Source organism: Petromyzon marinus, chromosome 41 (genome assembly GCF_048934315.1).
Source record: "Petromyzon marinus isolate PM22_M1 ecotype Great Lakes invasive population chromosome 41, UKy_Petmar_22M1.pri1.0, whole genome shotgun sequence".
In the NCBI taxonomy this organism is placed as follows: domain Eukaryota; kingdom Metazoa; phylum Chordata; class Hyperoartia; order Petromyzontiformes; family Petromyzontidae; genus Petromyzon; species Petromyzon marinus.
The window spans coordinates 8,336,144-8,454,449 of record NC_133707.1 but is presented as its reverse complement, the minus strand read 5'-3'; the positions used below and the strand labels follow the sequence as shown (position 1 = coordinate 8,454,449).

At 47.7% G+C, this 118,306-nt stretch overlaps 5 protein-coding genes across 21 annotated transcripts; 3 read left to right on the top strand and 2 right to left on the bottom strand.

Moving 5' to 3' along the window:
- Positions 1–2,302: 2,302 nt before the first annotated feature.
- On the bottom strand, positions 2,303–8,061 carry LOC116950945 (uncharacterized). The gene is made up of 3 exons (XM_032969147.2): positions 7,890–8,061; positions 3,770–3,997; positions 2,303–3,498 (listed from the first exon to the last, which is right to left on the bottom strand). Exons 2-3 carry the CDS (start codon positions 3,981–3,983, stop codon positions 2,816–2,818), a joined length of 897 nt encoding a protein of 298 aa, XP_032825038.1. The 5' UTR covers positions 3,984–3,997; positions 7,890–8,061; the 3' UTR covers positions 2,303–2,815.
- A 327-nt stretch (positions 8,062–8,388) lies between these two features.
- LOC116950916 (uncharacterized) lies at positions 8,389–32,070 on the top strand. 5 transcript variants are annotated; one of them, XM_032969085.2, is made up of 11 exons: positions 8,389–8,564; positions 16,396–16,472; positions 17,403–17,458; positions 19,978–20,043; positions 20,882–20,998; positions 22,513–24,662; positions 25,250–25,434; positions 26,185–26,779; positions 26,865–26,949; positions 27,237–27,294; positions 27,815–32,070. In XM_032969085.2, the coding sequence occupies exons 2-11, from the start codon at positions 16,436–16,438 to the stop codon at positions 27,928–27,930; spliced, it is 3,465 nt and encodes a 1,154-aa protein (XP_032824976.1). In that variant the 5' UTR covers positions 8,389–8,564; positions 16,396–16,435; the 3' UTR covers positions 27,931–32,070. The 5 variants fall into 5 exon arrangements, with proteins under 5 accessions (XP_032824976.1, XP_032824977.1, XP_032824975.1 ...); XM_032969084.2 differs by having other exon boundaries at positions 8,390–8,543; XM_032969086.2 differs by lacking the exon at positions 19,978–20,043 and having other exon boundaries at positions 8,389–8,543.
- A 119-nt stretch (positions 32,071–32,189) lies between these two features.
- Positions 32,190–55,276, top strand: LOC116950920 (palmitoyltransferase ZDHHC6-like). 8 transcript variants are annotated; one of them, XR_012946518.1, is made up of 12 exons: positions 36,818–37,195; positions 44,721–45,019; positions 45,787–45,878; positions 46,954–47,113; positions 48,488–48,646; positions 49,297–49,350; positions 49,949–50,113; positions 51,233–51,274; positions 52,016–52,161; positions 52,941–52,987; positions 54,327–54,841; positions 54,932–55,276. XR_012946518.1 is itself a non-coding variant. In XM_076073356.1 (11 exons), exons 1-11 carry the CDS (start codon positions 32,207–32,209, stop codon positions 54,578–54,580), a joined length of 1,659 nt encoding a protein of 552 aa, XP_075929471.1. In that variant the 5' UTR covers positions 32,190–32,206; the 3' UTR covers positions 54,581–55,276. The 8 variants fall into 8 exon arrangements, 7 of the variants coding, with proteins under 7 accessions (XP_075929471.1, XP_032824983.2, XP_075929473.1 ...); XM_076073356.1 differs by lacking the exon at positions 36,818–37,195 and adding an exon at positions 32,190–32,461 and having other exon boundaries at positions 44,735–45,019; positions 54,327–55,276; XM_032969092.2 differs by lacking the exon at positions 36,818–37,195 and adding an exon at positions 32,190–32,461 and having other exon boundaries at positions 54,327–55,276.
- Positions 55,277–63,484: 8,208 nt separating this feature from the next.
- LOC116950918 (uncharacterized) lies at positions 63,485–108,106 on the bottom strand. 5 transcript variants are annotated; one of them, XM_076073350.1, is made up of 15 exons: positions 95,260–95,456; positions 92,455–93,347; positions 85,462–85,510; positions 83,984–84,153; positions 74,844–75,069; positions 74,102–74,381; positions 73,061–73,147; positions 72,447–72,570; positions 71,486–71,683; positions 69,673–69,776; positions 67,338–67,459; positions 66,345–66,470; positions 65,525–65,641; positions 64,738–64,826; positions 63,485–63,753 (listed from the first exon to the last, which is right to left on the bottom strand). In XM_076073350.1, the coding sequence occupies exons 3-15, from the start codon at positions 85,476–85,478 to the stop codon at positions 63,500–63,502; spliced, it is 1,914 nt and encodes a 637-aa protein (XP_075929465.1). In that variant the 5' UTR covers positions 85,479–85,510; positions 92,455–93,347; positions 95,260–95,456; the 3' UTR covers positions 63,485–63,499. The 5 variants fall into 5 exon arrangements, with proteins under 5 accessions (XP_075929465.1, XP_075929464.1, XP_075929467.1 ...); XM_076073349.1 differs by lacking the exon at positions 95,260–95,456 and adding an exon at positions 93,546–93,683; XM_076073352.1 differs by lacking the exons at positions 92,455–93,347; positions 95,260–95,456 and adding an exon at positions 108,047–108,106.
- LOC116950921 (uncharacterized) lies at positions 93,956–114,316 on the top strand. Of its 2 annotated transcripts, none has more exons than XM_032969094.2 (9): positions 93,956–94,097; positions 100,705–100,726; positions 101,642–101,738; positions 103,511–103,596; positions 103,792–103,891; positions 108,033–108,142; positions 109,211–109,266; positions 110,654–110,816; positions 111,271–114,316. In XM_032969094.2, exons 1-9 carry the CDS (start codon positions 94,093–94,095, stop codon positions 111,490–111,492), a joined length of 861 nt encoding a protein of 286 aa, XP_032824985.2. In that variant the 5' UTR covers positions 93,956–94,092; the 3' UTR covers positions 111,493–114,316. The 2 variants fall into 2 exon arrangements, with proteins under 2 accessions (XP_032824985.2, XP_032824987.2); XM_032969096.2 differs by having other exon boundaries at positions 93,984–94,097; positions 100,708–100,726.
- Positions 114,317–118,306: the final 3,990 nt, after the last annotated feature.

Below are 118,306 nucleotides of genomic sequence, written 5' to 3'. Positions count from 1 at the left end.
GTCAACGGCGGCGTGGTATATTCCGCAAATATGCCCGACTGTGAGGGTGGGCACAAGCCGGCGTGAGTAGGTTAAACGTTGAGTTTTATAAGGGCACCACGGGGTGACCAGCCCCTCCCACCCCCCACCCAGCCCCTCCCCACCCAGCCCCTCCCCACCCCTCCCACCCCCCACCCAGCCCCTCCCCACCCCTCCCACCCCCCACCCAGCCCCTCCCCACCCCTCCCACCCCCCACCCAGCCCCTCCCCACCCCTCCCACCCCCCACGCAGCCCCTCCCCACCCCTCCCACCCCCCACCCAGCCCCTCCCCACCCCTCCCACCCCCCACCCAGCCCCTCCCCACCCCACCCAGCCCCTCCCCACCCCTCCCACCCCCCACCCAGCCCCTCCCCACCCCTCCCACCCAGCCCCTCCCCACCCCTCCCACCCCCCACCCAGCCCCTCCCCACCCCACCCCTCCCACCCCCCACCCAGCCCCTCCCACCCCCCACTCAGCCCCTCCCCACCCCTACCACCCCCCACCCCTCCCACCCCCCACCCAGCCCCTCCCCACCCCTCCCACCCACAACCCAGCCCCTCCCCACCCCTCCCACCCCCCACCCAGCCCCTCCCCACCCCTCCCACCCCCCACCCAGCCCCTCCCCACTCAGCCCCTCCCTCCCCACCCAGCCCCTCCCTCCCCACCCAGCCCCTCCCTCCCCACCCAGCCCCTCCCTCCCCACCCAGCCCCTCCCTCCCCACCCAGCCCCTCCCTCCCCACCCAGCCCCACCCTCCCCACCCAGCCCCACCCTCCCCACCCAGCCCCACCCTCCCCACCCAGCCCCACCCTCCCCACCCAGCCCCACCCTCCCCACCCTCCCCACCCAGCCCCACCCTCCCCACCCAGCCCCACCATCCCCACCCAGCCCCACCATCCCCACCCAGCCCCACCATCCCCACCCAGCCCCACCATCCCCACTCAGCCCCACCCTCCCCACCCAGCCCCACCCTCCCCACCCAGCCCCACCCTCCCCACCCAGCCCCACCCAGCCCCACCCAGCCCCACCCTCCCCACCCAGCCCCACCCAGCCCCACCCTCCCCACCCCTCCCAGCCCCACCCCTCCCAGCCCCACCCCTCCCATTTTTGGATGCACAACGGACGGACACAATCCCGTGGGCTGGTGTAACCAGGAGGTTCCTATCAGTAAGATGTCTTTTTTTTATTGCTGCACGTAATCAATCGGTGCATAAGTTCAAAAACATAATTGTTTTGCAAACACGCTTAAACTGCAAATGATGATGGGAGTTTACGATTAGAACGTCGTTCTACTCATTGCACAATGGAATACCCTTTGCATGCCCAACCATTCGCTTTCAGCGTTTACTTTTTCAACATGTATGCAGCTCTGACATTTTAATATGCATTGATATTGAATATAAGCCCTCATCATTTATTAAAGCACGCGTCAGTGTCTCGCCATTCGCCACAGCTGGTGCAACACTCCTACATTTCCCCAATCATCTGTTCAACGGGAATGCGTTCCGCTGCACATGCACGTCGATTGGCAGCAATGGAAACCATGGGATGTGGGCACGAAAAGTTGCAATTGAGAAATGTTGGCACGTTAGACCAGGTTTATATTTAAAGCCAACATGGATCATCTCATTGTGGTTCAACATCCCATTTGACACTCACGTTCTGTTACACATGGCCTTGCATATGATCTGTACATGCTTGTTGTTATATGTACAAGTACTTAGTCGTTTTCGTTCGAAAAATATCAAGTACAAAAAACTGCAATTTTGTAATTTGACAGAAATGAAAAATTATGTACATATGTGAATACAGATTGTACCTTTATATTTTATAGTTATGTTTAGCCTTCAATGTTAAAGGTAAAGTTACGTCTTTGGTATAATAAACAATGTTAGCTACACGATTGTGTTGTATTTTTCAACTCGCTTAAATTCGATTTAGCAGAATTGCAGGTGGATTGTTCCATCGTAGGGCCACGAGTGGCGGTATTTTAGAGGCCTTCATATACCAGTGAAATTCTTAATCAATCCCTTTTATTATTTAACATTATGGCAAGTTGTTTTTGGCAAGTTTGGATTCACAGAACGTGTATTATTTGCAGGCTCCATTCTGTTGAATAACATAAAGTAACCGATTGCAGGGACATGCATACACTCTAAACATAAGTGCAAGTTTATTATTACTAGAGAGTAGTTTAAAATGGTACCTATGCTCATTTTGAAAATGACCAGTGCCTGAATATCACTGCCACGTTCCCACCAAAAAATAAATTTGCAACATTAATTTTAAATACTTGTCGTGTTTATTTGGACATGAAGTAAGCAATTAACAATAACCAGCACAATAGCTCAATGGGTAGAGGGATGTTGATCCTGCTTTGGGACAAGCCTTGTCAATACCGGTTTGAGTAACACCACCAAAAAGAAGGGTTAAAAAAACAGCAATGTTCTTAATCCGAGTACAACACATGTCAGCAATTCAAACAAATCTGAACTCTGCCATATTGTAAATAATATTTCAGTGTTTGAATGATTAAAACACTGGAAACAAAACTTAAGTATAAAAAAATGCACAATGCACCTGTGTTAAAAACAAAGTCGTTTTTAAACACACTACACACACTACCTTTATTCTATTTAGTATGTATATAGTACCATTTCCAGGGCACTTTACAATAAGGCGCAAAACCTATTAATGACAAGTTAATTAAGCTCATCTGCATCTGAGAATTGTTTTTGCATCTGTTTTGTAGCCCACGTCAAATTCCTCTCCATGCATAGATGCACGGGGAACACCTCAGAGCGTTGCAGAAGCGACCAAATCGTCGGAAAGTTTGCCTTTAACATGCGATTTGAGAATGCCCAGCAACTCCGAAAGCACGCCCATCTCCTCCTCGTGCATCTGGCGTGCATCCTCAATCTTCTGCAACTCTAAGTCGAAGCTTTCCTTCTTTAAGTCCTTGACCCACTGGGGCACACCACTCTTCCACATCACCCTGCGCCTCTTCCTCGCTCTGGCCTGGACCTCCACTTCCACCTCCACCGCGGTGGCCGATGCAACGGGCCACTCTAGCACCTCCGGTTGCGACGACGGGACCTCCTCGCTCAGCTGGTGCTCGCCCTGCTCCGACAGCACCACTTGCACCATTAAGGGCCGGTTCATGATGAGCGAGCTGCGTGTGGCCACGGGATGGATCTCCGCGTCCGGCCCGTACATCTCGTCGAGCTCATTGAAGAAGGTGCATTCCGTCCGACTGTTGCCGAACTTGTGCTGGTCGACGACTTTGCTGTAGACCTTGAGGAGCATCTTCCACCGGTGTTCGCACTGCCACTGCGTGAACATGTGGCCCTTGGCCTGGAGGCCGCTTGATATTTCGTTCCACAGGTTCTTCTTCTTGTGCCTTCCGCACGCGAACTGATGTTGCCGTTCCTTGTAGAGCGAGATGAGCAGCTGGGTGGTCTCCTCGCCCCATTTGTGAGCTACGCACAGAATGGATAGAACGAAACGTGAGAGGTTTAATGGGTTAACGACACAAGTTGGTTTTTAAACAAGCAAATTTCTCTGGCATGGCCAAACGTCTTTACGACAGAATGTAGGGGGTAAAAGAGCAATCAGGTGGTTGTACTTTGCAGGTTTTACTCTCGATTGACAAGATTTATTTTACTATAAGCTGTTGATTAAATTAGGAAAGCTCTCACTGTTTACATTTCTTCATAACTAATTCACAAAATACATCTATGGCAAAATCACCTGGAGAATGTGTCCTATACTCTGTCAAATCGTTGATATCAGTGTCCTTGTTATCGTTTGGGCTGGGAGAGCTGGCAACGGGAGGTGAGCTGGGTGGGTCAGGGACGCTGGTCTCGGCCTCCAGCAGTGGACAGTCGTGCGTGAGGGCCAGGTCCACATCGTGAAACTGCTCCAGGCACTTGGAACACTGGTAGATCTGCATCAGTGTGGCCATGCGTTTCGCAAACCCTGCACAGATGGAAAATCAACAGACGTGTTAACTCTTATTGGTTACAACTTTGATAGTGCTCACTACTTGACCTTTGGCCCTTAGGGCCTGTCCTCTGCAACTGTTTTAATATAAATAGCAAATTAGCATATATATTAGTGTTCAAGGACAATGCATACATTATCAAAGCATATTTGTTTGCACGTTTCCCCACATGTATGTGTGGTTAATGCACACTTGATGCCTTGTTATAGGTGTCTATTTGGTGGTATTCGAAACATTATAATAGCATAATGCTATCACCAAGACGCTGTTTCACCGTCTGCATGGCAGCGATATTGCAGTAGCTTCGCAGTAGGCGGCACTGGCTGCGTTTTCCCGATCGAGTACAAGCAGTCCTCGACTTGCCTTAAAACGCGAACTCGCAATTGCAAAATGAACCGCAGAACTATTTTGTTCAGAGGAGCGATCTTCCACAAAATGCAGAGTCGGCCTCGAGCTGGGAGTGAGTGTTTGGATGGGTGGGTGTGTGTGCGGGCATGTGTGTGTGCATGGGAGCTGAGTGGACTTGCTGATGACTGGTACCAGCGGTGTCAAGATCGGCCTCTGTGGAAGAGGCTCGTGAAAGACGCTACTGGGCAGTTGGAGACAGTCTCCCTCCAACAACAACGGAGGGCGGAGGAGCGATGCTCACAACGAGCGGAGTGCCGGGTGGCTAAATCACAGCAAGTTGGCACGGTAGGGGGCACAGGTGGTGCATCGGCCAGTCATCTCAGTCAGTCGACCCGTGGCACCTGGGTCTGCCCCGTGACCTGCCAGCGGGCGTTCGACACTTCATGTGGCCTCAACGTGCACATAGCCTGGCACAAGCGTGGTGACGTCACCGCCACTTAGTGGAGAATGGCGGTTGTTGTTGTGCGCACAGACTGCAACAACTACAGGGGCATCTCACGCCTCAGTGTGCCGGGAAAGGTCCTGGCAAGGATTATTCAACATCGCCTTGCCAGGCATGCTGAGGAGAGGCTTGCGGACACCCAATGCGGTTTCAGGAAAGGGCGGTCCTGCACAGATGCCATATTTTCTGTCCGTCTGCTACAGCAGAGGTGTTGGGAATTCCAACAAGACCTACATCTCTGCTTTATTGACCTGGTCAAGGCCTATGATACCATCAGTAAGCCTGGGCTCTGGGTTGTTATTCGTGCTTTCAGAGTCCCTGACCCTCTGCTCATGATCACTAAGGACCTTCATGATGGTGAGCGGGCCCGGGTAAAACTATGTGGCCGGGAGTCAGAGCCATTCCCTGTATACCTTGGGATGTCCTCTGGCTCCCACATTATTTAACATCTATTTTGACCACGTAGTTCGTGAAGCCTTCAATAGCTGTACCGGAGGAATTTCCATTTGGTACAGATATAATGGGAGGCTGATCGATGCCCGGGTGCGGTCAAGGGATGTCTAAAAAATTGCTCAACCATGTTATGTATGCCGATGATCTGGTAATTGCTGCTCACTCAGAGGAGGAGTTGGAGGTGCTGCTGCTGAACCTGGAGCTTGCCACCAAGAGGTGGGGCCTTACCACCAGCCCCACCAAAACTAAGCACCTGCCTGGGTATTTTGTACCATCGGACACTCCATCCCCACAACTCCCAATTGGTGACAGGGCAGTTGTGGAGAGTTGAGAGTTCCCCATACCTTGGCAGTGTGCTCATGACCGGCTCCGGTTTAACAGCAGAGGTCTCACTCCGAATCAGTCGAGCGGCATTATCTTTTCATCGGTTGCGTAACGCTGTGTAGAAGCTACCTGGTCTATCACTCCGCACGAAGCTTCAGGTCTTCTCGGCCCACGTCATTCCCTCCCTTCTCTACACTTGCGAAACGTGGACTCCCCTAATGGAACGTCTTCGCCGGTTAGAAACATTTAGGCTGGCCTGCCTACGATCCATCCTGGGTTTAACCAGGCTGGATTGTGTGAGCTCACAAATCCTTGAAAGATGTCGACCAAGTCCCATCGGCGAGCTCCTCCGGCAGGCAAGGCTGCGTTGGCTGGGTAATGTTGCCCGCATGCCCAGCCACCGCATGCCTAAACAGCTTTTGTTCGGCCGGATCGAGGGGGCTAAACGGGCGTGGCACGGGCTAGAGAAGAGATGGAGTGATGTGGCACAGGAGGACGTGGTGCTGAGTGGGCTTGCCGATGACTGGTACCAGCGGTGTCAAGATCGGTCTCTGTGGAGGAGGCTCGTGAAGGACGCTTCTGGGCAGCTTGAGGCAGTCGCCCTCCAACAACAACCGAGGGCGGAGGGGCGACGCTCACAACGAGCAGAGCTAAAGCACAGCAAGTTGGCACAGTAGGGGGCACAGATGGTGCATGAGCCACTCTTCTCAGTCGACCTGTGGTACCTGGCTCTGCCCCGTGACCTCCTGCCAGCGGGCGTTCGACACACTTCACGTGGCCTCAAGGTGCACATAGCATGGCACAAGCGTCGTGGTGACGTCACCGCCACTTCGTGGCGAATAGCGGTTGTCTTTGTGTGCAATTGTGGTGACTCATTGCCCCCTTTCCGACAAGCTAGCATCAGGAATCAAGGTAAGTGAAAATAAGTTTTGTTTCTCTATTAATGTTACTTTCTTTTGTTTGATTTACTATTCAGTATTTTTTTTCCAGTGGTACATGCGAATGTGCTCTATTTATTCTTAATTATGAATGTAACAATGTTTTCCTTTTTATTGAACCGTAACACATTTCATTACACCGACCTATATGGGCATTTAAATACGGTGCATTGTTGTTCCGACTTACCAACAACGGGTCTCGTGAACGAAATTTGGTCCGTAACCCGAGGACTGTCCGTAACTTGCCGGACAATTTCAAATTTGGGGGACAATTTAAATCGTGAAGCCACCCCGTAACTTTGCCCTAGGAAACAATGTCACGCGAAGGGCTGACTGAAATGTGTGCTTGCATAATGGAGTAGTCCGTAATGTACGTTACCATAAATAACCCAACCGATAATGTATATCCATTGTAATGTATATGCATCTCATTAATCACCCCACCCTCCCTTTGCACGTGAAGGGCTCACAAGGAACGCCATCACATCTAAACAGGAGGATTTCTCCACAGACCTGGCTGTCTGACTGATGCTAGTTGTAATTAATTATTGGCGAAACGTCGTACTCGATTGCAAATGTTGTGGCTTTGCTCTTCAAGACATCAGTATGCTGTACTAGTAACAAATTGGCATGTTCTGTTTACGTGACAAACCGAACCAATTGGCTGTCGGGTGGTGGCGGGTTTAACGACACATTCATATTTACGTGATTTAACCCCCCCCCCCCCAAAAAAAACCCCTGCATTTATGGACGACTAAAGAGTGGCGGGAAAAGTTACAAAATAAGTCGTGTGGGCACGATATTCGTGGATCTCGGCATCGCGAGAACGTGAAAGGACGGCGACTTGAACGAAGGAGGCTTCATCCAGCAGCGGACACATCCTAAACATGAGATGACGCTACATCACCGCACCGATGGATTTAGGAATCCACTGCCTTAACTGCCAATGGCTTACCTCGCAGCCCAAGTTGTAAGCAGTGGTGATATCGGACAAAAAAAAAAACAGCAGTGACTTAACCGCCGAAGGTTTAAGTGGTCCGTCTGCTGGCACATAAGCTAATACACATTAATATGGCGGGTAACACACGATCTCAATTTATCGGTACAATGCAGCAGTATCCCGCGAAAAGGTTCCGCGGTTTTGAGAGCGAATGCCGCCGCCTATAGGTAGCAGTAGAATTGTTGTCGTGATGAATTAAAATCGTGTCGGGAGCCTAGAACAAAAAAGTTGATCCTTCAAAGGCGTTCGCGACCGATGGGCTCTTCGCACGGGATCGTCGCGACGCAAGACGCGAGCCTCACCTTCGAAATAAACCGGGGACGGAGCGGCGGAGAGGCAGCAGCAGCAGCACCGCCACACCGAGGAGGGCGAAACAACGCGGGCGGACCGTGAAGCTCCCTCGCCGCTGCCTTTAACGTGAAGCCCGGGAGGCCAGAGGCAACGTCTGCCGGAAGTAGAATTCCACTTCCGGAAGACGAGGGCCAGGCGGGCAGAGCGAATCTTCCGGAAGTCGATTCTACTTCCGGAAGACGAGGGCCAGGCGGGCAGGGCGAATCTTCCGGAAGTCGATTCCACTTCCGGAAGACGAGGCCCAGGCTCCCTCTGCCCGAAGGCGCGTCGATAAAACAAGAACAAGGAAAACCGGAAGGCCTCGTTACCGCTTCCAGGTGAGGGGAGAAGGGGGAGGAGCGAGGGGGTTGGAGGGGGATAGAGGGAGGGGGTTGGAGGGAGGGGGATGGAGGGAGGGGGGTGGAGGGAGGGTTGGAGGGAGGGGGAGTTCGAGTTGAAGTCGAGGTCTTCCGGAAGAGAAAAGAGAGCGAGGCGGTAACAAAAAAAACAACACCGCCTCGTTCTTCCGGAAGAGGAAGAGGAGTTATAATTTAACACCAACGGCCGGAAAGGGGTTGGCCCCATCGTCCCGTGCACAGTCGCGTGGAAGGAAATCTGTTGCGAAGGTGACGACCGGTTAAAAGTTTGTACGTGTTGTTGTGGTTGCCTGTTCGATGGGTAGAACGTGTCGCTGTGTTGTGTATTTTGCAAAAGTTTACTCGTGTTTACAACGGACAATGGAGCGGCCTTAGCCCGGCCGTCGCTGGGCTAGAATGCCCTGCCCGGAACCTCGCGCCTTAGTCCGCGGGAACCTTCACGCTGAGAGGCTTCACGCTCAACCTACCTCTGTGTTCCTCTTTCTGTGTAACCCAAGCATCTCTCTCTCTCTGCTCCTTTTTGGCACTTTCAGTTTCATGTGGGCTCTGTGTTTTCCATGAAGGACCATGTTGATGAACCTTGCGTAGCGAGGTAGCAAGTTCACCGATTACAACGCCGCACAGCTGTGTCTGTACAGTACTGTTACGTTGAACCTCTTTCGCACCGTACGTTACCAACCGTGCGAATCCGAGGTGAACTTGCCTTGGCGAACTTTAGGACTGCTTCGCCCGGCCGCTTCGTGAACTTGTTGTTGGTTCCTGTTGTTATAAATGTGTTTATTGCTGCGTGTTAACGCGCCTGGAAGGTAAAGTCGCCTGGTTAGATTCCCTTCCTGGGCCATGAATGTCAACCCGCTCGTGTTTCCACGCCGGTGATGAGGATCGTACCCTTTGAGGGATCGTTGAATGGATGGCTTTCCATTGTAGTCATTTATCAAACACAAGTATAGAATTGGCACCACTGGTTAAGGACCAACAGCGCAGTTGAACTTCACTAGATGCCATCTCAATCATGTGGATTGTTTGACCATATTTCACCACGCCGGTCGATCCGGGTTGGGAAGAGAGGGCGACGAGGGGCAGGACCAGTAGAGGTGCAAGCCGCAGCGGCGAATCTAAACTAAAACTAAACTTTTATTTTATTTTACCAGGTAAAGTCCACTGAGTTACGTAGCTCTTTTTTTTTTAAAAGCGACATGGCTATCACAAATGATCGCTCAACGAAGTGGCTCATCGCGTGGAAATGTATAGCGGCGAAGTACTCTGAACGCGCACGTTGATTCGAAAATGTGGAAGGAAAAGCCGGGGGACCCAGAGAAAAATCCACGCGACCACGTGGAGAGAGAGACACGCAAACTCCAAATATACAGCAGCAGGGTTCGGGATTGAACCCATGAGCTCCTGTTTACTAGGCGATGTAGTTAACATGTTGCCGCTGATGGGTTCAGTACACTCACCACTGCGCCTCCGTTCCACCTATACGTATACAAATTAACAGTTTGTGTTCGTTTTTTCTTTGTTATCCGTGTTACAGAAATACATGAAGTATAATTTTCTGGTGCGGTTGATGGTACACCATCGAAGCATCGGCAGGCCGATGCGCACATCATCCCCTTCATAAATAGAACACTAAAGGCAAACCGCAGTCGTGCGTTTGTGCCAATGCAACCCAAACTAATGGACCATATGCTAAACCCATAGAGACACCGAGAGATACATAGACACTCGTAGAGATATATTAAAGACAAGACAAAGTGTGACTGGCCATGCAACCCAAACTATGGAGCATAATAGAGTAAATCACTGGAGTCCGTGCTCATTCAACGGAGGAATAACAAAACTACACAAACTCTCTCCAAAATTTGATTTGAAGCTTTCGTGACTGCAGGAATTATTACTCTTTGGTTCTTTCGGCAGCTGCCCCAACAGACCCACCTCTCTCTCTATTTAAGGCCACGACACAGAGGCATTTGGGTCTCTGTGTGTCTATGTTGAAGGCCGCTTGTGTTGTGGCCGAAACGTCGTGATTTTTGTTATTTTTTACCTACGTGACTTTACCGAATAGAACCAGAGAGTATGTTGTGTGTCTCTCTCTGTGTGTCTGTGTTGTCTCTCTCTCAAATTTAGTTATACCTGTTGATGGTTGCTTGTGTTGCAATCGAAACGGCGTATTCTATTATTTATTTTATTATTTTCTTTCTACGTGACTTTACCGAAAGAACCCCAAGAGTATCTCTTAAATCCTAAACACCCGGTACTGTAACAACACTGGGAAATCCAGCAGCCGAGGATCAGCCTGTCTCTCACGCTGATCCATAGGAGGTGACTTCTGCGGCTTAAGTCTCATCCTAACACTGTCGGACCGCGAAATGTTTAAATGTTACAGAACAACCGCGCGTTTGCCCACACGGAGGTTTGATAAACATCGTTAGTAAAGTCACGTAGAAGGGAAATAATAAAAAAACATAATAAAATAAAATTCTCACGACGTTTCGGCCACAACACAAGCAGCCGTCCTCAGGCGAAGAAACAGAGCTGTCGGAAAGACAGCGCTCTGTTTCTTCACCTGAGGACGGCTGCTTGTGTTGTGGCCGAAACGTCGTGAGAATTTTATTTTATTATGTTTTTTATTATTTTATTATGTCCCTTCTAAGTGACTTTACCGAAAGAACCAAGAAGATGAATCCCTGCAGTCACGAAAGCTTTAAATCGAAAAATAAAACATTGTCAGGTGAAACGTGCCAAACGTGGGGCTAACATGTCATCCATTTCCCCCCAAAGTATCCACTCTGCATCTTTTTATCCATCATCAAAGTTAACAACACTCCATTGTTTTTGCTCTTATTGTAGGTATGCCACGCTTTGACAGTACTGTGGTTAAAATGTGTGAGTAATATGACGCACGACAATATTTAGCAAAGATTAATAGCCCAATCAATGATTTCAATATGTGGTTACGTCTAAGCTGGTCTACTATTGGCCAGTACATTGTCAAATGTTTGAATGAAATATATTACGTTGGCACGAATTGGATACATGTTAACGCTTTGTTACGATGTAATTGAAAATATATTACAATATTGAATGGTGATTATCCACTGTAACATTATTGTCTAAACTTATTCAACCATAAATTCGTGTACCTGTATTACTGGCTATTCACAATATCAATTGTATAGAGTAGTTGTTTAAATTATATCTCATTTGTCCTTATAAATTATATATTTGTCACGAACAAAAACCGACAAGGCCAAACATGCTGTGAAGAGAAGAATCTAAATAATGCCAATGGCTAAGTTATGTTTCATTATTTATACGAGGGATAAACATTATGTTTTGGAAGTGTGCCGCAGGCTTGTTAGGTGATGAACATGAAACAAAAGCGTTTGCTAAAGGAGCAAGTAATATCGTAATGTGTTACTCTTCATGCAAATTTACAATGTGCTCCAGTCGGTTGTAGACTTAGTGTTGTCAATAAACGTATCCGTTCGTCAACATGAGAGGTGAAACCGGTACAGTATCTGTAATGGTGCGTCCATTCACCTTGACAGACTATATCCCTCGCCCTTAATTCTTTGATAGATGTATTGTTTGCCAACAAAAACATGGCGCTTACAAAATTCCAAACGCGTTTTCCTGTTACGTGGGAGACCGGTTTTAAAAACATGTTGTGTAGTGTAATGGTGACTGCTGGTGACACAATTCACAGTGCCACAGCGTAACATGTTAGCCATTTCTTCTCTTGCTGCTCTGTCTCCAATTATTCGTGTCTTGGGCCATCTCCACGTCCATTGGAGTCCTTCGTTTTCGGTTGACCACTTAAAACCACCTCTTCCTCGGCCTTGCTGCTCAGTCTGCCCTGGTGCTTCCATTTTCTGCTTCCAGCGTGGTTTTTCTCACTTCCTACAACTTGTCCCAACCGTCTGAATCAACGTTCTCTCTTCTCGTCTGAGATTAGTTACACCACACTTGCCCTGTGCCTCGTCTGGCTGATCCTGAACAAAGACGGTCACTGTATCGCACTCTATATCAGATGTGCTTCTGCGGCCGTCTGAAATGCTCTTCCGATATTCGGAAGTCAGAGATATGCACTCTTAAATCTGAATTGAAAACTAATTTCTTTAGAACTTCTTTGTGTTTAGTTTGTTATCCTTCCCCCGCGCCTCCGATTACCACGGTTGGCTATATACGGTGCGAGATCATTTCAACATCCACTCTTGTGTTCCTAGAGATCCATCTTGCCATCCTCATTTCTGTCATACACAATGTCTGAATCAGTGTTTTAATATAATTGTTATACATTAATGCATAAGCAAATTGTCTGGTTTTCATGTATGTGTAATTCTAGTAAACACTTCGCCACTAAGATAGAGATTGAGTAATTTAATCCTCCGTGTAAAGCTTGCATCAATGAGTGCACCTTCAAATTAGATACGTGTACTCGTTGGTGTTCACCCAGCATGTAAACACTAAATAAGTAATTCGATTTGATACAGCCTTGTGCTTGTAGTGGTGACACTGTCCAGCTATGTCAGTCTGGACTATCCAGTTTAAGCAATGTATTCTTATCCAGATTTTGCTCTGGTTTTGTTGTCGATAGGAAATGCTCCAAAGCATATGCCAAAATAATTGCATTTATTTTAAAAATGTTAGTTCTTATTGTTAAATTGTGATAACATTATACATTTTACGAACTAATTTTAAGTCGAGCAACGACACAAATGTGTTGGCCTCTTAAGTGTTAATATATGTAGTCTTATTGACCATAGATGCGACATTGTGTTGCTTGAATATTTCTGCTACTAGTCCAGTTCCCATTTTCAGTATCCTGCACCGTTGTGACCGTACAGATGGGTGCCACCCACCACGCCCTGCTTCAGGCAGTCGCGTACTGGTACTTTGCATGGTGACAGCAGTTAAGATGTGTGCATAGAATGGTTGTAGTTTGGATATGCAACAGGCGCGTTGCCATTACATGAGCTAGATGCAAAAATAACAGCTTCGCGCACGCTTGCCTGCGTCGACACACCATTTAGAGCTCTGCTTGAAACGTGCTTTTATGAGACTACTGCCTTAAGTTGATTATGACGCGATGAATCTGACTCACTGGTAATCTGTGTGTAAATATTAGACATTTGTGAGTTGAAGTTTGACCTTCACAGTCAAGTTTTTGATCCGGTTTACACTTTGCCCCTTCAGCCAGGGAGTTGTCTTCGTTCTGAGGATGTCAGCCAGCAATCACCATCATACAACTATTTATTGTAAATGTTTTTGTGAATCGTTATACTTATTACTCGAAAGCTAAAAGTAGTTCAAGTATGATGAGAAATGCAAAAAAAAATCCCTTTTACAAACCGCATGTTTGTGTTTTTTGAGAGTGCCATGACCTGCCCTGGACAGAGAACAGCTCTGCAACCACTGCCTCACTGTCATCTGCAAGTTCCAAATGAATAGTTAATTAATACTAGAGAGTGTGCAAAGGTGAATATCTAGGTGACGTTAAGATACCGTGGGGATTGCACGCCATTCATTATCCATTCGCACCGATGAGCACGGTTGGCTACGTATGGTGCTAAAGAAGTTCATCATACATACATTATGGTGAACGGTCCTCCGAAGCAAGTTGACATCTAATTGTGCGATGATTCCCTGCGTGTTGGAGCGACTGCTCCATCCCATGTTGTGTGACGAGTTGTAACTTGGTACAATGGCTTATTTTAGCTGCAAACTATAAAACTGAACTTTTTATTTTACCAGGTAAGGCCCACTGAGCTGTATAGATCTTTTTCAGAAGCGACCTGGCCACAATTGATAGCTCAACGAAGTGGCTAATCACGTGGAAATGTATAGCAGCCAAATACTCTAAAGGCATGTTTCTAAATGTGGAAGGAAAAACCGGAGGACCCGGAGAAAAATCCACGCGACCACCGGTAGAACGTGGAAGCTCCAGATATACAGACATTGTCAGGGTCAGAATTGAACCCTCGACCTCCTGCATACCAGGCGAGGGAGATAACATCTCGCCACTGTGGAAATAAAGTACAGTATCAGTAACCCTAACTGATATGAAATCCCCAAAATGCACCATTAAGATCATCTTCACTGCTATGAGTTAATTAGTTGCTTCCAGGATAAATAGAAATTAGAAATACTTTGGGGTATCTACAAAACGTGTGACGGGTGTGTTCAGGCAGTCCATATATTGTGCTGCTTAATAGTTTTTTCAGGTCTGTTGCAGTCACATATCCACCATGTATTCTAGTTCTTATTGAAGCAAAATCAACTCATGGGCATCACTACCATGAGTTTGCGATGCATTCCTTTCAGATTTTTTGGTTTCTTTTGACCTTGTGTGGGTTAAGCTGCCCTGAATACTGTGCTGCATGCAGCAGTTGTTTAGCATTTAGTAAATGTTGTGCAATAGCTTTACAACCAAATTTTTTTACAGGTCATAATTTTTACTATATATATTTCCCCATTATAAACTTCACCCCCTCTCCATTGTTATTAATGATTATCAATTGGGGTAGTGATTTAATTCAAGAACACATTCATTTTGTTTTATGTACTCATTTGTACTATCACATTAGTTCGAACTTGTTTGGTCTTTATCATGAATTTAATTTTGCCTAAATATGCATTATATAATTAATGTGTATATTATAAATGATTGATTCTTAGATGCACGAATTCATACTTTGAAGGGCCATATTTATTCTATACATGTGACATCTGAAAATTCCACCATCTAAAAACAACTGCTTTGTTTTTTTGCACCTAGGACTTGTTTTTGTTACAGAGAACCACAATTCCTCCATTTTCAAGGTGCTATCCCAAGGTGCTATCCCTATCTTGTGTTATGGTCCAACCTTTAACCGTAAAACTGGGTAGGGGGAGAACCTGTGACATGTGGGCTGGTTATGGCCCACGACAATTTAATATGGCCCATGGTCCCATGAGGACTGCCACTTTAAATTGGCTCGCAAACTATATTTATCCGTCACTGCAAGCTACTTGTATTACCACCTCCATGCCGGTGAGTAGAAAGCCAGCACATTGAATGGCAATTGTGTGTAAAAGGTGAGCCCTATGGCTGATAGTCAAAAATGATGATGGAGTGGCAGCAAGCGGATGAAATGTGTCCTCGAGAACGCCACCCACCAAGGGGATGGAGCAATGAGATGAACTCGTGCGCAGGTGCTAGATTGATTGTTGCATCGTGGGACCATGGGGGGGATGCGATGGCTTGGGAAGGCCTTCATCCAGCAGTCAATTGGTTGATTGATGATGATGATATGCACTCCATTTGTATGTACGTATTTATGTTGAACTTCTTTCGCACCGCACCTAGCCAGTAGTGCTAATCAAAGGTGCGAAATGAATATTTAATGAGCTGTGAACATAATCAATTTCATCCTGACTTTTTATACATGCCTTAGATAAATGTTGAAGCTTTATTTTCATGCCGCAGAGAAACATGCTGACCATTTCATTTTCAAACTGCTTGCAGCCCAGTTTTCAGGGCTTTGCCTTGCAGCTTGAATTTGTGGCAGCATCACATGTTTGTGTCGACAGAAGGGTCGGTTATGAATAACTGACTTCTGTAAGACAAGGGTCTGCTGCTCAAAGTGATGCTGCTTTCATAGGAAAGTGTACAAGTACAGTTGTGTAGACCAAACCAAGCCTTGCAGATACATTCGGTGCATTGTCTGTACAGGGAAACTTAATAAAACTATTCTATGTCATGGTCCAATTTGCTGCTGTGTAGTATGCAGGTTAGCTTTAAAGACAAACGTTTCAATACATAGAATCAATGAGTGAGACCTTTGTTTTTCTCTCACTCTGATACCAGTTCCCACAACTGTGGAACATTACAAAGTGCAACAAATCACCAAACGTAGCCCTTTGGCAATAATAAACGGCTTGTTCTTTAATAATGAAGAAAGGAAGCTGAATACTGGAGCTGCCGTTGTTGTAAAACTTTCCTTGCTGTGTCGTCAGCATAGGGCATATCGTACGTACGAAAGTAGTGCCACTTGGGAGTGCTTTTGGAGACGGTTGCATAATGTGATCCAGAGCGAACGTTGTCGTCTCTACGCAGGAATGGTGTTTCGAGAGCAGCAGTCGGAGAGACGCACGTCATGAGCTCGCCCGTCATCGATCGAGACTGGGACCCAGGTAATATTTCTTTTTTTTTACTTGTACAAGGTAAAGCCCATTGAGCTATACAGCTCTTTTTTTTCAGAAGCGACCTGGCCATTAGTGATTACTCAATGAAGTGGTTTATAATGTGGAAATTTATATCAACCAAATTCTCTCAACGCATGTTTCTAAATGTTGTGGGGAAAACACGGTGAAATATCCACGTGATCATCCGGGAGATCATGCAAACTCCAAATATACGGGCGTCAGGGTCGAGCCCATGACTATCTTGCATATCAGGCGAGGTAGTTAACATCTCATCACCGTGGCGATCCTCATTCCTGACGGTTTGTCCATCTTGTGTGTCGTGACTTAACATGATCCCCACTGGTCACTAGAAACCGATACCTTAACTCCTGTGATAGATTAAATAATCGATTGACTCAAACAATTACACTGAATCGTGACAGTTCTTTGCATTGCAAGAGGGTGAATTGTCCCACCAAATAGATTCTTATGCTCATGATGTGCACATCGAATTGTGCGTGCAAGAATGTATTATTTCCAGTTAATCAAAAGCTGATTAGTCTACATCCACAAAGCAGTTAATAATATGGCACGATCATCTACATCATTAGACCGCCTTTGCCAGTACCAAAATTTAATAATAGGGTTTTTCCCCTTTTTTCTGCCAACAAAACTTAAACCTTTTTTACAAGGATTCATGTCTGCATTAACCACAATACCTGCAGTCAAAATGCAAACAAAAAACACACTATGATAGTATATGATGCATTGTCCTTGAAACTGATTGGTCCGCACCAAGGGACGGCTTTCTTTTGAGCCTCGACCCAATTGGTGCTCGACCAGATGACGCCAAAAGGCGTACAGCTGTACGCCTTTTTATTATTACAATATGGCACGAGTACAGTAATATCAGTATTGGCTTTCATTGTGTTATTCCAGATTCACCTCTGGAGACGCTTTTGGACCAGCAGGCTCGCTCACAGTCCACCATCACAGTAGGTGCTTCCTTACTGTCTCGATGCAGCTCCCTCCGTCAGCTCTGCTGTGGGAACCACATTGTCCAGGACACCCCATTTCACCCCAATGAATCCCAAATCTTGATTGTTTCTGGGCAGTGATCTTCTTTTGCTTGTGTCGCACCGTACGTAGCCAACCGTGCTAATCAGAGGTGCAAGCTTAGTATTTTGGAACCAAACACCTTAAATGCGTTCAATATTTATTGATCTTAGTCCTTGGAAGAGAGCCTGTGTGATATTTCTACATTGATGCCTGTTAGTACTTTTAAGGGAGACTGCTTGTGAATTCTCATTGTAGGCTAAGCGGATGACGGTACAGACACGGTTTGAATCAAGCATGGGGATTTATCTGGCTACATTGCCTTCCTTCTATATGCCAAACACTTATAATTGGAATTGGCCAAACATCCAAATGTAAAATAAAATAGTCTTAAGACTCGGTGATGCTTTCTTGGATGAGTAACTAGCATTAAAGGGCATGAAGGGATTCACTTGACCCTTGGGCTCAGAACTCTAATCCTGAGCAGATGCTTCAAAGCAAACCATCTCAGATCATGTTGTTGAGCTAATGTATCTGTTGATTATCTAAAGCAATCGGAACTAACTAGGACTGCAACATACGTAGTGCAGATGCCTTAATAAGAAAACTCAAAACCTTGTAAGCCTGCAATTGGTAATGTATGGGGGTGATGCAAAAAACTATTTTTTTCTCACATTCTAAAAGTACATACACGATCCTTCCCCCGCACCTCCGCTTAGCACGGTTGGCTGCGTACGGCGCGAACGAAGTTCAACATACACACATGAAACTAAAACTACTTTTAAACGCCAATAATAACCATCCAGTTCTCATCACTGTTAATAATATGCCTCTTCAACGTGTTCCAGCTTGCTTTCATCAGGTCCATATTGTCAGGAGAACATATCGGGCACATCACGGGGGGACGCAACATGCACGCACAATTTGTTCATTCCCAAATGATCAAGTAATATTCTTTCCACGAGGTGTCGGCGAACCGTGCCATGGCGGTCTTCCAAAAACCACGTCTTTCACAGCTTTGATGTTTTCCTCTTCTTCGCAGTCCCAGGCCGCCCCTTAGCCGAACTCGACTTCAAGAGACTTCCTGCCACGACATGATTCTGTAGCGCATCTTGTAACGCCCTTGTCCCCCGCCCCCCCCCCCCCCCCCCCAGTTGCCAGAACTTTGCTCCCTGGACAAAAGCTCCCTTCACTCTGCTCGCCGGCTATGGAACTGCCTCCCTGAACACATTGTCGGCAAACTTACTGATTCCGGTCTTCAGGCCTTCAAATGCTTAGCACATGGCTATCTACAACATTTACCGCACGCCTTATAGGACTAAGTGTTTGAGCTGCAGTGAACCAATGATTATGCCGATTAGACGTACTAATATCTGATATGGTTATTGTTGACAATTGCACTTCATAAAAAAATATGATGGCGCATTCTCAATGTGTGTTCGTAAAATAAAACCCTTCCATTCGGCATTTTCTCACGTAAAAAAATTCAGGCGGCCACGACGTTTTTTTTATTTTCACCATCCATTTATGGTTTAACTCTTGATAGCTTGAACATAAATAAGGAACAAGGCAACGTAGAATATTTCACCCTGGTTGTTTGAGTGGACTCGGCATGGACTTTTAGAACCTGTACGCCCAATGGTCTGTTGTATTTGCCTCGATATTCGGCTTCGAATATTCTGAATGACCCTCTCGCTTGTATCTCAAGAGGTACAATGGTCATCATGTGTACTTTGATACGACAATAAACCCCGAGTAGCACCCAGACCCCTTGTCTCCTTAGCCAATAGATACATACATTGCATGCAACTACCCCTTGGTCCGCATCACATGTCCACCAATGGTTATATGTTAATTCCTTTTGGATACAATAAATATTTTATGTGCAATAGACAAGTAGTTTACCTCGCACAGTTGTGTGACGTAACACACCGATGGGCACATTTGCACACACATTGACGTCGCATGGAATTACTATTGCCCATTTATTGAAAACTAAACTACTGAACTCTTTTTATTTACCAGTTAAGGCCCATTGAGCTGTATAGCTCTTTTTCAGAAGTGACCGGGCCACAAATGATAGCTCAACAAAGTGGCTTATTACGTGGACATTTATAGCAGCCAAATACTCTAAACGCTTGTTGATTCTAAATGCGGAGTGAAAAACCGGAGGACCCGGATAAAAATCCACGCGACCACGGGAAGAGAGAGACGCAAACTCCAAATATACAAGCGTCATGGTCGCAATGGAATTCCACGACCTCCTGTATACCTGTCGGGTAGTTAACATCTCACTTCCGTGGCGAGATGTTAACTACCTCGCCTGAGAACTAAGGTCTGTTGTTTTCTGACTTCTATACACGACATCATCTGCAGTGCTGTGCGTCTGCTGTAGAATCGGTGTGTCTCTAAACACTGGACGGTGTTGGTGTGCGTTGCTGTGTTTTGCTGTGCGTAGACTCTGCAGCATCAGCTGAGTTCCTTTGAGGAGCTCCGGGAACAAACCCTCCATCACATCTCCCTGGTAGCCCCTTCACACCTGCATGCAAGCATTTGTGTCTGTATCCATTCATTCTCCACAATTTCCTATCATGTCCTTCAACTTTAAGGTCATGCTGTTGTTTATTCCACGTGTGCAACAACTGATATATATATATTTTTGGTCTGGACAACAGTAATGGGTAGAACTTAATGGATAAAAGGCTGCGAGCAAGTCACCTGGCATGTGCCCGCTCTCATCGGAGATTGTAAGATAAGCAGTGTTGAGCCTGGATAGTAATTGGATTGGTGACCGTCTTGCACAAACAAGTTGTCATCGTGATGTAGGGTTATGTGATTGACGGCAGAGGGCAGTGCAGAAACATGCATTTTTGTACTAAATCTACATGCTCTCACATCTGCTCCCTGCCTTTACATACTCGCACTGACCAGCGTGGTGAAGTATGGTCAATTAACCCCCACCATAATCCACATGATGTGGTAGAAGCTGTTATCCAGCAGTGGGTTCACAAATGACTTTGAACATCGCTCAACTACATTTAAATGTATGAAGGCTTGTCACATGTGTTAATTTATTTATGTCTGCAGATGTAAGTACGGTGCTATAAGTTGAACAAACTATTCACAAATGACACTGGAGATTACATTGCACAGATGGCCCGTTATTCCTGGCTTCAGCTGTTGGAATTCTCTCCAAGGCATATTCTAATTCTGCCGCTGCATGTCGGTGTCGAGCGCAAATGGGTGCGTGCTCCCAGCAGTCGACGTCGCAATGCGATTTGGGGAATGGATGAATTGTTCCTGCGGTGTTTCTGCGTGGCTCGGCTCGAGAAGGTCCGTGTGTTTTGTGAACGGGGGCACAGGTGCAAGTGGAGATCGGCGAGTTATTCAGCGGGGGCCTGAACGACGACAGTCCCCAGAGCCCCCCTGGGCACAGGAGGAGCCAGCACCCTGCATTCAGCAGTACCCTGCTGCCCTCGGTAAGGCCCCGCGCTTGACACGTGCGGCCCACACTGGGGTAAAATGATACAGGGGCAACTCTTCTGTGTTTTTGGTGGAAGGCATCAAAAGTTATTTCCTTGCTCACGCGTTCGGCTCCTTTGCACAGCCCTGAGCCAGCGGTGGAAGCTCCACATTCATATGGCGGGGGTGAGTATCCATACGACAACCACTGTTGAATTCTCGACAGTGGTACTAATTTTATCGACCCCGAAAGGGCGATGGGTCGAGTCGACCCACGAATTTCCAATTGCAAGCCGCTTGTTCGACCGCTGAGCCACCTGGCCAGTTTACCAAGTATGATCGTCGTAACTGGGAGTTGATGTTCACCGTTTGTGATCTTCATCATTTAGATGGAGAGTCTTGCATTGTCCCACCAACTAATTCGTTTCTTTCCCCTTGCTCCTTCCACTTGTTGTCTTTTGTGTTGTCTCTGTATCGTGTTGTTCCACCTATTTATGTTCATCAGGTAACAGTTTGCATATAAGTTACCTTAATTTTGCACAAATAATAAATAATCTATTCTTACACACGCGATTTAAATAATAACATAACTCGTATTGTATGTGGTGCTATTACCCCTGACCCCTATTATCTGCTGCAGCTGTAAGGTTCCTGGAAACTCTTATTATTATGATCCTATTTTCCCTCGCCCCTATTCCTGCCCATAATGCATAGCGAAGCAGCTTCCTAATTCTCGTGAGTTTTTTTTTTTGGATAAGAGGAGTTGTGCTGCACATTACTCTTAATAGCAGCTGGTTATCCATGATTTTAAAATATTCCTTGAATAAAGCAAGTGCACAGCTGACACTTGTTTTGATCACGAGACAATGCAGACACGCATAGACACGGAGGAATGAAGGACAGGGGGGGATGCACATACTCGCGAGACTGAAAGACAGACAAAGCGTCGCACACAAAACGACGACATAAACAAAGATAGGGAGGCACAAAGAGATCGGAGACAAACACGGAGACATGCACATAAAGACAGACGGAGAAACTGAGAGGGACAACTAACACGTACAGTACACGAGTTGAGAGATTAATGTACTCTAGCACACGTTTGTGTGTCTGTCTCCACGTCTGTCTATGTCTCTGTACACACCATCTCTGCTCACCCGGAGATACAGAAACTTGCCTTTAAAGTGCTGCTGATAAGGAGTCGTGAGCCAAATTTATCCTATTATCCACAGGTTTCGCAATATTTACCAAGTGGGTAAGATGACTATTATTCCAGACAACCCTGCAGATAATAGGATCTGCGATATTGGTTCCCATATTTCCATGTACAAAAGTTATCCTTTATGTTCAGTAGTATATAATTACATTGAAAGCAACAGGTTCGGTTGTGGATGATATTAAAACAAGTTTAACTGAAAGCATTTGTTTATTTCAACTTAATATGGAAGACATTTTATCTGGAGTAAAGAAAATGCCCTGACAATGAATGAGCACGTCTTTACTGTTGCGTGTTGTTTTTTGGTTTTTGAAGGCCCACTGTAAATTGACGGGCAAGACCGCAGAGGCGGAAAAACTACCGGGCGAGAGCACGGCTCAGAGCCTCAGCGTTTCGGAAAACGTGAGCCGGCTCGTAGACAGGATGAGCCTGTGTCTGCTCACGGACGATCTCTCCGGGGTGGCCGAGGGCAGCGCCAAGACATCGTCGCGCCCTTCGTCCCGCGGCGCCGCCACCTCCTCGGAGGAGTGCGACTGCGCGTCAACGAGCGGCGACTCGGCGGCGGCAGTGGAGGTGGCGGGGGACCGCAGTCCCCTGGAGACCGCCGGCGCCGAAGGGGGCGCGGCGACGGACGATCTGTGGGCCGCGCTGGAGCGCATCGGCCTGCTGGGCGCGTTCCTCCGCCACGAGTTGGAGAAGTCGCAGCTGCGAGAGTTGCTGCTTGTGCAGGAAGTGCATAAACTCAGGGGCTTCGGGAGCGTCGGCGGGAGCGTCGGCGGGAGCGACGAAGCCGCGGACGATGCCGAGGACGAGGGCCACCCGGTGAGGCCACGGCGGAGCCTCGGGGACAAGAAGCTGCTGAGGATCTCGGAGCTGGAAGAGACGGTGGACAGGCTTAAGAAATCGGTGATGTCACTGGAAGGGGCGAACGTGAAGATGCAGCTTCAGCGCAGTGACGGGCTGCAGCAGCATTCCACGTCTGAGAATCATGCGGACGAACTCCGATTGGGCCGTGCGTTTGAAGGGCGAGGGTTGCGGCCGCTGAGCATGAGCAAAAGGGGCGACGTTACACAGGAGAGGGCTGACGACAGCGGCATTGTTGCAGGCGACACGCTCGTGACGAGCCTTGTGGAGCAGGTAAAGGAGTTGAGGAGGGAGAGGGAGGAGTTGCTGTACATGGTGAAGAAGCGCGTCGACGAGGTGGAAAGGACGAAGGAAGACGAGGTGAGCCTGATGAGGTGCGAGCTCTCGCGGAACAAAAGCGAGGTGGAACGGCTCGAGGACTCCCGCAATTACCTCGCGCAAAAGTTGACTTCACTGGACACGGAGAATAAGGCTCTGGGCCACGTGGTGGTGGAGAAGGACCAGATCCTGCAAGCCATGCAGGGCGAGCACGCGGAGTTGCTGAGGAAGACTCTGAGACTGGAGCAGGACTTGCGGAGCGTCAGAGTCCACTTAGCGGAGACGGAAAAGCTGAACAGGGCCTACCTCAAGGAGCTCAAGGCATTGCTCCACAGGTTTGAGGACCTTCGTGCGCACGCCAAGGCGCTGGAGAGCGAGAGAAGGCAGAACATGCAGGACCGGCAGACCTTTTTGGACCTCCTTGAGGGCCTGAGGAGCGAGACACGGCGCCTGGAGATGAGCTTCAGCGTGAAGAAGGCCGAGAAGGAGCTGGCGCAGCAGGAGGTGGATCTGTTGAAGAAGGACGTGAAGATTCTGACCGAAGAGAGGGCACGGTCGTTTGAGGATAAGCGCAAACTGGAGAGTTCGGCAATGCGGCTGAGGGAGGAGCTGAAGGGCGTGCGAATTCGGCTTCAGCGAGGCGAGGTGGGCAGGAGCACGCCTCCGAGTGAAATGGCATTGGCCGAAGAGAACGTCCGATTGGAAAGCGAAAAGCAGTTCATGGAAGAGCTGGTGTCCAAGCAGAGAAGAGAGCTGGAAGGCTTGCAGGCTGACCTCGAGCGTTCAAAAGCCATCCGGCAAATCTCGGACGACAGCTACGGGAGCGACTGGAAGGAGGAGATGCACGACTTGGTGAGGGACAAGAGCAGGTTGGAGACGATCGTCGCGCAGCAGCGCGCCGAGCTCGAGGCCTTGAAACCGTCGTCACGGCGGTCAAAGCCGAACGGGAGCGGCGACGTGGAGGCGGAGTGGAGGAGCGAGAGAGCGGCGCTCGTCGAAAGGAACCGTGCCCTGGAGGCGGCGCTGAGGGCCCACGAGGCGAGGCGGGGGGCGGCCCCGGAGGACCCGGACGAGAGCGAGGATGGCTCGTCGCGCTCCCGCGCAGACCGGCTCTCGTCGGCAGGCTCCGGAGCGCAGCGCCTGCGCGATAGCGAGCGGGCGCACGCGGCCCTGGAGGCCGGAGTGCGGCGCTGGGCCGAGGAGCGGGGGCTTCTCACCGAGTGCCTGCACACGGTGGAGAAAGAGCGCGACCTTCTGCAGCTCGAGATGAAGACGCTGCACAGGTAGGGGAGTCCTGTAAATGCGAGTCATTGTTCCTATGTGTCTGTTGTAAGATGTGCACACTGGAGTCCAGGCATTTATTAGTGAGAGGGCTGTGGTGTTTGAGACGGCGGCTTGTGCCTGCTGTCGCACTGCAACATGATTTGCCCAACTAATGTTTCTGATGTTTTATTATTGTTTATTTTTCTTTTATGTGATTACTATGTATATGGCCTTGAGACACTTGTATTTTAACACTTTGTAAATTCAATTAAGGCTTGATAGTCTTAATATATGGCACCTTAATTGTTCACATCACTAACAATTTTCAAACTTCTAGCATAAAATATATAAATCTCCAATTGCTATCGGTGTCATGCAATGAGACAGAATCTATTTAGAATGCTCAAAGTGCAGTGCGCATTACCCTGCGTCTGCAATCTAGCATCGTGAAATAGAGAAGTTATCCACACTTATCCCTGCTTGAGGCTGCACCTCCCCCTCGCCCGACTCCCACCTCCACAGCAGCTAATTACGTACACCACCACCACACGTCCAAAACACGACCGCCGCTGACGCGCGTCGCCTTCGCGCCGCTCTGGTTCCCCAGGGACTACCTCAGCCTGAGCGAGCGTGTGGGCCAGCGCTTGGCCGAGCTGAGCCGGCGCCCGGACCCGCCGTCGCTGCCGCTCTCCGTCGCCGAGCTCCTCTCGGATGTGGAGTACGCGGCGCGCGTCGGTTCGCACGGCCTGGGCGGCGGCGGAGCGCGCGCCACAGCCAGCGAGGACGACAGCGGTACGCGTCTGATGCACGCGGCCCCCTCGTCTCCGTGGCCTTTCGCACCCCGTTTCCACTGGCACACCCGAGCCGGGCCAGCGCAAGGCCCCCCTTCCCCTTTGCGGGTGCTTTTCCACTGGCTAGTTGACGAACCGGAACCAAACTTTGATACGCTGGCCTCGCAAGACATCCGATTCATGCTCGGCCAAGCAAGGGCAGGGGGCCGGCGCTAATTATGCATTTACTCCGTGTGATGTCATTCCGTACACCGGGGACGCAGCGCCACCGTGCCTTCTGTTTGCATCTCGAGTCGTTCACTGCGCGTGACGTCAGTGACACGGCTCGCCTTCTGCAGTGGAAAAACACCCAAGTGGCTCATTAGTATGGTTGCTTTGCACGCAAAGGTTTCCTTTTATCACTTTTTGGTAGATGGTTCTGGCGTAAATCTTGGCTGTTTTGTCCTTTTTCTTCTCCCTCAAGTGTTGGCTGGTCCTCTGGTTCCTGCTTGAGCCATTCCGGACGCCTTCCCTTCTCTCTACTGCTTGCTCTGCTCTCTTCTGCCTCCCACCTTACTCTGCTCCTTAAAGCCTCCGCTGCCTCTTTTCGACCACCTTCTTGCAGGTATCGGGCGTGGCACGACAAAGGATAATTCGATTGTCTCAAATATTGTCCCAATTTACAACAAACTGAACTTCAAGTATCTATTTTTAATCATTTTACTATTCAATCACCTTTGCCTTTTGTCTACCGCGCCCTCACTTTCGCTAGAGCGAAGTCACTTGGAGGAGCAGTGTGCTCGGCTGAGACGTTTGGCCGACGCGACTCATCGCTGCTACAGCTCGTCCAGCGAACTGGGTGCGTCGGACGACGGGCACGCGTCCATCCGCAGCGCTCCCGTCGCCCGCTTGCGCTCTGGCTCCCCGTCCCGCCCGCTCTCTGCGCCGTCGTCATGGCAGGCTTCCCGCCCCGCCGTCGGTTCGCTCTCCGCTCGGCGCTCTCGCTCTCCGTCCGCCAACAAGTCCTCCGTCCCCGGGCTCGGCTCCGCGTCCGACCCGTTGTCCGAGCAGCTGCCTTACCCGGTGTCCGGCTCCCTGGCCGCTCCGTCGGCCTGCCTGCGCCACGACCGTCTGTCCGACTCCCCGCCGCCGCCATCGGGAGGGAGGCCAGCGCCGCACGCGAGCGGCTCGCGCAAGCGGTGGCGGAAGAGAGAGGAGAGTGGCTCGCGGCCGCCCCGGGATGACGACTGGCTGTCGCTGGTGACCTCGGTGGAGTGCGCGCCGTCTGGCCTCTCGGATGACGAGCAGCAGGGAGACGCTCGGGGGAACGCGGCGACGTACAGGCAGCCCGGCTCGCTTGCTCCTCAGTAAGTGCTCCCGCTTGTCTTTTTGTCGCCGAGATGCTTTACGTCGTTGTCAGTGTGCTTTGCTGTAAAATTAACTCTGGTGCAGGGAAGTGCTGAACAGCTGCGGCGAGCCATTGGCTGAAGTTAAGGATGTGGATCCGCACAACTCGGGCCAGCCCAACAGCATCATGGTATATGTACACACATACGTAAACCCACAGAGACACACATACATGCACATACGATCATGTAATTATGCACGTACACCTACCCCCGAACGCAAATGTACTGAAATGATGATGCAATTGGGAGAAACTGCGTGGCATCTTTAGCGTTAATTGGCTCGCACTGCACGCAAACATGCCCACTCAGTAGAGAATGTTGAGCAAATCGCACGTCACATCAAGGGGCAATGGAGACAGGAAAGCAACGTAGCTGCGAGTTTACCCGTGCCCTAACCGTCGCCCCCGCTCTGCAGGTAGAAGGAGAAGATATGCCGGGTAGGCGTTCGTTCCTGCGCTACGTGCAGCAGCAAGGCAAGTCGTGACACGCTCGCGTCACCGCGACATCGCACAGGAACATGCTACATGTTGACGGTGCATACAAGTAAAATAAAAAAATAGTTTCGTTTTAGTTTATTTTGAGTGATTTGCTTACCTTTCCTATACTTTGCACTCCGATTGTTTTTTTTATTGTGTTTTTGTTGTAACTTTCTGACCGACCCGCCTCTATTGGACATTGCGAAAAAGACCTTTATAGCTCATTGGATTCCTCCAGGATAAATATAGATTCAAATTCTGAAAAAAAATTTGAAGTGCTCCACGCATCGCACGTTTGTGAATAGTGACGATTTTCTGAACCGGTCCTGGGCCTCTCCGAGGTCGACTCGGCCTCAAATGAGTACCTAGTACAGTGTGTAAACATCGCCACTAGGGAGACAAAGGCGGCCGGGCGAGGTGCTGTTGGTGAGCGCTGCTCACTAACAGCATTTGCCCCCAACAGTCTGTTAAAGGCTCATACGGAGGGTCTTCATCTTCTGTTTGCGTGTGCGCGCAGGCTCGCCGCCGACCCATCTGACGCCCGAGGAAGAGGGCTACGCCGATCACATTGTGCACAAGTACCTGTCGACAAGTGGGGGCCCGGCAGCTCCCGCGCCCCGCGTGTCCTGCTGAAGCCGGTGCGGCGGAGGCAGCGGCGGTGCCTGCGCCGCTACAAGCGAGGATGTGGCGCGGTATCGGGCAGAGCGGCACACGCGCAGAGCCCCGCAGCTGGACACAAGGAGTCGGGAATATTGCGTATTGTTGTATTACAGATGTTATGTACACGCATGCACAGGCGAGTGCCTCTCAAAGGGCGTTTGTACTCATTGTGCCGGACTCGTTAGCCCCCCCCCCCCGCCCCTAGGTTGTATTTGATCAGAGTGGGTATTTTTTAAAATTGTGTTATATTTTGTAGCTTGCATTCACCATGGGCCAAGTAAAATATTCAAGGTTTTGGTTCTCAATACTGAATTATCCCCATTGACCAGCGTACAAATAATCTGTCATATGTATATAATGTGAAACGCAGCAGAGTACGTAGATGGGTATTAACCGCTATAAATGACGCAGTCTCATTCAAAAGACCACGGCTATATGTGATTTAACACCAGCACAACTAGCTATGGACACACAGTTGGATATGTTTTCTATGGTTGGCTATATTTTCTTGCATGTAGTGTAGACCGATGGCTTTACGTAAAATGTTTGTGTCCTGCTGGTCATGGATGCACCCTAGGTAGTAGTAGCCGGTGGGAAGACGTGTCCTCACATTGGCTCAATGCTGCATAGAGGAATTGTTTGGGTGATCAATTTGGCTTTTTGCATTGAGGTGCGAGCCGAGTTGTCGTGAAATGTAATAAATGGGCTTTCGTGTGGCAGCACTTATACACTTGGTGAGTTTACAGATATGAAGTGTCTGTTGCTCCTGTGATGTCAAGGAGGGTGGTGCGCAAGAGATGATCCAGAGCCATCTGTCTCCTGGCCGCCCACCTTGCTTGCCATAGTGAGCTTTGTTCACCCATACGGTAATCAGGCGTACCTATTTTATTTACCAGCAAGCAAGTTTGCTTAAATGTGAGGGAATAGAGTTTACACTGTGGAGTAGAACTGCATTTTCGTTCAAGGACTGATTTTAGCTGGGTGCCTAAGAGTCAGCAGTGGACATTAATGGGATCTCGTTGTGGCATCCTCTGTGTATGATAAGGGCCAACTGCATGCCATGACTCAAATGTGAAGAATGACCATTGTGGTAGGAGAGTGATGCTGTATTTGTGTGTGTGTAGCCGCGTGGACGGTGAAGTTAATGATTGTTGCACACAGTTATCATTAAATGCCTTGGACAAATTGACCCAGAATCGAGGTCACTGTAGCTATTAAACCTAAAAGCCGGGTCAAGCTCATTACATGGTAAATTATATTTTGTGGAAACGGGCAACATCGACATTCTTTTTTGCTGTATCTCAGCGATGGAAGCTAGCAACAGCGAACTTTCATTTGTGTAGGTTTGGTATTTGACGCTTGTTTTGACACTTTAATTTATAAGAGTCTGTAAGGTGTCTTGAGCTACAGTTTGACAGTCAGTGAGTAGACGTGTAACACGGACACTCAATTAGTGGAGGCGTGTACATCACCCAATCGTTTTTTTACACAAATCCATCCAAGCCATCAACATTCATCGTGTGAACGTTACCTCATTGCGATTTCATACCAAACTTGAACATTCATATTAACCATTAACTATGTACATTCCATTTTAATATTTAAAACAACCATTCCAGTGTGTAATGCGTAAATGTTTCTGGCGTACAATACATTGTCTGCTCTGTGGTGGCTGTTTTTATTTATAACTTGCCATTCGTCTGTCTACCGTTTATTGACATCGCTTGCATTTGGATCTGTGGACAATAACAGTTAAATGCTTGAATTTATCATAGGGAAATTCACGTTTTGCTTCCGAGTAAAGAGTTTGTAGTTGGGAATGAATTGGCAAGAAGGACATATCTGTGGTTGCCAAGGGTTGTACCAGTACTTGATTCAGAAACACATGTGCTCTTCTCACCAGGAGGTTTTGTCGTGGCATGCTCAGATGACGTTTGGAAATCGTGCAACTTTCCACAAGTACTTTTTTTTAACGATTAACATATTTTTTTATTCGTGCCCATATTGCACTTCAGCTGAAATCTTTTTGATGGTGGCTGTATAATGTACTTGTACGTATAGCGCACTCATTTTCCCGCGTTAGGCATTGTGTAAAATATCCCTAAACTTCTACCAGCACGGCATGTGTGTTTTGCTTACACCGAGTGAGGTATGAATACTGTAGATTTACTTTGTTTGGTCTTAATGGCTTTGCTGTACAGCTACAAATCCGTTTTCGGGTTGTTACCGAGTTTTGTTTGGCACGATGTAAAATGTTTAACTGAAGTGCTTAACTGAAAAGGTCACAGTATGTGGAACAAAACGTTGGACACTAATGCAGAACAACACGCGGTAAAACCCGAACTCGGGTTGGAATGCTGTACTGCCGATTTATTTGCATCGTGTGCGACTTAATGCACCATAATTGAGTTGCTTTCTTATTTACAAATGGGTAAAAAGGTTATTCGGGCTAACAGACAAAACAAGTGTTTGGAATGTAATCGTACCATATAATTTTTATGCGTAGATTTATCGAGGTATATTCAGGCTCCAACCACATTTCTCTTTTGTTGGGGAAGCAATTGTCTCTGACCCATATATTTTTGGAATGGTAACTCCTTAATAAAAGTTGTATTGCTCAAACATTAACCTTGCCTTTCAGAGTCACTATTCCGATTTAAAGTATAACAAACCAAGCATTTTAAAATGTTAAGTTCGGCGTAATTCTGTCAAGCTCATAATCGTGCGTACATAAATTACATTTAAAAAAATTAATACATCCTCAACTGTTTATGTGAGATTAAGCTATCCCAACAAGGAAGGCAATATGGTATGTAGTTTCATATGTTTATCAAAAGGCAAAGTAATTTCTCGAGTGTCTTATGGAGCTGTTCACATTTGGAATCATTATTCATATACACTTTAACATTCAATTTGATCTGAGAGTTAAGTACGTTTTTAATAACATTTATGTTAATCCACTTCTTAAATAATTGTTCTACTCGGTGTGACATTGGTATTATATTTTTGCACAATTGCATGAAGATTCATGGTAGAACTTTCCTGTGAATTCAATGTGTCTAACGTTGGATATAATGCATCTAGGGATTCTGTAAAAAGAATAATACAGGGATCTAAATAGACTTTTGGTATTGTCTCCAACAAGCACAGTAATGGAACTGAATGGGCTATGCCATTCCAGGAAAGTTTTTTTTTTATTAAAGCAACTTTAGATTACATGGTCTTAAGTTACAGGGTGAACAAATAAAGAAAATTAAAAGGTGTTGGAGAGTTTTTTGGACTTAAATTAACATTTATTTTAACGTATATATTTTTTTAAATCAAAAATATTAATATGGCAGAGCTGCATAAAACCTACGAGCAATTCCGTGAAAAGGCTTAATATATTTAGTCATCTTCATGGCATTGCTTTCCGTTATAACTGTGGTTAGGCTTAATATTTTTTGCAGCAACAGATGACAAATTGACATTCCGGATTTGGTAAAAACGCTCAGAAATAATGCTAAGTTGACCAGTGGCAAAATGTGTCCTGTGAGTAGTTTAGACGCATTTCCCACGCACTTAAATTGTGGTTTAATAGATAAGTAATTCTACTTCCATTCAACACATTAACTTCTCACATTAATGTTTTTGAGAATTCAAAAGCAACGGTTGGCGATTCTGAAGTGACTGCATGCCGGTGACCGACCACGTGTAAGAATTCTGAACGGTCTAGTTTTGAAAACTCAAAAGAGTTAGTGTGATAGTGAGTGATGTTTATTTGCGGGATGAGAGAATAGAGAAATAATAAGCTGAAATGTACTGTAATTAGTGCATAATGGACATGATGCTTGTACACTTTGTATTTATCCACTAATTTGTATGTTTTACTGCTTATTTCGTAATGCACAGACTGGAGAAATGTCACATTCCAATCAAACGTTTTGTATTTACAGGAATAACATCATGAAGGGCGTATTTAATTACATTTAACAGGAGCGAGTGTTGTCCAGACAATACATGTGACTGGAAATTACTAAAATATTAGCGTTGCTTTGTATGCTTTTGATTACTACATTGCAATAACATGTATATTTTCACTCTACATCACAAATAAAATGTCGCATTACAGTACTCTTGGGTTTGCGTGTTTTTTTGTGTAAGTAAAATGCTGGGTGTTTTTTTCTTTATTGTGTTGATAACTCTGGTTTTTCAGCATTTTTCTGCACCAAGGTGACAAACCGGTTGGCCCCCCTGACTTGAATTTGTAATGAGGAAGAGGCTGGGGAAATGGCCAATGGGAAATTTTAAATTTATTTTACCCCAGGGAGCTTCACCGAGTCTCCGGTCTTTTCAGGAGACTTCAACAAAGCCCTGTTTGGGAGCTGGTGGAAGAACGCAGGAATGCCATAGAATCCCGAAGCGCGGGGAAATAAGGTCGCTTCGAAACGTCTCTTTAACAAAGCTCCGTAACCACATCCTCTCTCTGCTGCTCCCCATTACGAGCAACTTCGCTGACCTGCAGGTGGGTGTGAACCACACTTGATCTCACCGTGTGTTGCTAACCCCAGGAGTAAATCACAGGTGTCTTGACACCACATCTGTCCACGACACCACACCCATGATCTCATACCTGCATTAGGTGGGTGCTATGAACATGAACCAGTAACCATGGAGTGCTGTACTGTACACGTAGTAATTAGTTGGATTTTATAATCAGAAATCGCACAAAGGCTCAAGGGGGCCCAGATTATGGCACCCGTGGGATTCCTTGGGTTTGCTGAAAGCATTCGGGCCAACCTTTCCGTACCCAAGCAACTCCCAAACATCACAAGCACACGTGACTACCGATTTTTCTGCACTGGTTGATGCACACATTGTGCAGCATTGTCCTTATTAATATGTGTATATGACCGAATATGTGTGTATATGAATACCTGTATGTACGTACATGTGCAAATGTTAGTTTAACACGTAGGCTTTCGCGAATAATATCCATAATACAGGGGTTTTTTGGGTTAGATCGCATAAATTTACGTGGAAAACACCTGTATTATGGATGTGCATTTATTGTACATATGTATGCATATATGTTGAGCTTCTTTCGCACCGTACGTAGCCAACCGTGCTGATCGGAGGTGTGGGGGAAGGACAACGAATTGTATGCTGTAAACATACTATATACATTGTATAATGTGTTCATAGTTCCGTGTTTACACAATCAATTTGCCACTCGATATCCGGCCAATTGGCTCGACGGTAGAGTGAACGTCTCGCAGTCTGGAAGGTTGTGAGTTCAAGTCCTGTTTGGAGGGGCTAACTCAATTTAACACGTAGGCTTTTTCGACCAATATTAATGCGTTATTTATAAATGTGTCGTAACCCTCCACCACCCGACACGGCCAAACAGTAAAAAAATGTGTCACGTTTACAAAAGGCAAATGGTTCAATACTTTAGCCCACCGGTGTGTTGAGTGAATCAACAATTTACAATTTTGAGTACGACGTTTCGCTGGTAATTACATCCAGCACCATCGGGCAATTCGCCAGAATGGTAAAGCCCTCGCTTGCTCCCGGTTTTATATAGAGCAGCAGGGTGACGTCATCACTTAACTCATATCAGGTGCAGTTATTAGAGGCGGAGGGGGGGGGTATTGTAATTGTATAATAGATTTGTAATCATTAAATTGTTATTCATTGGTATTTGTTTCCCCTATGAGGAATTGTAACATATATTTTATTTAATAATACGCTTCCAGGCCGCACTAAGCCTGTAGCTGTCAGAGCGATTAAAGTTTGTATTTCTCTCAATTTCAATGGATTCTCTAATTAGTCTTTGCCAGGAATAATTAGTTTTACACAACACTTCAACGTTATCAAAATCAATTGAGTGTCCTTGTTCACAAGCATGCTCTGCCACTGCCGACAGTTGTGTTTGAGATACTTTAATACTTCTTTGGTGTTCTTTTAGTCTTACGCTGATGTTACGTCCCGTCTGACCAATATAGCATCTGCCACATAAACGAATAATCCGATATACACCTTCTGTTAGTAATATAGGCAATTCGTCTTGAGTGCAAGATCCTAGTTTTTGAATTTTGTGTACTGTACCAAATCTTACTTTAATGTTTAGCTATTGCAAAACACGGGCTAATTTGTCAGTTACTCCTGAGATATGTGGTATTTAAATTGTTTGAACAATCTGATCGCTTTCAGCAGTGTTGCTTTGCGTCCGTGATTTGGCTCTCAGTGCTTTGTTAATTTGAGCATTATTGTAGCCATTCTGTCGTAGTGCTTCTTTAACGTGTTTGATCTCTCTCACTAGATTTTCACCATCTGACACTGTTTTAGCCCGATGTATGAGTGTCTTGATAAGAGAGTATTTCTGAGCTGGGTGATGATGTGAATCTGCATTCAGATAGGCATCAGTGTGCGTTTGCTTTCTGTAAACGCTGTGTGTTATTTTGCCATTTAGACCATGTCCAAGCAAAATATATCGGAACGGGAGTCTGTCATTCACCTCCATTTTCATGGTGAACTGGATGGCCGGTTTTTGTGCATTGAGATGATTTAGAAAATCATTAAGGGCATCTTTACCATGTGGCCAGACAACCAAAGTGTCATGAACATATCTAAACCAAAAAGATGATTTTAATGTACTCGAGGCAAGTGCTCTTGTTTCAAAGTTTTCCATGTGCAGATTTGCTATAGCAGGAGATAAAGGAGAGCCCATTGCGGCTCCTTCATTTGTTTAAAGAAATCCACTCTCCACAAGAAGTAAGTGTTATTTAAACAATGATCAGCAAGTTTCGGGATATTTTTTGGTAAACCTGTATTCGTTACTAGTGCATCAAGTAATTTTAGCGACTCGTTCACTGGAACCTTTGTGAATAGAGAAATCACATAAAAACTCACCAGAATATCATTAGGGTTAAGTTTGATATCTTTAATCACATTCACAATATGTTCTGATTTTTTATGAATGAAGATGTCCTACCGATGTCAGGCTGTAGTTGTTTAGTTATATATTTTTGCTAATTTACCGTATATGTGGTAGAGCTGATTGTACTGACTATGGGTCGTAATGGGATGCCGATTTTTTTAACCTTTGGTAGCCCATACAGTCTAGGTGGTTTTGAGGCCCTTGGCTTAATTTGGTATTGCTCATTCTTAGGGATGAATGAATTTGCAATGATTGCAGAAGTCTTACGTTCTAAAGTATTAGTTGGGTCTCGTTTAATTTTAATGTAGGTACTTTCGTCTAGTAAATCGTTAATTTTATTATCATAATCCGCTCGGGTGGTGGAGGGTTACGACACATTTATAAATAACGCGATCTAACCCAAAAACCTTTATTATGAGGGCTAACTCAGCCCATCATCCTTATTGGGATCGATAAAACGTGTACCACTAAGAGCCGTGGATGTGTCAATGGTGACGCTACTGTGCTGTATACCTCTGCATGTGTATTAAATCATTACAGGCAAGCTTAACCAGTCCCACTGAACCCTTAAGAGCATTATAGGTATCACTTAAGAGCCAACTGAGTCACCCGCATGTGATTTAATAGTATAGATTCTCACTAAACCCACGATGTCACCTGTGTGTGTTTATTCAACCAGTCCCACTGAATCCCGTAAGGACCCTGTAGGTGTCTCAGTGTCACCCACGATGTCACCTGTGTGTGTTTATTCAGCCTAGCCCACTGAATCCTGTAAGGGCCCTGTAGGTGTCTCAGTGTCACCCACGATGTCACCTGTGTGTGTTTATTCAGCCTGGCCCACTGAACAGGGCCCTGTAGGTGTCTCAGTGTCACCCACGATGTCACCTGTGTGTGTTTATTCAGCCTGGCCCACTGAATCCCGCCAGGGCCCTGTAGGTGTCTCAGTGTCACCCACGATGTCACCTGTGTGTGTTTATTCAGCCTGGCCCACTGAACAGGGCCCTGTAGGTGTCTCAGTGTCTCCCACGATGTCACCTGTGTCACCCACGATGTCACCTGTGTGTGTGTTTATTCAGCCTGGCCCACTGAATCCTGTAAGGGCCCTGTAGGTGTCTCAGTGTCACCCACGATGTCACCTGTGTGTGTGTTTATTCAGCCTGGCCCACTGAACAGGGCCCTGTAGGTGTCTCAGTGTCACCCACGATGTCACCTGTGTGTGTGTTTATTCAGCCTGGCCCACTGAACAGGGCCCTGTAGGTGTCTCAGTGTCACCCACGATGTCACCTGTGTGTTTATTCAGCCTGGCCCACTGAACAGGGCCCTGTAGGTGTCTCAGTGTCTCCCACGATGTCACCTGTGTCACCCACGATGTCACCTGTGTGTGTGTTTATTCAGCCTGGCCCACTGAATCCTGTAAGGGCCCTGTAGGTGTCTCAGTGTCACCCACGATGTCACCTGTGTGTGTGTTTATTCAGCCTGGCCCACTGAACAGGGCCCTGTAGGTGTCTCAGTGTCACCCACGATGTCACCTGTGTGTGTGTTTATTCAGCCTGGCCCACTGAACAGGGCCCTGTAGGTGTCTCAGTGTCACCCACGATGTCACCTGTGTGTGTGTGTTTATTCAGCCTGGCCCACTGAACAGGGCCCTGTAGGTGTCTCAGTGTCACCCGTGACGTGGCGGGGTCACGCCTCCCCCACCCCTTCGTGTTTGCCGATGAGTTTTTTTTACGAGCGTACGAACAGCCGCAACATCAACAACAGCAACAACAGCTGATAGAGAACAAAGAGCAGCAGCAGCAGGTACCACGTGTCTGGCGATAACAAACACTCGCCACATACACGCGGGGTCGTAAGTTCGTCAGTGCCGCAGCTCAACAAACACGTGCTCGTGTGCGTACTGTATGTTGAACATCTTTCGCACCGTAAGTTAGCCAAACCGTGCTAATCGGAGGTGTGTTTGTGTGTGTGGGCACGTGGCCTCGACTGTGCACCTAGCCTGGCACGGGCGCTATGATAACGCTACCAACAGTAGTGGTGGACGATTACCGTTGCCGCTTATGATATCGTTGCTGTTGGGACACGCGTTAATTGGTTCCTCAATTGGTGTAATTAATCGGTTGCTCGCGAGCGGCGCTTGTGTAAGGCTGGTCTCGCGTGTGCACCTAGCCTGGCACTGGCGCGATGTTCGCCACTTTTCGATGTTCCCCCCCCCTTTGCCCCCTTTGTTGAACGCACAACGTGAGTGCGCTGGCCCTCGTCGATCCGCTGCCGGACGAAGGCCTCTCTCCGGCCCCCCCACACACACCCCGCGACGCCGTGAGTTTGCGTGGAGCATGCAGCACCCGGCCGGCTTCTTGTCGTCGCGGGTTGGGCGAGCCAAGAGGCGGAACCACGAGAGAGAGAGATCCTGTGCCGGGTGATCCTAGCTGCAAAGAGTAGCTGCAAATGTTACGGGTCATACTTCACCACGCTGTGTGTGTGTGTGGCAGTCGTGCCCCAGACGAGGCGTGGGACTGGTGCCTTCGTATCCAGCAGTGAATTGACACAGGCCTGGAAAGTTTTTTTTATAAAGTAATTTAAGTGTAGTACAAATTAGCGTTTAGTTATATGTACAATGACGGCTTTGGGGGTGGTATTCATCTAGCAGTGTATATGTCAGTGGATAGATGGTGAATATTTGATTGCTCTATGCACTATTTTCGTGTGTGTAATTGTCTACGAAATGTGTGTGTAAAGGACTGAACAGTATTCAACGTCGAATGACATTAACAACTCTATATTATACACGAAGGTGTATATATGCCGCGATGTTATTTTTGTATCTAACAGTGGAATCGACTTGCACATTGTTCAAAATATTTACAAAATATTTAATATGTCCAAACTTTCACTAAAGTGGCTCCCCAGAGCTGTCCAGTTTTTCATAATTTGTGTTTGAATGTGTGGACGTTGAACTTCTTTCGCACCGTACATAGCCAACCGTGCTAATCGGAGGTGCAAGGGAAGGACACCAAACTAAACAGTGGCTATACTCTTTGGTTCTATTCGGTAAAGTCACGTAGGTAAACAATTAAAACAACAAAAACCACGACGTTTCGGCCACAACACAAGCGGCCTTCATCAGGTGAAGGGACCAACCTGCCCAGCGGACGTTTTAGACAGATATAATACATAGACATGGCCGATATATAGTAATATAGTATTATATCTGTCTAAAACGCCGCCAACAACACAACCATCATCTCTCTAATATTACTATATATTGGCCATGTCCATGTATTATTTCTGTCTAAAACGCCACAAACATCAGATATAATACATGGACATGGCCGATATATAGTAATATTGTATTATATCTGTCTAAAACGCCGCCAACAACAGAACCATCATCTCTCTATTATTACTATATATCGGCCATGTCCATGTATTATATCTGTCACGCCAACGCTGTCCGCTGGACAGGTTGGTCCCTTCACCTGATGAAGGCCGCTTGTGTTGTGGCCGAAACGTCGTGATTTTTGTTGTTTACATTTTGTACCTACGTGACTTTACCGAATAGAACCAAAGTTTATGGATCCTTGCAGTCACGAAAGCTTCAAATCTAGAATAAACAGTGGCTCCCTAATATCGGAAGGAAGCGCATTCCAGACGGCCACAGAAGCGCATCTGAAAGCGCGCGATGCAGTGACCGTCTTTGTTTGCCTTCTACTCGGAAGTGGGTTTTCTTTTGTGTGTGTCCATGACTGATCTGAAATAAATGCAAACATTAAGTTCCTGTTGGTGCATGTTGGTCACCCCCTACAAGCGTTATCCATTCTAGATTTGAAGCTTACGCGACTGCAAGGATCCATACTCTTTGGTTCTACCGTTCATCATGCTAAGTCCGCCAATTAAATGCTAATTTTTATGCTAATTCCTTTGTCAAGGCACCTTAATTCCTCTCACACAGCTTAAAGGTCGCGGTCTGAGCTTGGCCGTGTTCACTCCAACATTGAGGTAGTTTATATTTTAGTTTTTATTGGTCTACTATATGGTATTCATTATATAGTGTAGTGTATACCCAGTTGCTGTTAATAGCTCAGCTTATTGAATAATATATTGAGTACATTTATTATATTTTGATTTAAAGCTTTCGTGACTGCAGTAATTCATATTCTTAGTTTTTTCGGTAAAGTCACGTTGAAGAGAAACAACAAAATAATAAAATATATATAAAACAATAAAAAAATTCTCACGACGTTTCGACCATAACTCAAACGGTCATCTTCAGGTGTGTTGGTTTGCATAAATTTATTTTTAAACGGCGCATTTATTTATTTATAAAAAACGTTAGCGCCACGCGCAGCGATTTGGCAGTTTACCCAGGACTAGTCCATCTATATTCTGAAAAGAGGAGGGGGGAGACGAAATTTTTTATAATGTATGCTGTCTGAAAGCCACTGTAAGCGTGAACAATCAATTAAGAACTGAAATGGTTTATCAAATCTTTCCAATGATTGCTAAGATAGAATCCATCTTCTCGGTTGAAATTGTCTCTGTGCTTGTATATGTGGATAGCCTCATGAACGAATCTCTCATGGAAGCCAGATGGCTTACAAAGAACCTCTGTCTTGGAAAAGTCAATGGCATGTGAGCCTACTGAATTAGAACAATGATCTGCTACGGCCGAGGTGTTGGTCCTACCGTGTTTAAGGTCTGCTTTGTGTTCACGAATGCGGATTTACAATCCGCAAAGCTATCACTCAAACCATGAAGAAGAACCCTCTTGAGGAGCCTTTCAAAACCATCACTTTACCCTACATTGCTGGGATCACAAAAAAGATCTCCAAAATCTTGAATAAACACAAGATCCAGGTCCGTTTCAACACATTACATAAAATCCGTGATCTGGTTCCGTCTGTAAAAGATGTGATTCCGGACATACAATACCCTGGTGTCTACAAACTAAGTTGCCTCTGTGGTAGTAGTTACATTGGAGAAACCAAACGTCATGTCTTGGACCGCATTCGTGAACACAAAGCAGACCTTAAACACCGTAGGACCAACACCTCGGCCGTAGCAGATCATTGTTCTAATTCAGTAGGCTCACATGCCATTGACTTTTCCAAGACAGAGGTTCTTTGTAAGCCATCTGGCTTCCATGAGAGATTCGTTCATGAGGCTATCCACATATACAAGCACAGAGACAATTTCAACCGAGAAGATGGATTCTATCTTAGCAATCATTGGAAAGATTTGATAAACCATTTCAGTTCTTAATTGATTGTTCACGCTTACAGTGGCTTTCAGACAGCATACATTATAAAAAATTTCGTCTCCCCCCTCCTCTTTTCAGAATATAGATGGACTAGTCCTGGGTAAACTGCCAAATCGCTGCGCGTGGCGCTAACGTTTTTTATAAATAAATAAATGCGCCGTTTAAAAATAAATTTATGCAAACCAACACACCTGAAGATGACCGTTTGAGTTATGGTCGAAACGTCGTGAGAATTTTTTATTGTTTTATATATTTTTTATTATTTTGTTGTTTCTCTTCAACGTGACTTTACCGAAAAAACTAAGAATATGAATTACTGCAGTCACGAAAGCTTTAAATCAAAATTTAATCGCCTCTACGGGGAGGGTTTTCACATAACTTTAAGATCCTTCAACAAACTCCGGGATAAGAAAGCTCAGCTGATCGAGTCTCTCACCTTCCTGAAGAGATGCCGCGACTCTGGGGTAATACCAATCGCATTTACACTGACCTCTGCTGCTGTAACTTCTTCTAATGCGAAACGAATTCTTTTCAAAACTAGCTTAACTCTTATCTCAGAAAAAATCAGACTTATACGCACAGAACTAGATCAGTTAGACAAGACACTCTACAAATCACACTTATCATTGACGGCAATAATGTCCACATCGGATTGGGAACATGTAGACAATATGACTGCCTCTTCAGCTGCTACTATGTCGACCAAATGTAAGGAAAACCTGATTTCCAAATTTAACCTCCTCTTCAACAAAAGACCGGACCCACACACCAAAAAGTTAGACGTTAATAAAGTCGTAATTAATTGCAGTAACAGTTCTATTTCCGATGGTCTGAAATCCGTTTTAGCTAAAGGTCTAAACTTTGCAGTCACACCTAAACACATACCAGTTAATGATATCATTGCCCAAGTAGACGTTGCTCTCAGGGGCCTGGGTCACATCGCTGCAGACGTAGCAAGATCTGAAATCGCTGCAACCCTCAAAAACGCTAAGATACCAGCTAGCAACCTCAGCAAAGATGAGCGTTTTGAATTATATAAATTAAAAAAGAGGAATGATATTGTAGTCCTCTCAGCTGACAAAGGCAATGCTACTGTCATCATGGATAAAATAGAATACAACAACAAAATTAAAGAATTACTCTACGATGGTAGTTATACAAAAATAAAAAGAGATCCCACCAACAGCCTCGTCACACAAACCAACAAAATAATTTCTGATTCAACCGCATTAATTGATCAATCTAAATAGTTTTCGTTGAAACCTTCTGCTGCCAGGCCACCAAGATTATACGGCTTACCAAAAATACATAAAGTAGATACACCTCTTCGTCCCATAGTCTCTACTATCAGCTCCCCCACCTACAAACTAGCTCGTTTTTTGTCTGAAATCCTGCGTCCTTTCACTGGAAAGACCGCCTCTGCGGTACAAAATTCTACTCACCTGGTATCGACAATCAAGGGTATTTCCCTGTCCCCAGATGACCTGCTTGTCAGTTTTGATGTAGTTTCCTTATTCACCAAGGTTCCTGTACCTGACACCATTGCAATCATTGAAGACTTGGTTCATCAAGGACTAAACACTGAGGTACCCCCCCTGGTGAGACACTGTTTAACCAATACATACTTCACTTGGAATGGAACTTTCTACAAACAAACTGAGGGCACCCCAATGGGCTCCCCCCTTTCTCAAGTTATAGCTAACATTTTCATGGAGAAATTTGAGACTGACGCCATCCAGACTGCCACTCTGCGCCCAACCTTATGGAAGAGGTACGTGGATGACACTTTTGTCATCTGGCCACATGGCCGGCCTGCTCTAGACCAATTCTTCGACCACATCAATTCCATACACCCAGCCATCAGATTTACCATGGAAGTCGAAATAGATGGCAAGATATCTTTTTTGGATGTCCTAATTAAAAAGAGACCTGGTGGTTCAATGAGCCACTCTGTTTACAGGAAAGCTACCCATACGGATGCTTATCTGAAGCCGGATTCCCACCACCATCCATCACAGAAGAATTCTCTCATCAAGACTCTGTATCATAGAGCCCAATGCATATCCGACCAGGAACACATAAGCAGTGAACTCAAGCACGTACACCAAGCTCTTAGGGCTAATGGTTACTCCGACTATACAATCCGCAAAGCTATCACTCAAACCATGAAGAAGAACCCTCTTGAGGAGCCTTTCAAAACCATCACTTTACCCTACATTGCTGGGATCAAAAAAAAGATCTCCAAAATCTTGAATAAACACAAGATCCAGGTCCGTTTCAACACATTACATAAAATCCGTGATCTGGTTCCGTCTGTAAAAGATGTGATTCCGGACATACAATACCCTGGTGTCTACAAACTAAGTTGCCTCTGTGGTAGTAGTTACATTGGAGAAACCAAACGCCATGTCTCGGACCGCATTCGTGAACACAAAGCAGACCTTAAACACGGTAGGACCAACACCTCGGCCGTAGCAGATCATTGTTCTAATTCAGTAGGCTCACATGCCATTGACTTTTCCAAGACAGAGGTTCTTTGTAAGCCATCTGGCTTCCATGAGAGATTCGTTCATGAGGCTATCCACATATACAAGCACAGAGACAATTTCAACCGAGAAGATGGATTCTATCTTGGCAATCATTGGAAAGATTTGATAAACCATTTCAGTTCTTAATTGATTGTTCACGCTTACAGTGGCTTTCAGACAGCATACATTATAAAAAATTTCGTCTCCCCCCTCCTCTTTTCAGAATATAGATGGACTAGTCCTGGGTAAACTGCCAAATCGCTGCGCGTGGCGCTAACGTTTTTTTATAAATAAATAAATGCGCCGTTTAAAAATACATTTATGCAAACCAACACACCTAAAGATGACCGTTTGAGTTATGGTCGAAACGTCGTGAGAATTTTTTATTGTTTTATATATATTTTATTATTTTGTTGTTTCTCTTCAACGTGACTTTACCGAAAAAACTAAGAATACATTTATTATATTGATGTAATTTAGACTTAGTTTTTCACATCGGTTTACTGTATGATAGTTGGGTAGTGCAGCCCCTTTGGCGTCCATGTACTAGGTGCCTCTGTGGATGTGTAAACTTTGACTTTAACATAGCTATTTCTGTGACCAGTCACAAGCTAATCCCTCAACTATTTAAATGCTAAATTCTCCTGTTTGATATGTAAACTCCTTTGTCAAGGTGCCTCACTTCTCTCACCCAGCTTAAAAGACGCTACGAATCTTAGCAGCGTTCATTGAAGCTCTGTCGTCCCGACAGTTCTGTTCCTTCACCTGAAGAAGGCTACTTGTGTTGTGGCTGAAACGTCGTGATTTTTTTTTTATTTTTTTTTACCTACGTGACTTTACCGAATAGAACCAAAGAGTAAGCGTTATCCAGGCTAATCTCTGCCACATTTTCAGAGATCAAATGTCACTCACACTAAGTCGGTATTGACACGTACTGAATACATTTCACACATCATTAACATTTTCTTAAATCAGAATTTTTTTTTCCCACAATTGTATCCTGATTCCACTATAAACATTGTGTCATTAGATAAGAAGCATCCGTTCGGATCTCACTTAGAGCAGTGCAGCATTTGCGATATAAAATGACCTGCAGAAGTAGATATCAGAGAAGCACTTCCAGGGTTCATTAAAGTGACCTCTGCTATACTCCCGCTGTACATACGAGGGCAATGTTTGTCGAATGGCAATAAAACCGAAATATTTTCATCCTCAGACCTGGAATTCATGCCAAATTCAGTGCAAAAACTAAACTTAATATTCATAATAAAGGTTTTTGGGTTAGATCGCGTTATTTATAAATATGTCGTAACCCTCCACCACCCGACACGTCCAATCAGCAAAAAAAGTGTCACGTTGACAAAAGACAAATAATTCACTACTTTAGCCCACTTGTGTGTTGAAGAGTTAATCCACAACATTTACAGTTTGAGTACGACGTTTTGCTGGTAAATACATCCAGCATCATCGGGCAATTTGCCAGAATGGTAAAGCCCTCGCTTGCTCCCGGTTTTAAATAGAGCAGCAGGGTGACGTCATCATTTAACTCATTTCAGGTGCAGTGATTTGAGGCGGAGGGGGGATATTGTAATAATATAATCGATTAGTAATCAGTCAATGATTATGATTAGTAATGAGTTGTAGATTAGTAATTAGTTGTAATGTGTGTTAGTGATTATATGTTATGTTAGTAATCCGTTAATTAGTGTTTCCCCTATAAGGAATTGTAATGTGTATTATTTAATAATACGTTTCCAGGCCGCACTAAGCCTGTAGCTGTCAGAGCGATTAAAGTTATTTTTATTCCTCTCAATTTCAATGGAAAGCCTACGTGTTAAAATAAACTTAATATGATGGGGGTTTTTTTTTGCTGTCCTTGGTAAATGGGCTGAGACCATCAACTCGCTGCACTCGAGAACCCGGTTGAATGAGAGGCAGCTGAAGCCTGGATTCCAAGCCAGGATGGTAGTCGTGGCAGCTCGGCACTCTCACCTCCGAGCCGCCCGGCCCTCCTCCCTTCCCCGTCGCTGACACGGACTTTGTCACCGCGTGCCAGCGCCCGCGTGCCAGCACCGCGCTGGCGGGGCGCCTCTGCCGCGAATGGCGGGCGGCGTGCCGTGGCGCCGGCTGTGCCACTGGGGGCCGTGGCTGGTGCTGTCGGGCCTGGTGCTGTGCGGCCTCGTGACGCTGTTCGCCACGCTGCTCTGGGCCTGGCCCGTGCATCGGAGCGGCGGCGACGGCGGTGGCGCCATCGTCCACCTGGCGTTCCTGCTGCTGTGGGTGCCCACGCTGCTCACGCCGTACCTGCATGCGGTGTTCGCCGGCGCTGGGTTCGTGTCCGTCGGATGGCGCCCCGTGAGTGAACGTGCGCAAGTTCAGCCGTTCAGTCGCTCGCTCGCTCGCTCGCTGCTGGCGTAACGGCCCTCTGCTACAAGGAGGCCCTCTAGATCTGCCCCCTCTTGGAGTGTTCTTTGGCTTTACTTCTTCCACGCTGGCCCGGTGTCTGAGAAACAATTTTTGTTTTAATCAAGTAAGGCCCACTGAGCTTATCTAGAGCTGTTTTTCAAAAGTGACCTGGCCATCACAAATGATAGCTTAACGAAGTGGGCTTATCACATGGAAATGTATTGCAGCCAAATACTCCAAATGCTTGCTGATTCTAAATGTGGAGGAGAAAAATCGGAGGGCCCAGAGAAAAATCCACGCGACCACGGGGAGAGAGACACGCAAACTCCAGATATACAGGTGCCCGGGTCGGGATCGAACCCACGACCTCCTGTAAACCAGGCAAGGAAGAGGTGGGAGTATCCACACTTTACCCCACCACACCACGACCTGCCAATCGACTCACTGCAGTGTCCCCGCTCACGCTGCCTGATTGACAAGAGGCAGGGAGCGTTTAGAAACGTTTCCATGCCGTGCCGGGAGATTGACCCAACGACCTCTGTATTTGGTAAGATGGTGGTAATAATGTACAGCCCTTCTGTCAATCCAGTCTGATGTAGGCCTCTCAATGCCGGCAAACTGTGAGTGTCCTTGCTTTCTTTTGAGTTGACGCTGAATGTGGGTGGATTGAGACGCTTGAATTGGATGTTAAGCGAGTTTCTCTCTCTCTCTAACAGGAGCGATCCGAGGAGGCTCGCCTTCTGCCGTACTGTGAGAAATGCCAATCCTTCAAGCCACTCCGGTCGCACCACTGCCGACAATGCCAGAGGTGAGCATTGCCAGCAGTGGCCCGGGTGTGTGTGGGTGTGTGTAGAATTCATTGTGGGGAGAAGTGGTGGAGCGGTTAGTGAGTTGCAATACGAACACAGCAACCCGAGTTCAATCCCCGCTCACGGCCAACAACAATATTTTAACAAGTCCTGCGCCTCCCCTAGGTCGACTCGGCCTCAAATGAGTCTCTGCTGCGGTGTGTAACATCGTTGCTAGGAAGACAAAAGCAGTCGGGCGTGGTGCTGGCCACCCCCCACCCCCTTGAGTGCCATGCTGGCCTTCATAGGTGCTCGCTAACAGCGCTTGCCCTTACAGTCTGTTCAGACTATATATGGGATCTTTGTTTTGTTTGGATAAATTTACATGATTTTAATCTCTGCTCACTTTCACAGAGAAAGTGTGCAGCTTTGCTGTCAACACCCCAGCCACTTGGCCAGTTTGCGTGTAGTTGGTTCATTTCACACTGTCACCACCAGATGAGATAAATAGTAATGTCTTCTCGAAAGCAGACATTTAAGATTCTGTGGCGTCAGAGGTAGCTGGGTGGTGCAAGAGGTCAGAGCGCTGAGTTCGCACCGACAAAAAACGCCATATTCATTTTGGTCGTATGCTTAATTTGTATATATTCTTGTCCTGAGAATTACAACAACTGTTGTGTGACTGCCTACCTGCAACAACAAAAGAGTGACTTTGTAGCACGGGGGCTGAGGAATGTGCTGCCCTTATAATGTTCATTGCAGTTACTTGAAGAGATCTCAAGAGTAGTTCTCAGATATCCGCTCCCACAGGCCCTTCCGTGTGAGAGTTCCGAATGGATTTTTTATATCGTTGCATCATATCGATGGCACATTCACGATGCAAATTTGGAGAACGATCAGATTGAAATACAAAAAAAAAATCACGGGCGATAATTTACAAGAGGAGGTCCCAACAAAACTGCGAGACAATTATATTCGGGGCCGGGACCCCACTGCTGCTCTACTCTGGCATTGGCTCCTCGACGCCCTCGGTGTGCAGCGTCACCTCCCTGGGCGGGCAGCCTTGCGGTGGACCACGTTCTCTCGTGCCCGCAGGTGCGTGCTAAAGATGGACCACCACTGCCCGTGGATCAACGCGTGCGTCGGGCTGCGTAACCGCGCCTCCTTCGTGGCCTTCCTGCTGCTCACGCCGACCGCCGGCCTCCACTCTCTGTGCCTTCTCGGCAGCACGCTCTACCAGGAGTTCCTGGCACCGGTGAGCAAAAGCCACTGTGGGTTGTCGTCTATTTTGAGAGATCCCCGAGTGACACAAGAACGTTCGACTTTCAGATAGTTCACTTTCCCCCGAGCAGTGGACTACCTTACATCGTATCCAGACTGGCCACGGCAGGTGCAATCACCTTCTCCATAATGTAGGGCAAAGGGAACAGTGAAGCACATCGTGGGTCGATGGGTCTCTGAGTCTATGGGTCTCTGTGTGAACTCGTGTCCACTGTGAGTTTTATGGGTCTCTGTGTGAGTCTATGGGTCTCTGTGTGACTTTGTGGGGTCTCTTTGTGAACTCGTGTCCACTGTGAGTCTATGGGTCTCTTTGTAAGTATATGGGTCTCTGTGTGTCTATCGGTTTTTGTGAGACTCTATGGGTCTCTGTGTGAACTCGTGTACACTGGGAGTTTATGGGTCTCTGTGTGAGTCAATAGGTCTCTGTGAGTCTCTGTGTCTCTGTGTGAGTCTGGGTCTCTCTGTAAACTCGTGTCTACTGTGAGTCTATGGGTCTCTGAGTGAGTCTATGGGTCTCTGTGTGAACTCGTGTCTATTGTGAGACTCTGGGTCTCTCGGTCAGTCTCTGGGTCTCTGGGTGAGTCTCTCGGTCTCTGGGTGAGTCTCTGGGTCTCTGTGCGAGTCTATGGGTCTCTGAGTGAGTCTCTGGGTCTCTGTGCGAGTCTCTGGGTCTCTGTGTGAACCCGTGTCCGCTGGAGGGATCTCCGAGGGCATGTGCGGGATTCACGCTCGGCGTACCGGGAAACCGGCAGCTGGGTTCACGACGTAGACGTTTATTGGTGGTTGTTACTCATTTCGTATCCGTTCTGAAAGAACACAAATGAGAAGCTTCACCTTCACACTGCCGGATGCCCAGTTACGCTCGAGATGCCCATCCACACACCTGAGGGCTTTTTCAACGAGCCATCAAGCCAGTGTATTAAGGGAGCCTCGGAGCCGTCGATACGCCCTTCATTTTCTTTCCCAGAATATGCAAATATACTCAACGGACAAATTTGGAGAAAAAAAACATCCCAAGTAGGGACCCATCTGCTCGAGATGATCGAGGCTCATTCATGGATGTTTTAAGGACCTTCGTGTTTATAATGCTGTGGTATTTTTGTTGTTATGAGTAGAGTGCCACTGACCACTTAGGTGATTCGCTGGCAGCTTTCCCAATAATTCTTCATCATGCTACTCCAGAAGCCATTCATTCACCATTTCACTCGCAAACCTCAGATCGGAACATACGAACATTGCCGATCAACTCCTCCTCGCCATACAAGAAGAAGAGTTACCGGTCCCGCTCACGCATGGCACGCTTGTGCCGCCTTCCCCCCCGATCCCCATCCGCAAACTCCACCCCCAGGTTTTCTTGGTGCCTGCGGCGGGTGGCTCAAATTCGACGTTAGTCGTTGAGGCCGCGGCGCGGTACCCCTTCGGCGTGCCGGCCTTCCTCGCCACACTCATCTCCTTCGTGGTGACGCTCACCGCCATCCCCTTCATGGTCCTCTTGGGGGTCAATCAGGTCGGTCTTCACGACGGCACGGTGGTGCTGACGTCGGGGAGGGCGGGCGGTGAAAATTCCAGCGGGCCCGCGGGTAACGCGAGATGTGTTTACGCCCTTGCCTGGTACACAGGAGGTCGTGGATTTTATCCTGACCTTGACGCCTGTATATTTAGAGCTTGCATGTTCTCCCTGTGGTCGATTGGATTTTTCTCCAGGTCCACCGGTTTTTCCCTCCACATTTAGAATCAATGTGTTTATTAGTGTATTTGGCTGCTATAAATTTCCATACGATAAGCCACTTCATTGAGCTGTCATTTGTGGCCAAAAAAATTGTTTAGTTTAATATCAGTCCGCTGCTCGATGAGGGCCTTCCCTCGTCACGCAGGTCATCGGGGGGGGGGGGGGGGTATTTGACCATACTTCATCACGCTAGTCACTGGGGGTTGGTAAACGTGGGGAGCATAGAAGTACTGTACAATACAAAAGTGGTGATTGCTCCACTGCCCTCTGCTGGCATCGTCTCGAGGGAGCTCAATGGCCATGTCCGGGGCACTTGCAGCTTGTTTGGAATCTCCTGCTGATTTTAAAAGTCGGTTCTCAAATTGTAGGAGTCGACTGATGATAATGATGATGATGACGATGGTGTTTTTTATGTTTGATTTGCGCAGCTCAATGGACTTTTGAGAAACCGCACGTTTATCGAGGCCAAGATTGAAGCGAAGGTAACGTTAAATTGTAATCTACAACCGAGTGCAAACTGAAATTCGGTTTAATGAGTATTTTCAGTAACGGTCTCATTGCGACAGAGGCTGTGGGTTTGCAGGTTGGCGTAAGGCCACGTCACCCTGGCTGAGAGTTACCCTGCATTTTATTGACGGACTTCAACCAGCAATGAGTGATCCGCCAGGCTTGGAGAGCCGTCTCGCCAGTGTTGCATCACAACCCAAAGTGACTCTAATGAGAGGCGGCTCAAAGGGTCCAAGTGCAATAACTCTCGTGGTCCAATGTGAAAGAAACCACGGCGTGGAGTCGTGCTTGCTCCTGGGGACTCTGGCCCTCGAGTTAACCTCGTCGATCAAAGGGCTACTGCCCGAAACTTAGAGAAGCCAGAGCAAAAATAGGTACGAGAGTATTTGAGAGCTTGCAAAGTGTTTTTCCCTTCCGTGCTGCTAATTTGATAACTCCGAGGACTAACGCCCCCCCCACGCACGCACGCACGTGTACATTTTTTAGTCGCCTTCTCGTTAATCTTCTCCGATCCCCCGCGACCACCCCCCCCTCCTCCCCTCCCGCCCCCCCCCCCCCCCCCGTGGTGCCCAGGCGGCCGAGCGGTTCGCGAGCGGCCGCCGCGACCGACCTCTCCGCTTCCCCTTTGACCTCGGCTCCGCCTGGAGGAATCTACGGCAGGAGCTGCCGCCCACGAGGATGCGCGTTGACGGGCTGCGCTGGCCCACGGCAGCGGGCGCCGACCCCTACTGCGTCAACGTACGCGCACAACAACAACAACAACAACCGCCATTCCCCACTAAGTGGTGGTGACGTCACCACGACGCTTTGTGCCAGGCCATGTGCACCTTGAGGCCACGTGAAGTGTCGAACCCCCGCTGGCAGGAGGTCACGGTGCAGACCCAGGTGCCACGGGTCGACTGACTGAGATGACTGGCTGATGCACCACCTGTGCCCCCTACTGTGCCAACCTGCTGTGCTTTAGCCACCCGGCGCTCCGCTCGTTGTTGTGAGCATCGCTCCTCCGCCCTCCGTTGTTGTTGGAGGGCGACTGCCTCCAACTGCCCAGTAGCATCCTTCACGAGCCTGCTGCACAGAGGCCGATCTTGACACCGCTGGTACCAGTCATCGGCAAGTCCACTCAGCTCCACATCCTCCTGTACCACATCACTCCATCTCTTCTCTAGCCCGTGCCTCCTGTACCACATCACTCCATCTCTTCTCTAGCCGAACAAAAGCTGTTTCGGCATGCGGTGGCTGGGCATGCGGGCTACATGACCCAGCCAACGCAGCCTTGCCTGCCGGAGGAGCTCACCGATGGGACCGCACACACACACGCACACATGCACACACCCACACGCACGCACAAAGACAAATATTCTCCGTATAGCCTTAACAGACTGTAGGCGCACACACACGTGCGCACACGACACAAAGGTCTCCCCCACCCCGTGTACGCTTTTATCAGCTGCTGGGGCAAGTGCTGTTAGCGAGCGCCCATGAAAGTCGAACTCAGGTGGCTGGTTTAGTAGGGCGGTGAGCTCATCGCTACGCCACCGTGGTAGTCCTTGTCCCTCGCATAGATCTGTCAGTAAAAAATAGTTTACCGCTGTCATCATAAGCAGTGTGTTAAAATTGTAAAGACAAATAACGTTTAGGGCAATGGCCAGCCAACGTTTAATTGCCTTGACTGTCAATACCAAATTTGTGGGCATGGATGTCATCACTGCTTGGTCTAAAATACTATCGACATTTCCCAGTAAAAAAAAAACCCCATGAGCCGCGACCCGGATGTTAATTATTTCTTACAACCACTCATCGGACTGAATTTGAATCCGCGTGCCGGATCCAACGTGGAGTGTAACTTCTCTCCCACAGGAGGAGCACGCGGCTCAAAAGGAGGAGAGGACGTTGAGCTACGTAAGTTCACACGAAGTGGACGTGAAAGTCAAATTTCAAAAAAGAATAGTTTCGATTTTGTGCGTTGGTGGTGGAACTTAAGGTTCGTTCAAAGCTCGTGGCTTCTATCTTTACGCCGTTTCTCTCTGTTGCCAGCTGCTTTGCGCACTCAGCCCTCCCAACAATTGGATTAGTGAAATGTTTGGAATCGCTCAACCAGAGTGTTTGGCGCTGCCACTGTCAGGCGTCGGCCACCTGCAGCTCCAGAGCCACATGCGGCTAATTAAGGACCGCTTCGTGACGTTATGTATTAAGGATCACCGTCTCGTATTCACATGCGTTGCGACACTTGAAATATTTTTTACCGAGTTTGAAAAAAAAAATGTCTCTTGTTATTTTGGTCTAAACAGTAGATCAAGGATCTGTGTTTTTAAGGTGTTTTCGGTTCCTGTCCTCGCTCTCTAGAGCAGAGGCCTGGACACTGTAGTCTTTATTGAGGACGTAACTTAGTTCTTTGTTAGAGGCTCTTCGTGGAATCTTAAGATATTGATGGACCGACTCGCAAAGAGACTGCTTTTAATAGCATACACATGTGCCTTGTGATCTTCATTGTGGGCATTATGGCCACGAGGTGGTCAGGAGACGCGATGCTGGGGTGGGGGAGGTGATCCTTGCCTCTAGCGCCCCCCCCCCCCTCGGCACGCTTGACCTCGGTCGAGGGTCAGCGGCACTGAGGAGGTGCGTGGGGTTGCGCCGTCGCAGGTTCGGTACCGGGTGCTGGAGGGGTACGCGGCCTCGGCGTGCCCCCTGGCCGAGGGCCCCGTCGTGTGCCTCGCCGCGCCCTTCACGGGGGAGCCACGCATGGCCGTCGCGCCGGGGGAAGCGGTCGACGTGAGCAAGACGATGCCGTGAGCACCCCGCAAAACAGCAGCAGCAGCAGACGCGGGCAAAACGTTCGGTCGCCAATTTGTTTTGATTTAGTATGGTAGAACTTTCGTAGACGACCGTGCTAATCGGAGGTGCGGAAAATGTCTTAACATTTGCGACGGTGTGACGGCAGAATTGGTTTACGTGACTCGGTCTATGTAATGATAATTGTTGTTGTTTATTTACGAGTGCCTCATACCGCAAGGTTCAAAGCCACGTCACACAAGTTAAGATAAAACCGTATAGTTTGAACAAGTGTTGTAACAAAAACACTCGTCAAATAATGAGCATGCAAAGAGGACAACATTTTTTAAAAGAATTAAATAATCATAAGAATGCCAAAATAAAATCAGAAAACTAAATTATAGAAATAGGCTTGAAGCCTTGATTTAAAAGTTGCCACTGTGGGCAAAACCTCTTGACGCGATTAACTGGAGAGTTCCACGGTCACGGAGCCTGAACACAGAGCCACCTCCTCTCCACTCCTCTCCACTGACCCTGGCCCTGGCCCTGACCCTGATCCTGGCCCTGACCCTGGCCCTGATTCTGGCCCTGGCCCCAACATTTGCTCAAACTAATTCTAAAGAGATAATCATCTTGCCAGTTTTAGAGATGAGATGTGTAAATGCATAAACATTTTAAAGGCAGTATGTGTTTTTTGGGGGGGAAGTTTCAACATTGTCGACTATTGGTGGGTCTCATTCGTGTATCATTCGTTTTGCTTTTAATCTTCTTTGTTTGTCTTGTTGCTTTGTTGTAGACACTGGATGTATGGGGAAAAAATAAGTCACGCCGAAAATCAGGGAGGTAAGCTAAACGCAAGCACGCACTCAGTACAAATAACCCCATGCAGGAGGTTGGAGGGCTTCGATCTGTGACGCATGTTGTAGGTATGGCAAAAAGCCTCCTTGTGAGAAGTCAGGTCAGATTATCATCACTGGACCGAGTCCGGTTACTGACGCAGCAGTCGCACTTCCTCCGTCGCTGTCGATCCTCTGCCAGCTCCTCAATACCGATCCGGTTTATTCCGGTCGTCATTCCGTGTGGTTATATTGGCGGCAAGGTGGCGTTGCAGTTGGCAACACTTGCACCTCGCAGAAATAAGGGGGCCTGGGTTAGATTCCTAACTCGGCCGTCTGTTCTTGCTTTATGCAACGCAAAAGTTACTGTACCAAACTGGACCCGAACTTTGATATTACATTTTTTTACCATTTCTCTTTTTCAATATAAGGGGTTCTGCTTCCCAACCTTTCCTCCTATCGCCCCCCCACCGAGCCCTCCACTGCCACCACCACATTGAGGAACAGGACAAATCTGTCTTTTGAATTAGCATGTGTGTGTGTGATGGTTCGCTTCCGTTGTTACCGCACTGCACTATGAGCTCGGCAAGCTGAGTTTGGTTCCCGCTCACCACTGGACCACATCATTGGTGATTATCTGAACTGGTTCTGCGCCTCCTCCCGGTCAACTCGGCCTTAAATTGAGTACCTGGCGTGATTAGTAAACCTCTGTTATGGATGATATTGGTCGCGAAAGCCTACGTGTGAAACGAAGTAAACATCAGCACTAGGGAATCAAATGCAGCCGGGCATGGTGCTGGCTTTCAGCATTGGACGCCATGGTGGCGAGATATTATCTCTCTCGCCTGGCATGCAGGAGATCGTGGGTTCGATCCCGACCCTGACGCCTGTATATTTGGAATTTGCATGTTCTGCCCGTGGTCGCGTGGATTTTTCTCTGGGTTGTCCAGTTTTTCCCCACCACATTTAGAATCAACATGTGTTTTAGAGTATTTGGCTGCTATACATTTTCACACGATAAGCCACGTCCTGAAAAAAGAGTTCTATATAGCTCAGTGGGCTTTACCTGGTAACATAAAATAAATCGTTTGGTTAAAAGTCTATTATAGTCAAATATTTGGCAAATTAGAAAAATCAGTTGTGAATTACCAAATCGGGTAAAGCCACGTAGAAACATCACCCCCTACTTTGAAACGACCGAAAAAATGTTTTATATCCCTTAATATATAAAAATGTTTAATAAAAGTTGAATGTGCATTCGTGGCCTTCATATAGGTGCTCTCACCATGTTGAAGGTTACAGGGGGGGGGGGTGGGAATCTTGCTCTCTGCTGTGCGCGTGTGCAGGGCTGGCGCCCCAGCGCGGCTGGTTCCCCGAGCGATGCGTGGACCTGCTCGCCGCGGTACACTCGGCCAATTGCAGCGAAGGCGCGGAAACGGAGCCCCTCGGTTGGGCCGGCGGGGACGCTGCGGGCTCGGGCCTCGTTGGCTTCGGCCACTCCTTCCAGGCGGCCAATCACGGCGCTCTGTGCCTCCCGCCGCTCTCGGAGCACCCCCTGGGGTTCACCGCCGCTTTTGCGCATCGCAAAAAAATAATTTGACGATTTTGACCGCCTGTCGCACGTGCTGGATCCTGCCATGGTAACAGGTTTTAAAAAAATGTATATATTAGTTTTTTTTTACAATTGCAGAGCACAGGCCCAAAGGTGGCCCATCAGGTCAAATGAACAGCAACAAATGGCACTATTAAAGACTGACGTTTGTCTGAATTGAGCAAGGTCATCACGATAGCTTGGGGAAACAGATTATGGGAAAGGGGGGATTACAGAGTCGAGCAGTGTGAGGGAACAAGCTGGAAATCGGTGGTTGTGACCCGTGTGGTGAGAGAACGGTGGGGGTGAGGTGGTTGTGAGGTGGTTGTGAGAGAACGGTGGGGGTGAGGTGGTTGTGAGGTGGTTGTGACCCGTCGTGTGGTGAGAGAACGGTGGGGGTGAGAATCCGTCGGCACAACGGACTTGAGTGGTCGGCGGTTCGATTCGATCTCCCGATGCAGCAGCTGAAACAATGGTGCGAGTTTCTTCGATTTCCCCCCCAACCGCCTCTGTCCACCCAGCAGTGTAAACGGGTTCACCACGGTTTAGTCGATGGGAAGGTCCACGTGCCTTAGCACCTTCCTATACGCACACTCGCCGCTGTTCTGTTTAACCCCCTCGCTTTAAGTGACGTATCTACGGAATTGTGTCGTAACAGTATTTTTTATACGTGTATAAAGTGTATTAATAAAATTGGTCTTCGTATATCGTGTGGGTTAAGTTATGAGCGTGCATTGTCATAAATGATACAGGTTGGATTTATATAGCATCTAAATACAAAGAGTGGTGTAGAGCGGGTGAGAGGCAGTCATGGGCGCAGGGAAAAAACGGGAAGTGTTGAGCCTGGACTTGGAAGGGCAGGGAGTCGATGGCATGGACGGCTGAGGGAAGGGCGCGCCAGACCTTGGAGACAGCAGAGGAGAATGAGCGACCTCCCACTGAGAAAACGCTGTTGAGTTTTTATTTGTTCGCTATAGGACGATGGACGCTTTACCTATGGCCTCGGTTCACAAATTGTTGTTTCTGTTGCGTTTACATAACAACATTGTCTTTCTAGTCTTTCTGTTGGCCCATTGGTTATATAATTATCGTCATCGCCTTCACCTGTGATTTATACCGCCCCTCGTGCATTGCACAGAGGTGACAAGAAAGCCAAACTGACCCGAGTGGAATAAGTGGGCCAGACGCAGATATTAAACACAATCTTTAAAGACAGCGATATAGTGGACGTGCCGTAAAAAAAATATCAACATGCATCAAAAACTGAAAACGTAAGGACAAAACTATTTTCCTAAAAGTGTAGATTACAGGTCATACATTTTGTAAAATAAATTGTAAATTGCAACCTGTATTGTGATTACGGTAACGTGTGACACTCGCGACGGCCTACATCCAAGGCTTCAGCAAGACCGAATAGTGTTCCCCCCCGCCTCTTCTCGTGCAACCAGCGCATGAGAACTCCAGGAAGCGGTTTTCAACTAACCCTTTTACACTGAAACATCCGAGCCGTGCCAGCCAGTGGCCCTCCCGGTATGTTTTTTTCCACTGTTAGCCAATGCTTAGCCAGAACCAAACCGCTGGCCTCGCATTTGAATCTGGCTTGGGGGGGGGGGGGGGGGGGTGGTAGGGGGGGGGGCATGCAGGGCCAGGGGCGGGGTTGATGACTCATTTTGTCTTACGTCGGCAGCATGGCTCGGCTTTTGCAGTGGAAAAACAACCTGGCGCCAGGCTGGCTCGGCACGGCCCTGGCACGGCTGGGTGCTTTAGAGTTATTGCTTTTCTCTCTGCTAGCTTGTGAAGCACAGTGTTTGAGGCAGACTATTTTTACTGCACATTATTTTGTAAACATTTCCCCACCAAAGGTGATTGCCTCGTTTTCCTACCCACTTAATCACGTCTCAATGTCAAGCAGGATAGGTGCCCGAGTGTGAAGTGCCATTGCCACCATCACCGCCACCATCACCGCTGCTATGACCACCATCACCGCCGCCAACGCCACCATCACTGCCGCAGCGCCAAGGCCTCATCCTCGCCCGCGTCGAACTCGCAGAGGAGCCGCGCGATGGGGAAGTGCGCCTGCAGCGTCTTCACCACCACCAGTTTGGTGGAGCTCGCGAAGAAGGCGGCGTGCTGGCGCACGAACGTCACCATGGAGTCCAGGTCGAAGTCCACGCCCACCACCTCCTCGTGCTCGAACTTGTCCTTCGCTCCTTCACGGCCGCCGCGTGGCGGAGAAAATCGGGAAAAATAAATTTTCGGTCACGACGTCCCGCGAAAATCGTTGACTCCCACCACCGGATACCCTGCTAACCCCCCCCCCCCCCCCCCCCCCCCGAGTAAAATTCAGATGTGGAAAGCTCGCTGGAAAAATGCGGCTTCTTGTAGTCATGGCTTACATTTCAGCCGGGTCTGTCCAAGTGGGTGATCCATAAAGTATCGCTGCACTCGGCACACACCACATCCAGCATAGCGCTCGGCATAGCTTTGGCTACTGCTAGCCACGTGCCACCTACACACCCGCCTACCGGCGACCCACGAAATATTTGGTGAGAAATGAATGCCCGAGGGAAGGTGAGCACGTGGGTGTTGGTTCCAAGGGGCTTCACGGCGGCACCATCAGAGCGGCGGCAGCGGCAACGAGGAGCTGTTTGCCATCGTCCTGGCAACGAGGCGAGCGAGCGGCCAGAAGCACAGCGAGCGAGCACGCCTGAGTTGGCAGGCGCTCGTGGACGGCACCAGGACAGCGCAGTGCCGCAGTGAGGACCCCCCCCGCCCGCCCCGTCATAGAGGGCAACTCGTTTAGAAGAGAAAGCCGGCCGATGGAGGGGACGATCCACCACCACCACCACCCCCCCGCCCCGCCCCAGTGTCGTGGACCGTGCCCGCTGAGCGCAGAGGTCGTGGGGCTCGTTTGACAATTTTATAACGCTGGTTAAAGCCGGGCAGGTGGAGGAAGGGAAACTGGAAGGTGACCACATCGTTTAAATACCGCAGCAGCAGAATAATTCTGACATGTGCAGGCTTTTGGCAATCCACTGCTGTGTTAGTCATGAGAGTTGTTCGACCATACTTCACCACGCTGGCTCGTGTGGATTGGTGAAGGTGGGGAACAGGACCGGTTTAGCAGCAGTATCAGGAATGGAAGGAGGTTAAGGGGAGGGACTGCTCAATGTGCAGGGGAAGTTGATTGCAGTGGAGAGGTGCAACGGAGGGAGAAGAACCAAAAACGAGATTGGGCACAGGGAGGAGGAGAGACAGAGACGGAGAAGATTGGGAATGAAGAAGAGGAGAGGGGACATCGAATGGGATGAGAGAAGCGAGAAGAGAGAGGCGAGATGGGATGTGTGGGAGGTGTGGTGTGTGTATGTATGAGAGAGGTGAGGTGTGTGAGAGGTGAGGTGTGTGAGAGGTGAGGTGTGTGAGAGGTGAGGTGTGTGTGTGAGAGGTGAGGTGTGTGTGTGAGAGAGGTGTGTGTATGAGAGAGGTGAGATGTGTGGGAGGTGTGGTGTGTGTATGAGAGAGGTGAGGTGTGTGAGAGGAGAGGTGTGTGTATGAGAGAGGTGAGGTGTGTGAGAGGTGAGGTGTGTGTGTGAGAGGTGTGGTGTGTATGAGAGAGGTGAGGTGTGTGAGAGGTGAGGTGTGTGTGTGTGAGGTGTGTGTGAGAGGTGTGTGTGTGAGGGGTGTGCGTGAGACAGGTGAGATGAGGTGTGTGTGTGTGAAGTGTGTGTGTGTGTGTGAGGTGTGTGTGTGAGGTGTGAGGTGTGTGTGTGAGGTGTGAGTTGTGATGTGTGAGGTGTTGAGTGTGAGGTGTGTGTGTGAGGTGTGTGTGTGTGAGGTGTGTGTGTGTGGTGTGTGTGTGAGGTGTGAAATGAGGTGTGTGTGTGAGGTGTGTGAGGTGTGTGTGTGTGAGGTGTGTGTGTGAGGTGTAAGATGAGGTGTGTGTATGTGAGGTGTGTGTGAGAGAGGTGTGTGTGTGTGTGAGGTGTGTGTGTGAGGTGTGTGTGTGAGGTGTTGTGAGGTGTGTGTGTGTGAGGTGTGTGCGTGTGAGGTGTGTGTGTGAGGTTGTGTGTGAGAGAGGTGAGATTGTGTGTGTGAGAGAGGTGAGTGTGTGTGTGAGAGGTGTGTGTGTGTGAGAGGTGAGGTGTGTGTGAGAGGTGAGGTGTGTGAGGTGTGTGTGTGAGGTGTGTGTGTGAGGGGTGTGAGAGGTGAGATGTGTGTGTGTGAGGTGTGTGTGTGAGGTGTGTGTGTGAGGTGTGTGTGTGAGGTGTGTGTGTGTGAGAGGTGAGGTGTGTGTGAGGTGTGTGTGTGAGGTGTGTGTGTGTGAGAGGTGAGGTGTGTGTGAGAGGTGAGGTGTGTGAGGTGTGTGTGTGAGGTGTGTCTGTGAGGGGTGTGAGAGGTGAGATGTGTGAGTGTGAGGTGTGTGTGTGAGGTGTGTGTGAGAGGTGAGGTGTGTGTGTCAGATGTGTGTGTGTGTGTGTGTGAGGTGTGTGTGTCAGATGTGTGTGTGAGGTGTGTGTGTGAGGTGTGTGTGTGTGAGAGGTGAGGTGTGTGTGTGAGGTGTGTGTGTGAGGTGTGTGTGTGTGAGGTGTGTGAGGTGTGTGTGTGAGTGTGTGTGTGAGGTGTGTGTGTGTGAGGTGTGTGTGAGGTGTGTGTGTGAGGTGTGTATGTGTGAGAGGTGAGGTGTGTGTGTGAGGTGTGTGTGTGTGAGGTGTGTGTGTGTGAGAGGTGAGGTGTGTGTGAGAGGTGAGGTGTGTGTGTGAGGTGTGAGAGGTGAGGTGTGTGTGTGAGGTGTGTGTGAGAGGTGAGGTGTGTGTGTGAGGTGTGTGTGAGAGGTGAGGTGTGTGTGAGAGGTGAGGAGTGTGAGTGTGTGTGTGAGGTGTGTGTGTGAGGGGTGTGAGAGGTGAGATGTGTGTGTGTGAGGTGTGTGTGTGAGGTGTGTGTGTGAGGTGTGTGTGTGTGTGTGTGTGTGTGTGAGAGGTGTGAGGTGTGTGTGAGAGTGAGGTGTGTGAGATGTGTGTGTGAGGTGTGTGTGTGTGAGAGGTGAGGTGTGTCTGAGAGGTGAGGTGTGTGGAGGTGTGTGTGTGAGGTGTGTCTGTGAGGGGTGTGAGAGGTGAGATGTGTGTGTGTGAGGTGTGTGTGTGAGGTGTGTGTGAGAGGTGAGGTGTGTGTGTCAGATGTGTGTGTGTGTGTGAGTGTGTGTGTGTACAGATGTGTGTGTGAGGTGTGTGTGTGAGGTGTGTGTGTGTGAGAGGTGAGGTGTGTGTGTGAGGTGTGTGTGTGAGGTGTGTGTGTGTGAGGTGTGTGAGAGGTGTGTGTGTGAGGTGTGTGTGTGAGGTGTGTGTGTGAGGTGTGTGTGAGGTGTGTGTGTGAGGTGTGTATGTGTGAGAGGTGAGGTGTGTGTGTGAGGTGTGTGTGTGAGGTGTGTGTGTGTGAGAGGTGAGGTATGTGTGTGAGAGGTGAGGTGTGTGAGGTGTGTGTGTGAGGTGTGTGTGTGTGAGAGGTGAGGTGTGTGTGTGAGGTGTGAGTGAGAGGTGAGAGGTGTGTGTGTGTGTGTGAGAGGTGTGTGTGTGTGGTGTGTGTGAGAGTGTGTGTGTGAGGTGTGTGTGTGAGATGAGGTGTGTGCTGTGTGAGAAGTGAGATGAGGTGTGTGTGTGAGGTGTGTGTGTGAGGTGTGTGTGTGTGAGGTGTGTGTGTGTGAGGTGTGTGTGTGAGAGGTGTGTGTGTGTGAGGTGTGTGAGAGGTGTGTGTGTGTGAGGTGTGAGATGAGGTGTGTGTGTGTGTGAGGTGTGTGTGTGTGAGATGTGAGATGAGGTGTGTGTGTGAGGTGTGAGATGAGGTGTGTGTGAGAGGTGTGAGGTGTGTGTGTGTGAGGTGTATGTGTGAGGTGTGTGTGAGGAGTGTGTGTGAGGTGTGAGATGAGTGTGTGTGTGTGCGGTGTGTGTGAGGTGTGTGTGAGGTGTGTGTGTGAGGTGTGTGTGAGGTGTGTGTGTGAGGTGTGTGTGAGGTGTGTGTGTGAGGTGTGTGTGTGTGACGGTGTGTGTGTGAGGTGTGAGATGAGGTGTGTGTGAGGTGTGTGTGAGGTGTGTGTGAGGTGTGTGTGAGGTGTGTGTGTGAGGTGAGTGTGTGTGAGGTGTGTGTGTGAGAATGTGTGTGTGAGATGAGGTGTGTGTGTGTGAGGTGTGTGTGTGAGGTGTGTGTGTGAGATGTGTGTGAGAGATGAGGTGTGTGTGTGTGAGGTGTGTGTGTGCACGGTGTGTGTGTGAGGTGTAAGATGAGGTGTGTGTGTGTGAGGTGTGTGTGTGAGGTGTGAGATGAGGTGTGTGAGATGAGGTGTGTGTGTGAGGTGTGTGTGAGAGGTGTGATGTGTGTGTGTGTGAGGTGTATGTGTGAGGTGTGTGTGAGGTGTATGTGTGAGGTGTGTGTGAGGGTTTGTGTGTGAGGTGTGAGATGAGGTGTGTGTGTGAGGTGTGTGTGTGAGGTGTGTGTGTGAGATGTGTGTGTGAGATGAGGTGTGTGTGTGTGAGGTGTGTGTGTGAGGTGTGAGATGAGGTGTGTGTGAGGTGTGTGTGTGAGATGAGGTGTGTGTGTGAGGTGTGAGATGCGGTGTGTGTGTGAGATGAGGTGGGTGTGTGAGGTGTAAGATGAGGTGTGTAGTGTGATGTGTGTGTGAGATGTGAGGTGTGTGTGTGTGTGTGAGGTGTAGATGAGGTGTGTGTGTGTGAGGTGTGAGATGAGGTGTGTGTGTGAGATGTAAGATGAGGTGTGTGTGTGTGAGGTGTGAGGATGAGGTGTGTGTGTGAGGTGTGAGATGTGTGTGTGAGTGAGTGTGTAAGATGAGGTGTGTGTGTGTGAGGTGTGATGAGTGTGTGTGTGAGGTGTGAGATGTGTGTGTGTGTGAGGTGTGAGATGAGGTGTGTGTGTGAGGTGTGAGAAAGGGTGTGCGCTCACCCCGACGTGAAACCCCGCCCGAACCTGGGCGAAGCTGAGCCGGTGCTGGCGCTGCTGGCACGGCGCGCGAGTCGCTGAGGTCCACAAAGCCGCACACCCCCACTCGTGGGTGTCGACTAGAGATAAACCGTGTGCAGGTTGATGGGTGCAGCTCTGCCTGCACAAGTGGCGGCAGAAAGCAGCAGCAGCAGACCAATACATCCAGCCCTGGCGTTTAACGACTGATATCCAGATTCCCTAGCTCGCCCCTGGACCCCTTAATCTCCCCCTCACAACCACCACCGTTACATTTCCTCTTCATATTCTCATTACATGACGATCACTCCCCGTTCATTCAATCCGTTCATCATCATTTGCTGTCATCAATTTCGCTTTCGCCGAATTCGCCCATCACAGATTTGCCCATTGCTACCTCTCATTTATTTCATTCAACTCATCTCCACCATCACATTCACAAGCGTCGTTGTACCGTTGTTAATTCTTAGTAAAGCGCCTTGTTTAAGGCGCTAAATATACATTCCGTTGAGATAAGACATCTGTGAAAAAACAGCATTGTAGCTCGTTGGATTCCTCCAGGAAAAAACAAATATTCTGATTCTGACCGCTCTGTTATCAGGTTTCTATGACCACCTGCATTGATGACCTAATTGCCAAATTATCTCTTCTGCTAAATATCAGAATTGTTCTTCAATTCACCAGTGGGCTGAAACAATATTGATTAGCGTGTACCACAAAATTTGGCCAGATTACTCGGTCTGACCATAATAATCGATTTTTAATCCTAATGTAGGCTGCAAGCAAATCGATTCGTTGCTTGGTTAATCTTTGATTTTTAAAGTCATTTGTACCCACTGTTATCCCGATTGTGCCGTAGGTGTCATGGCAGGAGACGAAGAATATATTCGGATCTCTCACACAGCAGTGAGGACCTTTCGCGAAGTGGATTTCACAGAACTACAGTAAAACCTTGGATTGCGAGTAACTTGGTCTGCGAGTGTTTTGCAAAACGAGCAAATTTTTTAAAATAAATATTAATTTGATAAACGAGCGAGGGTCTTGCATGTACGTATACGCTTTGTCTGCCGAGCGTCACGTGATCACAACTGATATACGAGTGCTTTGATATACGAGTGCTTTAGATTACAAACACGTTTCCGGAACGAATCATGCTCGCAATCCAAGGTTTTCCTGTACTTCTAAGATCCCGTTCAAGTAACACCTGGTCACCACAACAGAGGAGGACAGCACTTTCTGCATATGACCACAATGTTCATCACATGACCAGTCAAGCCAATATTCTAATTCTCAGAGCTTGAATTTTAGCGAGGTTAAGTGCAACACCAAATTTAATGCACTCGTACCAGAACAATATACATGCATAATGTGCAAGCATAATGTACTTTGATTACCATATAAATAACCCAACCATTGTAATTTATATGCATTCCTTACCCCCCCCCCCATCCCGCTTCGCACAAGAAGGGCTCAAAAGTGATGTCATCACATCTATCCCTTTGTTTAAGAAACGTAACAGGAGGATTTCTCCACCAATCTGGCTGTCGTCTGATGAAGCTGGTTATAATTACTGGCAAAACATCGTACTCCGATTGTAAATGTTGTGGCTTGGCTCTCCAATACATCGGTACATCGGTGTGATAACGAATTGGCATGTTCTGTTTACGTGACAACCCTTACTAGTTCGCTGTGTCGGGTGGTGGTGGGTTTAACGACACATTCATATATTTACACGATCTAACCCAAAAAAACCTATATTATGGGTTTTTGTTGTTGTTGTGCAGGTGACCGGACTGAGACCATAAACCCACTACACTTCAGAACGTCCGTGTTAAATGTCTCTCCGACATTTATCGGCCACCACCGCCGTAACGCCGCGCGAGTCGGACATTCATCACCACGAGTGACGTCAGTGGCATGGCTCTGGTTCTGTGCCACGCCGGGCTCTTTCGGCACGGCCCCGGCTCAGTTTGCGCGGTGGAAAAAGAGGTACAGGTGACGACGCCGATGGCGGCACAAGCCACGGAAGGGGGGTGGTGGGTGGGACCCCTCACTTGTCAGGACGATGTTGAGCTCCTCTTCCAGGCCCCGAGCAGCCGTGCGCAGCAGCCGCACCATGCGGATCTCCTTCTTCTTGCGACCCTTGACCTTCGTCTCCACGTCGTTCACCGACAGCGTCTCCACCGCCCCGCAAGTCCACATGGACGGAGTCGCTATTCCTGCCGGCCGGGACACGTGGAATCGCGATCGCAGCTCGTGGTGGCGAGGACTCCAACGGTCCTCCATGGGCGCTTAGGTCGATGCTTTTAGTACTGTGAGTTTTGTAGGGGATGGGTTCTTAAGTTCACGAGGACACGGTTTTATGTAATTCAGGCAATCAGCCAGTCACGTTCGACCTTAATGACCAATTGCATGGCACAGAATTGTCACCATCGGTCCTGATTGACCTCTTCCCGTGCGATACCCAACGAACGAACAACCCCTACGACAATTCAATAAATTGTCAGCAGTCAAGGGATGTGATTTGAGAAACGGATCGATACATTTTCATCACATTTTTTAAATCGAATTTGTACAGCTTTGTTTAGCTCGTTAGCCTAAGTGTAATGTGAGCATATCCACGTGCGTATGTGATATACAAAACGAAATATTTACAAAATAATTATTTGAGGGACACAACTGTACTACCAAGGATCACGGCTGATGATGATGTACAGAGGCCATGTTGAAGGAGAACCAGGATCAAATTATAAAATAAAGAGTAATGTTCCCACATGATGTCCTGGGTAAATATAGGTCAACTGATGTGATCAATTCCAGTGAAGCCTTCATGGGTGAATAATTGGCTACATGGACGTTAGTCGACCTGGTCGGTTAAGGAGTTCAGGAATAAGTAAAAGAACAGGCACACAGATGATGCTGTTACTAAAGCCAGAGAATCCGAGCAGATATGGGCAGGGTGTGTGTCGTCAAAAACAACTGACGAGAAACGAGAGACAAAATCTTACTCCGGCATGGAGACCGAGAGAAAGTAAGAGAAGCTTGAAGATGGCGGAAGAGATGACAGCACGGAGTTCGGAGGCCGTGACTGGACAAGAACAATTAAAGTAAGGAATGGGAGAAATTGAGAGCGGGCCTTTGCCCAGCAGTGGGGAGTTACAGCCTGTCAACAAAAATAGCAACGACGTTGTCAACAGTAATACCAGTACGGTTGGAGCGCCTGGTGAAGATGAATTTCTTCTTTCCTCCGCCCTCGTTTGTGAGAACGGCGATGTGGACGCCCAGTGACGTACTGAACACAGCCCATGACACGCACACGCATGCACAAAAACATATCCCCCGTATAGCCTTTAGCAGACTGTAGGGGCAAGTGCTATCAGCGAGCACCTATAAAGGCCGGAACGGTACACGAGGGGGTGGGTGGTCAGCACCACGGCGGACCGCCGTTGTCTCCCCCAGTGGCGATGTTTACACACCACACCAGGTACTCATTTGAGTCGCCCTAAGGGCGGCCCAGGACCGGTTCAGATAATCATCACAGGTGTTGGCCGTGAGCGGGAATCGAACTGTTCAATTCCTGGTTGGGGGCTGACTCAGCCCATCATCCCTCTGGGGCCGACAAAATCAGCAGCCCCTTTGCGGGTAAGTACGTTGAACTTCTTTCGCACCGCACACAGACAACAGTGCTAATCGGAGGTTCGGGTGTTGTCCTATGGATAGACTCGCCCCCACCATAGGAATGGTGAACTTCCACCACTGGCTCAGGGCTGTAAAAACATGAGCACAGCCTCACAATGCTCAATTGAGTGAAAATCACTTCAACCTTGAATTTTAAAAAAAGGGTCAACATCTAACGAGTCAAGGCCACGGGACGACCGCCGACAGCCGAGGTTTGCCTGCAGCATCTCCCCACGTTGCTCCAGAGTGGACAGCAAACGCTTCCCCTCTCACGTGCGCCCCCCCTCCAACCCCCCCAGCGAGCAGACTCACCTGTAGAAGGGGTGCACCTGCATCTTGCACGACACCTGCTTGAGCTTCTCCCTCTCCTCCAGGGTCATCCACATCTCCCGCATGACGCGGTGGTGCACGTACATCGTCTCCTTGAGCCTAAACGCCGGGGGAACACCGGCACAGCGGTGAGGAGAGGCATCATCATCACCGTCGTCGTCGTCTTCGTCATCAGCCACGGTCAATCTACTGGACATCTGTGAAAAACAGCTTCATGGTTCATCGTATTCCTACAGTCTAAATAAAGATTCTGAATCCACTGCCGGATGAACACCATCTGTACACGATGCCAGCGACATGGTAATCCCCGTGGTGCCTTTCAACCCGAGGCGGGAGAGAAGGCATTTGGTGAAAATCAAACGCTCGCTTACGGCACTGTGCCACAGCAGTCGGTGATGCCACTATGTGATTGGTGGTATTGTCCTGCGCGGGAGCGGTAGTGTAGGGGTTAGCACGCTGCGCTACGAACCCGGCGACCCAGGTTTGATCCCAGCCCGCGGCCAGGAACAGTGACGATTATCTTAACCAGTCCTGGGCCTCCCCTAGGTCGACTCAGCCTCAAATATAAGTACCTGGTGCGGTATATAAACATCGTCACTGGGGAGACAAAGGCGGCCGGGCGTGGTGCTGGCCACCCACTCCCTCGTTTTGCGGTGCCGGCCTTCGTGGCTGCTCGCTAACAGCACTTGCCCCAACGGTCTGTTGCAGGCAACACGGGGGAATATTTGTCTTTGTCCCGAAGAGGGGAGCAGCACAACGCCCCACGCTGGCTGCAGCGAGGCGAGGCGAGGCTGCCGCTCACCGGAGAGAAATGACGTGCGTCTCCATGGCGCCGCAGCGACTTGTGGTGAGGCCCACCAGGGCGTAAGTTTGGCCGTCGAAGATCTTGTTCTCCTTCACCATCTTCCCGTACTCCCGCCTCCTCTTCCTGCGCTCGCGCAAGAGCCGAAAGGTCGCCAAGAAGGCCTTCGTTTCAGCCGGGGTCAAGTCCGCGACGGCAACCCGGGCCATAAAACCACGTCCGCGCCCTCGGCACTCCACATGCACTATACCTCTTGGATATGACAAAGGCTAACAGCCACCTGTCTAATCGGCGAGCCAGATGATATTTAGTGATAAATCGAGCCCAGGTCACAGATATCAACGAGCCGCCACTGTCATGTGACCCACGCTATGAACCGCGTAGCTACCCAGGGCTGTCTGACATGGGACAGAAGCTGAGCTTTTCTTGTTTTATGTATTCATTTGTAAAAAAGATCGAAGCTTTGGTATTGAGAAAAAAATATGTACACAGTGATGACTGCTAGGCAAGTGAGTGAGCGAGTGACCCGGTAGGCAAGTGAGTGAGCGAGTGACCCGGTAGGCAAGTGAGTGAGTGAGCGAGTAACCTGGTAGGCAAGTAAGTGAGCGAGTGACCCGGTAGGCAAGTGAGTGAGTGAGCGAGTGACCCGGTAGGCAAGTGAGTGAGTGAGCGAGTGACCCGGTAGGCAAGTAAGTGAGCGAGTGACCCGGTAGGCAAGTGAGTGAGTGAGCGAGTTACCCAGTAGGCAAGTGAGTGACTTAGCGAGTGACCCGGTAGGCAAGTGACTTAGCGAGTGACCCGGTAGGCAAGTGACTGAGCCAGTACCCCAGTAAGCAAGTGAGTGAGCGAATACCCCGGTAGGCAAGTGAGTGAGCGAGTACCCCGGTAGGCAAGTGAGCGAGTGAGTACCCCGGTAGGCAAGTGAGTGAGCGAGTACCCCGGTAGGCAAGTGAGTGAGCGAATACCCCGGTAGGCAAGTGAGTGAGCGAGTACCGATAGGCAGCTGCATCATATTCGAGGGTGGGGCCTTCCAGTTTCTTTTTGTCGATGACGCATGACAGGTAGCGCGGCCGGTAGCCGAGCGTCGGTCTGTGTCCGTTCTCCCCTTCCACGACCTGCCCAGGCGGCACGCAGCTCGGCTCACATCGTGAGGACGCGACTCACCCAGCAGAGCGCATTGCTGTTAAGAGGTAAATGGGCTAACGGTGAAAGTGCAGCCCTGCAATTTCCAACTCACACCCCTTGCTGGGGGAAGGGCTTCCACTAGAGTGGGGTTCTAAAGAGACCCCCCATCGTTACTTTGGCTTCCTCTCGCATGCTGGCCGGATGTCTTGGAAGAGGTGGGGGGCCCACGCTGTGCCCCACCACACACGAGCTGCCAACCAACTGATGGCTGCACGTAAACAAGTAAACACACAAACAAGTAAACACAAACACACAAACAAGTACACACACAAACAAGTAAACACAAACAAGTAAACACAAACACACAAACAAGTACACACACAAACAAGTAAACACACTAACAAGTAAACACACAAACAAGTAAACACAAACACACAAACAAGTACACACAACTTCTTGGTTCTTTCGGTAAAGTCACGTAGAATGGAAATAAAATAATAAAAATAAAACATAATAAAATAAAATTCTCACCAACGTTTCGGCCACAACACAAGTAGCCTTCCTCAGGTGAAGAAACAGAACCGTCGGGAAGACAGCGCTTCTGTGAACATTGCCAAGCTTTGGTAGTGAGAAAGTACACACAAACAAGTAAACACAAACAAGTAAACACAAACACACAAACAAGTAAACACAAACAAGTGAACACAAACAAGTACACACAAACAAGTAAACACAAACAAGCCTACATCACGCCCGTCGGAGTCGGTGATGCATCAACTCATGTGCACACAGACCCGTTCAGTGTCATTGCCTCACCCCAAAACAACGCAGTAATGCACTACCTGACCAGAGAGTTCCACTGCACCGCTGGGTGTTGGTGTAGTAGACCGGGCACTGCAAGATCTGACCATGTCCGTTCAGCGCTCGAAGAGCTGCGTTGGCTCACGTTTGCTGAACGAATAAGTTTATAGGGTCGCACTCATTACACACACAAAGTGCTTGCCTCAAATGAACCGAGATACCTTGCCGATCTCGAGTTAAACTTTAGTTACCGTGCAGTTTACTGACAGACAGCCAGTTTAGATTTATTTTCTTAAACACATCCACATTCCCAGTCTGTTACCCCCAGCTCCACACACTACCATCAACATTACCACACGTTCTTTTAGCTTTTCACACGCTGTTTGCCTGCTTTGGAATTTTACCCACCCGGCAGCATAACAAAAGGCGGCTTAATCCTAGCTTGCTTTATCTACTTCCGCCATCTACATCACAAAGCCTCAGCTGCAGCTCCAGGCATTACCTCACCAGCTTATACCCCCCCTCCCCACGGCCCATCCTGGCTCCTCCCCCCTTAGCCAGTATATAAGGTCGTGTCTCTTAGAGCTCTCTTCAGTTGGTGCAGTAATTTTGCTGTGACGGTTTCCACCTGAAGACGGAAGCTTGTGTTGCCTCCGAAACGTCGTGATTTCATTTTGTTGTTTTTTTTTTCCCATTTAATTTTTTACCTACGTGACTTTACCGAAAAAAAACAAAAGAGTTCGCTTGTCGATCTCGTCAAGGCGCACAAACCATCGCCATGACACGAACTCCGGTCATTTTCGCAGTGGCTTCTGGGTAGCTGTGGAACAAAGGTGGTCACTGCATCGCGCGCTTTCAGGTGCCCTTCTGCAGCCATCTGGAATGCTCTTCCTTCAGATTTTAGGAAGCCACTGGAGCAATGCAATTAAAATCTACAGTAAAACCTTGGATTGCGAGTAACTTGGTCTGCGAGTGTTTTGCAAGACGAGCAAACATTTTAAATAAATCTTAATTTGATGAACGAGCGAGGGCCTTGCAATACGAGTAGCACGTATACGCTTTGTCTGCCGAGCGTCACGTGATCACAACTGATATACGAGTGCTTTGGATTACAAACACGTTTCCGGAACGAATTATGCTCGCAATCCAAGGTTTTACTGTATATTGAAAACTAATTTCTATAGAACTGTTTTCTTGTGTTTAGTTTGTTGTCCTTCATCGGCACCTCTGATTAGCACGGTTTGCTACATACGGTGCGGAAGAAATTCAACATACATAGAGAGGCGTGAGGGATTTAAGACATTTTAACAGACGAAACGGAACATTCATGGCACTGGACATGCACCACATTAATTTTAGAAGCTCCAAAAACTCGTGGACACGACGCAGCTAACAGGCTCACGTTGCCAATGACGGAATCGGCCACGAAGATCTTGGTGTCTCTGAGGAAGCCGAACGTGAAAAAGTCGGCCTTCTTTTCCTCGCTGAGGTAAGGATTCCTTCCGTCTGAGGATTAGCACAGAAACACAAAGAGAGTGGCATTCGGACGTGTCCCTGGCAAGACAAGGGCGTTGTAAAGCAAGCGCCTGTCAAGGCTCGCCCGGCATATAAGAGGCGGTGGTGTAAGCCTAAAACGACGCTTGGTCACACTCTTATTCCCAGGTGCGGAAGTTTACATTCTACTGTATGAGGTACTCGTTGCTGAGTACACCTCAAAGGGGCACGTACATACAAACACACACGTACACGTACATACAAACACACACGTACACGTACATACAAACACACACGTACACGTACATACAAACACACACGTACACGTACATACAAACACACACATACACGTACATACAAACACACACGTACATACAAACACACACGTACATACAAACACACACGTACACGTACATACAAACACACACGTACATACAAACACACACGTACACGTACATACAAACACACACGTACATACAAACACACACGTACACGTACATACAAACACACACGTACACGTACATACAAACACACACATACACGTACATACAAACACACACGTACATACAAACACACACGTACACGTACATACAAACACACACGTACATACAAACACACACGTACACGTACATACAAACACACACGTACATACAAACACACACGTACACGTACATACAAACACACACGTACATAGATACACACACGTACATACAAACACACACGTACATACAAATGCACACGCACATACACACATGTACACGTACATATAAACACACATGTACACGTACATACAAACACACATGTACACGTGCATGGAAACACACGTACACGTACAAACACACATGTACACGTACATACAAACACACGTACATACAAACACACATGTACACGTACATAGAAACACACATGTACACGTGCATAGAAACACACATGTACACGTACATACAAACACACATGTACACGTACATAGAAACACACATGTACACGTGCATATAAACACACATGTACACGTACATACAAACACACATGTACACGTACATACAAACACACATGTACACGTACATACAAACACACATGTACACGTACATAGAAACACACATGTACACGTACATACAAACACACATGTACACGTACATAGAAACACACATGTACACGTGCATAGAAACACACATGTACACGTACATACAAACACAAACGGTAATGCAAACACGTGAACAAAGACAAACACGCAAATATATTAATACGTACAAAAAGACAAAGATGCGCATTAAAACCTTAACAGACTTTTGGGGCAAGTACTGTTAGCGAGCGAAAATGAAGGCCGGCACGGCACATGAGGGGGTGGGTGGTCAGAACCACACCCGACCGCCTTTGTCTCCACAGTGGCGATGTTTACACACCGCACCAGGTACTCATTTGAGGCTGAGTCGACCTATGGGAGGCCCAGGACCGGTTCAAGATAATCGTCACCGGTGGTGGCCACGAGCAGGAATCGAACTCGGGTCGCCGGGTTCGTAGCGCAGCGCGCGAACCGCTGCAATACTGCTCGCCTGTTATCATACAAACACGCACCAAAGCACGCCTTCCTGAAACAACTCGGGCGCATAAAAGCCCAGATCCTAGGGCTAATTTCTCAGTACATTGACCCGACGCCAGCGTTGTCATTTCAGAGGCACATCGCCTCCTTGAGAAGAGTGCATTGGCGTTGCCTAATCGAGCACCTTTGAAGAAGGTGTCGAGGAGCTGCCTGGCCGTAGGCCGAGGCTTCCCCTCCGGCTGCAGGCACTGCATCTGGATCTGCAGCAGGACATCGTCGGGCAGCTCGGGGGACTGGAGCAGCGCCTGGTACAGCGCTTGGGCAACCTCGATTGCTTCCTCTTTGACCGCGTTGTCCGTCCGGCTCCCGTACGGCTCCAGGCCTGAAACGGAGTGCGACCGCATCGGCATCGTTCTTCTCCTTCACCTTTCCCTACGGCAGTATGTCTGTAGCGCCTTTCCCTGTATTAACCCTTTTCCGTTCCGAGACGTCGGCAAGTTGCAGGGTGGGTGTCCCGTTCACCGCTGAATCTCGGAACGCGCGCAGGCGGTTCGGCGTTAATTTTATTTAAAGAGGCGTAGCGCCGTTGTTTTTAAAGACATTGTACTCACCGCAGAGAACTGTAGCCACACGACCGCATTGTTCCAAGATCATGAGAAGTGACTGCGGCTCAGTGAGGCCTTCAACCAGCAGTGGATTGATTAAGGCCGATTGATGATTGTATATCAACAATTAAGGTGCCGCGGTGGCAAGATGTTAATTACCTCGCCTGGTATACAGGAGGTTGCGGGTTCGATCCAGACCCTGACGCCTGTATATTTGGAGTTTGCATGTTCTCCCTGTGGTCACGGGGATTTTTCTGCGGCTCCTCCGGTTTTTCCCTCCACATTTACAATAAACATACGTTTAGAGCATTTGGCTGCTGTAAATTTCCACAAGATAAGCCACTTCTCATTGGGCGATCATTTGTGATGGCCAGGTCACTCCTGAAAAAAAGAGCTATATCGCTCAGTGGGCTATACCTAGTAAAATAAAATAAAAAGTTTCGTTTTCAGTTTAGTTTCATATATAAATCACTATGTAGCACTAAATAAGCATTGCATTCACCACAGACTGCCTCCCCTTGGTAAAGCCAGACACTGAACCTGTTTGCATGAAGTAAATGAGCAGCCCCACGGTCCAGATGTCCCCCTTGATGTACGGCATCATGGGGTCAGCATCGCTCGCGATATCTTTGCCGACGAGCTCGGGGGCTGACCAGCGCGTGAACTGCAGGGGAACAACGACACACACGCCACTTGTTCATTCATTCATTCACACCTGCGACGAGCCACGCGAGAGAGAGCCCAGGAGGGATACATATTTTCTGCGACAATAGATCTGGGACAAATAAAAAAGAGGCGACATATAGAGGCCATGGGGGTGGAGTGGTTGCGCGAGTTCAATTCCCTGGGCAACGGCTGACGTGAGTGGTGAGTAATATCTGAAGCAGTCATGCCCTCCTGACCACCACTTCGCTCCCCCCACACTGACCAACGTGGTCAATTAAGGCAAACAACAAAAATCCCCATGACTGACGTGGTTTCCTTCATCCATCGGTGGATAGAGGATGGTTGGAATGTGTTGTTTATGGTGATTAGTGCCATGTTCCCTTAAGAAGATCAGAGGGCTGTGGGATGTGTGATTCCCAGACACAGACTGGACTGCTTGTTCGATGGGAATTCCTGTCCAGGGATGTGGAGATGACAGAACTCTCGACCTCCTGAAGCTCAGACAGGTTTCCTCGCTTTCTTGAGATCCCAAAGTCCACCAACTTCACCCGCAGGTCCAGCACGTGCTCGTCGATCTGAGGGTGGGATGAGACGGAGGGCCAGAAGATAGGGCACCTAGCCCGACACTCATGCTGCGGCGATGGCAGCAAACACTCAAAAGCCACAATACAATCGGGAAATATTATGGCAAATGTCACTCGCAACAGATTTAAAGTGCTTTTAAATGAAAGTTCTATATAAGTGATGAATCATTGCAAGTCCTTATCTAAAGCCTATCATTATCTTTGGCAAGTTGGTACGGTAATTGCCACGAGTGGGGTGCGGAACCTGCGGCTTGGGGGCCAGGCTTCATATCGTATATGGCCAATGGCTACAAGTGGGCTACCACTTTCAAACACAGCACACAAACGATATTTATCTATCACTGCAAGCATCTTAGTTGCACTAATCAGCTACTAGAGGGGATTTATTTTCACCTTAAAACACTGCTTCTAATTTGAGTACACATAGTCACTACTGTCGTTGCAAGAGCCTCTTGGCAATGGCAGTATTAACCAGGGCGGCTGTGGGGCTCGAATTCAGAACCTCTCAGCCATGTCAGCGCCCAACATGAGTGCGACCTTTATAATATCTCGAGTTTTATAAGGTCACACTCATTGCATACAAAGTGCTTGCCACAAATGAACCACGATACCTTGCTGATCTCATCAAGGTGCATAAACCATCACGTGAACCCCAGTCATCCTCGCAGCAGATTTTGGCTGGCCACCATATCGCGTGCGTTTATATGCACTTCTGCGGCCGTCTGGAACGCTCTTCCTTCCCATATTAGGAAGCCGCTGGAGCTATGCACTTTTAAATCGTCTAGATTGAAAACTCATTTATTTAGAACTGCTTTTTGTGTTTAGTTTGGTGTCCTTCCCCCGCACCTCCGATTAGCACGGTTGGCTATGTACGGTGCGAAAGAAGTTCAACATACATACACACATACACATCCACAGCAGTAGGAGCATGCAATGGGGCCTCACCAGGATGTTGTCGGGCTTGAGGTCGCAGTGGGCGATGGGATCGGCGAGCGTGTGCAGGTAGTTGAGGGCGCTGACCACCTGGCGCATGATGTCCCAGGTGCGTGAACGTGGCAGCCGCGGCGAGCGCTCCTCCTGCCGTGCCACGTACGTCGCCAGGTTCACGCCCACATGCTCCATCATCAGGAACCTGAACGGCTTAAGCAAGCCCAGGCGGGGGATGCAGCCCTCCTTCAGCTGTCCCAGGTCTCGGATTGCCACGATGTTGTCGTGGCGTAGCTCTCTGTCGTGCGAGACGAGGTCGCGCGCGGTGTGAGCTTAACAGGCAAGTCAAAGCGTCTCCCTGCACGAGCGCTATTGGTCAATGATCCCCAGGACCGGCACATGGAAGGGACCTTCATTCAGCAGTAGATTCTTACAGGGCGATACATTACATTGCATGGCTGTACATTACATTACACGTCTACCTGCAGGTAAAATTACTGCCTACACCCCATGATGGTACATCTGCCCACCACCTCTGCGCGTGACCTCCTACCAGTGAGCCATCGACACATCACATGGCCTCAAACAGCACCTGGCCCTGCGCCAGGGCCGTGCCGAACTTCAGCATCGCTTCGTGGCGAACGGTGGCCGTTGCTGTCATTATCTATGGTGACTTTTTTTGGCAAGTACCCAAAATGATGAAAAATCAAGAATAGGTTTGACCCTTTTCTGGCTGTCGCTGCCGGTGTGTCCCGCTCACCTCAGCTGGCAGTACTCCTTCAAGATGGCCTGCTCCTTGTCCTCAGTGAGCACCTTGATCGCCACCTCGGTGCCCTGCACGAAGGCTCGGTACACCGTGCCGAAATAACCGGTGCCGAGCTCCTGCCAGGTGTCGGGGTTCAGCGTCTCCAGGTCATAGAGCCTCTCCTTGAGCGACCTGGCCTCCGTAGGGTCGCCCTCGTCAAAAGCTGGCCGCCCGCTCGCCTCTACGCCCATTCGCCGTGGTTTAAAGTGATGTGAAAAAGGTGGCGGTGTGCACAGATGTAATAGATACGACATAATAGTGTTTGGTGGCATTTAATGTGCATTATGTACTGAGTAATGGTATTCTAGTGCATCTAATAAACATTAGATACGATGTAACATTTTATTCCATCCATTTCAGCCATTCTGAAGCCACCAATGGATGAAGGTCTGCCCCACGCCATGTCGGTCATGGGGGTTTCCTGACCATACTTCACCACTCTGATCAGTGTGGGTTGGTGAAGGGGGGGGGGGGAATGTAGAACCGGTTCGGATATTGCCACAGACGTTAGCAGCCATGGCCAGGAATCAAAACTCCAGTGTAGCTGGGCTCATAGCGCAGACCGACTCACCAATGTTCCACCCAACATTTGTTTTGTTGTTGTAAAATTCTAACCCAGGATGCACAGCGGTGCACAATACCCATCCCCCCTCACTTTAACCTCCGCCTGTTTGGCTGTGGAAGTGAGGACTTGTTTAAGGCCTTGCGGGAGTTTTAACGTTTCCGTTATTGTGGCTGATATGAAAGTTTGCATTCATTCCGCGAAACTGTGGTGGCAATAACGCCTGGATGTAAACTTAATAGGGGTACACTTGATACATGCCCTGCAAACAGTGTTCTTTGCGTGTCAAACCAAAATACCACACATTAGAGCTGGAGTAGGCTGAATTAAGTGAAACCCCATATTTTAGATGGGGATATTTTATGGAGTCAGAGATGACCAGCCTGAGACCGCCACCAACTCGTTTAACTTGAGAACGTGGTTTGATCGCAGGCGGCTGCCCAGATTCCGCCGCAGGATCTCAGTGGTGCTAGGTCAGCACCACCTGCAATCCACCTTTTCCGTGCGATCGATGAATGGCAAAGGAAATGTTAGGTGAACTGATGATGCTCGTTGTAATTACTGGCGAAACATCGCACTCCAATTGTAAATGTTGTGGGTTTACTCTCCAACACACTGGTGTGCTGAACTCGTAACGAACTGCCATGGTTTGTTTACGTGACAAACCTTACTAATTGGCTGTGTCGAGTGGTGACGGGTTTACCAACACATTTATATTTACGCGATTTATCCCAAAAACCTCTATAAATGATATTGGTCGCAAATCCCTACGTGTTAAACTAAAGTATTAAACTTTTATTTTATTTTACCAGGTAAGGCCCACTAAGAAGCGACCTGGCCACAAATAGCCCAACGAAGTGGCTTATCATGTGGAAATGTATAGCAAAAACTCGAAACATATGTTTATAAATGTGGAGGGAAAACCCGGAGGGCCTGGAGGAAAATCCACGCGACCAAGGGGAGAACATTCAAACTCAAAATATACAGTGGGCGTCAGGGTCGGGATCGAAACCGCAACCTCCTGTATACCAGGCGAGGTAGTTAACATCTCGCCACCGTGGCGTCCACGGTGGAGTTAATCTCAGCAACAAGCTGCCATTTGAGGGTCCCCAAGGCTAATAATAAGCTGCACTCTGAGACGTTTTGTTACGTTATGGGCACAACATAAGTACAAGTATTAACATTATCATTTGTATCATGGGACCTCCTTTGCCAGTACCAAAATATGAGAATAGGTTTTCCCCTTTTTTCCGGCAACAAAACAGCTGTATTAAGATGTTAAAACACCAAACTGAAACCTTTTAAAAGGAATCATGTCTGCATTAACCAGAATACTTGTGGCCAGAATACTTGTGGCCAGAATGCAAACAAAAAACATACTCTGATAATATATGCATTGTCTTTGAAACTGATTGGTCCACACCAATCAGTTTCAAAGTCAAAGGTGTTAGACCAGACAACGCCTTTTGGCATCCTCTGGTCTAACACTGTTGAGACTAGGCTCGAATAAAAGCTGTCTCTGGTGTGGACCAATCAGTTTCAAAGACAATGCATATGTAGGGGTGCTATGGGGAATAAACACATGACACGGGAAGGTGTGGTTCACCCACACCTTGGTGGCTACAACAACGTCCGCTAAGGCTCCAGTGGGTATAAAGTGCGGGGAGCCAGGGAGCTCGGGGCAGAGTGTGGGGCCCGAGGCTGAAGCAACCAGTGAAGAAAGAAGGCCAGCTAGGTGAGACCCTGGAACTCCTGTGACCGCTGCCCTTTTCAGGGCCGGCACAGCAAGCCAGTGGTGCGGCCCCAGAGCCCCAGAGTCAGAGTCCTTCTAAGGGCCGGTCTGGTCGGCGGGGTGCCGAGATCTGTGCCTAACCAGGGCCGGATCTGATAGCCTCCCTTAGAGCCCTACCAGGAGGAACTGGGAGCCTAGAGCTTAGGCCAGAGAGCCTGGGGTGTGTTCCTGAGTTATACAGGTGGAGGGGCCGCTACCCCTTCTAGTGTAACCCTTGTTAAGGTTTAAATAAATAGTGCTGCTTCTATTCTGCCGTCTCCGTGTCCTGGAACCCACTACAACTGGTGTCAGAAGTGGTCTTAAAATGGACACAAGGAGTACAAACCGATCACAGGAACCCCAGGAGGAGGACGGCTCGCCTGGGATTGCGCCAGAGGCCGCGGCCGACGATCCTGGGATGTCCCAGACGCCCCAACAGCAGCCGCCGCTGGAGGAGTGGCCGCCGATGGAGGACGGGTTGCAGGCGGCTCACTCTCGACTGGCTGAGCTGCTGTATGCCGCGGCTTCCACGCTGGAGGAAATCAACCGCGCGGGGCTGCGGGCGCAAAGGCGGCAGAGAGACGAACGCCGTTCAACGGCCATTCCCGCCGAAACACAGCCACCAGATTTCGGATTTGCCGCCATGACAGTGTCCGCCACGGCGATTGGAGGGTCGCAGCGCCACGTGGACGCTGTGGGCCAATCAGCGGTGGTGACGTCATCACCAACGGACGCCCGCTGTCAGGACCAATCGGCGGGCGCATCGTCATCACCTGCGCGACCGCCGATGGGTGTCCTCAGCCCCTCAGACACCGGTGGAGAGGCCGGAAATGGCGCGCGGCACCTCTCAGAGACGAAGCCATCGTTTCAACAACGCCTGCCGGTGTTGAAGGAGTTCGTTTCAGACGGCGGCGACTGGGGGGCCTTTCAACGCCGCTTTCTCGCTCATCAAGAGATGGCCGGCTGGACGGACAACGAGGCGTTGAGTGCGCTACCGGCCATGCTGGACGATGACGCCCTTGCTACGCTCATCACAGCTCCCAGATCAACGCGATCTACGCTACAGTCGGCGCTCCAGGTCCTCACCATAGTCTACGGGCCATCGTCGGACTGCCGCAAACTCTTCCACGAGCGGTGCAGGGGCCAGAAGGAGCCACCGCTGGCGTATCGCACGGCTCTCCTGGCCCTCGCAAAAGCGGCTTTCCCGCGGATGGACGGCGAAGGGGTGGACGCGATGGTGACGGAGAAGCTCCTGGCGTTGGCCCAGGAGCTACAGATCGTCATCGTCGCAGAGGACGACGCGGACATGTGCTCCTTGCGGGCAGCAAGACACATCCACGCGCACCTGATAGTGCAGCGTCGATCGCCTCTCGTCCCCAAGGGCGCAGCTGCGGTGTGCGCTGGGACGCCGACCATCCCCCCCTCCGAGGAGGTCTTCGCGGCGGGTCGCCCGGTGGAGTGGAGATCCGGAGGGAGGCCGGCTCGGACCACACCGGATCGCCAGGAGCACCCCAAGGCGCTCATCACGTGCTACAACTGTGGCCGCAAGGGCCACGTGGCTGCGGAATGCCGGGCGCCTCGTCAACGACAGCCGGGACGGTCGGACGGCGCTCCAGCCTACAGGCCTCCGCATCGCAACCCGGCAAGTCGCGGCACCCCACATGCTCGGCCTGTGCACACACCTGTCCCCACCTCGCGCGTTTCGGTGTACGGGCCTCGGGGTACGCCCATTGGTTTGTTGGGTGGCGGCGGGGTCGAGAGGGTGCTCGGGCCGGGGCAGTGGACGGAATTGGCCCACCGCATTGTTGCTGCGTCGGCAGGCTCGTCCGTGGTCGCGGGTCACATTGACGGGGTCGAGGTGCGTATCCTCGTCGATACGGGAGCTTCGGCGACCATTGTGTCAGACTTGATTTATAATATTCTTCCCGTTCAAAGCCGCCCCTTGCTCCCAGTCACCGTTCCATGTTACGCAGCGAACGGGGGTTCGCTGGGTATCATAGGCCAAATTCGAGCACAAATTTGCATTGGCGATATCAAACTCTCCGGGCCGATATTAGTCTCGTCCTCGCTGGCGGTTCCGTGCTTGTTGGGGACGGACTTTTTGGGCAAAATGCCGATTAAAATTCTAATTGATCAGGGTTGCATCGAGCTTCCCTCGGGCCGACGGGTAACATTCCTGCCTTCCCCTGTCACCTCAAGGGCAGCGTGCGCGTCGATACAAGCGTTCGTCACTCGGACGGTGCGTGTACCTCCCGGGGCGCAAATGCTCGTGCCCCTTCGCTTGCGTCGGCCTTTCGTGCCCGGTGTTCTGGACCAGGGAATTCTGTTAGGGCCCTCGAGGGCTGGGGAAAACGGGCTGGATCTGGTGGCCGCTCAAACGCTCGTTAAGGGGAGCGATGACCCGTTTATCCTCGTCCTTAACGTTGGCGTACAGACGGCCGTCGTTCCTCAGGGAACTGTGCTCGCGCACGCGACACCGGTCCCCGTGGTAGACACGGTTATGGGTAATGTGGGGACCGATCCTCTGGCTCAACCGCATTCTGAGGGGGACGATAGTTGGATGGACACACTATGTTCGGGCACGAGTGATCTGTCCGACTCCCAGCGTGCCGGCCTACGCACCCTTCTGACGGAATTTTCCGATGTTTTTAGTAAACACAAATATGACATTGGGTGCACGAAATTGTTGCGTCACCACATTGACACGGGTGACAATGCCCCGGTACGCCAGAATCCTTTTCGGTTAAGTCCGGCCGAAAAAGATCATGTCAAATTGGCAGTGGATGACATGCTGGCTGCAGACATTATAGCCCCTTCCACCAGTCCATGGGGAGCACCCATAGTGCTTGTCAAAAAGCACGATGGGTCCTTGCGATTCTGTGTGGATTTTCGCCGCCTTAATAAGATCTCCGTGGCCGACGCGTATCCACTTCCCCGGATGGACGAATCTCTGGATGCTCTGGCTGGCGCACGTTTTTTTTCTACGTTGGACTTGTTATCCGGATTTTGGCAACTCCCATTGGATGATGAGTCCAAGCCAAAGACTGCGTTTCGCACACCACACGGCCTATTCCAATTTAACCGGTTACCTATGGGATTACACTCCGCTCCGGCGACATTTCAGCGCCTTATGGAACTGGTTTTGGCTGGCTTACAGTGGAACGTCTGTTTGATCTATCTGGATGACGTCATCGTGTTCAGCAAGACATTTGACGAACACCTTTTGCGCTTGCGCGCCGTGTTCCTCAAAATGCGTGCTGCGAATTTGAAATTTAAGCCGCAAAAGTGCCACCTGCTACGGGAATCCGTACGCTATTTGGGGCACATCGTCAGCCGCTCGGGCATATCCACCGATCCCGCAAAGACGCAGTGTGTCAACTCCTGGCCAACCCCCACCTCGGTGGCTGAGGTCAGGAGTTTCATTGGATTTGCGTCTTATTACCGGCGGTTCGTCGCGGATTTCGCGACCATTGCTAAGCCCTTACACGCTCTGACGGCGAAGGGAGTGAAATTTCACTGGGGCCAGGAGGAGGAGGTCGCTTTTTGTTCCCTTCGCGACGCTCTCGTGCGGGCCCCTCCATTGAGCTACCCCGATTTTTCGGAACCCTTCCTGCTCGATACAGACGCCAGCAATACGGGCATTGGGGGTGTGCTCTCACAGGTGATCTGTGGTGTGGAACGCGTCGTGGCTTATGGCAGTAGGGTTTTGTCTCCGGCGGAACAGAGATACTGCGTCACGCGTCGGGAACTCTTGGCTATTGTATTTTTTATGCAACAGTATCGCCCATACCTGTACGGTCGGCATTTCACTGTCCGTACGGACCATGCGGCATTACAATATGCCTTGCGGGTGACACAGCCTTCGGGGCAATTGTCCCGATGGCTCGAAATCCTTCAGGATTATGATTTCACGACCACATATCGGAAGGGTGCTCGGCACACTAATGCGGATGCGCTGTCTCGCCTGCCGCCCGCCTCAGATTGCGCTTGTCTCAGGGGATCGGGGCGTTGTAAGCCGCCAGAGGATAGCCCCCCCTTAGATATCCCGGTTCTCGCTGCTGCCACTGAGGACCCCTTGCCTGAGGGTCCTGTCGGGGAGGGAGGTGCGGACTCCTTGCTGGGGTTGTCCGTTGCTGAATGGGGGCGCCTCCAGATGGAGGACGCATCCCTCCTCGCGTTGCGTCGTCGCGCAGGGGGTTCCGTGCGGGGGGTCGCGGGGATTGATTCATATGGGCTGCTCCAGGGGCTCCTAATGCATTGGGATGGGAGGGCCTGCCGTCACAGGCTTGTGGTGCCATCCGCTTTGCGGGGTAAGGCCGTTTGGGCCGCACACGAGCGACTTTTGCACCTGGGGACCCACAAGACCCTTGCCGTGCTCCAGCTGGATTTCTTCTGGCCGGGTATGGCAAGGGATGTGGATGACCTCCTGGGTGCATGCACTCAGTGCGCCCAACGAAAACCACCAGCGAAAGGCGCCTGCCCACCGCTACAATCTATCACGGTCTCTCGGGTTAACGAACTCGTCGCACTCGATATATTGGGGCCCTTCCCTGCGACCCCTAGGGGTAACAAGTACCTGCTGGTTGGCGTGGAATATTTCACCCGATGGCCTATGGCATGGCCTCTTGCTAACCAGTCAGCAGCAGCCGTTGCCGAGGCCTTTGTCCAGGGCTATGTCCTCGACAAGGGTGCTCCCGAACGGCTGCTGACTGACCAAGGGAAGAACTTCTCTGGCGTCCTTCTGCACGAGGTGTGTGCGCTTCTTGGTACGAAAAAGATTCGCACATCCCCCTATCACCCACAAACCGATGGCATGGTGGAGCGGCTGCATAGGACGCTCACATCTATGTTGTGTCACCAGGTGTGTGACTCCCAGACCGATTGGGACCTTCACATTCCGGGGGTTTTGGCCGCCTATAGAATGGCTCCTCACGCGGCAACCGGCTTCTCGCCGTTCTTTTTGATGTACGGTCGCGACGTTGACCCACCAATTGCGAATCAGCTCCGCGTCTCGGAAACCAGCAGAAAATCGAAATTGGCCGACCACGTTAAATTTAATATCCTGAGGTTGACCGAGGCGCGGGAGGCAGCGGCCCAAAACTCTTCCTCTCGGCAGAAGGCCAACGAGAGGTTGCGATCGCGCCAATCACGCACACATGCGTGGAAGCCAGGCGATCAAGCCTGGCTGCACTGCCCTCAGGTGCCGTTGGCGACCTCGGCGAAATTGTTGCGGCCTTGGAGGGGCCCTGTGGTTATTGTGAAGGTTATGCGGCCGCAGTGCGTTCGTATCCAGTGGGGGAAACGCCGCTGGTACGTACACCCCTCGCGTCTGAAGCCGTTTGTGGCGCCGCGCGTCCCTCCACCACATTACACAGGCCGAGCATGTGATGTCTCCGCTGACTCCCGGACGGCGTCTTCGTCACCTGCCCTTGATGCTTCGCTAACTGTTCCACCTTCAGGCGCCTCAAGAATGACGGCTTCCAGCGCGCCTGCGCCACCCGGTGGGGACGGAGTTTGCCCTTCCGGGGTGACGGAAGACGGTGCACCTGCACAGCCGGTGCCCACTGCCGGGCCGACCGGACCCTCCCCCTACGATGGACCCGCAAATCGGACTCGCGCCAAAATGCGCCGCTTGTTGTAAAAATGGTTCTTGTTACTCTTGTTGTTCACTGTTAAGTTTTCTTGCTGCGTTGATGGGGGGGGCGGGTACAATGTATATGTGTATATAGTGTAATTTTGTATAGGTGGGTTGGGTTATTTATTGGGGTGTTCGTTCTTATGAGGCACGCACGGGTGGGGGTTTGTTGTGTTTATTGTTCGAGTATTGTTGCAGCCGGGACGGCTGCGGGTTACACGGGAGGGGGTGATGTAGGGGTGCTATGGGGAATAAACACATGACACGGGAAGGTGTGGTTCACCCACACCTTGGTGGCTACAACAACGTCCGCTAAGGCTCCAGTGGGTATAAAGTGCGGGGAGCCAGGGAGCTCGGGGCAGAGTGTGGGGCCCGAGGCTGAAGCAACCAGTGAAGAAAGAAGGCCAGCTAGGTGAGACCCTGGAACTCCTGTGACCGCTGCCCTTTTCAGGGCCGGCACAGCAAGCCAGTGGTGCGGCCCCAGAGCCCCAGAGTCAGAGTCCTTCTAAGGGCCGGTCTGGTCGGCGGGGTGCCGAGATCTGTGCCTAACCAGGGCCGGATCTGATAGCCTCCCTTAGAGCCCTACCAGGAGGAACTGGGAGCCTAGAGCTTAGGCCAGAGAGCCTGGGGTGTGTTCCTGAGTTATACGGGTGGAGGGGCCGCTACCCCTTCTAGTGTAACCCTTGTTAAGGTTTAAATAAATAGTGCTGCTTCTATTCTGCCGTCTCCGTGTCCTGGAACCCACTACACATATATTATCAGAGTATGTTTTTTGTTTGCATTCTGGCCACAAGTATTGCGGTTAATGCAGACATGATTCCTTGTAAAAGGTTTCAGTTTGGTGTTTTAACATCTTAACACCTTCTTTGGTTCTTTCGGTAAAGTCACGTAGAATGGGAATTAAATAATAAAATAAAGTAGCAACATTTGTTTAATATTTATTATTATTTTATTTCATTATTTTATTCTCATTCTACGTGACTTTACCGAAACAACCAAAGAAGATAAATCATTGCAGTCACGAAAGCTTTAAATCGAAATCTTAACACCTGTTTTGTTGCCAGAAAAAAGGGGAAAACCTACTCTCATTATCATTTGCATTGCTATTGAAATCATAAGCTCCGCACCTGCCGCCTCCTTTTCGGCGTTTCGGATTCCCTCGATGACGCGACGGACCTTGGCCCGGGCATTCTCCACCGATGCCCTCACTGCCTCGTGGGCCCCCTGCAGCTGTGCCAGGGACCCAGCCAGGTCGCGGTCCACGTCCTCCAGCTGCAACGTGATGCCAACCGCATCCCTGCTCGCGACAGACGAGCCACACCAACAACCGGCATTCGCCACCAATCGGCGGTGTCGAACGCTCGCTGGCAGGAGGTCACGGGGCAGACCCAGGTGCCACGATGGGTTGGCTGAGGCTGAGATGACTGGCCGGTGCACCAGCTGTGCCAACTTGCTGTGCTTTAGCCACCCGGCGCTTCCGCTCGTTGTTGTGAGCATCGCTCCTCTGCGTCCTTCACGAGACTCCTCCAGAGCCACACCACCACCACACATTGCAAGCACATTCCTCTAGAAAAACTCAAGTCACTCGGTTTGACACGTGCTAGGCTTTCGCGAATAATTGTATTCGTAACAAAGGTGTGTATGTTTGTTGGGGGTTAGATCGCGTTGAGTATAAACCTTTCGTTAAACCCTTCACCGCCCAACAGATCTAATTAAGTCCGGTTTTTTTTGTCACGTACACAAAACGTGCCAATTGGTTCCTACTCCAGCCCACCGGTGTGTTGGGAAAGTAAATCCACAACATTCACAATGTAAGTTTCTGTGACGTTTCCACACCTGCCAACTCCTTATCAGTGCCTATCTTATTCCGGACCAACTCAGACCTTGTTGGTCACCCCGTGCACTTCCTACAAAGTCCCATCACAAGGCATGAACACAAATAGACAAACGCATTGGGGTGTTTTTTTTTTGCCCGTATTGATACGGCTGTATGGACCTAAAAACTCAATTTCCCTGTATAAGGACACGGGTAAAGCCGTATTGACCGACACGGTACGCGTTTCGACGGTAATTAATTACATCCAGCATCAACGGGCGATTTTGTTTTGCCAGCCACCAACTCACCAATGTCTCCCTCCCTCTCCCCATCTCAATCACCTCCCCCTTTATTAACCCTTCACATACGCCCCCCACACCAACTCTCTCAATCTCTCTACCACGAGGAAATCATGGAGAGACACAGCCTGCCTGGTCTCTGCCAGACCAGACAGGCTGTGCAGTAGCACGAACAGCCCCTGTCTCAAAATCTTAGAGAGAGAGAAAAACCAGCTGGCACTGTGAAGTTAGACTTCACGACAAGAAGCTGCGAGCGATGTGATTACCAGAACAGTAGTGAGAGAATTTTTTTAAAAAAACCTGGAAAAGTTACTGACATGGCTTTATAGACGGTGCTGTGCACGTTTAAGCGACGCTTAGAGGGCATTTTGTGAAATGGCTAGTGAATAGGAATGTGTGTGTGTCTGCGTTCAAACGCAGGAGCTGCTTCGATTTCCTTATCCTACGCAACATCGGTGTGATAAAGTGTCCGTGTGCGAAATACTCTTACAAAACCACAGTCGCCATCGTTCCAGAGCTTCGCCTTGCCAGCTTCTCTTCTACGGAGAGAATGGAGGCGGTTACATTTCTTGTTATTGTTGTAAAAAAAAAACCCCACTTGGTTTTTAAGGGAAGTTTCTTTTAGTTCATATGCATACAGTGCATCGCATACAGTGGCTCACAAACACAAGATCAGCCGCACGTGCCCCCTAGCGATGAAGAATTGAACCCGGCATAGAGCTTCAGAAGAACATGAAGAGATATATTAAAGACAAGGCACAGTACACACCGTAGTGTGATTGTGGCATTGCGACCCAAACTATGGACCATATGGTAAACCCATAGATACAAACAGAGACTCATAGAGATTCATAGAGACCCGGAGAGATACAGAATCACAGGGATACATAGAGATACATAAAGACAAGCCACAGTTGTGCGATTGAGACCATGCAATTAAAACTATGGACCACATAGTAAACCCAGAGACACATTCCAATACGTCGAGATACATATAGACACAGAGCTACATAGAGATTCATAGAGAGAGAGAGATCCACAGAGATTCCTAGAGATCTATACAGGTACACAGAGACCCACAGACAAAGACGAACCACAGTGCGATTGTGGTCATGCAACCCAAACAATGGATCGTGTAGCAAACCACTGTCATCTGCACTGCTTCAACGGAGGGAAAACAAAACAGCACAAATGCTCTCCTGAAGCCCTCTCGTCGTGGCAAGCAGACCTCAACATTGGCATTTTGCTCCCGAACATTTTTTCACATGCAAAGATGGAATGGTATCTGCCAAGAGACCCAATTGTGCTTATTACATGGGATAGAGTAATTGTAGTGCAAGTTTTTGACTGACATTTTAAAAAATATATATATACCACTGTAAGGTGGGGTCATAATTTGTGATGTTTCAGGGAATTAATGGTCTTAAACTCATTCTACAGAGGGCGTGCCAAACTCAAACGCCAATGCGTTTGGCATGTGCTGCAGAAGTTTACGGTTCAAGCCCCATGGTAGCCCTGATAAATATTGTGGATGTATTCATCATAATATACGCCATCTGTTTTCAAAGTGGACATTAAAGGTCCAATCCTGTAACGTTAATCGAAAAAGAGAAGATCCGTGTTCTTCCAGCATTGCTGCCAAATTTTACAATTACGTTCGTCAAGCCCTCACTGCGAAAGTTTAGCAGGAGTCTCGTGAAAAGGTGTCTTAAGGCTAAGTGAGGCTTTCCTGGGTAAATAATGTCAATCTAATCTATTGAAATACGTTTATTTTCCATGATGTAAAAATACGGCCATTGTACATTAAGAAGTCCCCTTAACCTCCTCCTATTTGTCTTAAAGCTTACCTCTGCTCTATTTCCCATCCTCTTCCTCCCCTCACCCCTGCACTCTTTCCCGTCCCTCCCCTACCCATTCTGATTTCGTGACCCCTATGTAACCTCTATCGCTGCCACCCATTCCTCAATCCTTGCACGGCCCTGCAATCTAAATAATTAACTTGCCACTCTTGTGTAAGCTATGTCAAGCGCCTTGAGTGAAGGCGCTCTAGAAATATAAATTAGATTACTTGAGATGGTTTAATATTCTCTACCTGTCAACCTATACGATTTACCTGTATTCTTGTACAGGTAAATTGAGTTTTCAGGTCCATACGGCGTACAGCCGTTTGAATATGTGCAAAGAATTATTTGTTTATTTTTGTCTCTCCCCTGCGATAGGACTTTGTAGGATGCACGTTGCGATTTATAAATGCACGGGGTGACCAATAAGGTCTGGATTGGTCTGTAATATGGTAGGCACTGATAAGAGTTTGACAGGTTTGGATTTCACTGCCACCACCACTTGGTTTCGTGGCCCATTACCAGATGTTGGAACGTTGATGCCGTAAAACTGAGAACAAGATTGGACAAAAAGGCTTACTCATTCAGTTGTTCAGCCAAAACGGAACTTGTCGGTGTGATACATTTACACTTCTTGGCAGGAATAAAAATAAACTCCTTTAAAAAGTTTTTTTTAAACAACGGTTTTATATTAAAGTGCACTAAAAAGTAAATAACTCGATGGGACAACGGGAAATGGACGACATATTGCTTACAAGAGACACGTGGCACCTGCTTTTTGAACGAGGCAATTTCAGAGTTTAGGGACCGCGGCGTTTTTTACCTACATAAATAAATATTTAATTAATAAGCCGTACATACAAAATGTGAATTGCTTTAAAAGAGTCAATTAATTGCTTAATTGATGCGGACTTTAATACAGGCATGCATTGTCACCGGATCTGAGTACGTGTGCAAAATTTGGAATTCATTGGACAACAGGAAGGAGACTAACTTTTGATTACAAGATTTGACCACGACACAGGAGTCAAGTTAAGTAAAACCGTTGAATGAAAAAAAACCCTTTAGGTAGCTGGGCTGTAAATGAGATCATACATCCTGTTTAACACACATATACATACGTGGGAAGAATTCATATTGAATGTTGAAAGCCTAACGGAACCAAATTGACAGCAGTTTTGGATAATTGACAACAAATTGCAAATCAATTGTCTCTGTTGCGATCGTATCTGTTCTCAGGGAACCTTGCAAATATCCATACAAAACATGCATTTTTGGTGGTGTACGTATTCTATATGAGAGGATGATTTTGCACTCCAGTGAATCGAAGTGCAGCCTCAAATTAACTTATCAGAAATGTCCCCTTCACTGCACCACTGGCCATTGCTGTCTCTAAATATCAGCACACGCCTTTTCAGATTTATGGTGCCACCAAACGGGGTTGTCAATCGCCCTTGTCGCGTAACGCAGTCAACGTTAAACCAGCATCAAGAATAATAATTCTGCTCTAAATCTCAGTGTCGCATACAATACGCAACACTGGTCTTAAGGTTTCGATTTAAAGCTTTCGTGACTGCAAGGATTCACCTTCTTGGTTCTTTCTGTAAAGTCACGTAGAATGAGGAGAAGAAAATAATAAAATAAAACAAGACAATAAAATTCTCACGACGTTTCGGCCACAACACAAGTGGCCTTCTTCAGGTGAAGAGACAGGTCTGTACGGAAGACAGAGCTCGAATGTTCGAGCTCGAATGTTGGAGCTCTGTCTTCCGTACAGACCTGTCTCTTCACCTGAAGAAGGCCACTTGTGTTGTGGCCGTAACGTCGTGAGAATTTTATTGTCTTATTTTATTTTATTATTTTATTCTCATTCTACGTGACTTTACCGAAAGAACCAAGAAGATGGTACTAACCACCCCCCGCCCCGGATGCTATGGGACTGTTGTGAATTTTAAAGAGTTGTAAAGATACTGCTGACCTTTGTACATGTGGCCTGACAAGATGTACAAACAATGTAGCTTCCCTGGAACGCCTCAATTATTTAATGTACGGCAATGCATGAGGGTATGGATAAATTCAGGTGGGTAAGGGACCCCTTTTTGTGCACACCTCATCATAACTCTGGCACACGGGGTGCCCAAGCAATTCCGAGTATCCTCTCTGTTAAAAAATAATGACTCGGACATGCATAGAATGTTCGTCATCAGCCATGAGAAATGCAATGCTGGATACAGGCCTCGCTTACCAGGTTGGCTTGCACTTACGACGAGCGCGGTTGGCTACGTATGATGCGGAACGAGTACAACATACATACACACCAGGCCGTCTCAAAACTCTGAAGATCCTGAAGGTAACAGTGGACGTATAAACTTTCACGTGACCCATCATCAATTCCGTTCCTTCCATTGGCTGCCAGTCTCCCACCAATCGTCCCTTCTTGTGACCCATCCTGACCTTTCTTAATAGTCAACATTCCGTTTTTAACCTGCGTATGTTCTCTAATCCATGTGTTCCTCTTTCTGTCTTTGTCGTTAACATTAAATGTCCATTTGTTGTTAACACACATTTGCAATAATTGTCTCTTTCTGCCATTATACATGCAGCAAAATGGCTCTTTTGTCACTATAACAATTGGGCCAGAAACGTGTCACCTCATTGTAATTCCAATTTAGAAACATAATTAGTTTCACAATAAAAAATACATAAAACTGTGCGAACATTTAAAGCGCCATTCATTTGACATACGTGTTAAACCAGCAGTCGATAAATGACACGGCACCAAGTGGGTGAACTTTTGAAACGTAAGTCGACACACGCGGAAAAAAAAAATATCCCGCGTCCGATGCGGTGATCATGCATCATCATCTTGTGATCTAAAAATCGCCCTTGGCACATAGCAATACAGGTAGTGAAACCGACTGACAATGAGCCGGATGTGTTTTAAAACACAGTCCCTTCACTGAGCAGCCTTGATTACGTTATGACTGACAGGGTGTGGAGAAGGCCATCGACCAACAGTGGACTGGCAAAGGGCTGCACGTTATCCCCCATATATATAAAAGGCAAAGTTGTGAATATGTGTGTCTGTTCAAAATGTTTATCGTACGTCCCGACATGCAACAAACTTGAAATTTGCCATGTGGGTACTTTCCAGACTGTACACCATGCAAAAATTATTAAAATACACTTTTGTGTTGTTTTTTTTTTTGGGGGGGGGGAGCTCAATAATGCTTATAATATTCTTGGTTCTTTCGGTAAAGTCACGTTGATGGGAAACAATAAAATAATAAAATATATATAAAACAATAAAATTCTCACGACGTTTCGACTGCAACACAAGCAGTCATCATCAGGTGTGAAAACCAACGGCAAGAACATTTGAAAGAAGTGGCGGTTTGTATTTATTTTTAAACGTTCTATTTTATCCATGATGACAGTAGCATTGCCCTTGTCGGCTGAGAGGATTACAATATCATCCCTCTTTTTTAATTTATATAATTCAGCAAAGATGAGCGTTTTGAATTATATAAATTAAAACATAGGGATGACATTGTAATCCTCTCAGCCGACAAGGGCAATGCTACTGTCATCATGGATAAAATATAAAACAACAAAATTAAAGAATTACTCGACGATGGCAGCTATACAAAAATAAAAAGAGATCCCACCAACAGCCTCGTCACACAAACCAACAAAATAATTTCTGATTCAACCGCATTAATTGGTCAAACTAAACAGTTTTCGTTGAAACCTTCTGCTGCCAGGCCACCAAGATTATACGGCTTACAAAAATACATAAAGTAGATACACCCCTTCGTCCCATCGTCTCTACTATCAACTCCCCCACCTACAAACTGGCTCGTTTTCTGTCTGAAATCCTACGGCCTTTCCCTGGAAAAACCACTTCTGCGGTACAAAATTCTACTCACCTGGTATCGACAATCAAGGGTATTTCCCTGTCCCCAGACGACCTGCTTGTCAATTTTGATGTAGTTTCCTTATTCATCAAAGTTCCTGTACCTGACACCATCGCAATCATTGAAGACTTTGTTCATCAAGGACTAAACACTGAGGTACCCCCCCTGGTGAGACACTGCTTAACCAATACATACTTCACTTGGAATGGAACTTTCTACAAACAAACTGAGGGCACCCCAATGGGCTCCCCCCTATCTCCGGTTATAGCCAACATTTTCATGGATAAATTTGAGACTGACGCCATCCAGACTGCCACTCTGCGCCCAACCTTATGGAAGAGGTACGTGGATGACACTTTTGTCATCTGGCCACATGGCCGGCCTGCTCTAGACCAATTCTTCGATCACATCAATTCCATACACCCAGCCATCAGATTTACCATGGAAGTCGAAAAAGATGGCAAGCTTTTTTTTGGATGTCCTAATAAAAAAGAGACCTGATGGTTCAATGAGCCACTCTGTCTACAGGAAAGCTACCCATACGGATGCTTATCTGAAACCAGATTCCCACCACCATCTATCACAGAAGAATTATCTCATCAAGACTCTGCACCATAGAGCCCAATGCATATTCGATCAGGAACACATAGGCAGTGAACTCAAGCACGTACACCAAGCTCTTAAGGCTAATGGTTACTCCGACTATACAATCTGCAAAGCTATCACTCAAACCATGAAGAAGGACCCTCTTGAGGAGCCTTTTAAAACCATCACTTTACCCTACATTGCGGGGATCACAAAAAAGATCTCCAAAATCTTGAATAAACACAAGATCCAGGTCCGTTTCAACACATTACATAAAATCCGTGATCTGGTTCCGTCTGTAAAAGATGTGATTCCGGACACAGTACCCTGGTGTCTACAAACTAAGTTGCCTCTGTGGTAGTAGTGACATTGGAGAAACCAAACGACATGTCTCGGACCGCATTCGTGAACACAAAGCAGACCTTAAACAAGGTAGGACCAACACCTCGGCCGTGGCAGATCACTGTTATAATTCAGTAGGCTCACATGACATTGACTTCTCCAAGACAGAGGTTCTTTGCAAGCCATCTGGCTACCATGAGAGATTCGTTCATGAGGTTATCCACATATACAAACACAGAGACAATTTCAACCGAGAAGATGGATTCTGGCTTAGCAATCATTGGAAGGATTTGATAAACCATTTCGGGCCTTAATTGATTGTTCACGCTTACGGTGGCTTTCAGACCACATCCATTATGTTTCGTCTCCCCCCTCTTTTCCGAACATAGATGGACTCGTCCATCTGAATAACTGCCAAATCGCTCTCCGTGGTGTTAACGTTTAAAAATAAATACAAACCACCACTTCTTTCAAATGTTTCTTGCCGTTGGTTTTCACACCTGATGATGACTGCTTGTGTTGCAGTCGAAACGTCGTGAGAATTTTATTGTTATATATTATATTATTTTATTGTTTCCCTTCAACGTGACTTTACCGAAAGAACCAAGAATATGAATCACTGCAGTCACGAAAGCTTTAAATCAAAAATGCTTAATAATTTTTCACAGCAAGTGAGCTGTGACGTCAAATCTGTCACGTGACCCGCGCATGTGGAAGCGTAACGCATTGTAGTGTAGTGGTTAGCGCGCTGTCTGTGTGTCTGTGTGTGTTTGTGTGTGTGCAAGCTGCGCTACGAACCCGGCGTCCCGAGTTCGATTCCCGCTCACGCCCACCACCGGTGACGATTATTTCAACCGTTCCTGGGCCTCCCCTAGGTCGACTCAGCATCAAACGAGTAACTGCTGTGGTGTGTGAACATCGCCACTGGGGAGACAAAGGCGGCCGGGCGTGGTGGATCCAAGTCCCGGGCGAAGCCGGGTAGTACAGCTAGTTCGTAATAAACGCTTGGCGTGCAATCGGAAGATGATCGTCCTTAGATGATGGATAAAATAAGGACAGTACAACTTTATAGGAAGTGAAACCTGGTGCTTCTGCAGATATTAGCCCACCGCCTCCCTCTTTGGGAATGGGGAATTTTTACCACATCAACATCACGATGTTAATTACTTAAACACGGGGCACTGACCTATTTTATAATATAACATGTACAACGAACCGTATTGTGGATGATATTGGTCGCGAAAGCCTACGTGTTAAAACAAACTAAACCTATATCCCGCTATATATTAAAAAAAAACACTCCCCAAGTGAAATAAACTACAAAACTAACAGTCTGATCAGACGATGAAATGTTCAACGCATTTGACACAAACACAAAGATTCCCAATATAGCCTATAACAAGACTGTTGGTGCAAGTGCTGTCAGCGAGCACCTATGCAGGCCGGTACACGGCACACGAGGGAGTGGGTGGCCAGCATCACGATCTCACGAGTGGCGATGTTTACACACCGCACCAAGTACTCATTTGGGGCCGAGTCAACCTAGGGGAGGGACCCACGAACGGTTCAGATAAACGCCACTGGTGTTGGTGGCCCTGAGTGGGAATCGAACTCAGGGGTTCGCCGAGTTCACAGCTCAGCACGCTGACCGCTTCCACCGACAGCTCCCCTGTATCTCGATTTGAGTCCCCCTATACACACAACACACACACACGTGCGCACTTACAATCACAACATCAACGGAATGCGAGTGCAGAGAAGGAATGCCAGCGATGAAAAACAACGTGAACGCGACAGGCATTTCACGCAGTGGTCGCCGTCGCCCGTAGCACGCGAAATACCTCGCGACAGGCATTTCACGCAGTGGTCGCCCGTAGCACGCGAAATACCTCGCCTAGATGTCCGTGAGAGATGATTTCCCGTGAAATGAAAGGTATTGCATCAGCGTGGCTCGCTTGCGAGGAGTGTTTCACTAAAACCAGACAGCCAAGAAGAAAGGGGGCTCACGGGGAATTCCCAGCCTGAGAGCACGCGCGCGTGTTTTTTTAAATTTTCTTTGTGTGTGTGTGGAGGCGGCGTTTGTCGTCCTTGACACAGTCCAATGAGAATACATTTCTGGCGAGAAGTACTGGGTGAATGCGTGAATGTGAGCAGAAGTTTCCGGCAAGTCTCGAGACGGCAACGTGGGTTTTTATTTTTTTATTTTAAAGAGATGCGTTCGAGCGCGTTGGATCTGTGCGTGTAACGCGTGACAAGCCAGGAAGGAGGGGAGAGCGTTTGTTCATTCCGTTTCGTAACTCTTCAAGTGAGAGCGCAAATTGAGAGAGAGGCTTGTGACGCCTGCGGTTATTGTTAAGTTATAAAAGACGATTGAAAGAACCATCGCACGGAACGATTGCAGCCAAGCAGCTGGGAACACACACACACTCAAAAGTCATGGGGTAAGTACAGCAATAAAAAAAGAGTTTAATAAACGACGAGCTACCCTTGATTGTTTTGCTTACCCCGAGTGTGTCTGTAGGGTCTGGTGTGCCTTTGTCTTATTCATCTTGTGCATTCACAACAAAGTAACTGCGTGGTGTGTAGGTGTCACGGTTAATTTAATCTCAGATTGGCACGGTTGGCTACGTACGGTGCGAAAGAAGTTCAATACACAGTGTAAATTACAGTGTGTATTATGATTCATTATGAATCATTAGTGCCTTTATACACCGTGGCGCTTATTATGTTGAATGAATGATTTGAAGCGGACTTAGGCGAATGGGGTAATGCTGTGTTCACTTGCTCTGCAGCTGGGGTTGCAATTGCTTCTTGTCATGTAAGCCATTGTCTCTCAGCCCATTCCCTAATGAGTGCATCAGGTCGTGAAAATGTGCACTTTATCCATCGCTGATGCACTATAACCAATATGATTGATTATTCGTATTGCTTAATTTTGAACAATCATTGACCATGCGTTCAATGTTAACTGTTTTAGGCGGCGGCTTTTGTCCACTTGGTTGGAGAATCGTCGTTTGGTTGCTAAGTTATGAAACCTTGAGGACCCTCGCATGGTCCGTGTTTGTTGCCTCGTGCCTGCGTAGCTGTGTCTTTGGGGAGCGGTGGTGCTGCGGTTAGCGCACCGCGCTACGAATGCGGGTGGTGAGCCCGAGCTCGATTCCCGCTCACGGCCAACATCAGTGGCGAACGCACGAATCGGTCCTGGGCCTCCCCTAGATCGACTCAGCGGTAAATGAGTAACCGGCGCGGTGTGTAAACAATCGCAATTGTGAGACGAACACGTGCTCGCCAACGCCACTTTTGTATTCGTGTTATACGTGCGCGTGAATGTACAATAGCCACGCATATTCTTGCGGATGTTACAAACAATCGCCGTGACCTATTGACATGCCCTGGGGGAGGCCTTCATCCAGCAGTGGATAGACATTGGTTTGTGAGCTTCAGTGTTGTTACTGCGTCGTGACGTGCGCACTACGCGCGCGTGCTGTGTGCATGTACGTGCTGTGCCTAATACATAAGCGCATTCAACGCAAGTTCACGTTTGTCCACGCACTCTTGTCCGCGTTGAAACAAGAGGATACTTCCTTGCAATGGGGCTGTCACCTGCAATTGTTGCCCGAAGGGATTCCGTGTAGCAGTCATTGGACGGCCTCGTTCACGGGGTGGCCATAAATGTTGTCGGGTAGCCGCAGAAGCTTTGCCGTGGCACTGAACTTGGCAATCGCCCGGTTGGATTCGATCGATCTCTCGGCGCGGCACTTGAAACGATGTGGGCCCCCCCCCTCCCAGCAGTTTGACTCCTACCACGGGCACACAGATTCGCGTGTTGGTGAGGTCAAATGTGGGTACGTCCGCCTCTTACAACACGTCTGGCCAACGTGGACGAGTAGGCCAACTACCCTCTCGTGGAAGGCCCTTCCGCCAGCAGTAACGTGAGCATGCGATTGCAGGGTTGCCCCTTTTTTCATAACAGAGTGGGGATAAATATATATACATTGACCATTACATTTTGTACAAATCTGACATTGTATGAAAACATGGAACCGACAACAATAACATTGATGCATTAAATCTCTAAGCGCACATATACATACCCAAAAGGATCTCAAGATGCTGCACATAGCAAGCGTATCGACACGGACAGCACGTTGAGACGACAACGGAAGATGAAATTTAAAACAAATACTAAGGGGTCGGGCAGAAGCCGTGACAACACAAGGCGTGTAAACCTCCTCCTCATCCATCACCAACCCGCAGTGTCTCCCTGACAGGTAGTGAAATCGCCGCATAGCATTGGGGTGATGCAATGTGATGAGGAACCGTCGGTGCACCTCGCCTATGACAATTACATCATTGAGACAATTGCTTTGCGGTGGGTAATGTAAGCCGAGGCGTGGTGAGGCTCCCGCTGCGCTCGTACAGACGGTATTATTGTCACGAGTTTGTTCTTCGGATGAAGTAAAATATGAAAAAGTGCTGCTGCTGCTGCTGCATTCGCACCAAGTTGCGGTGACATTGAATGCGAGCGTTCAGTTTGTTTCGGTTAGCGCGGGTAATTTAAACAAAGATATTCCGGCAATTGTGAGAACAAATGAAAACGAATTATTTGGTTCTTTCGGTAAAGTGACGTAGAAATAGAAGATAATAATTTAAATAATAGCGTACGACGTTTCGATTGCAACACAAGCAATCATCATCATCATCAGGTACAAATGAAAGAGAAAGCAAACCTTGTAAACTTAGAAATACAATGCAATACAACACAGAGAGTCGGCTAACATAACAGTCAACACCCGGCCTGGTTGATCAAGTTCTTCCAAAGATTGCTAGATTTGAGAGAGAGATAAAACACAGACAACGGAGACACACAGACAGACACATAAGCAGAGAGAGTTAACAGAGACACACAGTGTGTGTCTCATTTGTACCTGATGATGATTGCTTGTGTTGCAATCGAAACGTCGTATGCTATTATTTAATTTATTATTTTCTCTTTCTACGTCACTTTGCCAAAAGAACCAAAGAGTAATTCCTGCAGTCACGAAAGCTCCAAATCAAAAATGAACTTAAATAAACCATTGCTTGCCGCTTCTGCAGTTGATTAGTTACCCTTCACAGTATCCAGTGATGGCGTTAGCCCAGCCTGAAGCATAAACTATATTTAGCCAGGCCCCCTTTCAAATAACGAAATCCAAGTGAGATGATCAAAAGCGATTATAACAATAGACAAGAAATATGAACGAAGTGAGATAAAAAAAAAATTATAGAAAAAAGTTGAGATGTATTGAGATGAGAGATGAGATTAATCGGAATTAGTTTCAATTGGCATGTTGTGTTTATTGCGATTTTCATTTGAGGTGACATTTGATGCAACAATATTTTGCCATAAACCTGGGGCACTTGAGTATTTGGCTGTTATAAATGTCCACGTGATGAGTCACTTCGTTGAGCTCTCATTTGTGATCACCAGGCCGCTTCTGAAAAAAAGCTCCATAGCGCATAGGGGCATTACCTGGTAAAATAAAAAAAAATGTGCATTTGTTGTGGCCCGAAGCTGTTCATAGTTTGCTCATGCCTAGAGCTTGCCCTGTAATGCGAGATCCTTGTGAGTGTATGGTGCGAAAGAAGTTCAACATAAATACAATACATATAATGTTGGCCATAACTGCCAGACTTAAATACGTGGCATACAGTAAGTACGAGCGTGGTAGACGATGCAAGTCGATCATTCATCAGTGATCATGAAACAATATGGCACTTGACTCTGCATTTGTGACTATGATAACGGCTTTGTTAAGGTTATGTGAAGTCCAATTATTGCATGGGCCCTGCTACTCGTGCATCTGTTGTGTAATGGGTGGCGTGTCATGCTAACAATCTCAGTAACCTGGTTAATTTTGTGACGCTGTGCCGAGTTGGGAGTGGTGCACAAGCACAATTAACAACAAAACTGAATACATTCGTTAAAAAACACAGCGGGCTTAAAGTACAAAAAATAGAATATCGGCGACGTTCCGGGCAATGACCCTTCCTATATATTTTAAGACCACGCTTTTATTATCAGCATGGTTAGCTACGTACGGTGCACAACAGGTTCAACATACATAGTGTATCGCAGTGTGTAGTATGATTCATTCGTGCCTACATACACTGTGGTGTTTATTCCGTTGAATAATCTGAAGCGGAAATTAGTTAATCGCTTAACGCTGTATACAATGACAAAGCAGCTGGGCGTTGCAATTGCCGAAACTGTAATCGTATATGGCATTGTCTCAGCCCATTCTCGAACGACTGCATCAAATCGTGAACATGTGCATTTGATGCATCGCTGATGCACTATGATCAATATGTGCTGAGTTTTACAGAAAACCTAGGTTCGATTCCCAGCCGAGCTCATTAGTTTCAGATGAGAGGGCCGTACACCTGAATCCCTTATGGGCCTCCCCTAGTTCGATCCCACCTTAAGCGAGTACCTGGTGCTGTGTGTAAACCTCAGTGCCTGGTGCCGTGTGTAAGCCTCAGTGCCTGGTGCTGTGTGTAAACCTCACTGCCTGGTGCTGTGTGTAAACCTCAGTGCCTGGTGCTGTGTGTAAACCTCAGTACCTGGTGCTGTGTGTAAACCTCACTGCCTGGTGCTGTATGTAAACCTCACTGCCTGGTGCTGTGTGTAAACCTCAGTGCCTGGTGCTGTGTGTAAACCTCAGTGCCTGGTGCTGTGTGTAAACCTCAGTGCCTGGTGCTGTGTGTAAACCTCAGTGCCTGGTGCTGTGTGTAAACCTCAGTGCCTGGTGCTGTATGTAAACCTCAGTGCCTGGTGCTGTGTGTAAACCTCAGTGCCTGGTGCTGTGTGTAAACCTCAGTGCCTGGTGCCGTGTGTAAACCTCACTGCCTGGTGCTGTGTGTAAACCTCACTGCCTGGTGCTGTGTGTAAACCTCAGTGCCTGGTGCTGTGTGTAAACCTCACTGCCTGGTGCTGTGTGTGAACCTCAGTGCCTGGTGCTGTGTGTAAACCTCAGTGCCTGGTGCTGTGTGTAAACCTCAGTGCCTGGTGCTGTGTGTAAACCTCAGTGCCTGGTGCTGTGTGTAAACCTCAGTGCCTAGTGCTGTGTGTAAACCTCAGTGCCTGGTGCTGTGTGTAAACCTCAGTGCCTAGTGCTGTATGTAAACCTCAGTGCCTGGTGCTGTGTGTAAACCTCAGTGCCTGGTGCTGTGTGTAAACCTCAGTGCCTGGTGCTGTATGTAAACCTCAGTACCTGGTGCTGTGTGTAAACCTTAGCAATAGAGAGAGACAAAGGCGGTCAAGCGTGGTGATGACCACCCCCCCCCCCCTCTCGTGTGCTGTCTATGCTTTAATAGGGCTGAACGATTAATCGATTTTAAATCGAAATCGCAATTTGAAACAATGCGATTAGTAAATCGCAAAGGCTGCGATTTGAAAAGTTCTATTACTTATTGGAATTGTGGATTATTTTTATTACTATGACTTTATTTATTTAACTTAACAATTGTTATATGTTTCATTGTTCTGTTTAAATTAAACCATTTTAATAAATACATGTTGTAAGCAATTCATATCTTTTGAGTTCTCATCCTTGCATTATAATAGACTAGCTGTACTACCCGGCTTTGCCCGGGACTTGGATTCACCACGCCCGGCCGCCTTTGTCTCCCCAGTGGTGATATTCACACACAACACACCAGTTACTCGTTTGATGCTGAGTCGACCTAGGGGAGGCCAGGACCGGTTAAAATAATCGTCACCGGTGGTGGCCGTGAGCGGGAATCGAACTCTGATTACCGGGTTCGTAGCGCAGCGTAGCGCTAACCACTACACTGCAATGCGTTACGCTTCCACACGCGCGGGTCACGTGACAGATTTTATTGAGCTCCCCCCCCCCCCAAAAAAAAGTGTATTTTTATAATTTTTGCATGGTGTACAGTCTGGAAAGTACCCACATGGCAAATTTCCAGTGTGTTGCATGTCGGGAAGTACGCTAAACATTTTGAACAGACACACATATTCACAACTTTGCCTTTTATATATATAGAGATACAGCAGTTAATATTTTGATGGTATCATGTTTTAAATCTATTACACAGTGAATATTGAACTGAAGCTTGACTTTAAAAAATCTAATCGCAAATCAAATCGCAATCACAATATCTGTCAGAAAAATCGCAATCAGATATTTTCCCCAAATCGTTCAGCCCTAGTTCCTACCGTTTGACAAGTTTACAGCTCAAGTTACAGGGTTTATGGTGAAAATGTTCCACATTCCGTAGTGAATTGTGCATTGTGTAATACCATAAATTAAATGTTAATAGAGTACATCTAGAAAAATAAAACATATACAATAAGAGATATAGCCTTTGTCAGATAGCCAGGATATCTCATTCAGTAGAACACTGGGGTTGTTATTATGATCATTGTTATGATTATGATTTCAATCTACATCTGATGTTAATCTGTGCACTATCTTAATTAAAATCATCATCATTATGAATCCCTCTGATGGCACTATAATTATCACGTGTTGACGCTGCATTGCTTGATGGGAATACATTCGTGGTTGGCTTTCGGATTGCCACAGGAATATGGAATTGCGTCTCAAGTAACAGGGTCTCCAGTGGATGCACGCACCACCCATTGTTTAAAATACGACAGAAACTTTGACTTACTGCACGGTATATAGAGTCGTGATAAAGGATAATTGTTATTGTAGCACTTATGAGTTATTCGATTGGTCGAGTAATCGAACCGAGAATCGGTAGAGCAAATCGATTACGGTACTTCTAAAATCGGATAAACCAGCTGAAATAAAAGTACATTTCATGGATCACTTATCCGAAATTGATTGTCTAAAAAAAATGTAACTGGTACCGCTGTCGAAACGGAGCAGAATATCATGCAATCATTCATTTCGGTCAATCACTGGGCCACTTTCCAATGTCGTGGGCGGTCTACTGTTGGCAAAGTTCATCGTGAGTTTTTGTCTGATCGTTGATTCTCGTCTCTCCATTTCCCGTTCCTCCCCTCCCCCTCCCCAGTAGCACGAAGGAAGTTTGTCCGGTGAGTGAAGCAATATCATCCACCATACGTCAGTCATATCTGGCCCTGTGTTGGGCCTCCCCTAGGTCAATTCAGCCTTAAACGAGTACATGGTGCATTCTGTAAACAACTGCATCGCAGAGGCAAAGGTGGCCAGGCGTGATGCTGGTCACACCACCCACCTGGTGTGCTGTCCCGGCATTAATAGACTCCGATCGCTGCTGTTTAGTACCCAGCTTTTGTCACAGTCCGTAGGTACTGACGGAGGGCATGTGTCGCCCGAAAACATTACAATTAATCTGAATTGAATATATTCACTGTCCCTTGTGTCTGTTGGACCACTCACATTGCTGCCAATTCCATCATTTCCTTGTTAATTCGACCACGTCCTTCATACCCAGTAACTCTCAACTCTGAAAATGTACCCTTCTCGAGCTCACTTCCCTACTGATCACAAATTGTAGCGCTATATGTATTTTTGCTTTCATTTGATCACCACTTTTAGATCTGCATTGTTGAAGGAAATTAAAATCACATTCGTATTTCTTGCAATTTAAATAAAAGACATGATACGAGCCAGAGGTATGTGGTAGTTCACTACACTCTGAAACTGAGTTCAATACCACTTTCCCAACCTGCATGGACCAGCGTGGTGAAGTCTACTGGACATCTGTCTCCTGGAAATCTGTGAAAAATAACTTTATAGCTCATCGGATTCCTCCAATATTAAAGTGTTCTGATTCTGAAATACGTTCTGTTCACAAATTGCCATGGGGTAGGGCTTCATCCAGCAGTGGATTGAAATAAGGGCTGCAAACAAACATTTTTTTACTTACAGTAATCATTAAGAAGAAAAAAATCCAATCACTTATCAACTGAAGTTTGTGGATATGTATTTGACTGTATATATGCTTCTGTTTGTGTTTTTACTTCCAGGTGAACCCAGAATCTGACCCAAACAACTTATACTATGGAAAGCAGTACATCATTTATAATCCAAGTCAAGACCCTGTACAGAACGGATCATGTCTGCGTAAGTTTGCGTCGTTTTGTGGTCTATTGCTCCACAATCTCGGTGCCCTGGGTTCAATTCCTGGCCCAGGCCAAACCCTGTCTGCGTGGCGCCAGGCGTATCGCTCACCGTATTTTGCAACCACACCATCATCTTTGTGTTCCCTCTGCATTGCTAACAACACGTTCATCAGCTGTTAGCCTGTAGGCCTGTAGGGGACGGGGAACCTACAACCAAGCCCTCGACTTGACTTTGTGCGGGTAACGACCACATGAGACCTACTACTTAAAAAACAGCCCGCAAACGATATTCATCCATCGTTGTGGGCGTCTTGGCCACACTTATTTGGTACGAGAAGGGAATATTTTTTTAAAATCTAATTCTAGCATGTGCAGTCACTTACGTCAAGGCCCTCCTGAGGTATCAGAAATGACTGAGTGTGTGTGTTGATGTGTGACAGGCAAAAGGTATTTGAAAGTTCTGTTGTTGGGCTCTCGGTAAGGAAAATTTCCCCACCCATACTGCAAGGGTATTTTTGTCTCTGCCTGCCAGGAAAACGTCATTATTGGAGTCGATCTGAAAGGCGTGTTTGGGTTGCTGATGGCAGGATAATAAGCTGCGTTGAGCTATAGGCACTGCTGTGAATGTAGCTGTTACCGCAAGGTAAAACGTTCATAATGTTTTTTTTCCCCAACAAACACATTCTCATATTGATAAGTAAGCCGAAACAAAAAAAAACATTAGCTAGATAGTGCTTAGATGGGAACCCACCCTCCACCCACACACAAGAGGTGTTACGGGCATTCTGAGCAGCAGAGGATAGTGCAGAAAGATCAATTGTCGTGCTGTAATTCCTTCACCAACCCGCACTGACCAGCGTGGTGAAATACGGTAACTGCCATCACCTCGCCCTGTAGGGTATCGACAAAAGGGGCTGTACGTGTGCTAAGTTGTACAGCGTGTGATTCACCATTCCGCTTTGCAATGCATGCTGATTTTTTGTTTGTTTAAATGTAAAAAATTGCGCAATACTGTTACGTAATGGAGTTTTTATACCCAATTGATACAGGTGTTATTTTCCCCCAGCTGGTGGGAGCGTGCGTAATGTAATGAATGTCAAACTCACGGAAATGGCAACAGATTTTACTGCGATGATGTTGCACTTCTACAGCTGTGTTGCAACATGCATAACCAAATTTAATTAAATGTACGTACAGTTGTGTTTCATATAGGTGAGGACAGGGGCTCAAGTCACACCTGGGAAGCTGCGTGTTTCCTGCTAGTGAATAGTTTGCGGATAAGAGGCGTACTGCTGTACTATAATTATCCCAAATTGACGTGACTACTGGCTACCGGCTCAGTCTGGAGCCTACTTCCCGTGCCCCGCTGTGTATTTAAAGGCTGTGTGGTCAGCGCAATCGGCACTTATGTATGCCACCTCGTTGAATGGGGGCAAATGCAGAATGAAAATAAATACCACGATTTTTTGTCGAAATATTTTCGGGCGTCTCTCCATGCCTTAACACGACGGGGGGTGGGGGGGGGGGGTGCTGTATCAAATGCTCAACTGCAGAGTGAACGCTGTTCTAAAGGATGGGTCATTTACCAAAACGTCGCCAATTATTACCACATTCTACGCTTTTTGAGGGGCAGTGTCGTTGGTGAACAGTGTCGCATCTCCGTTATTTGTGCATGTACACTGCTGCCAGGCGCAGCATCGCGAATGTTTTTGTTTAAAATTGAGAATTTAAACGAGATTTCGCTGGTGGGGTTTTCTTTTGTTCTTTTTGCAGTTTTCCGAAGAAACACTGAGTATGATTTGCACAGCAAAGAAAATGTTCGCTTTTGGCTGAATCTTAATGGGAACGCTGAAAATAAGGTAATACGATTGTTTATTTACACAACCGCCGCCACCCTATAATACAACTCCACTCCTCCCTTGTCCTGTTAAGCTGTAATATAAATAATTTATGCGGTGTTTATAATGAACCATGTTTACCGCACATCGGCTCTTAAATAATAATAATTGTGGCGTGTGTGTCGACTTTGTGTTTTTCTTTTTGCTGCGGCACAGAAATTTCCGGACCTGGTGGCAGGCCTCCGCAAAAGCTTTCCCGACGTCAAGTTCACCTGCCGGCTCGTCAAGCTTATGGCTGCGCTGCTACGCACATATGGTGAGATACCACCTGTATTCTCTGGAGTTACCACCCACGACTATTGCAACTGTCTCCTCTACGGTCTCGCCAAGCTGCATTGGCTTCCAGTTGCCAAATAAGTACATAATAATGTCGCATTCGTTACACACAAAGTGCTTGTCACAAATGAATCACAATACCTCGCTGATCTCGTTAAGGAGCATAGACCATCACGTGAACGCCGGTCATCCTTGCAAGCGGCTTTTGGCTGACCATCGAACAAAGACGGCTACGGCATTGCGCGCTTTCAGATGCGCTTCTGCAACGATCACTCAGAGGGAAGTTTTGTCTTTCTCTCCTGCTACCCCCTTAGTCTACAACTCTCTTCCCCCAGACATCCGCGCTATCGACCTCCTGCTCCATTCTGTCCAGGCTCAAGACTCGCCTTTATTCCTCTGCCTATGACTGACTCCTCTCGATTAAATGACTAATATGCCTAATGTTTCAGTACAGCATATTGAGATTTTGTTGCATTTAGATGATACATAAATCCAAGTTATGTTTGATTGTAAGTTACATATACGTATAAACAATATATATGGAAACATGGAACACGTAGATCAATAACACTGTGAACCCGGCGACCTGAGCTAGATTCCCACTCACGGCCAACACCAGTGACGATTATCTAAACCAGTCCTGTGCCTCCCCTAGGTGGACTCAGCTGAAATATGAGTATCTGGTGCATTGTGTGGACATCGTCACTGGGGAGACAAAGGCGGGTGGGCGTGGTATTGGTCACCGTACCCCCTCGTGTGCTCTATTGGCCTTCATAGTTGCACGCTAACAGCACTTGCCGCAACAGTCTGTTAAGGCTACACGCGGAATATTTGTCTTGCCCCGCCAGAGATATTTAAAGTCCAGTTTGGCCGTTGTTCATGAAAATGTTTCCCCGCTCCTGGGCTTTTGTCATTTCTGAATTGTGACCAAATGGAGTCAACATTTCCTACGTTGCTTCACAATTCACTAGGCCACACCCAATTTGGGAAATTTGCAGCACTTCTTGTTTGTGAAAGTGTTGCGAAAACGCAGTTTTTTGTTGGCGTGACATTGAGTGTGTTGGGAAGGCGACGGTACAGTAGGTTTGCAAAATAAATAAAAAGTTAACCTAAAGGAGAAGTGAAAATGTTAAAGAGAAATAGAGTACCATTTGTTGGATACCGCCGTGGAGTAATGGTTAGCACACTGCACTTTCAATCCAGAGGTCACCAGTGCAATCGCGCCCGGCGTGCCATTTTTAAACAATGGAGCAGGTTTCTTAAACCCCCTTTCCACCTCCGTCCACGCAGCCGTGTAAAATCGGGTACACCACGGTTAGTTGATGGGCATGTTGCAAGTAGTGGGGTTAAGTGTGAGCAGTGGCCAGGAGTAGGCCAAAATAGCCTCGAAAGGGTCTTTCAAGAGCTACAGTGAGGGAAAAAGTATTTGATCCCCTGCTGATTTTGTACGTTTGCCCACTGACAAATAAATGATCAGTCTATAATTGTAATGGTAGGTTTATTTGAACAGTGAGAGACAGAATAACAACAACAAAAATCCGGAAAAACGCATGTCAAAAATGTTATACATTTATTTGCATTTTAATGAGGGAAATAAGTATTTAACCCATCTGCAAAACATGACTTAGTACTTGGTGGCAAAACCCTTGTTGGCATTCACAGAGGTCAGACGTTTCTTGTAGTTGGCCACCAGGTTTGCACACATCTCAGGAGGGATTTTGTCCCACTCCTCTTTGCAGATCTTCTCCAAGTCATTAAGGTTTCGAGGCTGACGTTTGGCAACTCGAACCTTCAGCTCCCTCCACATATTTTCTATGGGATTAAGGTCTGGAGACTGGCTAGGCCACTCCAGAACCTTAATGTGCTTCTTCTTGAGCCACTCCTTTGTTGCCTTGGCCGTGTGTTTTGGGTCATTGTCATGCTGGAATACCCATCCACGACCCATTTTCAATGCCCTGGCTGAGGGAAGGAGGTTCTCACCCAAGATTTGACGGTACATGGCTCCGTCCATCGTCCCTTTGATGCGGTGAAGTTGTTCTGTCCCCTTAGCAGAAAACACCCCCAAAGCATAATGTTTCCACCTCCATGTTTGACGGTGGGGATGGTGTTCTTGGGGTCATAGGCAGTATTCCTCCTCCTCCAAACACGGCGAGTTGAGTTGATGCCAAAGAGCTCCATTTTGGTCTCATCTGACCACAACACTTTCACCCAGTTGTCCTCTGAATCATTCAGATGTTCATTGGCAAACTTCAGACGGGCATGTATGTGCTTTTTTAAGCAGGGGGACCTTGCGGGCGCTGCACGATTTCAGTCCTTCACGGCGTAGTGTTACCAATTGTTTTCTTGGTGACTATGGTCCCAGCTGCCTTGAGATCACTGACAAGATCCTCCCGTGTAGATCTGAGCTGATTCCTCACCGTTCTCATGATCATTACAACTCCACGAGGTGAGATATTGCATGGAGCCCCAGGCCGAGGGAGATTGACAGTTCTTTGTGTTTCTTCCATTTGCGAATAATCGCACCAACTGTTGTCACCTTCTCACCAAGCTGCTTAGCAATGGTCTTGTCGCCCATTCTAGCCTTGTGTATATCTACAATCTTGTCCCTGACATCCTTGGAGAGCTCTTTGGTCTTGGCCATGGTGGAGAGTTTGGAATCTAATTGATTGATTGCTTCTGTGGACAGGTGCCTTTTATACAGGCAACAAGCTGAGATTAGGAGCACTCCCTTTAAGAGTGTGCTCCTAATCTCAGCTCGTTACCTGTATAAAAGACACCTGGGAGCCAGAAATCTTTCCGATTGAGAGGGGGTCAAATACTTATTTCCCTCATTAAAATGCAAATCATTTTATAACATTTTTGCCATGCGTTTTTCTGAATTTTTTTGTTGTTATTCTGTCTCTCACTGTTCAAATAAACCTACCATTAAAATTATAGACTGATCATTTCTTTGTCAGTGGGCAAACGTACAAAATCAGCAGGGGATAAAATATTTTTTCACTCACTGTACCTATAGTGGAGGCCATTCTGCCAGAAATTGCATGAGCGAGTAATTGCAGAGCTGCACTTTTACCTTTTGACAGTACAGGATATTGAATTATTGTACTTTACTTATGTCGACTATTGCCTTGGGATAGTTTAGCTACAAGGAAACATTGGGGAAATGAGATGTAGTTTATGACTTTGTAGTGTCTCATCGGCAATTATGAGGGGGTGAAGGGGGGATGTTAGAATATAATAATTCTCGGTACTTTTCAAATTGGAAACTTCGGCTTGGACACGAGTCGACTTTCCCACTTTGAGAGTGATATCATGGGACTTTAATGGGTTTTTTTAAAATCTGCCTGTCATTTATAGTGTGTGCAGAGCATGAGTCAGAGCATACAGACACGTCATACCTCATGAGACACATCACTGAATACCAAAGTCTAATTTCCATTACATTGTAGATGCAAATGTGGCATGTGTCACGCACAAGAACTTCGCTAGCTTTAATGATTTTTGGCAACTAGCCGTACATTATTTAGGCCCGCAGTGCACTGTACATGCACAGCGCTTTTCCTCAACCCACTGCTGGATGAGGACCTCCCCTGGTCATGAGGGGTTATACTGGTAGGAACGAAGTTGTAAACTGAGTGTACCAGCCTGCAATAGATTAATGTGTCCGTCCGTCCGTCCCCTTTCAATACTTTAACGAAGTGAAATCTCGTGCTTTTGGGTGTAAAATCAGCAATAGACAGCGCATAGACTTGATATGTCTTATAAAATTGCGCAAAATTCCAATGTTCCTACCAGCCCACCCTGCAGGGACCTGTTTTTACCACATTTCACCGCACTGGTCAGTGCCGGTGGGTGAATGAGAAGAGCAAAGACGCGGGAGCACAGAAGCAGGGCACGACAAATTGCATTTTGAAGCACTTTGTCTCCCTGCTGGCAGCCTGCAACACACCTCCTCGCTTACACGGCGTGGTCACTCGTCCAAGCACTCTCTGGGCCCAATCCTGCTCGGTTTTCTGACATCTCATGAGATCGGGCGAATTCCGTGTGGGCTCAGTTGTGTCGATCGGAGTAAAATAACTTCGGACTACAATCGAGATTGTGTTTTGCTTTGTTTGTTTCAGAAGAGGACGGTTACCTCTCGCTCTCCAGCTTCTGCAGGCTCGTCGGGTGGTTCGGTCCTTTGAACCGGTGTTCGATTAACGGAAGGCAGACCTGCATTCTCCTGAAGAACGTGAGAGCAGTTTTTAGTCATTGACCCTCACCCCACCCCCCAACATTATAATTCTTCGATGAGCCCTAATTGCGGGAGTGAAGCTGTGAGTCAGAACCGTTCCAAGTGATGTCATACTTAAATGAAGCGCGGTTTCATGATGTAATCGTGTAACGTGACCTCTATTCCATTGACGCTTATCTCAGGGTCGCCAGGGTAGCGAGAAGTTAAATTCATTGCCTGGTATACAGGATTTGTATGGGTTCGATTGCAACCCTGACGCCCGTATACTTGGAGTTTGCATGTTACCCCCTGTGGTCGTGTGGATTTTTCTCCGGGTCCTCCGGTTTTTCCCTCCGCATTTAGAACCAACGTGCGTTTAGAGAATTTGTCTGCAATAAATATCCACGTGATAAGCCACTTCACTGGGCTATTATTTGTGGCCAAGTCGCTTCTGAAAAAAGAGCTTTATAGCTCAGTAGGGATTACCTGGTGAATAAAACATATTTTAGTTTTAGTTTAGAAACATCTTGCAATGTGTCTTACAACTGACTTGTGAACCAACGATGAACAAACAAAAAGGTAATTATAGTCCCTTTTTTAATATGTAAAATTATCATCCAACCACAGACACACCACAGAAAATGTTATTATGATGCAGGACAAGCGGATTGAGAAACGTACACACGAATGATGCAACAGTAATATGACTTGCTTACCCAGGAAGTCACACTGAATCTCGAGAATACATTTCAGGAGGGTTCTTGCCAATGAATTATTTGCGTGTTTTTTAAAGTAAAAACAATAAAGTCCGGAAAAACTCCGAAAAATAAAACGGTCAAAGTGCACACAAATAGCCTATAAACCTGCTTGCTATATTACCTCTTACAGACACCATCACATTGCCCCTGTAAGTACCGTAAATAACCCACACACACTGAAGTTACTATCTACGTGTGATCTCCAGAGTTTCAGACCTTTATCGCAACCACAATCGGCTACGATAAGTTGTCTTTCTGCTTGCTCCTCAGGACCCTTGAAGAATGTGTCAATGTGCTCCGTGTGTGTGTCTCTCTCTCTCTGCCGCAGCTGGAGGCACTGTTTGAGAAGTCGATGCTGCCCAGCCGTCTGGGAGTGCCAGAGAGGTGAGCCCACATGCCCAGCACTCGCCACGTCTCTGTAACAGGATCCCGTACGTGCGCCAACCATGGTGGAGAACTGTCCAGGGTAAAAACGTTGTGACTGTGCCTGTATAGTCAGCCTGGATAGTGCTTGGATAGGTGGCCACCATGTAAAAGAAGAGGCGTTATAGGCTGTGGCAGAGCCATGTTGAGGGCAGCAGAGTAGCAAAAGTGATTGATGTACCGTACTATGCTTCCACGTATTTTTCTCGATGCCATCTTCCACCGGCACTGGCCAGTGCAGTGAGATTTGGTCAAATAAGCTGCACAATCAGCACAGCTTGCAGAGGCCCTCATCCAACAACAGTAGCTTGAAAGAAGAAGGGCTGTACCGGGACATGTGCAACCATAGACCTCTCACCATTGTATGTATGTTGAACTTCTTTCGCACCGTACGTAGCCAACTGCGGTAATCGGAGGTGGGGGGGGAAGGGCAATAAACTAAACTCAAAACCATTTACAGTAAAACCTTGGATTGCGAGGAGCATAATTCGTTCCGGAAACGTGTTTGTACTCCAAAGCACTCGTATATCAAAGCACTCGTATATCAGTTGTGATCACGTGACGCTCGGCAGTACAAAGCGTATACGTACTACTCGTATTGCAAGACCTCGCTCGTTTATCAAATATTTATTTAAAAGTTTGCTCGTCTTGCAAAACACTCGCAGACCAAGTTACTCGCAATCCAAGGTTTTACTGTATGTGATTACTACCACCGTAAAAAATAGAAGATATCATGCACCCTATTCACAGTATTATAAGACGCACTATTTTCCCCTCAAACCGAATTTGGCGGTGCGCCTCATAATTCGGTGAGCTGTATGTTGTACATGACACCAGATGTTCAGAACTTTATTGACACCTAGGGATATGTCTTACTTTCCAGAGCATTTTATAACCTGGAGAATACCGAATATCAATTGTTGATGTTTTTGACGATGACCCTTTTTCTGGGTGGTGACGTAGCCTCGCGGCAGAGCATTCACCCCTCGTCACAGAGGTTCACGGTTTGAAAATCCCGCGGCCGCCCTGATTATTACTGTGGGCGTTATAACCAGAGTAACAATGCTACGCGCCGCATGCTTCACCGTGGACTTTTAAAGATCAGCTGATGTCATCCGGATCCCCTGTGTGTTGGCAATAGGGTCCAAATTTTTCCACATTTGAAAATTTCCCACAAATATACTCATTTGGGATTATACATGACAATTATCGCCCCCTAGTGGCAGACTAATGCCCCAGGTCCCTTGCGTTCTCGCCTGATTGAACAAAATAAACTTGAAAAACGATGCAGAGCTCGGCACAAGAGCTACGTAATAACGTCAGTTGGACCCTCTCTTCTCTTTCACAGCTGGTTTGCAGGGCACATGACGCAAACAGAGGCATGGACGCTGCTCAAAGGAGCTGTTCCCGGGACTTTCCTCATCCGATTCTCCGAGTCGCAGGCCGAGAATGGGAGCTTCGCACTCTCCATCGCCACTGACAATGGGGAACCGGAGAACGTCAGCATACTTGTGAGTCACAGTAGCAGGCCCCAGATGTCGCCCCTCGGTCATTAACTCAGTGAGTCATTTATTTGTACCCATTTACTGGATCAGATGCCCATGAACTTTATTTAAAAGCATATAAACTTCATAGAAATCCATGTTGTGCCTCTACATTTTCCTATTGGCTACCCAGACCAATACAATCCAGCAGCATTTGTTTAATAAAATTCTGGATCAAATTTGACCGTCTGGTTCACATCACCAGAGTCAGGCTTGGTAAACAAATGCTGCTGAGTTAACAGACGTTGTTGGCTACAGCACACCATCTAAGTAAGCTCTGCTAAGCTTAACTTTCAGCTCTCTTTCAAATCTACTACTGGACGAAGCCTCCTCCCACATTGTAACTGCACACAAACATAACGCACGATTTGCGAGCGATTACCGAGAGCACCTGTCCACGTGTGGTCATTTCACTCGGCAGGGCGATCCACGCACCGCGAGCCTCGGGAACCCGATGTTGAACCTGGCCCTGCGCTACGGCGGGGATGACGATAACTGCCGCTACCCGGACCTCCCCACGCTGGTGGCCACGCGGTTGAAAAAGCACCCATTCCACTCGGACCATGTGGAGCGCTGCATCTTGCCCTGCCCTTGTCTGCCGCTTGCCTACATCTTCAACATGCCAGTGGGCAACGAGACATAGACACGGTTCAGCGCGGACTCCCGTCTGAAACCTGATATTCTTTTTTGCTGTGGCCATGGTGGCGCATGCTATCGGCCAAAATATAGATTGCCCCGCGTAAAACGGGATGAGTCGTAGAGTGACTACATACGTGGCAGAATGCGTTTGCGTAAGGAAGGCGGATTTGTGCGAGGCTCAACTGGGACGTGGTGAGCAGGCAGCCCTTCCGTGCTTCGGTCAGTCCGACCCATTTTTACATAGCCATGCCCACGCGATTGACCGAATGTCAACGGCCCTGCGTAAAGGGGATGAGCAGTAGAATGATTGCAAGTGAGGTGCCTTTTTATAAGGCTACTGCATTCCATGGGAGGCTCAAACAGAACATTTGGGGAGCTGGCAGCACCTGCCATCATCAGCCACGCCCACATTTGAATAGCCCCGCCCACTATTACGTAGCTCCACCCACTCAATCAGAATCTGGCCACACCCCACACATTGAGTGGTAGCCTGGCCAACTTATCATCGGCCCCACCTAATCCTCTGCCAGTCCTGGTCACTACTTAGGTTAGCCCCATCCTTTTGCCTCTGCATTGAGTCAAGCATGAGGCCAGAGCATTTTGAATGGGAATAACATATAGATTTTAAACAAAAGACCTTTCTCAAACCGGAATGTTCGGTTACCTTATATTTGCATCGTACTGGATAACACGCATGGCATCACATCGCACACTCTCCTTGTACCAAACGTGGATGGTGCATGAAAGCCTGCTGTATTTATGAGACCCACGAAATGGGCTGGTTTACATTGCTTGCAAATTTAATGTAATTAAACCGAAATATGTACTCAATATGCTGAGCTATTTATGTTACAACTTGCCTTTTGCCCGTCCAAGGATGGGCGTATTGCAGTAAATCTGAAACTTGCAAGCGAAAAACAGACCGCGATGTGATAGTCATTGCATTATTGCGTGTGCAATTTTTAAGGCCGCGGTGACACAGACCTATTTCATTTTAAGGTCATAATCCATTGTTCATCATGACGTCCTTTTTACTTTGATGTCTCAACAACATCGTTACGGAGATCACGTGACGTGAGGGTTCTGCCTTTATAGTGAGGGTTGTAAGTTGACGCCGGGGAAGGGGGAGGAGGCGCCTCCATGTGGAGTGATGTCACCTGCTAATTATTATTAATGGAGGGGGGGGGGCATTTGGAGGACGTCATCTGCTCTTGTTAATTAATGAGGGGGGCTGTTCGATGTGGAGTGACGTCACTTGCTCATGATTATTAGTGGGGGGGGGGAGTACTCCATATTGAGTGATGTCACCCGCTCATGATTATGAATGAGGAGGGGTGGGGGGGTGCCCATTTAGAGGACGTCACCTGCTCATGAATATTAATGAGGGGGGCTGGTCTATGTGGAGTGACGTCACGAGCATTAAGGACAGACATTCCTGGGTGATTATAGTAGATATGCCTACATTATATGCAGCTGTGATTTTTTTTCTGTACTGTATTACAGTCTATACATTTGAAAAGTTAACACATTTCCAGGATCAATGAAGGAATGCTGCAATGAGCATATGACAGGGCCGGACTGAGGTTCTTGTAGGCCACAGGCACTTGTGTTTCGTAGGTCTTTAGTGATAACTCTCTACATTTGGGACTGCCCATATTACTACAACCAATGCTCTCACTCTGCTTGTTTCACGCGTACTTTGTCCAGCCGCTGAACAGATGTCGGTACTGGTACGTTCATTATTTAGTCTATGCCCTAATTCTATGGGAGCATGCGCGTTGTGTGCCACAGATAACAGTTTTAATTTGAAACAGTGCCTATCCTTGCGATATATATTTATTCAAGAAGATATCCTGGTTAAATTTTGAACCATACAAACAAAAAACATGATCAAAATATTTTTTTCATAGGCCCTTTAATACGGTCCTGGAAAATTATACGCTTTACCTGTGGCACACCACAAGGAGCTGAGTAGAGTCAGTTGCACAAAAAGGACAGACAGGGCAAGATCACCAGAAAAAGGTGCGGGGCTGACAGTCAGTCCCAAGGTGAGCAGCAAGGGAGAAAGGAGCGGCGCCGGGTGAGGGAGAAGGAATAACCTGGACCAGATGACGGGGATGAGAGGTTCATGAGAGGGGAGGGCAGAGAACGAGCGAGCAGAACTTAATTGCGCAGAGGAGCAGTGTCTCTTTTTGCAGCGGGTGGGGAAAGGGGAGGGATTTATAGTGGGGGTGGCCACACAGAAGTCATGTACAGGGGCTCTCTATCAACTCCCTGGATGTATGTTGAACTTTTTTGCACCGTACGTGGCCAACCGTGCTCATCAAAGGTGCGGGGGAACAACAACAAATTAGACACAAAAAGCAGTTCTAAAGAAATGAGTTTTCAATCTAGATTTAAAGTGCATAGCTCCAGTGGCTTCCTAATATCGGAAGGAAGAGCATTCCAGACGGCCGCAGAAGCGCATCTGAAAGCGCGCGATGCAGTGACCGTCTTTGTTAGATGGTTAGCTTGCGCAGGTGAGCTGCATGGAGCAGCGAGCGGTCTGTTTTCACAAGGGGCAGGAGAGGGGCCGGGATTCAGAGTGGGTGAGACCACACACAGGTTGTGTGGTTTACTGGAGATTTCAGCTGATTTTTATATGTAGATGCAGTATATATTATTTATTATTGTTGTAATCTTATTTTTTGTACCTTAGCCTTGATGATGTCAATAACTTTAAGGTATAATATACTCACAGGAAGGAAATATTTAACATTTTGGAATGTGTTTCCATTGTATATACAGCTGTCAACTTAAACATACAATAAATGTAATGTGCTATGAAATGTGTTTTTTGTGATATTTTATTCATGGTATTGTATATAATTCGCAATTATATTCCATTAAAAGAATGTGGGGTAAAATGTGGGTTTTCACCTCTTCTAAGACGTCTAGCCAGTGTGTGTGAAGAGTGTGCGAAGATGCTCTCTGACAGCTTCCTCTCATGAGAGCTCCTTCTACCAGCAGTGGTGTTGGTAAACAATTGCAGGGCTGCGCCTTTACCCAAAAAAATACCTTTAGATTGTGTTTACAGAGGATAGTACAGTATACAGTTCATAATAAAGGTTTTTATTTTTTTATTTGGCGGGTCAACAACAAATGTACGAGATGGCACGGTGGCGAGATGTTAACTACCTCGCTAGGTATACAGGAGGTTGTGGGTTTGATCTCGACCCTAACGCCTGCATGTTTGGAGTTTTGCATGTTCTCCCCGTGGTCGTGTACATTTTTATCCGGGTCCTCCGGTTTTCCACCTCCACATTTAGAATCAACGTGCGTTTGGAGTATTTTGGCCGCTATAAATTTCCACATTGATAAGCCATTTCGTTGGGCTATCATTCGTGATGGTCAGGTCGCTTGTGAAAAATGGCTATACAGCTCAGTGGGCCTTACCTGGTATTTTTTTCATATTTATGCGATCTAGCCCCCCCCCCCTCCAAAAAAACCCAACCTTTATTGTGGATATTGATCGTGAAAGCATACGTGTTAAACTGACAGTATATGAGTGTGGTGATGGTGTAAAGACTGAGGTTTGACGACCGCTTAGGGGCACTTTGGCATATTGCCTTATTTTAGTTTTTCAACACATCATTGGTAGTGAATCGATGCATTTTAAATCGAATTGTTCCCTATTTCATTGACAACGTTATCGTGAAACAGTTGGTAAACAGGAGCGATGTAAATAAGTGGACTTCGCGTATTGGGAATAAAGTTGACAACGTAGCTCCCAACTATGCAACAATAAAATGTGTACAGGCTTCATAATTTTTAGGAGTCACAAGGCACGGAATTAATTTACCTCGACTCCCTTCAATAATGCAAATCTTAGTATGAAAAATAAGAATAGGTATATTATTTTCTTTTAACCTATCTACGTGACTTTACCGAGTAACCCAAAGAATATGAATTCCTGCAGTCACGAAGGCTTTTAAGTCAAGATATAAGAATAGGTTTTACCCTTTCTGGCAATAAAACTGGTGTTAAGATGCTCAAACACGAAATAGATACCTTTTGCAAGTTCATTTCATTTTAATTTCATTTATTTGGTATAGCTCTGTGAGCCATTCGGCTCTTGAATCGGGTGCAACCGCAACAAACAAAAAGCATGAACAAGAAAACATCTTAAAGTGACTATGCGCAAACAGAAAAATCCAGTAAAAAAAACAGCAAAATGCTGCTGAAAGAGCCGGGGATGAGGGGAGGTAGTGTAGGCGTAAGAAAGAAGGCCTCTTTTATTAAGTAACTAAAATATATTGCTCATCCGTTTGAACATTAAAACTTTACTCACGCCAGCCTCTGTGGGGGGGAGGGAATTGGTGGTGAACGCAGAGGGGGAAAACCTCAGAAGGAATAAAGTCTGCATTGACCACACGTACTTGTGGTTAACATGCAAACTAGCATGCTCTCATAATTAATTCATGGGCATTGTCTTTGAAAGGTATTGGCCTATTAACGAAATAGTGAAGACAATTCTATTAAAAATGCATCGATTCACTACAACGTTATGTTGAAAATCTAAATGTATTTGAACAAGTACGTGTGGTTAATGCAGACTTGTGTTTTTGCAAAATGTATCCATTTGGTTTTTAGACATCTTAACACCTGTTTTATTGCCAGAAAGGGTAAAAGCTATTCTTATTTTTCATACTTTCATACTGGCAAAAACATACCTGTCAACCCCTTATTACGAACCAATTCAGACCTTATTGGTCACCCCGTGCCCCTTATAAATCTCAACGTTCATCATACAACGTCCCATCACAAGGAAGAAACACACAAATAGACAAAGAAATGTCCGTATTGAAACGGCTGTAACGCCGTATGGACATGAAAACTGAATTTCCCTGTACAAGAATATGGCGTAAACCGTATGTATTGACAGATATGCAAAAAAGTTCCCATGATAGTGAAATGCTTATTGTTTTTGGTGATTGTGGTGAATGTGGCGCCACAGGAGGATGCAAAGCTCACGCAAACATATTTAAGTTACAGCGAATTTCTAGCTCATTGTAATAAGTTTACGTGACCCGTACAGCAACTAGAGGCACTAACCTTTAATTTTTTTAAACACATTCCTGCGGAGGGAGCTGGTAGGAACGTTGGGTTACTCGGTCAATGGCCGGGCTCAACGGCGGCGTGGTGTATTCCGCAAATATGCCCGACTGTGAGGGCGGGCACAAGCCGGCGTGAGTAGGTTAAACGTTGAGTTTTATAAGGGCACCACGGGGTGACCAGCCTCTCCCCACCCAGCCCCACCCCTCCCAACACCCACCCAGCCCCACCCTCCCCACCCAGCTCCTCCCCTCTCCACCCAGCCCCACCCTCCCCACCCTCCCCTTCCCACCCAGCCCCTCCCCACCCTCCCCACCCAGCTCCTCCCCTCTCCACCCAGCCCCACCCTCCCCACCCTCCCCTTCCCACCCAGCCCCTCCCCACCCTGCCCTCTCCACCCAGCCCCACCCCTCCCATTTTTGGATGCACGACGGACGGACGGACACAATAATCCCCTGTGGGCTGGTGTAACCAGGAGGTTCCTAACAGTACTAATCGAATCTCGAATATCATTGCAACAATACATTGAATCGCAGTTGGAGTGAATGACAGCTGTCATCTTTACCACAGACAAAAGATTTAGGTATTGTGCAGTAAAACGGTGATGAAGTTCAAACGCGAAACCATCAGATCTCTGTACAAATGAATTCCTTCCATCCACACGTGGATAATAATTTCGAGTACATATTCATGCCATCCTTAAACTACTGGTGTGCTGAATTAGCAACATTGCACCTGCTGCAGGCTGTATGTATTAACATATATGGGGCCGTCCATAAATGACGTCACGCGATTTTTGACGAGTTTTGACCCCCCCCCTCCCCCGTCGTCACCCGGCGTCACAAAAATCAGACCCCCCCCCCTCAAATATGACGTCACAAAGCTCTGCCCCCCCCCCAAAAAATATATAAAACATGCTTCAAATCGCTTTAAACTATTGTCATTGTAGTGCGTATTTAATGTGGCGCTGCACTCTGATGTTGTAGGAGAAAACATTTATCAAAAAGTCTATTTAATTAAGTAGAACGTGTTGTCTAAAGTTGCGCATTTTGATGTGACGTCACATTTCTCACCCCCCTCCCCTCGTCACACAACGTCACAAATGTCTGACCCCCCCCCCCCGCCAGGTGCGTGACGTCATTTATGGACGGCCCCTAACATGTATCAACATGTCTGTATTATGCATGTTTAACATGTATGCACTAACACGTATGTTTAACATTCAGCCTGCAGCAGTTGCAATGTTGCTACACCGGCACAGCGGTGTGTTGGAGAGTAAACCTCCAACATTTTACAATTCGAGTCCGACGTTTCGCTAGTGATTGCAACCGCCTTCGACCGGCTTACAGTAAGGAACTAATTGGGACGTTTGGTTCACGTGACAAACCTTACTAATTGGCTGTGGTCGGGTGGTGTCGGGTTTAACGACACATTTATATTTATCAAGGCCGTAGCCATAGAGTCAACATTGGGGGGGGGGACCAAATCTTCCAGGGTGTCCGGGAGTCGCCCCCCCCCCCCTCCCCGAGAAAAAAAAATACATTTGAAAACAAATTTTCTGCCTAAAATATAAAAAAAAATTCACTAACACATAGGATGGACTTTTTATTTATTTTTTACAATGTCTAATAGTGTATTGTATTACATTGTTGTGTTTTTCTTTTTTACATGTTCTTGTTTCATTGTATGTAAAGGCAGAGATTAGGGATTAATAAAGTACAACC

Bases quoted from the DNA above. Each gene is read 5' to 3' on its own strand.
- LOC116950945 (XM_032969147.2), bottom strand. From the start codon at position 3,983: ATGGCCACACTGATGCAGATCTACCAGTGTTCCAAGTGCCTGGAGCAG. The intron at 3,499-3,769 runs GTGATTTTGCCA...TTCTGTGCGTAG, and splicing joins GTATAGGACACATTCTCCAG to CTCACAAATGGGGCGAGGAG.
- LOC116950916 (XM_032969085.2), top strand. From the start codon at position 16,436: ATGAGCTCGCCCGTCATCGATCGAGACTGGGACCCAG. The intron at 16,473-17,402 runs GTAATATTTCTT...GTGTTATTCCAG, and splicing joins CGATCGAGACTGGGACCCAG to ATTCACCTCTGGAGACGCTT. The intron at 17,459-19,977 runs GTAGGTGCTTCC...TGCTGTGCGTAG, and splicing joins GCTCACAGTCCACCATCACA to ACTCTGCAGCATCAGCTGAG.
- LOC116950920 (XM_032969091.2), top strand. From the start codon at position 36,937: ATGATATCGTTGCTGTTGGGACACGCGTTAATTGGTTCCTCAATTGGT. The intron at 49,351-49,948 runs GTAACGTTAAAT...CGTGGTGCCCAG, and splicing joins AGGCCAAGATTGAAGCGAAG to GCGGCCGAGCGGTTCGCGAG. The intron at 51,275-52,015 runs GTAAGTTCACAC...GCGCCGTCGCAG, and splicing joins AGGAGAGGACGTTGAGCTAC to GTTCGGTACCGGGTGCTGGA.
- LOC116950918 (XM_076073352.1), bottom strand. The intron at 75,070-83,983 runs GTGCGGAGCTTA...GAATGGGCGTAG, and splicing joins CGCCGAAAAGGAGGCGGCAG to AGGCGAGCGGGCGGCCAGCT. The intron at 63,754-64,737 runs GTATTACTGTTG...CCCGGCCGGCAG, and splicing joins CAGGCGCTCCAACCGTACTG to GAATAGCGACTCCGTCCATG.
- LOC116950921 (XM_032969094.2), top strand. The intron at 101,739-103,510 runs GTAAGTTTGCGT...TTCTTTTTGCAG, and splicing joins ACAGAACGGATCATGTCTGC to TTTTCCGAAGAAACACTGAG. The intron at 103,597-103,791 runs GTAATACGATTG...GCTGCGGCACAG, and splicing joins ATGGGAACGCTGAAAATAAG to AAATTTCCGGACCTGGTGGC.